Genomic DNA, 124,399 nt, shown 5'->3' with positions numbered 1-124,399 from the left:
GTGGTATGTAACCACGAAAGCAATTTTTAAATGTTCAGGTTTCACAAAATCTTTTCTGCTGCAACTACACTGTATATTGGAGGTGAATGGAACTGGATTTGTGGAGCTCATAGTATTTAAATTACATAAATGATTTAACAGTAACGTCTTTTTGGACACGGTGCCATGATTTCCATGAGTAACACACAGCTCTCAGGGTCAATAGTTTTTATTCCTTCCTGAGAAAAGCAATAGTCCCTGTAACTGAAGTCTTCACCAGACACTTAAAGTATTCCAATGACTCGGCCCCATCTAGTGGGGAAAGTCTTTAATCACAGTATATGGAAAACACTAATGTTTAAAATCTGTGTTTCAGTGATGTCCTGTATTTTTGCTCTGTAACTGTTTTGCAGCTACAGTTTGTGTTTGTTCCTTTCCTGTTAACGGGACACATGTATAAAGCCAGGTCCATGATTTTCCAGTTTGATGTGGAAGAACCTGGCCTGCACAGAGTCCTGGTCTAAACCTCATTCATCACATTTGGGATGAAGTGAAACACCAGTTTTCTAAGTCAAGACCTTATCAACCAACATCAGGGCTGGACTTCACTAACTCTCCTGGCTCAATGGGAAAAACAGTTCATTAAAACTGTAAGCCTTTCTCCAGTAACCAGAGCTCTATGTGCAAGACCAACAATAGAAAAACACCACTAGCAATTATACTAGCTATTAGCCTTCCATGTGCTGCAAACATTGTACAGAAAAACACTGAAGTCTCACTGATGTCTCACATGGGCTGAACACTGGAAAGTGAAGCAGCTAACAATAGCTGCTGAGACAGAGACCAGCTTAGGTGCTGGAACAGGTTTGTCATTCTGCCACTTTGAGTTTAAATTGAGTTTGTCCAGCACAGGTGGTCTGTTCTACTTCAGACTTTGAAAACCTAAACCTTTTCCATATGTTACACCCACACCCTTGGGCAGCTCTACAGGGGGGTTGCAACACTCCACCACTGGCACCTTTAAACAATCAAAGCCATTGAATTTATTAGCACACAAAATAACCAGGACACTAAATCAAGACTACAAAAGTCAGAACACAAATAAGCCAACAAGACCAGCAGCCCTCATAGGAGCAGCCTCTCCCCTCTGATGCTGGCCCGAGAGTTCTTAAAGCAGCTCATCTCCAGGCCAGGTGCATCTCATCATGACTGATCAGGCAGCACCTGGCCAGAGCTACAGAGAAGACAGGAGAGGAAAAGGGACAAACAGAGCATCAGTGACATACAGCTGCAACACATATCACTGAAGTAACATGACTACCTTTCTACCATCTTATTTAGTCGTCTGCAGCTGCTGCAGTTATTATTCGTGTGTGTGTGAGACTATGTTTGACAGAGTCACTGTTTATGTTTCTGTTGTGACAGAGAATTGTTTCTGACTGTCAGTACTGGTGTTATTTGGAGGCACACACCTCAGTTTTGAGATTTTGGAATTCATCATATCAGACAAGAACAAAAACATTCTAATGAACTGAATTAATAAGATATACAGTATTTCCCAACCCCATGTTCAACTATCACATATGGATGAATGAATTCTACAAAAAAAAAATGTTTGCTTCACAGTAATAAGTAAATTACACTCTCTGATCAGGAAACATGGACAGACCTTCAGTGACGTTCAGTCAGTGACAGCTGCTCAGTTTCAGTAACCAGATGACTTCAAATTAGAGACTCTTTACTCCTGAGGGCAGTGCCACACAAGAGAAAGCGGTAGGTCCATTAAAATCCTAAATGTTGTTTTTCTTTTTTCTTTCCCAGACAATTTGGACTATGAACACACTGTTCCACTGAAAATAAAAATGACTTGATTTATTGATCGGTTTTTCATGTGTCAGATCCCACTGCAGAATTACACAGCTCTCGCTATGACTCACGGGTAAATATAGTACTCACAATTAGCCTATTATCCTGTTGTTATTATTATTATCTTAGTCTTCTACATGAAAGTTGAAGCTCAGATGTATTTACAGTGCTGGATAGGCTGCTGTCAGCGGCCCTCCCTGAAGGAGTGGGCTAAAGTCTTTGAGGGGCTCTTTGAGGAGAACTGTAGTATAGAAGATCTAAGAGGATGGTCTCAGTCCAACAGTGACAAAGGTTTTCACCTTCTCCCACCATCTCACCTGCTTTGTATGTTACCAAACTAACCACCAGCCATGTAAATGAAAGCATTTCAACCTTTAATAGTGTTATAAAGTTTAGCTTAGTTTAAGCAATGCAGGCAAGTGGTGATCAAATTAAGTTTTTCCCTCGGGGCTTTCCGTAGCTGTATGTGCTCACCGCTGAGACCGTTCAGGACCACAAACCACAGTGTCTGCCAAATCAAGCCATGCTCTGTCTGTGCAAGACTGAACATAAATCACATACATTACTGTGATGTTGTTTTTCACAGCAGAATTAGTGTGATAACCAAAGCAAATTTTCAAATAATGTCATTCTCTTTATCACTGTTCATGGCACACATCCTTCTTGTTCGCACAGTCCTGCATGTGCTGAAGCCAAAATGTGTTGTGAAGTGAAACACAATCAGAGGCATTGTTTCGGGAAATTGTCTTGTCAGTTCGTTAACGTATACTGAGATGAGACACATTTTTATCTGTCTCGTTTTTCCACCCAAGGGGCTTCAGCGCTGCAGTTTGGAGGCACTCACGATATGAACCCTTTAATTAGTCTGAACTCCCTCTGTGGAAGGGGGGTGGGGTGTGTGTCTGTCTGTGTGTGTGTGTGTTGGGGGGGTGATAAGTCTAGGCAAAAAAAAAGTAATTCAATATGAGATTTCTGTAGAGATCTGTCTCATACTATACTGAACATATTCCTGTTTCCCTCACAGAATCAGTAAAGAATTACTTTCAATACCAAAGTGTATACACTGATTGGAACCTGTACTGATAATCATGTCCCGATCCTAACCTACCTATACTCACACTGGGGTTAATAACATAAAGCAACAGCAGATCACAACTGTGTACAATATATAGATATGAAGCCTTGTAAGCAGCGGTCCAACTGGGCAACTTCTGGATCACTTTCACATTAGATACAGGATCAACAAACAACAAATGCTGCACATGCACACTGTGTAGGAATGATTCACCTTTTTTTGGAAACCTGTGTACTTGCTTTCTTGTCGATAGTGAGATATGAGGCTTGATATCAGTCTCTTGTGTGTATGTGTATGACTCTCTTTCTTGGGATAACTACAGCAATCAGCCACAACATTAAAACCAGTTACAGGTTTTAATGTTGTGTCCGGCTGATGTGTGTGTACATTTTGGGGTACAACAGCTGGGAGTCTTGTCAGGCAACCAGTGGAGACGCTGCACAGGAGGACTGGCAGAATGGTAATTGAGTTGTTTTTCCTTAAACCACAAACTGTTGATTTTTACATATCTGTTTGTGTAGAGGTTCGACAAATGGAATCAAACGTGTTTTAGAGGTGTTGGTAGACATCATTTTGAACTTTGGTCAGAGCCCACATGTCCAGTCTTTAAGCTAAGCTCAGCTAATCATCTCTTGGCATGAAGTCTATATGCATCACATAGACATGAGAAGCACTGATTTTCTCATCTCATTTTTGAAAAACACAAGTGTATTTCCGTTCAGTTCTTTTTTAGCAGTTCTGTGTAACACTGGCTTTATGACTCTCATGCTTTGCTTATTCAGCTGTTTCTGTCTCTGTCTTCTCAGCGTGTCATCTCGCTGGACTTCCTGTCTTCACATCTAAAAGAACTGGACACAACCACTATCTCTTTTTATGAAAAAGAACTTTATTAATATTTTAGAAATGGTACAATATGATACATTACAGTAAACAACATGAGTCAAACAACATGTAGTGTAGGTAGGAACTGTGCAAATGATCTGGACTGTGTTGTATGTTTGTGTGTACTGCATCTATACCTGATTGAACCCTTTACCGGATGGTGTTTCTCTTTGTTTACATCCTATTATCTACACCAGCACATTTGATACTAGCAAGCAACAAAGCTAAGCCACACAGGTGGCACGTGTATGACTTTTACACGTGCCACCGAATTTATCATGCTTGAAGTGATTACAAATACTTAAATAAACTGTGTGCTTCCTCTCTTACTTCATAAGCAAAACAAAAAAAATGTAGGTTTGCATATTGCAGTTATTAATTCATGATTAAATGCAGTGTTGTGCTGGTGTAGATATCAGGACTCAACTTTGTTTCTTTGTTCTTTTCCAGTTTTGACCTTTAACCCTGCAGTAACAGAGGGTAGCGTGGATAGGACAAAGGTCGTGAGGTCGGTCAACCTCCTGTTGCAGGTAGCAGTTGTCGGTTTCAACATCCTTTAAAGTTACATCAACCACTTTCGCCCTGCGGGGTCAAACATGGGGTTTATTACCAAGACGACTAGACCACAGGATGGAAAGAGTTACTGGTTTATTTAAATATAACTGATGAGAAAAAGCATTTCTGCTTCACAAAGGATGCACAAATAATCACAGAAATAGTGGCTGAACTCATTAAAATCAATAGGAATTAGGCCTTGGCTGACCCTGTTTGGCCCTGCAGTGGAAAGTGGTAGGGGGCTTTATGCACCTGGATGCAGCATGCGCTCTTTATGTGAATGTGACACCACCATCCACTCCATTTCCTGGACGGGTGGGGCTTATTTGGCAGTAATGACCACTGGCATGTCAGTGGTGGTGTCAGGTCCAGGGCCCTGCTCATCTGAATCACTCTCAGTGCTGTCACTCTCATCTGAGTCACTGTCGGCGGCTCCAGGCGTGGCCGTGGCCTCCTCGCTGCTCTGACTCTCCTCGTCCTCAGACTCCTGGCTGGTGCTGGCGCTGTCGCTTGTGGTGCTGTTGCTCTCGTCTTCCTCCTCCTCCTCTTCCTGTGTGGCACTGGAGCTTTCGCTCTCACTGGTCGTGGCGTCGCTGGCGCTAGCGCTCTCCTCCTCCTCTGGGAGGGCGGCCTGGCGGGGGCTGGGTTCTTGGTCCTGAGAGGTGCCGGAGGAGGCATCCAGGCCCTGGCTCTCCACCTCGGGGGTGCTGGTGTCCTCCTCCAGGAGGTCAGAGTGGACCTGAAGAGCCTGGATGTGAGGCAGAAGAGGAATGAGAAAATTTGTTTTTTTACTGTCATCTGTACAGTAACACTCAATACAAAACTACTACTGCTGATGGCCTGTCCCTCTTGAACAGCTCAAACTAACCTGTACCTTGTACACTTTCGGTGACTTCTCCACCTCATTGCCATCGGTCATGTCGTAGGCCATCTTCTTTCCTGTGCCGACAAACTCATAGGACTTGTAGGGAGCAGGAACCTTGTGGTACGATTTGTCCTCCACGTAGACGATGGATTTGTATTCGCTGGGGTAGCCTCCCAAGTTGTCGCCACGGGCTGTTTCTGTATCAGTGACGATGGTGGGCACGATGGGATCTACGGTGGTTTCAATCACGGGCTCATCTGTGACGACCACAGGGCTGATGGTTATGGGAGCCAGGGTGGAGGACTCGCCAGACTCTGAGCTGTCGCTGGATTCATCCTCCTCCTCCTCAGTTTCCTGGAGATGCAGAGGTGATAGGTGAGCTGTCAGAGGACTGGTGAGTAAAAATGTGATTTGGTCTATGGAGCGTCCACACATGCAGCAGCATTGGAAATTAAGTTAAGTTAGTATGATTAAGGTGAAATTTATTTTATCCATGTGTCACCATGTGTGCAGCTAATGGCTCATTGCTTGCTACTGTTAGCAAGCAATGCTACGTGCTACACGTGTACATGTAGCCAGACTTATTACTGGTAAGTTTTTACTCACAGTCTCCTCTGTTTCATCATCATCATCATCATCGCTGTCTTCACTGTCCTTGCTGTTGACACTGGCTGTATCTGAGGCTGTGTCTGAGCTGTCAGATTTGACCTCTGGAGCTGGAGCTTCTGCTGCCACCTGCTGGCAAAATCATTAATACACAGAGTCGTAAACTTCACCAGAAGTGTAATGAAGTGTAATGAAGTGTAATGAAGATCAACAGAAAATTAGGACTCATTTGACTTCATCTGTCAAATAGACATCACTCACCTCGTCTGAACTCTCTTTGCTCTCGTCCGAGCCGGCCGCAGCGGCTGCTACAACGTTCTGCAACATCAGAGACATTATTCTGATTAATCCTTCTTTTACCTTTCTCTTTCTTTCTGTGCACTGAGTCAGTGTGCCGAGGAAAACAGGAATCCTGCTCAACCTGCTCTTTGATTCCAAGGCTTTCAAAAAGTGGGTGAGGAGCATCAAAGATGTGACGGTAGCTCCAAAAAACTAATAGTAAGATCTTGGGCCCTGGGGCAGTTGCCTGCTTTGCCTAACTTGTAATCCAGCTTTGAATGAATGGACTGTCAAAGAAAGTGAGCAGTGGGGAGAAAAAGGAGAATAAATGGAAACAGAATATGATAAGATAAGAGAAGAGTAGATAGAACTAAAGAAAATGAAGTGAAAAAGAAGAAATATTTTACCTGCACAGGTGCAGCACGGGTCTGAGGAACCACTGCCGCCTGTTTCTTGATGGCTGGAGGTGCTGGTCGTCTCACCTGTGGACAACATCAGTCAGTATGGATGTCTCTCCCGCTCCCTCTCTCTCTCCTTAACCTCACCACCACCACTTTTTCCAGATACTCACCACTTCTTCAGAGCTTTCTGAACTGCTGTCGGAAACTTTTCTCACCTAAAAATCAAACGCATATAAGACATGAATCAGAAACTGGGTAAACCAAGTAAACAAACTGAAACGAACATGGATAAAGTCACTTCAAATCAGTAAAAGAAAAGAGATGATCTAAAAACAAAGATGCTGTTCTCAGTTCAGCCAAAGTTAGCTCTAAGTTTTGACTTGTCAGAGAAAGCGACTCACCGGCCGGCAGAGAACTGTGGCGAAGAGCAGAACGAAAACCACAGCCACTTTCATTGTGTCACAGTTTGGTGTCTGGACGGGAAGAAAAACAGAAACACGCAGGTTGAAAGTTAAACAATGAAACATCATAGTTTAAAACAACAGAACAATAAAGCATAATCACGATACACTGAGCTCGTCCAGCACCAAAATACTCGTCCATAGGCCATAACTTCACAGGAAACACAATGACTTGTCAAATTGAAAATGAGCTGCAAGTCTCGTCGGTAAATCCTCTCGCCCAGATTCCTTCCTAAAAATGGAGGCCGTGTGGTCACATGACTGTTAACTAGCAATGGGCCTTGGTATGTCACAGGAAGTCATTAAATCCTTAATTAGAGAGTTAAAGGAGCAGTAATGTGTCCTTGACAACTTTGTTTCAATACACTGAAATATTTTCTCTGTCATCAGTGCAAGAAAATCACATTATTGTGGAGCGTGGTTTGTTAAACTATGAGACAGGATGTTTCTGGCTGATCCTGGTCCAAAAGATGTGAGAAAATAACAGGTATGATTCAGAAAGATGAAATTAGTCTGTGGGTGTTTGGCTTTGAAGACTGAAGGGAGAAAAAGCAGCATCATTGAGAGTTACTACTGTGTGAGTCTAGTTTACATTTCCATCAGTGATTCTGCAAAGCAGCAGTCAGTACGGTAAACTGCTAAACTAGCATCAAGAAAATGGAACATACTAAATCTTGTCTTATTCTATCATTTTCTATTTGACAGAAAATGTCTGTGTGAAAATGTCTGTATCTGTCAGTACTTTCTTTCGCACTCAGCCCACAGGTGGCAACTGAAGCTGTAAATCTTTAAAAACACCTCGTCAATATACAATTTCATCTTTTAAAAGGCTCAGTAATTTTATTTATTAAACATTAGTCAGAAAGGTGTAAAGTGTACAGTCAGTCAGTTTTACCAGCAGCAGGATGGAGTATGTGGCATTGGGTGAAAATAAACTACAGTGTGTGTGTGTGTGTGTTCATGGTGATGAAGGAACATGTCATCCAGCAAAACAGTGTGTTTTTAATAGACTGGAGTGCTATAGCACAGAGAAATAAGTTGTATCGGGCTTTGGCTACATGTTTAATAATATGTTTAACTTCTTGCCTGTATTGGTCTTGTCTTGGGATTTACTGACAAACAGCAACAGTAAATTACACATACTTTTATTTTAGACTACTTTTTACCTTTACTTACTTGTTTCACAGCAGGTATTAAACTATGTTAACTGCAGCTTTAAAAACATCATTTTTTCTCTTTCCCCTTCCCTTACTGTAGCTCTACTTTCTGTGTATGCTGTGGGAGGAGCAGTCTGAGTGTCTGCTTCTATCTTTAATGATGGACTCTTCCTATACTATGTAATTCACAGGGTTATAACTGGAAAGCCACAGTGCAGCAGAAACATGACAGACGCCCATATGACTGAATGAGTGTGTGTATTTCTGTATGTCTGTCTTTGTGAGGACCGGTTTAAGCATCAGACACTGAGTGTGAGGAGGTTTTTGGAAAGCGAAGACATTTTATCCAGTCTTCACTACGCCTGGTTGAAGATTTGGTTTTAGAGTTGAGATTAAAATGAGGTTTAACATAAGTCTGGAGTCAGGGACTAGGGAATGTTTTATGTCAATGAAGGGTCCTCAGAAGCAGGACAGTAGTAAGGATGTGGGATTATAGGATTTTGTTTCTCTAGTCGTCTAAGGTAAAGTCTGAACCACTCTCATAAACCTGAGAAGAGAAGATCACCTGTTTGTTGAACTGCTCACACCTCATATGCATACACAACCCATAACAAGACCAAAGGGTTGTAAGTAGACATAGCTTTGGTTTAAGTCAAAACAGTCACTGAAAACATGTTGAATATGTCTGTAGTAATTTTGAATTTTAAAATAATGTAGACAACAACTAATTCTAGGAGTCTCCATCTGTGTGGGGCTGAAAAACACCACTGTCTCAGCTTTTGTTTTTTTCAAAGATTATTGATTTAATTTCCCCAGCCAGAGCTGAACTGCGGCAATACAGTGTGGCACCTTAACAATCAGGACTCCTCCAGCTGTACCAGCTCTTATTTTGAAAGTGGACTGAGGAGTTTAAGAGGATGACACCTCGCTCAAACACTTTAGTCTCTGCTCTAAGTTTGAGTTTGTGCTCAGGAGATACTCAGACACTCGAAACATGTGTTCCACTGTTCTTAGCAGCACTGAACAGCACTCAGATATTTTTAATGCTCGCTGAGTTCTCTCAGGTTTTGTTTCAGAACTTAATTTAACTCTGATGGAGTTTGTTCTTCAGTTAAAAACCACTGCTGACTGCGCTGGTAGTTAATCAGTGTGTGTATGTGTGTGTTGTCAGTGTGTTTATTTGGTGTGGTTAGTCAGGGCTGGCCCTGGTCACGTGACACATAATCCAGAGGTTAGTTTCCTGCTGCCCACAGCTTCCCTTTCCTGCCCTGGTGTCACTGTGACACTAATCAGCCAATCAAACACAACCGCCCCAGCTTCAGCTCCTACCAATCACAGGCGAACTTCCAAAAACCGTAAAACCTTAAAAAAGAACTCATAATTAACTGCAATAAACTGCTGCATGTTTATAGCGGATAACCAAACCCTTCTGTGGGTTTAATGTGAGTTTGCTTGACACTGACTTTTAATTTTTTATAATATTATATAATTTGTGTTTTAAGTACGCTGCAAAATGTTCATTGTTGCCAATTGTTTAAAGTATTTTCTAGAAACCACACTGTCTAAAGCAGATTACAGTGCTAGAATTAAAACAAATGACATTTTCTTTTTTTTTTCAAGCATTTTTTTTTTTTTTTTTTTTTTACTTGTTTTAAGATGGAATATGGAAAATGGAATATTTTTGTTAAAAGTTATTTTTGCAGTGTAGCTCTGGGTTCTACATTAGTAAAACAAGAGCATACATTATGTGGTCAAAAGCATATAGACACCTGGCATGTCCACCAGATAATATATTTGTACAGGGCCACGGCCTCTGCTGTCCTGGGAAGACTTCCCACCAGATGTTGAACCTGGTTGAAGGCAGTTGGACGACTGTGTGCTATAGTAAGTAAGTAGTAAGATTTGCCTTCAGTGGAACTAACCATGGAAAACAGCCATGCACAACAGTATGTAGACAGGGTAGTTCCCATACTTGTTGGCTGTATCATGTGTTTCCCATTTATGAAAGAACTCGCACTTCAGTGCCTTCACACTGCAAATTTCCAGTAACTTGTACAAATATTAACCTGAGCTCCCGCCTCTCATCACACCACCAGTGCTGCAGAAAAAAATGTAACGTTCAGTTTTTCATTCATTCTGACCTTGTTTGCAGTCGGAGGAAGCTTCAGGAGTTCAGCGGCTGCAGGAACGTCAAGCAGGAGCAGGCAGACGAGGTTTCTCTTTAGTTTATCTCCTGGTTTTCCCTGGATGTTGCTTGCTGCCCAGTGATGGTGCTGCTGAAACCAAGGCAAGGTTTATAAACCCTCCAGCCTCCGGCAGCAGCCAATCAGCACGGAGCTTGTGATGTCATGAGGTTAACCGCTCCGTGGTCCACCTCTCCTCTCTCTCCCACTCTTCCTGTGGTTGGTGTTGTGGTGGTGTGGGGGCAAATACACACTCACACACACACACAAAATGCAAAGACAAATACATGGATGAAGACATGCAGACACTTACAGCCCAGACAGAAGCATGTGAATGTACTTTTTCTATTTCACACACATGCACAGACTCACACACACACTCATTCTTGCTGTGTATCAAGTTAATTTAAGGACATGTAGTGACAGGCTCTGGGAAAAAACTGCAGCATATAGTGGCGGGTGGTATGACAGTGATTCAGCTTCCTCACAGACAGAGGAAAATCATCTGACTGAGGTCTCTCTGGATAATTGAGAATTTGTCTGCGACACCAGACTGATTTGTCTTAAACTGTTGAACAAGGGGAGGGGAAGGTTTTTTTTTTCTGTGTGTATTAATAACTTTTTATGTTAGAAGCAGACCAGATAAAGAAAAGGATAGAGCAGAACTAAGGAAATAAAAGAAAATGAATTGAAAAAAATAGAATCTAAAACTATTGTGCAATTAATACATTAAATAATAAACCAAAGAAAAAAAAAGATCATTTTGCTATCTCTATCAGCATCAGTGTTTTACGTCATAATAACAGTAACAATATGACATTAAACAAACACTGGGTCAAAAAAGCAGCACCAGCTGTCTGTGAACACCGAGATAAAACTGATCACAGCATCCACAGATAAACAGTCAAAGGTCACTGACCAGGAGTCAGTGGACGGCTGGGAGAAGGTCTTGTGTCCAACACCAGAGACCATCTTTGAACAGACAGCTGATACCACTTTCCTCTCATAGTAATCATAGATGATTACTGTTATCACATGTCTGAAGATCCATGCTTAGGTCTTGTGGTGAAACCTGAGCCATCTCCACAACGAGAGAGCAAATCACATCCATTGATAATGACCATGAGATGCAGTTGAAAGCTCTACAAAAAGCTAGTAAGGGGATCTCAGTAAGTGGGGGGATGGGTGAACATTTTCATGCATCTTTCAGACGTCAGACAAACTTCAATCAAATGCTGTCTGTGCTCCACACTTGCATTTAGTGGCCATGTGTCCTGCATTTAATGCTGGTTGACATTTCCAACATTGGGTCATAGAGCAGTACTGAACCTGGACAAATTTGATCTGATGATGGCACTAGGTGAAAAGTCAGGGGATTCATTTCATGGAAATCCAGCCAAAAGTTGTTCAGGGAACAGTTTCAGTCAACTCATCCATCAGTCAGTCATGAGTGAGTCAGTCAGACTCACTGCCAGGTACTTTAAGAGGTGGTAATTACTTTAATAGATAACACTGTTCTTTACCTTACTTTGTTCTTTCTTGTCACAAACGGTGATATCAGCAAGATTAAGGCCTGATTGAAGTGTATCACATTTATATTTATATCACAAATAAAAAGGTGAAAATGAATTTTCTATCGATGTTAATTGACTTCATTTTTGACTCGTTATGTCTTAATGGATGAATGAAGAAAAACGAGTAAACAATTTGTGATTTCTGCTCATTAAGTCATGAGTTGCATGTTTTTATTTTAGCGCTCTGATGTGCAGACATGTGTTGGAGCAATATGCAGTTATTAAGATACACAGTTTTTTTTTTGTTTTTATATAAGCTGTACTTTCAGTTCATGTTCATTTCTGTTTCAAACCATGATTCGATTGCTGTTCACCTTTTATGCCTTTTAAGAAAGTGATATTTAGTTTTTTTTTCTCCTGCTAACTTTAATTCAAAAATGAAAAACAAAGTTGGCTGAACTATTTTTTTTTTTTTTTTAAATTGATTAAAAAGAACAGTTAGTGTCAGGTGGGATCCAGACAGACATGCATTCTCTGGATTCTCAAGTAATTTGTATTTTACCCTCACAGCGACAGAATCATTAAACCTGATTGGGTCGTGTGGTGAAGTTTCTCCTCAGTTCAACCTGCAATTACAGTAAAACGTCTGAGTCTGTCTGTGTTGATGTCTGACACACTGACATACTGGCGGGGTACTTACACACTGTATACATCAACATATAGCCTACTCTCATGCAGATGCAATGTTTTTTTTTACATTTAAAGGCACTGGCACAAAACCAGACACCTGCATGCACGTACCACCATATTTTCATGTGTTTGATCCTGGTAAAATCTATGGTGTTATCTTCAGCTAACTAACTTCAGCTAACTAACTACATCATACATGGCAGTAGCCATGTATGATGTAGTATGCTTGTACATTGATGCTTGCATGTAAAGTTATTTACATTATTATCTGTATTAACGTTCTCACAAAAATAATATGTTAAATGTGTCAAGTGATGGCAGTTGATCAAATGTTTGGACAGTATGACTAATATGCTGAAAATGATAATGGTAACATGATAATATGTCAGTAGTTGGGTTTCCATGTAACTGCAGAGCAAATATTAAGTAAAAGTGGAAGAACAACAAACAAAACCAGTCACCATGGCCATCAATGAGAGGCAACAGGGGAGAGGGCTTTTTTTTTTTCCAATGGAGCAAGAAAATGCCAGAAACTACTTCTTCTTCTTCTATAGAAGCAGAATCAGCTGATCAGTCATGTGCATTAAATATTTGCTATGTCAGAACTTATTTGGAAAAAGTGTTTCCATCTCCCATTATGCATCTTAACTCTTCTTAAAAAAGGCAAAAACTACCTCAAGTGAGTCTAAAAACATTTTTTGTGCCATAGAGGATGTTTTCATTAACATTTTCCGGTGTGATTCTCTCATTTTGATGGAAATATGGCTAATGTTGTATTTCCAGCTGGTTCTTCAGCCACCAAGTGGCCAAAAATGAATTAATGTAGCTTCACTGTAGTTCATCGGTGTAATCTAACTAAATTAAAGACCATAGAAGTCTCTACTGAGCATCTGTGTTTTGGATGAGGAAATCTAATAGCGCTGATCTAATGACTGATTGATGGGGTGATGCTTTATGCTGTGTTAGAAAATTGGACAATTGCTCAACAAAATGCAGGTGCAAGGTGGCCACAGGCAGCAAAAGTCACCCAACACAATGAGACGTGTTCCCACAGAGACCAAATATCCCAGCAAAATCACCTCCCTTTGATGGGAAATACCAGGTGGATATGAACATTACATTACTTACTGTTTTGGCAACATTTCTAATTGACCTAAATCAGTAATTGAGAATAGCTACCAATGAAGATGATTCACCGGACACATGCAGAGTTTAGAATATATAAACCCATCAACGCACAGGCACAGATACTGCAATTTAAGTTGAACATAAATGGTCATTGAATGCATTCAACGCACTGATATAGAAAAGACACACTTGTTTCGGTTTATCTGTCAACACCATTAGTCACTGGGTTAACACACACACTCACACACTGTGTGTGTGTCATCACCCTCATGGTACAGACATGTTGAACTCTGACAGCTTGATGAGTTCGGAGGCCTCAAGAGTCACAAACGTACAATTACACAACCGCTCAGATCAAAGCTTTCGTCCTCTACCGACACACTGAGGTATGTCGCACACATACACACACACACACACAGACGGAGCGTCCTGCTCGGTCTTGTATGACCCCGGAGAACTGTCGCTGTTTCATAATTGATGGTTATAGATCTTCTATGTATTTGTTTTTAAAGGTGTTGATGTTGAAGAGTTGGTGTGTATTTGTCCTCCTCGTTAACCTTCAGTACCTCCTATGACCTTGTGTCAGGGTGAGCGACCACCTTCTTATTCTGTCCTTTTTTCTGTTTTTCAAATCACACTTTTGTATATTTTTTTGTCTCAGAACATAACCAACTTAATGTGATTCTTTATATGTGAGGAACACAGATAATTTGTACTTAGTTGTGCAAACCTTGAGCCTGAACTTGAATAACCACAGATGTGGCTCTGAATTACAAAAGGATGCTGTGTGTTTGAGTCAGTGTGTGTGTGTGTGTGTGTGTGTGTGTGTTTGCACCTGAGTGGTTTGGAGTTTGCTGGAAAAGGATTAAAAGAGGAATAAAGCAGCATGAGACAGCAGGCAGACATGTCTGGGTTGAATATGTCAGGACATGCTGGATGAAGCTTCAACCTCTGTTTTCATCAGAGAAATGTTTGTGTGTGTGTCTGAGATTAATCTCGTTTCTTTGTTGTTTTTGTTTTCCTGTCACTGTTGTAGCTAAATAGTCTTCAATAAAACAAACTCGCTGAATGACTAAAAAAAAAAAAGTTAAAATAAATAATGATAATATAAATAACTGATGTTTCTGTAACTCTTCAGTTTGAGGTGGGAGAAGTTACACCTTTATCGTTATTGCTGGTTGGTGAAGTTTGATAATCTCATGTAGGATGGTTCTACCCAACTTCAATCTGAGCAGAGGTCTAATCCTTCAGATTAAGTGGACATGTGTGTGTGTGGTAGGCCTTTAAGATACAAGCCCTGCCACAATGTCTAGCCTGCAGTGAGCAATTTCTCTTGGACTCAGAAGTGGTGTTCAATTAGGACACAGATACTAAAAGTCAATAATAAAGACGGTAAAAGTACACACTTAAGGAATGAAAAGTTCACTGTGTGCATCATAGTTATGTAATTGTGTGCAAATGCAAGTCCGTGTGTGTGTGTGTGTGTGTGCAGAATTAATTAAAAAGAAACAAGTGTCACCAAACAGCCTGCAGAAGAAGAAAACGCCAACTAAGACAAACCACTGCAGCAACACAGGGAAAAAAAGAAACAAAATCTTAACAGTAAAAACATCAAACGTGATGAGTGGAGGATGGACTGGTCTGGGACACTGAGTCTCCTGTAAGGCCTCCTACAGTTTCCAGCAAAAACAAGCATGAGTGGTGTGAACTGCTGGTGAGAAACGTTTATTTGGAAAAACACAAAAGTGTTGTTCCAAAGTTCAATAAAATTGTCCTAAAAAGGACAAAAGTCAACCAAAGTGTGACTAAAAACAGATCAAGTGGGTTAATATTTACACTGTAAAGTTTTTTTTTAATCCGTGTGTGTGTGTGTGTGTGTGTGTGTGTGTGTGTGTGTTTGTATCTCTTGCTCTTTGCGTGTGTGACCATGTGTTTAGTAGATACCTAGTGTGCCAAGCTCATTGCCTACATTTGTGTCTTTTTCTGTCTATTTTTTTTTCTTTTTGTCTATGGATGCTCATATTATTGCATTCCTCAGATGTGTGTGTGTGTGTGTGTGTGTGTGTGTGTGTACACGCGTATTTAAATAAATTATTTATGTTGACAAACTGCCACGCTCCACCAATAAACAGTAATTCACCTTCCAGCCCACAACACAACCACAAAATAACACACTAATCTCACAGTCTGATCACTGTCATAACATTCACTGTCTCTGCGTCGACTCAGTTCAGTCAAGAAACATAAATCACAACAACAGAATAGATCAGGACATTCAAGGGGAGCAAAATGAAAACGGAGACTTAACGAGGACCTCACTCTGACGGTGCAGTGACAGTCCTCTGTAATAATGCTCAGCGGCAGCGCCCCTCTGACTTGCAATGACTGATGGATGTCAGTCAGTCTGTGTGGTCAAAGACGGTATTGCATCTTACAGTCCATACTGCCAAAGGGAGACATGGTTAGGTCCACATGTTTTGATCTAAAAAGAATAGTGTCAAATGTCAAATCCGAGTACAGAAAGTTAGCAACAGAATTTAAATGAACCAAACAGTAGAATGACCTTGTTTAGACTTGTTAACCAGCAGCTATGGAGGAAGAAGTTCTGTCAACAAACAAACAAAACAAAACAAAATGGATATCGCTTGACATGATTATACTTGATTTCCATGAAGGAAACAAGAATAGGCTGCAAAGTAACGTAACAAATCACATGTCAAAGCTACGTCCTCTTTTTGTTCCCTGGTTTCTATGCTATTGGTTCATGTGCTGCTGGGGCAGTGTGTATTTAAGTATTTAACCTGTTTAAATACACAGAGCCTTGTTTGTACACTGAAGCTGTGTTAATGCTGAACTAAAACCGTCTTAATGCAGTCTACACAGACAGGGACAGGGACCACTCTGCGATGCAGTACTGTTCAACAGCACCACAAACTACATCCTCATCAGTGACCATACAGTTGAATCAACACCTCTGAAACAAGTTCAATTAAAACTGGACACTATAACCGACATGACATGCGCATGGTGACCTTTGCATCCTTTAATTGACTCTGTGTCCCAATTCTGTGTTTTGAGTACAAGGGTACCAGGGCTACATATTATCTTGGCCTTGTTAGAGGCCTTAAACCCACATTATCATGCTCTTTAATCCACCTGATTTCGTATAATACTGTTCTCATCTGGATAAAATCAGCTGAATTGGAGGTATGAGCACAGACACACGCACACACACACGCACATATTGTGAAGCTGATGTCACTGGTCACTTTCTAGTTGTTGGTTCTTGTAAAACGCATGTAAGGGACCCCGAACTCTGTGGTCGCCTCAGTGTGGAAATATTCCTTTTAATAGAAACCTCAGGATATTTGTGTGTTCATACAAATTGCTGCATTAATCTTTAATAGAACATTAGTCCATCAGCTTGTGTTATTATAAAAAATATATATGAGGGTGTTAATGGATGTTGGGAAGGATCAGATGTGGTCTGGCTACTGGTGGAGACGGAACAACTCGCTGTGGAGTTTCACACATACACTTAAAGACATGTACACATGCACCACATCCAAACACATACACAGGCACAATCTCCAGGCTATAAATGTGGTGGAACACTGGCTGTCAGACAGTGGAACAAGACGTAAATGAGGAAAGTGAGAAACCAGCTATGATAAGGACTTTCCCAGACTATGTGTGTGTGTGTGTCTGTGTGTGTGTGTGGTGAAAAGTGTACGTTTGTGTTTTTGCATTTCTATGAGGACCAAACCTCAGGAGAGTAGACAGAAGAGGAAAATACTTCCTACTTCCTACATACTTACTGAGGTGAACATGTCAAACAGACATCAAACGCCACCTTTTTCTGCTGTTTCCAATCACACATCAAAACACACACACACACAAGCCCTTACACAGCAAATGAAAAACAAGGAGCAACCATACATAGCAACATTGCTTTTTAAGCAATAGTGCTACCAGTCTTCTCCACCGGCTACCTCCTTACAGTATAAGTAGTCCAACATTAGCGTAGCTGACACTGGCTGTCTCCATCTGTCATGTGACCCTCACTTTGCACGTCGCAGTGGAAACTGAAATAAAGAGAGAAACTAAAAGAGAAAGAAAACAACTAGAGGAACAGTCACACAATAAACAAACCTGTCCCCACTCCTTCAGTGTTCACAAAAAAAAAACTCCCAGATTTTCAGTCACAACAACGAGTGCTTTAAACTTAATTTGTTGATGTTTACCTGACTGAGCTAAAATGATGGTGAAAGCAGCCACAGTTTGGATCTTTTCTGCCTGAATTTTGTATCTTCCATAAACAAAGTCTGGATAAGCCGCGGGTGTTGAGGCAGGAAATAAATACATTGTGAAACAGACAGGGCCCTGGCTTTATGTGGTCGGGGTTGCCTATTCACCCTGTATTACAGCCAACTGTCGGACCTCTGCAACCCAAACACAGAGTCAGTAAGAATAATACCGTTAATCTGGTGGAAAGCTCTTAAATAAAAACAGTCGCCTCTTGGAGACAGGCTCCAACAGACGAGGACCAAACCTGGCAGCCCAAGAAACAATTCATCTCGAATGTTGGTGCTGATTTTAAAGGAGACATGGTTTTCATGTTCCAAATGAAATATAAAGTAGCCAATAAGGAAAATAAGAGGAGGAAAAGAACAAACAACTTGATATAAAACATGTTTTTGAAAAACAGAAAAATAAAAATTGTTCTTTAGGAGTTTTTTATCACTTCCTGATTTCGTGGAGACCACAGGTTCACAAATCATGCACACACACACACGCCAAAACACATTACAAACACACACACACACACACACACACACTGTAGGTCTGCAATATTCTTAGTTTCCACCCCCAGTTTTCAGGGTGACTGGGTGACCGTACACTTCCTGTATCTGGTTTGGCCACAAATCTGGTGTCTCACTTCCTGGAACAAACAGCACGTTTCATTGGAGCGACATGGCTTCCATTCAGAAAACACATTTTTAGGATCATGTTTGTCAAGTCTTGTCGACAAAGGATGTCATGGCATCACTTGAAAACCGTAAATCTGAAAATTTTCCTAATCATTTTCAGTTTTAGGTCATTGGGCCTCATGCCAGAACATATTTCATATTGTTATCTTAAAGCTGTCTCAATCCATTTCTGTGTGAAAGACAGAAACTCTGTTAAATCACTTGTCCATGCCACTTAATACAAAATCTGTTCATATGAGAGGCTCTTGCATGAGGTCCATTGTCTCACAAAGTCTGAGATTCAGCCTGTCAGACTTATTTTTCTTACATTTTCTTAAATAAGATGACATGTTGCCACTGAGGTGAATTGTTAAAAGTAGCAGACCATGTTAAAAGAACAATCGCTGTGGAAAAGTCCTTCCAGGAACATGCTGAGGACTTTTTTTATGTAATTCACAATGATGTCCCTCGTGCTGAACAGCTGATTTGAACTCTGGTTTGAGTTCTTTGTCTTAGAATGATTATATTTGCATTCTGACTCTTAGATGGCTAAAAATGTGTCTCTGTCCAAGAGAACACTGCTGCTGTTGAGAACATGTTGTTGAGAACAAACTGCAAAAGAACAACCTCTAATACCAAGGCTAAGGCAAAATTATGGGTTGGCTAGCTTTGTTGTGACTCTGCTGTTGCCAAAATCTCAAACTTGGCACATTCACAGGTCACCGAACTCGGCCCAATAAAGAATCTGCTTTCAGATCATGTGACCTCTGTTTACAAGCTCTGATTTGATTGTAGATGGGCACTGTGAGCCTAAACAGACTAAATATGACAACAGCAATAAAACCAACTTTGGTTCAGACCACAGAAAATAAACTTCAGTGGAAGCACGCTTTGCTTGAAAGGCACCGGCTGTGCAGATGCTGGTTTGGTGAGGGATTCTGGATTGTCCTTCAGTTTGTCATGCAGTGGTGCAAGCTGATATTCATGCAGGGAAACATGAGTGGTGTGTTACTGGTTTTTTAATCAGTGGGGAATTAGATGAAGGAAACATGTTTCCATGGATAAAGGTTTTAATCACAGTTGCAAAGAGCAGTGAAGTATCAAAGCTTTAAGCAGAGTACAGAGATTTTGTGTCTGTAAATGCTAATGATCACATTCTTGTTTAAAAATATTAAAGTAAAGGAAAACCACTACTTGTGGCAAACTGTTTTCTTGAGTTGCCGTCATATCTTTTGCTTGTTGTTAATCACAAATCAGAACATTCACAAACAAGGCTAAGAGTCTATCGCCATGCTCGCGTCTTTGTGAGGCTGTGCTAAGAGCACATATGACAATATGACAATTCATGCCATCGCCAGAGTTTTTGCAATTCACCCTGAGGGCAGCATGAATGTCTGAGCCAAATTTCTTGGCAGTACATCAGAAGTTGTTTAGATATTTTACACCAAAATGGGTGGACCAACCAACAGGCATTCCCATCTCCATCCCACATTGTAAGCATGGTTAATAACATGGACCAATTAAAGTTAAAGACTCTTATTTATCAGACATTTACAGTACATATATTTTGTAATCTAAAGGGGCCATACTGACTTTGTAAAACAACTTAGGAAAAAAAAAAAAAAAAACAGGAGTAGCTTTTCAAGACATGAAGTGAGTAAAAACAAAACTGAAATGATTTGGTGGAGCAACCTAATGCTAAAGATTTACATGACATCACATACTTACCACTATTTGACAGCATTACTGCGCAATTCTTCCTGAGAAGTTCAGCCTCAGTTTTCTCAGTCCACTTTTGAGAAGCACATTTGAAGTTTATTTCCAGCCTGTTGTTTGTGCCTCTGTTGAGCAACATTTATTTTTCATGCTGATTTAGCCATAGTTTCACTTCATAGTTTCAGCTACTGTAACTGCTGTATAATCACCTCAACATTTTACTATTCCAGTGTGCAGTTTTCCCTCTCTTTTAGTTTCACTCTGACATTACAGCAGGTTGTCTGTCACTAATTACAGATACTCTTTTTTTCTGCAGTAGTCTTGCACTGACACCAGGCCACTGAGTTTCCTGCCAACTGCTCAGTCTGTATATAGACAGTACATCTGTGTCTACTCTGCATCAAGCACTTTCCACTGGTTTCCAATGGTGCTTGATGAGATTTGTACAATAAAACTCCTGGAATTTTTCATAGGGTTATCTAAAGTCCCACACGAAACTGAGTAAAATCGAGTAAAGTGCCAAATAAAACTACAGGAGCATCAGGCCTGTTGGCAGCTGTTACTGCGCAATACCACTGAATATCTGCTAATGAGGTTATTCATATTCATGGGTCATCCCCAGTTTTACCATATTTACACCTGGCACTGAAATGTGATTTGCATCCAAGTATCATATCTGGATAACGAAAAACACATATTAATACAAGGTGTAAATGCCCAAAGAATGTGGCAGGATTAGCCAAAGCATGTTTTCATGTACATTTACATTTATAAATTAAAAAAAAAAAAGTCCAAGAGAAAATGCTGAAAACTTAAAAAAAAAAAAAAAAGTCAAAATATTACATAAGTTTTTGGCTGAGGTTGAAACGTTGGCGTATCCATAAAAGCAAATTGCAGAAACAGACTCAGCAAATAAGTCACACAGAGGTTATTTACATAACAGTAGTGGATGGAAATGTGCATTAACTCACATTTTCTTCGGATGATTTTCTGCAAAATCTATTCATATTTGTGCTAGATTAAAAAAAATAAAATAAAAAAAATACCTCTTCCTGCAAGTAGCAGTAGCTAGCAAGTCTTTCATCACTCAAAGTGATTTAGAAATGAAAGGCACGTGTCCATGATATTACCTCCCTCGACCTGGGACACGTCTTGTTTGTTGATACGTCTGTCCTACTACAAATGTCCTGTACGATGCTGCACCATGGTTTTAATATCAAGATCTTGTAGTTACAGTGCATTCACGATTCTAGCACAGTTATTTGCATATTTTCTCCTTGTGTGATGGAAGGTATTTTAGGGCGGCTTTCACCTGCCTTGCGTCTCTAAACTGAGGTACTGCGTTTAACTTTTTCTGGCATGTGAATACGACGATGGGCCAAGAAATGTGTCTTTTGTTTAGACACATTTTTTTAGACACAATTATTTGCATTTTTTGCTGGCATGCATGTGTGTTGGTCACTTTATTTATAGTCAGAAAAACAAAAAAGTTACCACCCTCTTCCCTCAAAACATGACACATCGTCAGCTCATATCCTGTTTCAAAGCTCATCACAAATCTGCTCTTCACTTGTTCACATTTCATCTTACGTTTTATACAAGTTCACATACGTGAATCTTTCTTAGGAGAGTACTGCTCTGACATCTGAAGTCCTTACAGTACTGCACTTTATGGTCACTTGTAATGACGGACCTCTAAATGTAAAAACCAACTCTGCCTTTTATTTTTAGCCAACTACAGAGAGCAGATTTCACCAGCTCTGACGAATCTTAGTTTTAAAGAAAGTGAACCCCAGCAGAGGGTGCAAATTTGAGGTATATGTTTTCTGTGTTTTTATACTGGGACCTGCGTCAGTTTCATGCACAGAGACACAGAGCAGAGCAGCATCCGAATTATGGGTCTGGAATATAAGTCAAGCTTCCTGTCTGTGTGAGCAGCTCAGGGTGGTTCCTTAACAACCTTTCTTAGACATTCCTCTTCTAATTAGAGAAAGTGTGTGTGTGTGTGTGTGTTGTGTTGGAGAGGTGGAAGGGGATGGGGGATTGTAAAACACAATAAAGTCTGCCCACACGTAAAACTCTATATTCTCCTTGATGACTGACGCGTTGCGCTTTCATGTCTACAATCATTTCCATCAGCGCAGAAAATCTGTGCTCAGACCTCTGTTTGCTTTGGCCTGTGTCTCAGACAAGATATTATGTCTTTTGTTGATTTTGAAGTCTGAGGATGTAAATCATTCTGTTCTGGATCGAGTTAGGGTGGAGCTGGATTTAGGTTAACTTCAGCTCTTTGCAGATACAGATATAGACATTGTGCAACACCACTAATGCAACACACATCGAGCTAAATGAGGTGTTGCTTCTGTAGAAGCATGATGAATGACTTTATGGCTGCAATTAACTATTACTATGGTGTAAAACATCTAACAGACTAGAACCGGTGGATGTTTTGTAAGTTTTGCTTAAGTAATCATTTAAAGATTAACAAATTAATCTATTATCCAAATTGTTTTTGATTAATTTGCTGTCAGTGAACTGAATCAGTTAATTGACTGATCATTCTGGCTCCAGTTTTAAAAATATAACATTTTTAACAGCTGCAAAAATGCAGTGACGGCCCGCTTTAACTTGGTGTGAAATACTTGGCCACAGAGCATATTAAAGAACCTAGGGGAGGTGACATCTTTTACGGAGGAGAAAGGTTTCTTATACTCTTGACACATTTTTCCCAAAAGGTCTCCATTTAGAATCTGATTTAAAACCTTTTTTGTGAAATTAACTTTAATTTTTTGTTTCCTTATGTCACTTTTTTAGTGTCATTGTTATTATATCTTTAATGATTTTTTATTAGTTTTATTACTATTAATGGCACAGTCATTTTGTTCACTGTAAACATCTTTAACATTATATTTGCACACGCTTTTAAAGGTATCATTTCTCCCAGCACACACACACACACACATAGCAGCTTTGATCACAAACACTAACATTTCTTCTTTCAGTTTTTTAAATCTACTCTCAGTCATTAGCAAGGATCAAGAGCATGTGTGGTTTCTTGGGCTGCTGAATTATAGACTTATGTCACCCATTAGAAAGCTGTATAACCATTATTTTTAAAGCATATTAGTCATTTTTAGAGATTGTTCCTCACTCATTAGCAAGCACTACAGCTATTATTTTTTAGACGTTTAAGTCATTCCTGCTTCCTGACAGTTTGTGGTTTAATTTGCTGCAGGCTTGCAGGATTAGATCAAACTGGGTCGAGACCCAGCGAATCCTGCTCTTGTAGATGGATATTAAATCAGAGTTATCGTTAAAACAAACGTGTTTAACCGGCTTAAACTGGGAGGCAGGGTAAGAGCACTGATATCACATCAGACTCTCTGTGTTTGTGCGTCTCATTAAAAATGTTATGAGGGTCTGTGTTTGTGTGAATTTCATCTAACTGTGCTAAAGATGTTTATGTCACAGCTTTCTCAAAAAAAAAAACAAAAAGGTAAACCTGTACAGTGTGATAATACATTTCAACAGCCCCTTAAAGCAAGATTTCGTTAAAGCTGCGTCAGACTGGTCTGTTTCTCCACAGCCAAGGCCAACGAGCTCCCACTGAGTCCACCTCAGAGCAAGTACATCCATGAAAAATAGAATTTTGTAAGTAAATACTGTATGTTTACAGTCCCAACAGTTCGTTGCGCAATGTGACCTCTGCCAATTCCTAGAGTTCTGATGTTTATCCAAGTCCTGGTTGACCAAAGAATTCAGATGTGGTGAGCATCTAGAAAAGAACAGTTATGGACAAGTTCGTTAGTAGCTTTACTCTGTAATGCTGAGAGGACGGTGAGCCAATGTTCGTCCGTCCCACGTTGGCGGTTTGTAGAGTCAACAAATCACCAAGTCACACTGGGAGTAATAAAGGAGCTTCAAAAGAAGAAGTAAAGAACCACACCACCAGCAAGGAGGAATTGATCCCACGCTGCTGGGTGGGCCAGTGTTTCATGTTTTACGCCACTTGGACACTTTACACCAGTGTATGACTTAGAGTTGGGAGAATATCCAGCACCCACTTTTTAGTTGAATGTATATTTTTTTTCTAAAAAAGAGGTCACTGTGAGGAACCTTTGATTTGTTGAGGACAGAAGTACTAATGGTGCCTTCAAACAGCAATATTTTTGTTCTAAAATTTGACTAGGTGGAAACTAACTTTTCATCATTTAAGAGTTACTGTTACAGCCAGTGGTAATTTTGGCAGAACCCAAACACAAGTTATGAATAAGTTTTAAGAGATCAAGAGATTTATTAATGAATTCAAAGGAGGTGATGAAGAGGAGTAGAGATGAAGACCAGTGAGGACAGAGGGGACTATAGGCTGGCTGGGATGAGGACTGACTGGTGTGTAGTTGGGTTGAAGAGGCAGAGAAATGAGAGAGCAGATGGCAGTAAAAAGACAAAAAAAACCCACAAGGAATATGAGAAAGTTAGTTGAATCAATACGGAGGACTCACACAGACTCACACAGAGAGACAAAAGAGAAACACCTTGAGAAATTCGACCTTGAGAGTTGCGTACAGTGGGCAAAAAAGTATTTAGTCAGCCACCGATTGTGCACCGATTCTCCCGCTTAAAATGATGACAGAGGTCTGTAATTTTCATCATAGGTACACTTCAACTGTGAGAGACAGAATGTGGAAGAAAAATCCAGGAAATCACATTGTAGGATTTTTAAAGAATTTATTTATAAATTCCTGTGTAAAGTCTGAAGTGTGACTGTTTGAGGCTGTGGTCAGGTGTCTTTTATACAGATAACGAGTTCAAACAGGTGCCATTAATACAGGTAACGAGTGGAGGACAGAAGAGCTTCTTAAAGAAGAAGTTACAGGTTTGTGAGAGCCAGAAATCTTGCTTGTTTGTAGGTGACCAAATACTTGTTTTATACAGTAATTTATAAATAAATTCTTTAAAAATCCTACAATGTGATTTCCTGGATTTTTTTTTTCCACATTCTGTCTCTCACAGTTGAAGTGTACCTATGATGAAAATTACAGACCTCTGTCATCATTTTAAGTGGGAGAACCTGCACAATCGGTGGCTGACTAAATACTTTTTTGCCCCACTGTATATACATAATATAAAATACATCTGTAATATTTAGTGTTAAAGCTTTAAAAGAAACTATTTGGTTTCTGTCAGACAAGTTTGACAGAACAGATACAGACATGCAGCTGAAACACACAACTGACAGTTGTCATTAGAGACCTGAATTTTACCAATAAATCCTGCTCATGCCCCTCACCACCTCCTCATTCTCGTCAGCCTGAGGCTTACAACAGGGTTTGAATGCAGATTTGGCAGGTCGGTGGGTGTTTGTCACCACTATGTGTGTGTGTGTGTGTGTGTGACAGCATGCTCGGGGCTTTGGTGGGTGTAAAGACTCCTAGCGCTCAGCGGAGATTGCCTGTGGTGGGCAGCACTGGTGCCTGAAAACACACGGACTGGTTTTAGAGCCAGGGAAACTTCTTTCTGAATGACATTCAGCTCATGCACCAATAAGCATCAGGCCAGTGTTTTCTGGTCATGTTGGCTGCTGGCTTACAGGGTGTTAGTCTGTGTTTTGGGGTATTCTGCTGACCAATAATATTTAACAAGCGACATGGTAAAACCAGCAATAAAGTTAAGCTCTGACATTGTTGTGTTGCACCAGAACAGGGAAAAAAAACACTGTGGTGTCATTAAAACAAAGAAATATGTTGGTTAATATGTTATGGCGCTCCTGTTATATAACTGTGCTTTTTAAGATTGTTTGCATATCTTGGTTCTAATTCTTTCTTTATAAGTACTTGTTTTCAGGGAAAGAAGGCACCAGGTCAAGTTACCTGTTTTGTCACTAGATCTCTGAGAAGATTTTTTTTTTGTTCTATATGGTAGCTCCATATGTTTTGGGCTAAAAGCAGCCTAGTTCCCACAAGCGCCTGGGTAGTCTGTACTATATTTGTACAAGGGTGTGGCTGCAGAAGGGCTGCATGGGGTATTTTCGTCTGTGAAGATGGACGGCTGTGGTCATGTTGCGGTCAGACTCTCCGGTCGGACCAGACAGATCCTCACTGCTGAGGAGAAGGAAACAGAGGAAAAAAATGGAAAAAGGTAGAGGACAGGAGAGGAAGAGAGAAAGGAGGAAAACAGTTTAATTTCTTTATGATGGCCTGCAGACCTCCTCTGGTGAACGTGTCAGATGTGACAGCGACCTGGTAAAAATCAGTCTGCACTTTGTTTTGGACTGTAAACGATACAGTTTAGTCCTTTATAACAACAAACCAGGCTCATGTCGTACACAGCCTCACTGTGGTATGTGATACAGTATCATTGTGGCACTCGGGACGTTAGCCACAGGTTCCTATCTATTGTTCTCCAAACCTACAACATAAACTGTGGTGGTAGCTTCTGTTGGAAAACCCCTTCTTTGTGGTTTCACCAGCTCGGTGTGTTACGGAAAATCAGAGGCAGAAAGACAATAGACCTGCAGTGAGCTGACTGTACAATAGCATCTGTATATATTGAGGTTACAGTAGAATTACTGTCAGACGGATGAAGATTTAAAGGTGCTGCATTTACAGTTTTTGTCTGCTGCATCTCTCTGCCAGCAACTTTTGCCAAACAGTGTATATATTCAGCATCTTACATTTTATTTAGATTTTACTCTCTAATTCACTTTCTTCAGGAATAACAGGAAACAGCGCTATTGGTCAAGACACTGCTTTTCAACATACAATACACTTGTCCTGGATATTTTACATCATAAATAAAGAATTCTAACTTGGCCACACTACCATCGTGGCCCTATGTGTGGCAGTGTTGGTTAGTTGGTCCACTGCTTTGGTTCAGACAGACATATCTGAGCAGGTGTTGGATGGACTGCTAGGAAATTTTGGACAAACATTTATTGTCTCCAGAGGATGAAGCCTACTGATTTTGCTGATCCGACTCGACCCTTAGCTTGGTAGCACCTCCAGCGCATCAACGCGTTTTACTTATCATGTGAAATATTTCAACATTCCTAGATGGACTGGCAAAGACATTCACGGTCCCCAGATGATGAATCCCTTTGTTGATGAATGGATGGATGGCTAATAACTTTGAGATTGAGGATTGAATGAATTGTAATAGCTTTGGTGATCCTCTGACTTTTCATCTAGCACCTCCATCAGGTTGGCAACATGTCAATCATTATTCCACTGGAAAAAAAAAAGAATTCCAGTAATGTACTCAGTGGACACACAGCCATGACTTGACTAAACCAGAAAAGAAAACACTTCTCAGTTCCAAAACTTATGTGCTTTTCCTAAATTAAAAGCCGTATATAGAGTCTTGTCTCATGGACTCACTCCCCATAAACATTTGGTTTCACTTTCCATTCCAAAGTGACCCCAAACGTCTTTAATATTTACAGGAGAATTTCCTACCAAGCCCCTGACCCCGCTAATTCATTAATTTCTAATAAACGGGGTTTATGTGTAATATCTGCAGTAAAGCTGACCACTGTGAGGCCGTAAATGTGCATTTTCACTGCGGCAAATGTGATGCCGAACGTCATAATGGCACAAGCATCGCTAGCTGATACAGTGAGATCAGTGTCCCAAAATCACCACTGTGGCGTTCTGTGGGATCAGCAGTTTTCCTTCAGTGTTTTCGCGGTCAACGACTGAAATCCAAGCTGTTGTTCCTCCAGGTTGGTGGCGGGAGGTCACCAGTGAGCCTGAGCCACTGTCAGCTGGAGAAACGGTTGAAATTTATTAAAAAAGAAAAACAAGGTTTTGCTTTTTAAGAAATCTGAAGATACGTGATGCACTACATATCTGATATTTAACAACAAATTTCATCACTCCATGTTTTGAGATTATACAATAGAAGGTATGAGTTGTTAAAAACTTTAAACCTTTGAAACATCCAGTTTCTTTTTTGTTTTTGTTTTTAACAGTTTCACTCAGTTCTCAACAGGGTCCTCGGTTCAACACTCCGCAGCAGCAATTTCCCCGGTAAATCACAGGTTATTATTAAACCTGTCACAGCAGTTAGCATGTGGCCACGGCACCATGCAGACAGAAAAGTGGAGAATCTAGAACAAAAGCACAACAGCAGCTGTGACCCAGCCCTCGCAAACCAAAAGTGAGTGGGCTAAGCTTCCCGTGTGTTTACGTCTTTCAGTTAGTTCCTAGAAGAAGAAGATGGACAAAAAAAAGAGCAGGGCCAGCTTTTATATCATTACCAAGTAATTTGTTTGGAGATGTTTGTGAGACACTAACTCACTTTTGACAATGGTGTTTTTCAGAAGCAGTTCTCTCTCTCTCCGACTTGTCTGCTGTCACTAAAAGTATTCAAAAAATACTACAAAGATTCTTGCAGGTACAGATACTATAAACCCGATAGGCGTCAAAGGCACCGTCTTGTCGTAAAATGTTTTGATATTCATCTCAAATTTTACACAGATTTTTAGAATTTCAATCTTCCCTACATGCACCCTCTGAGATTTTCTTTCCAAAACAAATCTGTCAGCTAACAACTGCTCTGTCTCCGTTACTTCTGACAGTCACAGCTCAGGTTGTCCAACATGCAAAGATGTTTCCAACCACCTCTGCTCCAAAAATAGTCAGATTATTGTTCTTTTCAAAATATCTACTTTTGAAACTGAGAATAGGAAACATTACGGTTTCCAGTGTAGTAAAGCTGTGATGTGCAGAAATATAAAGGGATCAGAAACCAGAAACTCTGCACTATGAGTCTTTTTAGTTAATAACTTACCGTTATCCATTAACACAGATAAGAGGATTCACACATTCGCACAGGTAATAACAATACAAGCAGTACAACGTGTCTTCTGTCTGTGCTGCTGTTACTGTTTGTCACTTGTGGCCACATTAACCACCATTCATCAAAATGTACATAGTTTTGCTTTAGGTTATGATCACGAAAAATAATGTTATTCTCATACTCTGTGGTGATACCTTGTGTGAAAGAAAGTGCCATGGGAGAAACTCAGCTCTTATTTTGTGTGTTAGGAGGATTCAGGCAGCTCATGATGCTCCTCTTGTGAACAGATGGTCAGTGTCACTGTGGAATAACGCTTAACTTTTTAAAGCCGAGCTTTCTCCTCAGATTTAGCTCAGTATATTGAAAGTCAGAAAAAGCTTATATATATATATATATATATATATATATATATATATATATATATATATATATATATATATATATATATCTTTGCATTAGCTTGTTCCAGATGTTTAGTGAATCTGTATGATGTTTCCAAGACTCTCTTTTTCTCATGAGTCTAATAAACACTCTTTGCAACCTGCATGAATGTGTGTGACTTGATGTGTTTGCCTGTGCGTGTGTGTGAAGATATTTTAAACAGCATCACTGTTTTTGTGGTTCAAAGTTCAGCACTTGTGGTAATAATACAAAAGGATTTCAAGCGGTGTGTGTGTGTGTGTGTGTGTGTGTGTGTGTGTGTGTGTGTGTGTGTGTGTGGGCAGTAGTGTGGTCAGTGACACATGACAGCAGACTCATCCTCTTTCATGAGTCTGTCCCCAAAACTGTAAATGTCAAATGTATTTTTGTGAACCTTAGAGATGTTTGTCTTTGTTATGTGTGCAAGCTTGCACACGTAACATTTTTAAGTGTGTGTGTGTGTCAGTGCGTGTAGGTATGTGTGTTCTAGGTATAACATTTGTGTATGTCGTCACTTGTGTCTTTATGCTTTGCCACATGACAGGACACAGTCTGCATGACTATCATTTTATGAGGTTTTGTCTCATATTTGCAGCTGAAAATCATTTTTTAAGATCAAGTTGAAAAATTGGACTCTATTTAAAATGACCGTGATGTCACGCGGTTTGCAGAAACGTGTCTGTGTTTGTTACAGCAGTTGCAGACCCCGTTTACCCATAACCCCCAGCTCTGTGACGGTTTGCAGTCACAGGCCACATTAATGACATAATCCTTATTTCTGTCAAACTAAAATACAAACCATTGTGGGGGGTTTTTTTCATATAAAGACTCATTGCCCGTTGATTTGCCTGCTCTGACTGTCTTCTTGTTGCTGACCATCACAGCCTTTCTACATTTGATGCTTTTCAGTCATATCAGTCATATTTTCAATCCAATTTTACACACAGAACCTGAAGCACTGTATTAAGCGTGAGGCCTGTTGTCTCACTCTATTCCTTTTCCACTAAAGCCGATGCCTAATCTCAAACCAGTTTGTTGTGTTTCGACAGCCAGCCAACTCGCAAAGCACTAGAAGACGACATGGTCTGCTGAAGTTGTTGTTGTTGTTGTTGTGCTTGGAGCTGGCATTGCTGAGAACGTGGATGTAGATCTGTGGTGGCTCTCTGACCCACGGAAAAGTAAACCAGTTCTTAGAAAGTTTGGAACCAGCACTTTCACCAGCCGAGAAGCAGCACCTGGTTCATGCTGGTGTAAAGGACCTGCCCCTGAGAACAACCTGTTACGCTGCTTTTTTATAAAACCTGTATTCTACAGATATTATGTAACCCCTCAGAAGTCGAATCGCAGTGATTTCACGTTGGTGAACAGTTACATAACATCTTCACCTGTCTTTGTTCTCACAGCAGCTCGAGCTGACACAGCTACGTTACACTCAGAACCATAAATCATGGTTTCGATATAAGAATAAAAATACGTTCTGCGGTCACAATGAGATTCCATACAGTAGCTTGGTTAGGCGTAGGGATGACATTTTTGCACTATCCACTGAAAGGCAGAGGAAACACAGCAGACATAATCATGGCATCTCATGCAGACGCAAAAGGACCCTGTACGTCCTGCTCAGCTCAATGTGGCCTCAGGAATTTGCGTGGTGACCGCAGAGGGCCTCCGTACTCTCGTATGTGTATGCATCACCCTAAAATAATGCAGGAAGTCGAGGACCTGCAAGTGACCTTACAGAAACCTCACCATCCTGTGCTGCCAATCAGCTTTCAGGTTGATGAAAATATGTACGGCTGTACGGTATGTACGACACACTGATGCGAACAGTGGAAATACAGGAAATCAGACGACAGGATGTTACTGAAGAAAACTCAGAGTGGGACCAAACCAGATTTGGTCTTTGAAGAAAATGAAGCACAAAAAAGTACACAGGGAGACACAAGGGCAGAAAGATTAGTAAGGAAATTTACACAGAGGAAGTAATGAAATATCAGACATAGTGGTGCAAACCACAGGGTCCTAGGTAAGCCCCCTCTCACAACACCTTCCTGATGCTGGATTAATGGAATCTGTGTCCAACCATTTCTGTGACTTTCTGAAACCGGTGACCCGACGTTCACACCCACTTGATGCAGTGATTGGCCAGCTGTGCAGAGGTGAGGTCTACCTGGACAGACTGTCTGGACTGCGCTTGTTTTTAAACAAGATCTCGTCTCCACCCTCTCTGTGACGGCCGGCTTTTCACTCCACTCACCGGTGTGGCCGTTTGGAATGACTACAAACGTCTTTTATTTCTGATGGGTTCAGACGGCACCAGTTCTGAGAGACCTTCGAGCAGAACAGGCAGCCTTATAACTGACGTCAGTTACAGTGATGAACCAACCTGCAGCTGTGAACAGGTGGCATTCACAAGCTTCAAACAAGGGATTTTTTTTTTTTTTTTGTACAAATTTCTGCTGTTAAGACAGTTTAGGGGGCTTTCCACTTGGACCACACATTGAGCAAACCTCACACAAAAAGGTAAGAAAGATTTAGGAAAATGTTTCTATATCAGGCCCATTGTCTCCCTCCAACATACACAGACATAAGTTTCACTTAAATTTATTTTTATTTGTTGCTTTTTTTTTTTTTTTTTACACTTTAAAAATAAGCTAAAATGTTATTTTATAAATTATCTCATATACTTCTTGGTACTTACCAGCCAATTCACATGCCTGTACAGATGTCTGTCAATGAGCCAAAAAAAGAGAAAAAAAAGAAAAGGCAGTTAATTGTTTTCAGTGACAGTCTTGTTTCTCACTTGTTTCCTGTGGGTTTCAGACTAAGTGAAACTGTCCCTCAGACTTACAGTATTGACCTCACCCCTGTCAGCTGGCGAGACATCTGTTCTAGGAAATGACTGTAAAAACCACCGATACAGTTGGTATCTGACTCAGCTGTAACCCCGTTCACCCCTCACTGGTCTGTGTACTGTCCCATGGTTTGGGAGGCTACACATTTTCAGGCATGTTTTAAATCCATCAGTGAGGTTCAGAGAAGTAGGAATACACAGACATGCTTCGTCACTGACCACTCACCACTACAGCAGTGCTGAACTGTGCCTCCGATGAGCAGTCATCACATTTCTACCAGTACGACAGAAAGAGTGGTGCTGTGATATTTTTACATTCTATATCTGTTCGGTAAGACTGTAAGAGAGACTTTATGAGCCATTTCTTGTTCTTCAATAATGATCCACTGAAGGAACTGGCCATGCAGAGAAAGCCACGCATGTCTATGTCATATTCATGTCTCATGGCATTATTGAATAAGTTCTGTAGAAAACACAGTCACCTAAATTTTTTTTAATCAACATCATGGAAACATATATAACTATGTTCATAATGTATCTGTAAGCCGACACAGCGCCTGGTAAACAAAGGACTTGAAGTAAAAGACTTTTTTTTTAAAATATATTTACCTGAAATCACCATCTTCCCCAAACCTTAAAGACAAACTTCACCACAATCAGTTGTATCATAAACATAAGCCATCTGTAGTATGTAGTAAAAAGGTTAGAATATTTTTTGCTGTGATATTCCCTATCAATCAGTCAATCAATCAATAAACAAATAAATAAATAAATCCAGGAACGGGGGGGCTTTTCCTTACTGATTTTATTGGTGTTTACAAAGTACTTATGTCTATGACTCAGCTACCACCAAAGCCTGTAGACACTGCTCTATCTTTGTAATTTTAGGATCTGCATACATCAACTCCATCAGCAGGATCCAGCACAGCGGTTCCTGCTGCTTCGACCTCTGCAGCCATAACATTAGATGTGAGTGTAGTGATCATGAGGGATCAGGTCAAAGCCTGGCTTGTGTTAGAAAATGAACACACTTTCAGTTGCCCTTTTCAGTTTTATTACAAGTGTGCTTTTGTTTTTACACTTCAGCATCCTCAGCACTCTCTTCACAGAAGATGACTCTTCCCAAGAAGTCTAAGATACACACAATGGACCCCTCTACTTTGACATTTATGAAAATCCTTCAGTCTGATAAAGGACCGTCCACAATAGCATGCCGACTATGTAACAGCAATAGCAGAGACGTTAGCATATAAAACATGCCACTCATAAAGAAAATACAATAAAAATGTTTTCACACAGCACTGCCCCCTAAAAGGGGATGAGTCAAATTCAGAACAATGCAGGAGCAACAGCACAGCAGGCTGTAAACTTTATAAACAAGTCTTGCCTCACAACGACCAAAAACTACAAAACCGTGATGGAAGCAGAGGACGGTGTCTGTTAGCCGCTCCATCAGCTCCAACACTGACTGTCAGTGAAGTCTCCAAACATCCACTGAATCAGATGCAGGTACAACCTCCTCTGCCACCATTGACTCAGTTTTAAACAAAGCAATGAAACCAATGAAATATTTATGTTTAGCTGAACATGTGTGACCATGAAAAAAACTACATTTTTCTTCACAGGTTCCCAGAAGAACATGATGACTAAAGGGGAAAAGAGTGGGTCTGGTTTTATGGTCGAGGTGGGTGTTGGTGTTTATTGAGGTGGGCACAAAGAGCACAGTTTTTGTAGCCGTGTGCATCGTAACATCTAAATCAGAATATCGTGGGTCGCCAGTCTTCACAAAATACGTGAGTTTTCAGGGGGTGGGCAGGGACATCTGTCCTTTAATTTTGTCTTGTGCTTGGGGTTCCTGCTTTTTCTAATCTTCCAAACTTTTCTAATCTCTCAAACTTCTAACCAAACCCACAAGGTCAGTTGTGGGTTTGTACAAGTCACACACCAGTGCCATCGCTTGCCCTGCCCCGGCCTGCATTTCCAGGCAACACTGCGTCACTGTCAAGAACCTTCTAAGGAAGAGGCGGCTGTCCAGTTTTCAGTTTCTTCAGCAGAAAGTGATGTGGGTAGACTGTGAGGTTGGCCTGTGCAATGTTTATCTTTTATCTTGTTTTGGTTTTACTGTTTTTTTTTCTTATGAGATTATGAATGAAAATCTACTGGAAGAAATGTATGACTGTCTAGGTTTATCTAGATGCAGCACGTACCATCTTTCTATGCAAGCAAACAGTTTACTACACGAAAACTGAATGTGTGAAAAGCTCTATCTAAAGCTAATATCTTTATATTATGTAATCACCTGAGAACATGACATAAAAGAACAAACTATAATCAATGGATTCGTCATTCATATATGTTTAAAAACAGCAAACTCAGGCTTCTGAAGTAACGTCAGTCTTGACCACGCATACTTTGATTTTGTGAACTGAATAACAGTCTGATGTCTCGCCTACTCTGGAAAAATACAGTCTTCTCTTGAGTCATTTCAAGTCACCGTGTTTCTTCGAATTACTTGCACTGTCCATCAGGTGATGGAAACTTTGCTCTAACTTCCTGCACAACACATGCTGACAGGCAAAACAAGACCATTGTCTGTCCCGTGTTACTTATAGAACCCATTTTCAGGTGATATGTTTTCAGATGAGATCGCCAGCAAATAGTGACGAAAATAATATTAGCATTTGATTAACTAAAGGTATCAGGACAGAGCTAATATCACAGGAAGTCTCTGTTGAAGAGACATGTAATAACACAGGATGCAAACACATTTGATAAGTAAAATAATTCTAATCATAACAATAATATGCCAAATGTCATCTTATTTTTAAATAATTGCACTTTTCTGGGACAAAATAATAAACAAAATGGGACTAATAACATAGAATTGTATGATACTGTTCATAGTCATTTACAGAGGCGTAGACCACAGCATGGTGGCCGACTGGCAGGAGCTGGGGGAAGCCAACCTTCAAAACCTGTAGCTATCAGGCCAATCAGCTCCCTGGAGTTGATAGAAATCAGTTATACATGCAGGGATGCAGGACCTGAATCAGTGGCTTTGGACTCCGAATATCGACTTGCAAGTCAACTTTAAAGTCACACACACACACACACAGACACACACACAAACACACACACGTACGTGGGCATGGTCAAGTGTAAGCATATATTTTGTTTAAACATGGCCTCCTTGTACATGTGTGAACATGTGATTACATGTTTGCACACGTGTGTTTCAGCTCTAATTTGAAAGTGTTTGGAGGAAGTTCCTCTAACATCTGAACTAACACTAACGTGGCTCTCTGAGAGTCCAGCCCTCATTGGACCAACCTACAGTAATTACAGACTACCAGGCAGAGGAGGCTGGCGCTCCCAGTCGGGGAGCCCAGCCAAGAGGCCCTGTTTCTGGGGGTGGAAGTGACCTTACATGGGCACTCCTCCGGACCTGTGGCCTGAAGTCTGACTGTGTGGTTCACTGGAGCTGCCAACCTACACTAACCTTAATCTGTGACTCTGTGAACACAGAGTGTGTGAACACAGAGTGTGTGAACACACACACAGATATGGACTCTAAGTATACTACATGTAGAACAGAGAAAGAAGGTACAGTTAGTAATGGAGGTGAGGAGAGGGTGGGAACTGTGCTGTTAACTACCCTGCCCCAAAAAAAAATCACTGTAAACTGAAGAATAACATCATAGCATGATTTGCAAATGGGTCTATAGATGGTCGGGCATCAGGACTTGACATTTGGTGCAAACATTCGTGGACCCTACGACATGAATCCTAATGACTTTGGCACTCCCTGATTTTTCAGTGTTCATGCATTTGTCAGAAAAGAAACTTCAGTTTTCTAAACCACTTGTTTGTTCGAGGCTGAAGGGAATCCTTCCCAGCTAACACTGGGTGAGAGGCGGGGTCTACCCTGAACAAGTGGCCACACAAACACAGACCACCAGACATCCTAAGAATATTTCTGAGCTGAAGCAGAAAGGTCCAGGAAAATAGCCCAGAATTCCTCCTGAATGTTGTGCTGGTCTGATCCACAGCTACTGGAAGAGCTTGTTTGAGGTTATTGCTGCCAAAGGAGATTTGACCAGTTATTAATTACAAGGCTGCTCTTACTTTTTTCCACCGACACTAAGAATGTTTTAGCAGGTGTGTTCAGTCAGGACATGACAGATTTTAATTGTTATGTTCTCCAGCACATTGTGTTTGTCTGTACTTGTGACCATGTCACTCCACAGAATATGAATTAAAATGCTCCATGTTAACATGCTAACTGTATATAAGTGAGATGAAGTGAAATGTTAGCATACTAACAAGCCAAACAGTGTCCTGATCAGCCCCTGCAGCGACTCTTTTTTTTGGACTCTTGTTTGGTATTTCCTGTTTTATTTTGAAGGCACATACCTTGTGTATCAGTTAGGTGTTTCTTCCTCCCTTTGTGATTGTTTGCCCCGCCCTGATGTGTTTCACCTGTTCTCCATTACCTCTGCCTCATTTGGGTATTGAAGTCTCTGCGTTCCACTTCTCTGCTTGCCAGCTGGTCTGTATTTGTTCCTCCTGGTTTCTGTGCATTCGTCTCCTTCGTTTGTTTTGTTCATGAAAGAGTTTCTTAGTTTCCATCGAGCTTATGTTACCCCAGTACCTGGCTTCCCCTTCTGCCATCTTGTCCCCCCAGCTTGACTGTAGGTTCATTAAAGAGCTGCTACATTTACCTAGACTGCCTCTGCATGTGTTTGCATTTAGGTCCAGCAAACACTGAACTACTACCCTTTGTTTTTGTTTTGTTTTTTGTTTGTTTTTGTTTTGTTTTGTTTGTTTTTTTTGCCCACATAAGGATCTAAAATGTTGTCGTACATGTGACAGATTTGATTAAATCTTAGTCTCATGGAACCCCTATTGTGGTAGTACACATCTCTGGTAATAACAACATACATAGAGTTATATCACACTGCACGCATCCCCAAAACATTTAACATATTAGCTAACTTCTAAATGGCTTAAACACCAGATGGGAAGACACACAGTCAGTCATATTACTTCCAAAGTCTCTGACCTGGAAGAAGGACAGGTTACCAAACATGGAGAGACAGAACAGACTGGACAGTCTATTTTGAGCACATTTTCCATGTTTTGTCATGTTGCTGCATCGATGATGAAATGTTTTAAATCCTCACCTTTGTTTATGCGAGTGGGCGATGTGGGTCCTCTGTGACGTCAGCAGAGGTTTGGGTGAGACTCGGGGGAAGAGTTTCCTGCCAAAAATAACCCCAATAAATAAACGTTTTCTTAAATGTTTCCATCGCTTGCTGTTTAGCTTGTTATTTTTCTGAAATCGCAGGTAATTACATTATTTAGAAAGTCATCGTGATGTCAGTAAATGCGCTGAAGTCTGCAGCTGAAATGAAATTCCCAGGCAGGTCTATTTATACTCCTGAGGTCATTTTGTGGATGTAAAGTGTGAATCTTTCCAGGCAGCAGGGAAGAGAGAGGCGAGTGCTGTAATAAGGCTGTGAACATTTATAGATCAGTCACTTTCTCTCACAAATAAATGCAGCCTTTAATAAAATGTATGTACATTTTTCCATCTCTGTTGCTCATGAAGACATTACAGCAGCTGTATAAGGAGTACCTGTCCAACACTTATAAGGCCAGTTTATACTTTGTGTGTTTTTTTGTGTGTGTCTCTTTTAAAAGGTTACATTTGGAAAATTGGAAAACTGCACCTATAGAAAGAATTAAATGCATTATGAATTCATGTTTATCCTGTTGGAGAATAAAGGAAAAGAATAAATCTTTTCATTTCTTCATACACTTTACATGTATTCAGTTATATTTTTTAGTCTAATCTTTTTCCACATTTTGTCAGTTTCAGGGCTCTGTCAGTTATGTTTGATGGTGTTGATTTACCACATTCATTGTGTTCCCACTGTGGCTGCAGTGTGTGTTGCACTTGAGTGCTTCATCTATTTTCCATTTACACTCTGATCAAGTCTTTTAGGCAGTGATACTGGTGTGTTAGAGACCAGTATGAAACCTCCCTGTTGCCTGGAGGGGTTGAAATAAGAGAGTTAATCAGAGACAGAGGGAGCGAGGGAGGCTGAACACTCTTTGATGTCAGGTCTGAGTCTGGACCTGTGAACAGCCAGAGGAGAGTTTAGGTGGATGCCATGTACATCTGCCAGCTGCAACTGTCTGCTGTGTGTGTGTGTGTGTGTGTGTGTTGTATCTTGGCTTAAGATGAGACTTCGTGCAGGTTGAGGTGAGGTTCAATTAACATCATATTTTGATCTGGTTTGAAACGTTAAACCAACTCATCAGCTAAGCGGCAGATATAGAAACTTATCTGAAAATAAAAGCTTGTGCAAATGGCTTCCTCAGATCAACAGTTATTAATCTTTCTTTCTGTTCTTTCCATCACATTCATCTGTTAATTGACAGTTATTCCATTTATCTTATCAACTGCTTTATGCAGTGCAGAGTGAGAGCTTTTCAGGGATTAGTCCTGAAATACAAGACACAGATGTATTTCTTGGTCACGTTGTAATAGTGTTTACAGAATAAACTCAGCATGTAAAAGTTTTATTAAAGGAAACACTGTCTTTTCTTGGTAGTTTTTATTGGGTTTTTCCATTTTATTTGTTGCTATACTGGCTCCACGAAGCTACTATTTTAATCACTGATGGCTTTCTAGTTGGGCTTTGTTCCATTTCCTGAAAAGTTCTTGCAGAGCTTGTAAAAAGTCTATTTCAAAGAGCTCGAGATGATCCAAGGAAAGAGAGGGAGAGAGGAGAGACAGTGAGGGTGACAAAAGGAGACATGAAAAAGGAGAGGAGAGAAGGATGGAGTATTCAAAACATATTGGAGGTGCTGAGGGGCTACAGGATGTTTACATGCATTCCAAAAAATGCACAGATCAGTGTAATCTACCTTAGTTTTATAGTCTAATAGCAAATTAAAGTTTTTAGTGACATAAAGTTTAACAGCGAGTTACTTCGATGTACTGTTACCACCTTTACAGACAAAGCTTCTAAATTACAAATTAAAGGTCCTGCATACTGAAATAGGTTTTTGGGTGATGTGACTGATTTGGCCCACACCAGAATCACCACCACTACCAATTAGCACTAACCACAAAAGCTGAGGATGATGGGAATGTTATTAGCTGGACAAATTTTGATAAATGAAACTATGAAATTAACCAAAGTGATTCCAGTTCATCCCAAAGAGAACATGAATATCTGTGTCAGATATCTTGAAAGTCCATCCAACAGTTGTTTGAGATACTTGACACCATAAATGTGAACCTTGTGGTTCTGCTGGAGGAAACAACAGGATATCATCACAGTCATTTCGGCTAAAACTTATCCTGAAAAGAGACCATTTGCTGGTGCAAAAATCATTTCACAGAATATCTTTAAAGTGATCTTTCATTATTTTACTCATTAACTTAAGGAAGATGTAGTATTTTGTTTATATCTCTGTTGTTGTTAACTTCGACAGAGAGATCTGCCAGATAACTACTAGATGGTGCCAGTATTGATTTCTGGATTTTGATTTTCAGTGGCCGTTCACAACCCCTGACTGGAAATATTCATTGTTTTGGCTATGCAGTCTATTCGCCACCAGAGGGCAGCATCCTCCTCTCCAGCTGAGCTCCCGTGCTCTCTCAGTAACCTGATCAGCATGGTACATTTAGGTTTAACAAATGCTATAGTCAAACATAATTGTTTCTGCCTAAAGACAATAAATTTGCTTTGGTTTGTTTTTGTCATGTTACTGGTACAAACATGTTTCAGACTCAAATAACAGAATTTCTCAACAGTGTGAACAAGTATGAGGGGACTTTTTCTGGGATTTTTTTTATTTTCTTAGGTGAATTTTCCTCCATCCATCTGATCTTCTTCCTCTCTTTGTTTGATTGTATGATCAGTGCTGCAAACAGAAGTGGAGAAAAACCTTGAAGAACAAGCGAAACGTGGGATCAAATCCCAGCTGGGACAGAGGAAATCTAACAAACTTACAGCTGGTACAGTGGGTTTAACTTCACACAACAACAACATACCGCAGTTTTATTCTGTAAATCAGTGGAAAACATCACTATGCAGATGTTTTGTTTGTGCTTTGACACTGACTGATTTTAGTGTTGTACAGGAATATGTGTCAATGACAATAAGATGTCAAACCTTCCTTTTTCTCAGTGGTGCTACACTTTATTTAACCAGTGCAAACAAGAGAGACAACCTAAGGTGCTAAAACCATTGATCAGATCAGACCATTGATCAACACTGAGTTAGAGAGAGTTTATGGTGAAGTGCATGTCTATATGTGAAGGTTGTGGCCTCCTGTGTGAAAGAAATGTGTGGCTTTATGGTCTAGTGTTTATAGGTTTGAATTTAAGATGTTAAATCTTGTGAAATACCTGCAGACATCAATCCCACCACATACATAACTCTTTCAGTTGTGTAACATTTCATGAAGCCAGCCAATACAATGTCAGATTAAAATGTCATCAGTGTGTTTTATCACTGTTAAAGAGAGCAGTCTGCAGAGCTATCCAGCTGACTGGATATATGATTAATATATTATAAAATATAGCAGATAAGCTATGTGACCTACTGGTGACTCCTGTACTATACCATGCTGTTTATCTTATGCAAATACAGATTGTGGGAAATGTTGTTGCTGCCGGCATTATGTTTACTGGCAACAATTTTTCCACTCCACGAAGCGAAGACGTTTTACTAGAAAATTCTGCATCTCTCAGATTTACACTTGAATTACGTTTGGGGAAAGACAGTGGTTTCGGAAAAAAATATGAAGAAGTAAACACCCCCCGTCCTCTTCTTCAAATCATCACTGATTTTATTGAAGTTTAAAGCTTGCATTTGAAATAAGTTGCTAAAAAGGTTTGAGAAGCACTGATGCAAAAAAAAATTGATCAAGCTTTGGTGGCCAGAAGTGAATATTGTTGAATAAAATATGTTGAAATTTCTGCATAAAAGTTCAACATAAACATTTATTATGTCGACAGAACATCATTCATTTTCCTACTAAGTGTATGTAGGAATGTAAGAATATAGGAATGTGTGATGCAGGTCAGTTGTAAATGTGAAATAAAAGTTTCACAATGAACTTATCTCCATTTCATTCAGGGGAAAGCGGAGGTCTCAGAGGTGGATATCTTTAGTATATCTGCACGGCCAGAGGTGATTGAGAAAATCAGGGGAATTCGGGCAAGTGGATCATTTCTTGTCATGTAGAGTAAAAAAAAAAATTACAAGGCAGAGAACAATGCACTGGGCAAAATACCGCGAGATGGAAAAAAAGAAAAAAACTGTCAGAAAACTGAAAGTTACTGAAGCAGAAAGACAGAGAGAGAGAGAGCTGAAAGAAATGCGCATCCACCAAACAGCAGAAAGGAAGAGATGAGTCAGAGACAAAAGACTGAGTGAGAGTTGGTTCAGTTCGCTGGTGTGGTTCAACATGTTTCCTGTCAGTGATAATAATAGCGCTGTGTGTTCCTCTCTGCGAGAAGCGTGGGAGGAGGAGCTGTGATGTGACGTGTGGGACGGCCGCTTGTTACTGTCACTACAGGGGAAACAGCAACATCCCTTTTAACACACACACACACGCGCTAGCGAACATATATTTACACACAGACACACTCGCTCTCTGCTGTGACGCACATTTATTTTTGTGTAGCTTCTTTGGAATACCAGGATGTTCTGTTTTGTTCAAAATACAAGAGAAGTCATTTAAGGGACCAATAAGCAATGTTATAAAATGTAAAGTAAGCAAAATGAGCATAAAGTGTGTTTTGACTGTGTTTAGACCATCTGTTACTGGGGTCACAGTCTCTTCAGCACTGCAACTATGGCTGAAGATGTAACCGGTGGTTACTCTTGTAACATGTTTGCAGCCACAGCTGGCTCCCAGGTCAAACATAGAAGATCATGGTTATACCACATGACACAGGAGTCTCAAGAAAAACAGTTCAACCTGCAAAGAGTAAAAGAAACGTTCCTGTTTTCAGGAAGATGAGCAAAACGAACAAATGAAAAACATTTTCGTCAAAGCAGTAGCAAACCAGACAAATAATTTCATGAATATTTTGGCTAATAGGTGTAATTACAGACAAAGAACAGCATTGTATCAGTTATATCAGAAGATAAGGAAAGTCCGGTGTGAAAGAAATTCAGAGTCTCAATTGCTATTTTAATAGCTGACGACTGTCTGGAGTTTTATGCTGTTATTAGTTCACCATATTTTAAATCTTCATTTTTAACAACAGTATTACTTTGTCACTCGGTTTCAAGTGTTTATATAGATGGTTTAGTTCAACGCCCACACCAACACACGGATGAATCTATGTATCCCTCTAAAAATAACAATGTGCAGATGGGCAGATCAGACCTCAGTGATCTGGGACATAGTCAATATTTAGACAGGAAGTCATCATTTCTGTGGTTAGTCTGGTGTTGCGTCTCCTCTTGTGCGTATGGAAAAACACACACATTTATATAAAGACATATATTGACTGTACTTACACCCCCCCCCCCCCCCCCCCCCCCCCCCCCCCCCCCACCCCCACACACACACACACAGACACACAGACACACACCCCCCCACCCACTCGACTGCCCTCATTAGGACTAAGTCAGCACTAAATATACCTTCAAACTTTTACAACCCCATCTGAGTCAGACATCATCGCTTACAGTCGTGAGAAAGTGTTTTTTAAACAGGTCATTGAGGATGCTGTCACTGTTGGTTCCATCCGAAGCCAAAAGGTCAACAAGGGCAAAGAGAAGACGTTTGCCTCAGTCACACAGGGCTGTCGTGATTGGATCACTGACGAGCAGCTCAGTCCTCGGCAATATGAGTTTAATTAATAGAACAAAAAAAAAAACTTGACTCCTTTGCAGGCAGTGGAGAGAGTAAAGACAGGAGGAAGAGAGTCACTCACATGAGCTAATGTTTCAGCTCTGTTACAGGCTCAGTAATCAATGCACTGTAGGCTTTTTTATTATTATTATTATTTGCAGCACTTTGATTTGTGAACCTGGCACATAGGAAGAACTGTAAAAGTGTTTGGATAAAGAAAATGAAAGAAAATCTGATCTGCCTGCAGCACAGGAAGGCTGTCATAATGATACAGAAATACCACGACTAAATAAGTGTCTCCTACATGGTTTACTAGTGAACTGTACCATGTATGAATAAACAAATTTTGGCATAAATCATGTACATATGCAGGCAGTCCCTAAACCTAAAAATGGGATGTGTGAAATGTCAGTGTTCTCACTTGTTTGCTGCACAGTGAGAAACCTGCGGAGTTTCTATAGCCATCTATCCTCCTACCTACATTCCCTCCACACACTGCCCACCTCCCCACATACCTGCCACATGTTTGCACATACGCCTACACCTTTCATCTGTTTGTGTCCCCGAGTCCCTTTTTCAGAAGAAAAGCTGCAACATGCAAATCACTCATTGCATGGTAACTCCCACACAGGAATTTAAAAGAAAAAAAAAAATTAAAGCAATAACATATTTGCTTAATGTTTTGTCACATCTTAGAAACCTTCATCGCAGCTGCAGCAGTGCCCCCGTAACTCCCCAAACAGGAAGTGGTGCACGCTGACTTTATTCCCATGGCAGTTGATTTGAAGACTCACAGCAGGAAAGTAAACTGATGAATGTCGAGCAATAGCTACTGACTGTCTCATGCCAAATTTCAACATGTTTGGGACATCATACCTTATGACGGACTCCTATAGTAAACCTTAGACCTCAGTGAAGACTGTGTGGGCATGTGCAGACAAGCTGCCAACTGTTTAAACATGGAGAAAGTGAATTATTTGATCGGTTCAAGTTCTAAATTCATGTTTAATGACAGCAGGTAGTGTCTTGGACTCCAGTGGGATGTGCTTGTAAACTGCAGTTGGCCTTTCACACAGCACACATTTGGAGCTGTCATACCAGGAAAGCACAGGTGTTACTGATAACATCAACAATGGTTATGTGACAGTGAACCAGCACGAACAATACCAGGACCCTGAAACTGAATTCAGCCATTATTGATGGAGCCATGGTTACGGTGCCATGACACTAAACAATGTGAGAAGTGACATGAGGGAAGCGTGTTTATTCAGCATCACAGACTGAAAAATTGGTAAAGGGATGTTTGTGGTACTAAACTCTAAACTTTAGTCTGACACAAAATTCTGAACAGCAGCAATATTTCAACAGCCACTCCCTGTCACCCTGAAAGACCATTTATCTCAAACTATCTTGAGGTTGTGTACTTTAGGGGAGTCATGAATACAAAATGCCATAAATGCTACCACAGCGTTGGTTGTTTGTTTACCTCTACATTCTTGCCTGGATCATTTCTATAGAAGATCTGAAATCTTTATGTCATGTCAGGTGAGTAAAAGGAGATTTCTTTTATTCTTAAATATCATCCCATTCTGTTGTACTGGAGTGCATTACATTTAAATGTGCTTCTAATATCATGATGCTTGTAAATGAGGACAAAACATTAGAAACACCTCACATTATTATACAGTTCACTTCAGCACCACTGCAAACTGCAACCTCAGTAATAAACATATAGGTAAATGAATGACCTTTATACCTAATAACTGTTAGTGTCGACAGAAAAGGAGCATTCTCATCTTAGTAAAGGGAGGGCTTCTGGTAGCAACTGAGGTTGTATATTATTTCAAGGTTAAACATACATTTTAATGTCAGCTAATGGCAGCAAAACTCCACTGTTGAACCAAAAGCCACACAGAGCATGGCTAACATTAGCATTTTTTTTTAACACCTATCTATTTTTACACGTTGTGTCTTATGTAAAGTGATGTAAGGAACATCACCTTACACCTTATGTAAGGTGTTACAGCTCTTAAGAGAGGCCACACAACACAGAAGAGTTGGAAATGGTTTGAACTTTTCTAAATAAACAGCAGAGGGACATCCATTGTAACATTTGCAGGCGACCTGTACCAAAAATACAATAGAATATACTTCATTGTCCAGTCTGAGGCAGGAAAACTGTCTTTGGTCTCACCCCAAAAAACAATAAACACACACATATCCACATCATATTAGCAACAGAGACCTCACACATCCAAAACCATTTGTTATGTCTCGAGCTAAGTTCATAGCTTGGGTCTTTGTATGTTTGCAGTACAGATTTAGGACTCGTATGTGGAAATATTAGCTAAAAAATGATTGACAACTCAGCAAAAAAGTTGGAACTTCCCTGAAAGAGGATGAAAATTGGCATAGAGTGCATTCTTTCTTACTTCCCATCCGTCAGCAGTGAGCACTTTGCTCCCAAGACAGGGGAAACTAAATAAAACTAAGGGCAAGCTTACAGGTTGCCACTTTAATTATGAGGCAGTGAGATTCATTCAGTTGAAAACACAGGCAAGATATTACTGTGCAGCTGTAGGAAATATAATGACCGGTCGTAAATCTATGTTAACTCTGGTTGGAATGGCTAGTTCTGTTGTGTAGCTGGGATGCTATTTGTAAAACAGATCTGAAACCGCAGCATTTTACAGGGATCACCAGTGGTGCTGAATCATCAGTTTTCCCCCACAAAACCTGATAAGCTCAAACAGGTGAACTGCCTCAATAAGACAGCAATGAATGAATGAAATTTTGAGGTTCACGTTGCTCTCAATTTTGACCTTTCTGTCCTCTTTTTGGAAACAGTTGTGGTGACTGTGCTGCATGGGCGTGTACATAGTTTTCTGTAAAAGATTCTGGCTTTCTGTTAAATAGCAGCTGCAGAAGGGTAGAGGTTTAGACCCAGCAAATGCCTGACAGTACATGTACCGCCTCATGTTAGCACATCCAAGTTAAGTTATTTAAAGCTCTCATTTTAGTTTCGGAACAGTCAGCAATTCTAAGTTTGTCTTTGTAATGGAAAGAAAGTGTGTGAGAGAGCTCTAGAGTTAAATATGAGATTAAGTCAGTGTTAAAAGGTTTCAGTCTGTGCCTACATTACACCAGCTCTACTTCAAAGGAGGATATTCTTGTTGAAATCTCAGCACAAAGACGGGGTGTGTCAAACCCTTGGTTTTAGCTGAGGGATTGTTTAATCTTGTGGCAAAGAGTTCCAAGTTCTCCAAACCAGCACAAAGCCCAGACTACACAGACGCCGCAGGCAGATGAGCTGCGGCAGGGGAGAGAATTCACTGTAGCTCCCTACAGAGACAGTGTGATTACTGCCTGTGTACTGGCAAAGGAAAGCCACAGTAAATTCACTCTTCCTGTCAAATGACTGTGGTTCAGATTGTAGAGTGACAAAGACTATACCTATAAATGCTACAAGATGTGCCGTCTGCCTTTTACACAAACAAAATGGTTGACAAGACAGGAGATGAAACTGGCGAGATGATTTTACAATGCTGAAAGCGGCCCCTGGTGAACAGGGGCCCCTCCATAACACCTGCAGCTTAGGTTCTGATTGCGTTAATACCTGCACTATGAAACCAAAAAATATCTATGTCATTTTTTTTTTTTTTCGCACTGATGCTTTTTCAAGTCGCCACACTCAGGGCTATCCATCTTATATAGCAGCAGGCTTCCAGTTAACTAGTGTGTAGGTGCATTTGCTGAAGAATAATCCCTCCACACTGTAAAGTGGAAGTTATTCATGCAGTTCTAACTGCAGTCATACAGCCAGTGAAACATGATAAGTGTATGTGTACATAGTGTTGTAATTTCTGCTATGGATTCAAGGAACTCAAACTACCAATATCTCGCAAATTAGGGTTAATATAACGCTATAAAGTAGTTACTACTGCTGAGGAGTGCTTTTATGCCAGTAAGTGAAACCATGTGTGTTGGTTTTATGCTGGCTTACTGGTTTGTGTGTCTGCCTGTCTGTGTGTGAGCGCTGCAGCCAGTTTCTCTTGTGGTTGAAGGGAGGGTGTCATGACACTTTATACAGTAGCTCTGAATCGCCAAGCCAGGAAGTGAACTTGGGCTGAAGTGGAGCTCAGCAGGGCTCAGACTCCCGATGACACAGACGGAGGAGCTACAAGCTGACACAGCGCTCCATGGGTAAGTTTAATTCAAATTTAACAACAGGTTTTTTTTTTGGTCAAAATGTGTACTTTATGGGCCGTTTGGCTTTTTCACAGGATATGTTGAAAGACGGCTGCAAGGAAGTTAGGTTTTCTTAGTCACAAAGACACAGAGCTGCAACACAGCAAGTGCAGCTCTCTACAGATACACAAGTCATTTTCTATCTCAGTTTGTATCTTGTTGCAGTTCATGCAGTATGTTGCTTTCTGTTGGTTTTAATTCAAGTGAATTTTATGTATTTTTATTTACCAGATCATGACAGAAGTGAACTCAGGGCATTTTGCACACACAGCAGGACCAGACTGCATGCCTCATAATGTTATTTACAGAAACCCAACGTTTCCCAGGAGGAAGCACTTGGTGACGGTGGTGAGGAAAAACTTCCTTTTAACAGGAAGAAACCTCGAGCCGCCTGCCTCGGTCGGTTGGGTTGAGAAAAAAAAAAAAGAGCAATCAAAAGAAAAGAGAACATACATGCAAGTTCCACATTGAGATAATAATAATGTAATAATAATAGTGGTACTGATAATGATTGTAGCAGTGGGTGTAGAGCAGGATCGGAGCAGTAGGTATTTTGCAATCACAGATCCAGACTCTGCAGCTCTGGAGGCAAAAATACCTGCAGAAAGCAACAGGAAGAGAGATGAGACAGCACAAAACTGCGGGACAGTTTGAAGAAGTTACGAACAAGACTTGATGTTACGTACACAGATGGAGATGGAAAGGAGGAGAGAGGTGCTCGCTGCATCATAGGAAGTCCCCCAGCAGTCTAGGCCTATAGCTGTATACCTAGGGGATGACTTAGACACGCCTGAGCCAGCCCCAACTATAAGCTTAATGAAAAAGACAAGTTTTAAGCCTACTCTTAAACGTGGAGAGGGTGTGTGTCCTCCCGGGACCCAAACTGATAGATGGTTCCACAGGAGAGGAGCCTGATAACTGAAGGATCTGCTTCCCATTCTGTTTTGGAGCCCAGGAAACACAAGTAAGCCTGCGCTCTAGGAGCACAGTGTTCTAGTGGGGTAGTAGGGTACTATGACTACTTTAATAGATGATGGCGTTGGACCATTAAAGGCTTTGTAGGTGAGGAGCAGAATCTTAAATTCTATTCTAGATAAAATGCAGAGAAGCTAACACAGGACAGACATGTTTTCTTATGTTTCTGTTGTGTTGTGTGTGGAGGATTCCTTTTAAACTGAAATCGATCTGATGACTAGGACTTGAACCAGCTAAGTGCAGTTCAGCATTTCAGTTCATGCCAATTAAATGCTCCAGTCTGTGTAATAGGATGTAATGATCAATGGAGTCAAATGCAGCACTAAGATCTAATAAGAGAAGTACAGAGACGAGTCCTTTGTCCGATGCAATCAGAGGATCATTTGTAACTTTCAGCAGTGCTGTCTCAGACTGTTGTTATGTAGAAACTGATCATATCTATAAAGATGTGCTAACTAAAGGTAAAACTTCCTCAAGCAGCCTAGTTACTTTATCTGTACTTTATAAACTTTATAAAAACTCAGAATTTAGATTAAAAAAAAATCTGAGATGCACAATAACAAATAGAACTGGCTGGTTGTGTTAGTGTTGTACTTGCACTGGAAGCTGTGGGCTGGGTAACTACAGCTGGGTTTCTGGAGACTGGGTTTCCATGGTGCAGAGTCACACTTCCAATTCGCTGAACCTCGCATCCATCACGGCAAATAAACTACATTTATTACATGTGCCATCATCAATAAAGAAGGCAGAGGAACAACATAAGACACACCGAGAGAGGGCAGGAAAGAGAGAGAGAAGCCGGCACTTGCTGATAGTTATCTGTCAGATTTTAACAGCACGTAAACAGCTGTGGGATTAGCAAGAAATGTGCTAAGGGAAGGTGAGAACTATGAGTGTTTGAGCAGAGCTAGAGTAAGTTTAAATGTACAGAGTTTTAATGGACGCATTCATGTAAACAACTAGAGAAAAGCTACACTCCTAAAGCTCCTGTGTGTTGGAGGGTAATGCTTTAATTTTTACCAACTTTCTGCAGCTTCATATTGTGACTGTATGATTTTAAAATCCTTCTACAAATTTCAGCACTGAGATTTGGTACGATTTGGTACATTTTGATGCTTTTTATGGATTTCAAAAAATATTCTCTTTTGACCATGATTTCACCCACATCACCCAGACCTCTGAGGTGTCAGTGCTGCATCTGTCACTCTAGTGTGGAAGTTAAAAGCATGCAGGTTTATATTTAGGAATGTATGGATTCACTTTCCACATATCTGCTCTGAGACATGCTAAACTATGCTGGTGGTAACTTTGGGGTTACAGTAGCGTGGGGATATTTTTTCAGCCCTTTCATGGCTTTTTTTTTATTGACTTTGTTGATGAGAACTAACACTAACACTTTAACATCCTGTTTTAAACAGACAAAAAAATATATAGTGTGTGATCGTAATACAAGACATACAAGTAAGGAAAGAGAGGAGTAAAGAGAAAGTGGGAAACATAGCAAAAAGGAAAAAAAAAAGAGAGTAGGATCAAAAGAGGCAAAGACAAAGAGAAGCTGCTTCCTGTCAGTCAATGAAGCTACCCTCAGCTGTCACTCTGAGCTTCAGTGTTGGCTGTACAACAATGCAGGTGTTGACAATGAGTTCATTTTTTCCGTTTCTGTTGTAGGACAAATCCAAAATCACAATAACCTCTGAATGACTCACGAAGGCTAATGAGTTCTGAGTGCACTGTTGTCAGTGGTTTGAGATGCTCGACGAGCATTTACTGCACCACCACTGACCTCACAGCCGCTTGTTACTGATTTCAGATCTTCCCTACGTTGGTGATAGAAAGCATTAGTCACTGATTAGAAAATGAGTTTGCATCAACCTGATGTTTGGAAACTGAGCTGAGTCTGCTATGGTTGGGTCAAAAACAGAACCAGAAAGCGTTTTGCTTTGACTCATTCTGGTTGTGTTGCCTCATGACAAACTAAGGGTTGGTGGTTTTTGACTGGGTGGATGATTCAGTGAACAAGGAACCAATAACCTTCAGTAAAAGGAATATCACATTAGTTTGGTCAGAAGTGATGCAGAGCTTCCATGGTGTTTTTTGTGGTTAATCAGCAGACTTGCCAGTCTTTGCAGTAACACATCATCGATTAAGGTCTTTGTGACTTTCATGTTATTCGCTTAATCCAATTGTTTATACCTGTGTAATTAACAAGGATGTAAGGTTTGAAGGGGCAGTGTCCATGTCATAAATTGTCAGGTGGGGTTCCGTCATTTCCTCCTTTTGATTTGGATGATTACCACTCCACACTTGACACACATCAAAAGGATGTAATCTTCAGTTGTGGGCCAACGCTTCTTTTACAGAGGTGGAATAATTTAACCAATAAGTTCAAAGTCCAATTCTTGGAAGAATAACTGACTGATTGATTGACTCACTCCAGCCGCAGGGTCACCCTTATAATCATACAGTTGACATCACTGACTCACACTACAGACAATAACAATAGATACAGGTTGTAAAACCCTCTGGGACTACATTTTCTGTTTTCAGACCGATGATCATACAACTGCTTTTTCTTTGCTTCCTCCACACTGGACTTCTGTAGTAGCGTGGTGACTGCCTACACCCATGGTAATCTCTGTTAAGTGTTAAGCTTAAACAGAGGACCGGAACTGATACAGTCTCTGTTCACCTTTAATCTAAAATGGAATTATAATTTAACTTTAGTGTTCCTGCCTTTAACACGTTGCTGTTTTAGATGCTGGGGACAGTGGTTAGAGGTCTCGCAACCAGAATTAGACTAGTGAGCTACTGTGTTGTTTATGGTAATTTGTAACACAGGTCAGCTCACACTATACAATGCAGAAGTGATGATGATTTGATTAAAAAAAAAATGCATCATTTATAGTAAGTAAAATGTCAAATTTATGAATGGAAACCAAATTTGTTTTTGTCTTCACATGGACAGTCTGTTAGGGGTTAGGTGTGAAACCGTTGTTCTACCCACCCTTTGACGTGGTGTGTAAAAAGTTGCGTTGTGGACTGGGCGGCAGTCGCCCCTGCGACCTGCGCCTGGACCCAGATAAGCAGCAGATGATGACATGACATGACATTACTATCCTGAGATCTGGCATTTCCCTGTGCATATTATTGGATTATTGGGATTTTTCTTAATCATCACACAAATGATTGTGTATTTTGTCTTTCAAAATAATGGATCAATTCTGACAAACAAATCTCGAGATTATTCAAAGAAATATTTTAAGAAATAATTAGTTAATAATTAGTATACAAAAAATACAAGAATAAATTGCTCGCTCAAATGAATGATTAATCTGTGTGTAAGAAAGTTTTTATCATACAGCGTGACAATGGATCGTTTGACGTGACAAGAAAACCACAGAACAAAACCTGTCACACAAAATGATGTAGTGTCGCACCATATGGTTTCATGCACTTAGCTCTTGTGGCTTCATGTTAGCATCCCCACAGCATACCCACTGCAACATGGTAACGTCAATTTAAATGTCATTTATCTTCGGCTTTTTTTTTTTTTTTTTTTGGTAAGCTGCATCACACTGAAAGACGCTGAGAAAGGGAACTGAAATGTTAAAGCCAAAAAAAAAAAACCATTTGATTTATTAAGGGTCCCCAAATAAATATTCAAATATCACAATATAGCGTCACACCATATGATATCCATCTCTGAGGACAAAACCTTTTCAATCAGAGCTGATGCAAAATGCATCCACGTCCGGGGACCTCCTGTGTTTCTGTGTTGATGATGCCCATGATTTACGTCCAATGCCAACGTTCAGTTCAGAGAGTAAGGGTGTATGTAGCTCAGGGTGGTGGATGGATGTGTAGTGAATCTGACTTTCATTCAGGAAATCAGAGTTTACATCCAGTTATTTGCCATAACGACAGTCTTTTCTTAACCAAACCGTAGTGACCATCCACAGGTGGTGACCAGAAATACATTTTTATAAATAAAGTTGTTATTGAAGGTAATCCAGGCTGAGGCAATCATTAAAATAATAAAATCGTTCAAGCAGGGATTTACAGTTGGGTGAAAAATACTTCACATATCAATTATTCCTTCCGCTTCACACCTCTACAGAAGGTATTTAATCTGTATAGGAAGATGTTTATTTGGTCTACAAGATAAATACAAGATATTTAAGGAGTAGACAACAGGTCACAGGGAAGGTAGGTTGGTAGACAGTTGATGTCACTTGCAGCACAATTTCACACTTTAGAAAGTAACACAAGGGCTCACCTGCAGTCTCACACAGGAACAGCTCTGTTTCAGATCGTATTCATAAACATAAGCGTGTAATATATATGTGAGTGTGTGTGCGCTTGTGTGTATTTGGGCACTCTTGACCTCTGTATTGTTCCAGCCTTGAGGGATGGAAAGTCCCCCAACCTCTTTTTCAGGTCCTGTCTGTCCAAGTGTGTGAGAGATGTGTGTGTGTAATGGTGTGGGTTGCATCCGGCAGCCAATCACACACTAGCTCTGAGGAAGCAGGAAGGAACATACTGCAGCCAGTCAACCAATGAGAGGGTGGGGCTGGAGACGGAGGCCCCCTTCAGGAAATAACTTGCGGAGTATCAGAGGCACAGACCACCAACAGACTTTCTAATCAACAAGACTGATTGTTCGATCGGCTTCTTTAAATTACATTCCTGTTCTCCACTAATCTCCTTCATTCTTTTCTTTCATTCATCTGTATTCTCATTCTGTTCTTCCACATCTCACCACTTCTCTAGTTTCAAATCTGTGATTTGATCCATTCCACCCTCGGTCCATCCGACCGTACATCCGTCCTCCGTCGTTCCACGCGGTTAAAAAGTATGCTGGTATATTGTGCTGTGCTGGTGTCATGTCCACCGACATGTCCGCTCCATCCATGAGGAAGAAGTCATTAGTGCAGAACTCCAAGCTCAGCGTCAGGATGTGCTTTCGGGAACAGAGGGATGTCATGTAAGTTTGAACTCATGTTTTCATTCTGTTGAGCCCAGCATGCCTTTTGTTGTTCACTTCATTTGCTGGCTTTTGTCTTATTTCTTTAGGTCCACTTTTTTTTATTACTTATTAAATGAATGTATTCCCAAATACCTTCTTTGGTTAGGAAAGCAGTTCTAAGACTTATGGGAGTAAAGGAATGTTGCTTAGGTTGGTTTCTGTCTTTATCTGGTTTCGGATAACTGGCGGTTTAGAGGTTGTTTTTCTTGGGTGTAAGGTGTCCTTTGCAAAACCACTTTGAAGGAGGTTTACATCATCTGTATCGGTTATTGTTTGATTTGGTAAAGTTTCCTCCCCATTACAAGAGCTGAGTGAAGCAACTGAGGGATTCACGTAACTTTATCTTTGTCTGTTAACTGGATAGCGAAAGTTGTTTGTTGTTGCTGATGCTGTTACCCCAAATTGTTCATTTGGTGGCCTCCATGTGTATTGTAGCACATCTCAGTATGTTGTATTGAGAACAAGTTAAACTTCTTGGGAAGTCAGGAAGTCAGAAGCAAACACGTACGCATTTGCTCTCGGTACATTTGACAGCTTTCGCCAGATGTGGAACTTGTCTATTTCAAGCAGGCCGAAGAGCCACACACACGCTGCAGGAGCAGTGACATGTACTGTACTTTCAACGCTCACTCCATCTCTATGCAGTCAAAAGCTGTTCAGAAGCTGCAGAGAAAAACCAACAACATAAAGTAAAGTCAGCTTAATGTGAATCAACCTTTGTCCCTAACAAAAAATGTAATTAGGAGAACAGTTCGGTGTTATGAGTTCCAAAAGTACAGGGTTAAATAAACACCTTTGATACTGTAGCACAGGAAAAAGCAGAATGGAGCAAAGCAACACAAACACAAAAAAAACGGGAAGTCATAATAAAAGCTGTGTGCTATGCACTGAATGGGGCCTGATCACAGAGGCTGAATATGATGTAACACTGCGAAAATCATTCTAACACACACACACGCACACACACAAACAAGTAGGTTGCGCAGTGCATCATGTCCTATGTCCAGTTTTATGACACTTAAACTCTTCATGATGTGAGCACATGTCTGAGATACGAGCAGCAGGGCAGTGGTGGACATTCTCAGATGGTTTACTTAAGTTAAAATTAAACATAAAACCATAACAATGTAAAAATACTCTATGACATACACAAGTTCTGCATTCAAACTCAAACTGAAGTAGATTGCACAAGGACGAGCAGCTGAACATGCTTAAAGTATCAAAGTAAAGGCGCTTGTTGCTCAGTAAAATGTCTCATTTGACTGGCATATTGTTACAGTATTAGATAGTTTATACCAACGCAACAGTGTGTAAGTTGCATTTTACTGTTGTAGCTTGTCAAGGTGGAGCTTGTTTTACTGCAGTTTAATCCAGTGGTTCCCAACCTGGGGAATGGGTCCCTTCTAAAGGGTCACAAGGTAAATCTGAGAGAAAGTGTAAATTTTTCACTCATTTTTGAATTTTTTTTTTGTGACATATATTCAAACTAAAGATCAAAACTGTTAATCAGATAAAGTCAGTGTAGTAGTAAACGAGTCCTCCAACTTAAACCACCACATAGATCTTTGTCAGCGTGATTACAATGATAAACGCGTGATTAAGACTGTGAACCGGTCATGGTCATTTGTGGAAGTCGTGTATGTAGTGTTGAGAATGCTATGGGACCGAGTCATAGAGTCATGTACAAATGGGGGTTGGTTTGGTCAGGTTTTGGTTATTTTCCACTCCGCCCTGAAGAAAGCCTGGTGCAGACATCAGAAACAAATCACATCTGTTTGGTGGTTTCTCTCTTCAGACACAAATGCAGTTTATTTTCCAGTGGAGATAAGATAAGTGCTAACCCTAACCCAATCACATCGGGTGTCAGCTGTTGCTACGGTAATTCCTCCGCAGGGTTTGTTTGTGTCAGGCGCAGAGAAGAGAAAAGGCTGTATTTACAGGAAACGTGTTCTCATTTTCAGCCGTGTGTCAAGGAGAGGGAGGAGGAGGAGGAGGAGGGTGGGCATGTAGCCAGAACAGAATCTCTCCTCTGGCTGCCTCCTTATCTCTCTCTGTAACTCACTGTGTTTTCTCTTATCGTTGTGGGGTTTTTTTCTCTTCAGAGAGGAAACACATCCACACAATGATTTTTAATCTCTGAAAAGTCACAGTGTAAGATTGGCAAAGTGTACGTGCATTATTTGGAGGACTCCTGCCTGCGGCCGCTATAGAAGTCTGACAGCGGTACACTTCCTGTGAAGTGGCACTGCCATATTTGGACGCAGGAACTTAGTGATGATGCATAGGAGAAGCCACAGGTAGAAAAAGAGGACCTGGTTTTACTATTTCAACTTTCTATGAGAGCCATGCTGCAGGTGTGTGTGTTTAAATGTGTCAACTAAAATCTGACCGTTTGTTTCTGTTCTGTTTTGTGTATTGAGAAGGAAGGAAAGTCCCACACAGTGATGGCTACTTGTACTGACTTTATTAGTGGTTCTTGGCCCTTCTTCAGGGAGAATTCATTTAGTCAAATAGCACCAGCACCATAGCGTACGTGTATACATCTCACACAGGAAGGTTCCACCAATCAGAGGAAACCTCCAGCCCCAGACACCCATACAAACTGAGGGTATTCCCACACCAAATCCAAATTTATGGCAACACAGAAAATCATTTCTAGCACATCAAAGATGTAATTTCATGTTGATCCTTCCACAATATTGCTGTGACAAATGAGCCTTTGACAACCTGACTAGTCCATATCCTATGAGTAATCTAAGTCATCACCACAGGCTGAGGTCATCTGTAACAGCATCAGCTGTCACCTCAAGTGCTGTGCTGGAATGTGGGTACCGGAGGTTGACTCTGGACGTAGTGTGTCCAAAATGCTTCTGATCTTTGCAGTCCATATCCCCTCCCCCCAGGTGCAAGGGTCATTTCAGTAACATGAAAATTTAAACTCCTTGTTAATCATTCATCTGGACAAATGAATCACACTGGAAGAGGAAACACAGCAGCACGCGTTCAGGCCCCCAGTTTTGATTCATGTGTTCACACCAGCATTTCAAAGTTGTAATAATAATGCGAAGCTGAACCAGTAGAGGAACTGTTGTGGTTGGTCACTGGTGGTGGTGGTGGGGGGGCATGGGGGTGGGGGGACAGGAAGCGTGCTGTAAAAATGCAGTTCTATATGAAAGTATCTGTTTCCTGGGACCGTCGGACATGTCTCTGCATCTGCTGCAGCTGGGACAGCGGTTTACCTTTAACCTATGCATCTGCTCGGGGTGATGCGTATTTCCTGGGGAGGCAGTGGGGGGGCTTGATGATCACATACGAACCTAAAACACACATTTTGCTCGCTGCATGTCAAAGGCTCTGGTTAGCCACACAAACACAAACTTATGTAGCTGACACCTGGCAGCTGTTGAAATCTGTGGCACATCATCACAGGTGCTTGCTCTGTGACATGCACACAATTAAATCTGAAATGAGGCTGTGGATTAGGAAAACAGTTACCCCCCGAGAAAACAATGCAGAACAAAACAATACAACAAATGTGTGGAACAACCTTAGACAGCTGGGATTTCCCATGATATCCACTTAAAAGCTTTTTAAGAGCTTTCAGCCATATCCCACGTAACGTCTTCATCCGCTGATGAAGACGTTACATGGTATTTGATGGGAAAAAAATAAGACTAAAAAAATCCCATGACCTCATGGTTTCTAAAGAGGCCATCTGTGTAATAAAGTCATCTCTACAAACCACATGACAGACTTGGGTCTGTGTTCTTCAGTATTCACATTGTATTGTCCATGGTGATGTTACAGTCTTTCTCTGAGTTTAGGTCCACTAGATGCATCTAGGTCATTCAGTGGCTTCCGTGCACTTGCAGCAATAAGCTCTGTGAGCAGCAGGAAGTCTTAGGTAGATTTTATTTTTTAATTTTTTTTTTGCCCAGGGTTTTGCCTTTCAGGCTTACACACAGGCTACCATAACCCTCTGACATATGGAGCTTGTTAAAGAAAGTCTGCAGAGTCTTTTAGTGGCTCCCTTCACTGCACCGTTTTGTGTGTAAACCCAAACGAAACATTACAATTGTGTATCACGATATATCTATATGCAACCACTGTCTTTAAAAATTACATTCCAACCAAAGATAGACGTCTGCATACACACACACCGTGAAATAATCAGTATGAGGAAGTGCAGTTCTTCAGCTTGAATTTGAGGGTTTTCACATTCATGTTGGTCAAACAGTGCAGACGGTGCAGGACTCTTTTCAGCCTCATCCGCTTGCAGCTATGTGCACTGTCAGCAGCAGCAAGTGTTTTGTAGACTTTCTTTGCCCTGAGAGTCACTGCAGTCCAGGCCTGGCAGATCAACAGCAGGGAGGATTCTGCTGTGTCACTGGATCTCACACCAACATTGAGTGTAATAGATTTATTCCAGTTTAAAGTTAATGTGAATCTCTACAGTTACATTCTGTTCTATAATACTGGGCTGTGAGTAACAAGGCGTCAGTGTTCACCTAATATGGATGTAAACACAGTCAAATTCAAGCCGAAGGTCAGAACTTTAACCTCGCTGTGATTTTTTTTATTAGGACACATCAACAAAATACGTGTCCTGATTCTTACAGTAAGACTGAATGCTTGTAAAGCAAATGTCTAGGATTCCCCTGCCTCCGTCATGTTGCAATGAAGAAGTCATGTTGCAATGAAGAAGTGTGAACAGGAATACTGTGATGTGATTGATCAGGGGTTTTCCATCGCACTGTTGCACTAGTTTCAGTTTCAGTTTCCTTTAAACCCACACAGATAATACATTTACAAACTTTTCCTCAGAGGATCTACATTCTCAGAACAAATACAGGCTTTTTTAGATGCTCATCTTGCAGGTTCTGTAACATGTTGTCAGCAACTAAGGTTGGGTTTTTTGGAGTTTACCAGCTTTCTAGGTGTCTTCTCAAAATCTATCCATCCATTTTTTTTTTTTTTTGACCACTTATCGAGCCAATCCCAGCCCACTTTGTGCGAGAGGCGGGGTACACCCTGGACAGGTTGCCACTCTATCACGCTCACATTCACACCCATGGACAATTTAGAGACGCCAGTTAACCTAATATGCATGCTTTTGGACTGTGGGAGGCAGCAGGACAGTGTTAACCACTGAACCACCATGCCATGTCAGAACATATTTAAAAATCCCCCCTAAAGAAAATGTTCTCATGTCGGTCTATTTTGAGGTTACAGTAATCTGCATTCATAAATCTTCCATTTACAGTTTAGGCGCAGACAGCGAACACCCACAGTGTTTTTTGAACATGCCTGAGGCAGATTGCAGCTTTGAGGTTTTTCTGATCTTGTTTCATTTTACCAGTAGTTGATTTGACAGCCTGCTCTACAACCATAAAGCTCACTTTTCATTAAAATGGACTCAACAGTAACCTGTAAAGCCCTGAAAACATGGAGTCACAATCTCAAAAATGAACAACAGTTCAAATCACATTGTTTTATATTGGTGTGTGCGTGTGTATGTATGTGTGTATGTATGTATGTGTGTTTGTGTGTCCAGGGAGGAAATATGTTTGAACGAGTCTGGTATGTAAGCAGCTCCTGTGCTTCCCTTCCTGTCAAACAGCTGCTCTCCGATTAGCATCTCTGGCTTTCAACCGTGGGCAGGGTTCAGGATGGAGAACTCTGAGACCAGTTTTAGGGTGAGAGGGTTCATAGCTGCAATGCATTTTATACATAAACTTCAACAAGCCAGACTGTACTTCGTGGAATAAGGAGAGTATGCGACGTAAGAGTGAATTCACAAAAGTTTGAGTCATTTCTTAGATTAGTTCGGAAAATTTTTTGTCAAGCAGTCATGTTTTTTATTCATGACGTTTTTCACGGGATCTTTTCACGGGAAAATGCATGTTGTGAGAACCACGTGTTAGTATGATGTTTTACTTGGTGCTTTCTTATGTCAGTGGCTGCATGTTGCTGCGAGAGGAAACTCATCTTGATATTCGGAAATGTTGTAACCCTGCTGACAGAGGTCGTTTGTATTTCACAGTTTCATTCAACATTTTCACTCTGACGGATCTGACGGCAGAATTTATTTGAGCAAACTGGGTAGACCTACAGACTCGCATTCATTCCACTGTTGTTATTTAGGTTTCTATGAATATGTATATTTTATCATCATAATTGTGTATATTTTTCATGGAAAAAGACATTTTGCACATGATAGAAAATGTCTTGGGGGGGAATTAAGATTTCAAGAACAGAACATATTACAGAAAAATTATACTATTTTTGTAAAATACTTTTTCATCATAATGTTACAGCTTTGATTACAACAACAATCAACGGGAGATGCAGTTTTTTGAGATGCGGTTTGAAGCGTCTTTTGGAGTTTAAAACAAAAGCAGTTGAAAGCAATAGAAGTGAAATCACTGAAAACATTTAGAATTTGAATTTCAAACTTAAGCCCTGTAGGCTTAAGTGTCAGTTGCTATGTTGCCAGTTGTGTGTCTACACTGATGTAGCTAAACTAGGACTTCAGGAAATCCTCCAATGGATGATAAGCAGCTGGTGAACTTTGACCTCACAAAGACTGAGATGAGGTTTAGCTAACTGCTGACTGGTCGCAGTTTATCAGTGTGTCGGCTGGTTATCAGTAAACATTACACTGAACAGTCAGGAAAACAAATCACATGATAGGTCAGTTACGATGATATCACACACACACGGGGAAGGGGGGGAGGAGGGGGGGGCTCCACCCTGGTGATATATTGTGTTTCTGACAGGGTTTTCCCCTGCACATTTTATCAGCAATCCATTTTCCTCCTTCCCTCTTTTTTTTTTTTTTTTTAATTCTTGATCCCTGACCTGATAATGTGCATTCTGGCCAAAAGGCTGTTAACATTTTAACTGAAGGTGAAAGTCAGAAGTGCTCAGAGGGTGCTCTGGTTTAAAATTGTTGAGCAGCATGTGAGGATGGTGATGCAAATTATATGGACGCCTGCTGGACCACAGAAATCCCACACCATCAATTTCTTGTACTGATTCTTAGCTTTTGAGTCCTCAGAACTTCAATAAGTAAAAATTCAAATTCAATCATGAATTTAACTCTGGATTGAGCTCTAAAAACACCTACGCTTCCCATAATGCAACTTGAGCTTGTCTTTTCGTTTAAACCCCCCCCTGCCTGAAAAAAATGCCCTTGTCTGTCAAACTCCACCCTCCCTGTCTGTAATGTAAGCCTTCTGTGATGAGTTAGTACTCTCCAGGCCCCCTGAGATTACTCAGAGTCCCTCGACTGATCTTCTCAGACTTGATAAAGTCCATTATACAACTGTCCTCACAGCGTGAGAAGTACATCCTTCAAACAAAGAGCTTGTCTGATCTTCTAGCGGCATCTGAAAACCGCTTTTCCGGCAGTGGAATCGAGGGGGGCTGCATATGACAGCTTTTCATTTGTTGTACTTTCCGAAACAAACCATTGAGAGCAGGTGAGGGTTAAACTTCTTTGTCAACCACTTGCTTTTCCATTCCCAATACCTGTGAGGAAACACTGCCCCGGAGCGTGGGATCTCTTTGACCGCAAGATTTTCACCCCACCTTCATTTGGAACAGGTGTAAACATTTTGCCTCTGGTTTGTACAGTTTGCTTGAGACATACTGAGGCCATGAGACTTTGCAATAAATTGACTTTTACATGAAAAAGAGTGTTAATGCCAGCTTCAAGTAACTGCATTTAAAGGGCACTCTGGACATATTTACCTCAGGTGTGGAGGATACGGTTTTGTTCAATGAGTAGACAAACTACCATTTCTGCAGTTTTTTTTATCTCAGTTAAAGGCAAACGCATCTCATACTGAACACGGACTCCTTCATTCCTGGGCTTCACACACACACACACAGACACACACCCACGCACACTCCCTCTCTCTCCCTTTGAGGTCAGTAGATGCTCTTGATAAACTGGAAGTAACACATAAACAGATTAAGGGATGAAGAACTTCTCTTGGGATGTTTATTTTGACCACTGCTCTCTCTCTCACATACTACAGGAACCCCAGCAAAATGACTCAGGACATTTTGTGTTTCCTGTCTGGACTGGATGTGCATGTGTTCACGTAGAAAATATGTGTATGCGTTTTCAGTAGTGCACTATCTCAGTTTGAGTGTATTTATGTGTGAGAGAGAGGAAGGGAGATTGAAATCCACAAAGCCAGCCAGGCAGGGCGAAAGAGGGAAAGAGAGAGGGGGACGTTTGAGACGGTTTGAGTCCGGTCGGCTGAGTTTCCAGTCTGGCTCCTCCGTAATGGACCTCCTGCCAGTGTTAGCCTCCACAGTCAGCCTGCTGAGGGAGAGCGCTGCTTTTCAGAGCATCAACAGGACTCTCAAGAGGAGGTAGGCAACACCTGAGCAGGAAACACCTGGGTGTCAAACACACGGTGTTAGAGGATGGTTTACTGAAGAAAAAAATTTGTACTCTTTTCCTCCTCCAGCCTCTTCTCAAAATATACAGACTTCACCAGAATCAGATGTGAGAGAGAGACACAGATCATGTGGATATGACTGTTTTCTCTGTGGATCACAGCAGAAGGCAGAATTTTGATGTAGACTGAGTTTGGTCTTGGCTGTTGGCAGATGTGTCTCGTGGAGGATTTTGGACTGACAGTCAAAGGTCACGGTTCGCTTCCATGTGGGACAGCCTGATATGGTGCAGTGTACAGGAGGCTTTAAAGAGAGATTTAAGTTATGGAGATGAGCCTGTAGACATGTCTGCACTCTTACACACACAGAACATCATATTGAAAACTTTTTTTTTTTTTTGATAACTAGAAAGACTAGTAATACTAGTTGAACCAGATACATAGTTAGGGCCATGGCACAACTGGATCTTCACTGTTAGACTGTCTGTCACATGTCATCTCCTCTCCTCTACTCTACTGTAGAACCATGTCATCTCCAGAGGTGTGCTGGCCAGTACCGATGCGAGCCATCGGGGCTCAGAACCTCCTCACCATGCCAGGAGGAGTCTCCATTTCAGGATACCTCCACAAGAAGGGAGGCAGCCAGTTCAGCCTCATGAAATGTGAGTTCCTAATAAAAAGATTTAACAGGACAAGACGAACATCTGATCATACTGAATATTTTTATCCCTATCAAAATTGTCTTTATCGACCCAGCAACTTTTCCACCTCAGTTAAGTGTACTTTTAAGCCGGATGTATGGAAACATTCTTAATATCCATCACCTGTCTTTCAGGGCCACTGAGGTATATCATCATCCACAAAGGCTGTGTGTACTACTTTAAGAGCAGTACCTCTCCTGCACCACAGGGGGCATTCTCTCTGAACGGCTACAACAGGTCAGTGGCAATTCTTCAGCTGCTGGGAGTCCTCAATCAGCAGTAAAGTTTGTGAGCACACTTTACAGTCATAGTTTAGTTAGAACCTGTGAATGACAGCAGTTATTACTGTAAGCCTGTATAAGAATGTCCACTATATAAACAGATGTATGAAGAAACACTGAACTGACTTTCAAGCACTTGTCTCGAAAGCCTGAAGCTTTGTGGGTGTGTTAGCATTTAAATGGGCTGCATTCACAGTAGGCACCAGGCTACCATGCAAGGTGCCGGCCTGACCATCAGGGGGCAACCCCCAAATTACACTTTGTCATGTGGACAGGTGGAACCGGCAATTATAGGATGATTGCTCTGCAGCTGTGTCACAGCAGCTCGAGCACGTAATTTTCTCACACTGCCTAGAGAGATTTGTTTACATGCAACATTTTATTTTTTCAAGCTGAAGCAGCTTGTTAAAGTTACAGTATATGGTAGTGAACTGGGAAACGATGACCATGATAAGTGCTGAAGTTCTTTTATATTTAAAAGAGGGATGTAGAGGTGGGCATGGGCAAAATGATTTTCAAGATTCAGTTCACAGTGAATGTGTGAATGGGGCTTACCTGTCTCTCATTTATCCACCTCTGCAGAGTGATGAGAGCAGCAGAGGAGACAACGTCCAGTAATGTTTTCCCTTTCAAGATCGTCCACTTCAGTAAGAAACACAGGACGTGGTTTTTTTCTGCAGCCAGCGAGGACGAGAGAAGGGTGAGAACAACCGCACTATCAGTTTTAGTATAAACAAAATGAATTTTAGTATTAATATGAAATATGCATGTTTTTCAATGCAATGTCATGTGTAGAATTTGTTCATCTCATATTGTTAATTACAGTAGCCCAGGTCTGCTCCAATATGGCAAACACCTTGTTAAATGTATGCATCATTTCTGGATCGGAGTATCATTTGGTTCTGTTAAATAGCTATTCACAGTAGGGAACTAAAAAGATTCTGGACTCTACTGTGAAAGTCTCAAAGTCCACAAACACTTAAATTTCACATGCTACATACCGTTTCTGTGGTCTTACAGAAATGGATGCGATACCTGCGGAGGGAGATAGATCACTATAACGACCGGAAAGAGGCCCACATCCCCAGGTAACTTCCCAGCACAGATCACATCATATTTCACAGCACAATGTAGACTCCAAGGATCATATTATGTGTACAGAATATCTTTCAGATATAAACTAGTTGTGTCAGAACTATATTCAAAACCCTGAGCACCATTTAACTGGAAACAATGCAATGAACAAACTCTGTTTAACTACGTCCAAAAGCTTGTGTCATTCTTTACCATTACACACACACACTTCTCCTTTCTCAAAGCCAGATGCCTGTACCAGTGTGACCTCATTCACCTTTAATGTTAGAATGAGAACTATCTATCTATCTACCTACCTACCTACATCGAGCAGAACTTACAGTCATTAAAACTGATTGATGCTGACTGCATGTTGTCCCTTCACTGATAATATTTTCTTTGTTGCCATAGTGACTCAGATTCAGATGCAGACAGTTTCTATGGCACAATTGAGAAGCCTTTGGATATCAAACACACCAGTGAAAACACAGAGGACGGTAAGGCCACCTTAATAAAGGCATACACAAAACATATGTGTGATAATTTTGTGTTATTAAACTGTTTTAACTCTGCCGTCTGTGTACAGATTATGTTGAAGAGGATGATGATGACGATGAGGAAGACTATCTGAAGCCAGACTCTGACTGTTCGCCAACATCTACAGGTGATACCAAGGACCACACACATCACAATTTAGATGTGCTGTGTATGTAGGAGGTTACCATTCAGCAGCAGAATGAACTTTACTTCAAATCTCCTAACAATGAGGTCAAAGGTCACATCACCCTAAAGGATCACTGTCCCTTTGTAATCATACAGTCAGAAGTGCCTTGAAATTAAATAGAAACTGATGAGAAATACATCACAGAATACAGCATCTAAATGTAGCAGCAGATAAAAATATTTGATATTTATTTGTTTGTTGATATGTGGTCCTCACCACCAGAGTGCCTCATTCTCTGTAAAGCTGTTACACAGACAACACTTTTGGTTGTGTGTGGGCATAAAACTGATCTACTTTTAAACATTCTCTGAACATTTTTTAGTGAAAGATTAAAAAAAAACTGGAACCTTATTTATATAATCACATAAAATCATTCATATCCTTTAAATCTGCTGTGTGTATACAGTATTTAAAATCTGAGAGGGAAATGTGTGAAGAAACAAAAAATAAGCTTTACTTACATGAAGAAACCGGTCTGATTTCTCTTTTTCTTCCCTCTTCAGGTCGACCCTTGGGGCCACCCCCCACATACCCTCCTCCCCCAGTGCCGGCAGCGTTACAGCTCCGTCAAGACTCCAGTTCAAGTTTCCACAAAGGACCGCCTCCTCCTATCCCATCGCAACACAGAATCCCAGCCTCCCCGCTGCCCAAAAAACCCCTGCCCTCTGCCCACCCTCCCTCCATCCTGAAGGACCCCAACAAAGGCCCGCCTCCTCCTCTCCCCTTCGCTCCCCACCTGCAAAAGTCGTTGTCTCCCTCCCCTCCACCTCCTCCTCCTCCCAACCCAAAGAAAACTTTTCAGAACAGGGCAACATCCTTTGGGGGGCCCGGGAGCGACAAGAGAGACTGGAGGCCTCCGCAGTCCATTTCAGTCCAATTACCCGCCACTCTGCCCATCTGTGACCAGTTAGATAAAAGGATGGTCCTAAATGGTCCCACACACTGCGCCCCTAAAGCTGGAGGGAGCCAGTTGCAGGGCAACAACCACCATGGGGTGATAAGCAACCTGCGCAAATTAACTGTACCGATTCCTCAATCTGCAAATATTGGAGGGTCCACCGTCCACCCTCCGCTCTCTCCTCAACTCAGACCTGTACCACACAATAAGCCAGGAGTAGTCAAACCTCCTCCACTTGCTCTCAAACCCCCACTGCCTGCAGCCAAGCCTGGAACAGCACTTCAGTAAGCTGGACTCAAACACACACACACACAAAAAGAATCAACAGAAAATACTTTCAAAAAGCAGTTCAGCTTTTTAAGAATCCTACTGTTTGAAGTTAGATAAAATCTGATTTATCTCTATACATTCAGTACTTTTTAGTTAAAGAAAAAAAACTCCCTGAAATTCGTTTTCAAGGGCCAGAAACATGTTGTCTGGAAAAAAGAAAAAAGTGAATCTCACTAAGACATGTTTTCCCACCAGAAGAGCATCTCCAGAAGGCCAAAGCTTCCGCTCATTAGGAGACGAGACGCTGTCAGACTTCAGGAGGAAACGAGACTCAGCCATACACGGAGGAGGACACGAATCTGATGATGACTATGAGAATGTAAGAGAGACTGAAGTGATCTGTGGGCCTTCACAACAGTCTGCTGAATTGCTCTGTAAAGATGGTTAGATAATTTACGATAACACAGACCAGTTTTGCTGCTCAGTTAAACTGTACTTTCACCCTTTTCCTGTGTGTTCTAACCACTGATGCTCTGTTTGATTTTTGTCTTCTTGACTGAGCAAACTGCTCACTCCTTCATGCTTATCAGCGTTGTCTTTCAGGCTTTATTCCTGGTTCTGTATTGTTGTTGTGATGAACAGCTCTAAACCTTGAATCCCTTTCTGATTTGACTCAACTGTAGAAATACAAAAATTAGGTATTTCATTTCAAAATAAGGTAGTGAAACTGGAAAAACTAACACACACTTTAGGTCATTAGATGATACCTGCAACTCAAAAATGCGAGTTCATGTGTTCAGTGTTAGTTCAGTGTCACACACACAGCGTGGGAAATTTGATAGCTGAGTTCCACATATATTTTTGCTTTGAAACCGTGGTCAGATGTTCACAAAAGAAATTATTTTTTCTCTGTGGCTTTGTGTGACACCACCGTGGTTATTATATTATTTATACATTCATCTTTTTTTCTGCAGCTCTTAATATTTTCACTCTATTAACAAACTTGGATTTCTCATGCAGATATTTGCTGTTATAGCAAATATAGTTGTTGACATTTTGGTTAACCAGTTGCTTCTATCCACAGATGCAGCTGCCAGACTCTGTGTTCATCGACACGACTGAAACCAGCTTTGTTGAAAAGTATGACACACTTTTTTTTTATTTAGTTTTTTTTGTTTTAGTATAGAGCTGTAAGCTGAAATATCCCCTCAGCATGCCACAGCTGTGCAGCTGTTGCTGACCTCTAGTGGCAAAAAAGAAAATAGCTTTCTCATTCAGCTCTATTTCACTGAATTATTTTATTGACATTGTCTTTATTATTTCCCTTATTTATGATGTAGTTTCTTCTTGAAATATGTTGATAGAGGAGATATAAATACATTTTATCAGCTGTATCTGACACAATATTCAGCTTGTATATGATAGCATTTGTTTGTACATCTCTAACCATTGATAACCTGCAATCTGTGATGATGCTTGTACCTGCAGATTATTCAGAGAGGGTCCCGTCCCTCCACAGGACGGACTGTATGGCATCAGAAACTCTGGGACCAAAACCTCCAAGGTAAAAAAAAAAAGAAAAAAAGAAAAAGCCACAGTGGTCAGTGAATTAAAAACAACAATTAAGACATTCACTTCAACTGTGATGCATCCTTGCAGAAAGACAACATAATGTTTATATCAATACTAAGCAAACTAACATCACAAACAGTATCTCATCTCATGCTTTAATCTCTGCTGATCAAGTGTTATCTTTACCTGCTATCTGATATTTACATCAAGGTCTAAATATTGTTAATTTCTTTGAAAACTGACTTCATAATTTTTACACTGAAGCTGCCAATAGCTGATATCTAATAACTAAAATAAAATGAATGATGTGTGTTATCCAGGTGCTGGTGGTGTGGGATGTCAGTATAGGCAAAGCCAGAAACTACCGACTGTTTGAAGAGGTAGGAAACCTACTGGTATCTATTATCTATCTATTCTAACTATCTCTGTGTAAAGATTTGGCATAATGTGTTCACTGTGCTTGTTTTGACAGGACCAATTAATTTTTGTGGACAGTGAAGTGACTTTCCCCACTCTGCCAGCTCTGATTGAACACTACCACAGTCATCCTCTTCCTCACCATGGCTCGCTGTGCCTGCAGAAGCCCTTCACAAAGACACTGAACTGAAACTGCACAGTGAAAAAAAAAAAAAACAATACAACAAAAACCAAAGCGGAGGAATGGGGAGTCAGGGCATTTCTGCAGCTGAAATCGATCCTTGTCAACAACACATGGAGATAAACTCACAGTATTAAAAAAAACAAAACAAAACTGATCATACCTCTTACTGTTCAGGCGACAAACAAATCATATTTGACCTGAAGTTAAAGAAAGGACAGGAACTTTTCTAAAATTCTCACTGCAAATGGAACATTATTTAGCTGAACTTTAAGACTAAACTACACTTCAGTCTTTACACAGTAAGCGATCTAATTCTCTTCTGCATACTGAACACATCAGTTACTGTAAATACACGTCACTTATTAATGGCAGATTTTATTTATGACAAAGATGAACCTTTCTAAAAAATAAAAATAATAATATTCTATAATGGACCAGAAATTAATTAATTAATCAGACCTGTGCTCTGTTTTTGAAACATTCCTGCTGCTTTATGCAAACTGTGAAAAGTCGGTGTGAACAGGACGATGTGAAATGATAAAAAATAATGAAGCAGCCAGGTGGATGTGAACTGTTTTCCCCACAGAGGGGCGCTGTGACACAAAATGACACAGATGATTCTGGGCATCTGTAAGTCTCATGCATTTACCTGTTGTTGTTCCTAAGTCAAGTCAAGTCCCTACTTGGATCTCATTTAAGCTGGATCAATCATACAGCATTACAGTTACAATCAGATGACAGTGAACAACTAACATGCATTCCCAAAGTTATCCAGAAACACAGCAGCCCACTGTATGTTAAACACCTAACATTCTATACTTGTGGATGGTTTATCTCTGATCAAACTTTTAGGTCAGGGCAGCAGCATATTTATATATTTCACAAATCTTCAGCCTCCTGTAGAGACTTTGTACCTCCATGACATAAAACCACATCATTACTGGTGCAACATGTTAGACTGAACATGACAAAATCAGAAATTTACATAAGGAAACTATTTTGTTCTGAATTGCAAATATGTTGACATTCTGTTTGTACAGCACTGACTTTAATGTTATATATATATATTTATATGTAAATGCTGTATGTACTGTAAAACCACATGTCTGTAAATGTATGTATATGTAAATAGATTGTTTTCTACAGAAATATAAGTTGAATACAAATATATAAAAGATCACTTAGAGCCTCTGGCTGTTTTGTCCTTATTTTAAATTTCCTTATCTGATCTTCACAGTTGCAGCTTCATGTGTGGTGTCCTGTAAAGACAAAGTCACAAGTTTGAGCATCAAACACACACGCACGCACACACACACACTATGTTTGTTTGTTTCTTTGTTTTTGTATATTATGTCCAAAACCAGTAAACAATAATAGACAGTATGTAGGACATACTGTATAAAGTTAGTATGTACTGTAGTTTGGAACTGGGACACAAACATATATATACATCGGTGATATTTTAGGTGAAGACACACTGGCAGCTCATCTTTGAATCCTTTTCTCATGTGAAGCCAAAACACGATGTTAGAAAACAGTGACAGTAAAGCATTAATCTCATCTTTGTGCAGCTTGCCCAACTAAGTTTGAGTGTAGCATCTTCTTCGCCTCATTCTGATGCGCACAGACATAATGGGTTCATTACTGTCCCCTGTGGCCAGACAGCAGAAAGCAACCACTGGAACAAGCTTTCAGATTTCATGCCAAACTACTGTTCATGTTCATCTAGACTAAGGCTTAGAGAGAACAGACTTTTAAACATATACACGTGTAACAAAGGCCATGCTACAGTTCACGATACATCCGGTAATTGTGTATTATTAAAGGTATTTAAATACAGATACTCTGAGTTGAAATATATGAATTAGGTGAAAATAAAGGGGCTTCCCTACAGTGGGAGCAGGGAGAGGTGTCAGGAAACAGCAGCTATTAAATACCAGGTGAGGAATCTGACTGCTCAGTGGCATTAATTCTGTATGGGTGTGACGACTGCTCTGTCACGGACCAAAAAGCACAGCAGAAGGTGGCAAAAACTGCCCAGTGCATCATCCGTCCTCTACTCCACACCATGAAGGCTTTCCAGTGGTGTGTGTGGAGGGTACACAGCATCATCTCACCCTGGTCACAGACTGTTTCCCTTCCTCCCCTCTGGGAGATACTACAGGAACTCTTGTTTTCAGGACCAGCAGGCTCAGGAACAGCTTTTTTTCCTTTCAGCTGTCACCTTGCTGAACTCTGCACCACAGCGATGACCCCATCACGTAAACGATTTCATTTCCTTAGAGGCTTTTCCCACTGTTCAGGGGAGGTTTATGTTCACTAATGGCAAATGTTTCTTAAGGACGTAGGATGTCACAGCAGAAATAACCAGTCAAAGTAAATCCTATGGGTTCTTATGTACTGTGTGTGTCAGTAACAACCTGAGAAGCTGATGTTTCCAGATGAGTGTGACCAGCTCTGAGCGTCGCTGTCTGTGGTGCTGAACAGCTCTTCAGGTCCAGTGAGAGCACAGACAGGTCACAGCACATTTCCGAGCTGATCACTGAACAGTGTGATACAATTAAACGGCGATGTACTCACCCGTGATTTCTGACATTTGCATCATTTCCTTTGATCACTGATAGATGTCAGTTCTTTTTAAGGTAAATGGGAAAATTTCACAGCATGGAAGGTCAAACCATCCACATCTTCTGTCTGGTTTTAGTCAGTAAGTAAGTAATCTGGTGTGCGTTAAATCATAACAGAACCTCCTCCCCTCTCTCTGAGGGTTAAGTAGAGAAAATTATAATCCTAAGGAGAGTGGACCGGCTGTCCTTCACAGAGAGATATAGAAGCCCAGATCTTGGAGTGATTATAGATCTGTTTTCAGTCCAGTGGTGAGAGTCCCCACAGTTTCCTGGTGAGATGAGGATGAAGCTGTTTGGAAGTGTGGATATATGCAGGCTGTGTGCAGTCTTCTGTCTGATAAGTGTCACTTCTCTGCTGGATTTTCACATACAGAGCAGTATTTTTCCACGATGGGATGAAAATGAAAAAAATATTTAAAAAATAAAGCTCTGCTGGGGTCTGTTTTTATAACGCATCTGTAGCTGAAATACTTTGTTTTTCCGCCTTCTGTTCTGGATGAATCTCAGTCGTTCAGTTGTTTTTTTTTCTTCTCCATTACAACCAACTGTTAGGCTGCTGTTTCGCTGCACTGCTGGACATTTCCTTAACATTTCTCTCTGCCGCCCTGGTGTGAGCCGCTCTGCATTACGTAATCAAATGCCTTCAAGAAATTGTGTGTGGTTCTTCCTTGTCGTGGCAGATTTCTGGAAATCTAACATGTCAGACTCGCTTACATGTAAAACCAACTTCCTCTTCTTCTGTTCCCAAATAACACTGGAAAATTGCCAGAACATTTACAGGTCAACATGCATGTCATGCATGTCTATCTGCCATGTTTGATTAGAGTTTCGGGGTAACCAATAAGCTTGCTGTCAATGTAGACTAATTAGTCATATAGCCACAGTGGCATGAGGCAGCTTTTTCACTTGTAACCACTTTTAACCAGAGTATCTCAACATGATGTTTCCACAGACCATTTTAGCCCTGAAGCCACAGACCAAGTGCCTCTCTTGTCAGCCCAAGAGTCCTTATGGGTAGCTTAAGCCACTCTGTTGTTGAGCTTTGGTGCAAAAACCTAAATCTGTGTGTAATAGTGCTGTCCCTTCAGAGCTTACTTGTGTGGGAACAGAGGGGTTTGAAAGCTTGGACTCTCAGCACCTGCAAACATGGAGGCACTGATTCAGAAGAACGAAAAAAGACAGCGAAGTGCTACGATCGGGCAAGAGTGAAGAGCCGTGTTAACGTCTGTGAGGCTTTCCAACAGTGGAGACACCACAGAGAGTTGAAAGGCAGGAAGACAGATGCAAAGGTTTCTCTGTCTCTGCCTGACAGGTGTGGAAAACATTAGTTTTGTTTTATTTCACAGAGCCAAGAGGCCAGAATGGTTTTATCCTCATTTGATATTGTTTGTGACAGCTAATCCCAACTGTTAGTTAGCAAGCAGGTAGCTGCGTCACATTCGTATGTCCGACAATAAATCACTTTATTAAATTACTTACCCACAGACATTCAGCATGCTTTCTAGTTTGCCAGGGCGGTGTTGGTGTGATGTGAGCTATAGAAGTATGGGAGTTGTGAGTATCACTGTCTGGAGCTTAACATTGTAGGCTTGGTGTAGTGAGTCTCCCAGAGACTTGTTGTCACCATGTTGCCAACCAGGAAGTCACAGGACTGGATTTCATTGTCTCACAGTTAGCAGTAGCAACATGTCCTGACCAGTGCAGCGGTGGCTTTGTTCTAAACATTTGATTGATGATAAAAGATTAGTTGATTTCAATAAATTCCGGTAGAATGTTTTACTGTGTTGTACTGATCAATAACTGTGTGGATCACTGCAAACACAATCTGACCATTTCCTGCCATGGGTGAATAAAAACAACTCTAATTTTTGTTCTTTCAAAGCTTTTATAATTTCCAGCAGTTATAGAACTGGTGGTCAAGTGAAATAATAAGAGCTGATAGATTTAGATTTTAGGTGTCATCTTCACTATTCAGCATCCTGCTGTTAAGCTTGTAAATAATGATTTTCTACAGTTGTATTTCATAAGAGGCCGGCTTTCCCGCCTTTAGATCTGGAATTGGCGTGTGTGTTAGTGTGTTTGGAAGTGACTGCAAGAAAACGATACTGACAGCCAGAGAGGCTTCCTCATACAGAATTGTACAGTGGTTTGTGTGTGTATGTTTTTTTTTTTTTTTTTTCAGGGAATGTAAAAATCTGGGACAGAATGAGCCTTGGGGTGTATCAGCAGCCATCAGCCCTCACTGAAGATGAGGTTCAATCCTCTGATAAGAACTCTGGGAGCCTATGAAACCTGGCAGCACGCAGCCCACTGGAAAATCCAAAGGCCTGGTGATCAAAATGGAGAGAAATAGCATCAGACAGACAGAGGGAAGAAAACGTTAGAGCTGAGGCGGGTTCCAAGATTTGGTATTCACTCTTTGCAAAATGAGACATCTGCTCTTACTAAATGATTGCCAATAAAACCAAAACTAAACATCTGGTGCTTTTGAAGTGGTAGGTCCTTTAAGTGTTTATAGTTGTCAAAATGATAAGACATTTAATCTTCTATTATTTTGACATATTAAATACTGAGCTTCAGGTATGTGTGGCATCATTTCATTTTTAAATTTAAATTATATTTGTGGTGGAGATTGAAAATGGTCCCGAGTAACTGATAAGTTAACAGAAAGTTGATCTATATAATTTTTAAGAGACTTGTATACATAGATCCCATAAATTCCACTTACACTTTGTTTAATTGTAAATAACAAGATGTACAGAAAGAATTTCTTGACAGCTGCCATTATACATTATTGTTGCCATTTCTTTGTATGTTTTCCCGTGAGTATGTAAATAAAATACCATAATATTATTTATTTATTGTTTCATGCGGATAGTGAAGGGTTAACAATGTGCCAAAGACGTACTGAAGGAGGAAAAAAAATCCTCCTCAGCTGTGACGGGCTCTGTGCAGCACCACTAACAAACCGGTCACTGAAGCCGCTCGTTACAGTCAATTTTAGGAAATGGATTTCAGCTCGAGAGGAGCGAACGGGAGCCCGAACGGCCCGCACGGCGCGTGGTTATAGAGCGAGATCAAAAAGCGCGTGGTCTGCGCGGCGGCCGCCTACGTTTTATTCTCACTGCACCTCTGTGGACACAGTCCTCCGTAGCGCGTGTTGCTTATCGGTCGGTGGCGGCGGCAGGAGCGGCCGTTCTCTGTCTGTTGTGACTGTGTGTGCGTGCGTGTGTGTGTATGTGCGTGTGTGTGAATGTATGTATGTGTGTGTGCGTGGTTTGCTCCTGAACCGGCAGAGTCAAAGACCAAGCGAGCCAGCAAGAAAGGCAGGCAGGGCAAAGAGGGGCAACCCGCGAGCGCTCAGCTAGCAACCGTACGTTTCACGGCGAGAGATGGTCACGTCCACACCGGGGATCCTTCTGCTGCCGATGCTAATATGTCTCCAGCACTGCATTAACGTCCACGGTAAGTCTCGACTCCACTGTGTGTGTATGTGTGTGTGCGTTTGCCCGCTTATGTGTTCTTAAATGTGTTGAAACGCGTACGGTGAGGTTAGCTTACGTTACCGAGCTGTACACCTGTCTTGGCTGCACCTTGAAGCAATGCCCGTGCTTGGCTGCACCTTGGGCTAGTCAACCTTGCGCTTCTTCTCTGCAAGGAAAACCCTGGAATATCGTCTTTGTGGGGCTAAAACGGGCCATTGGCTGCTTGGTGTATGTTTTAAATTTATTTATAAGGAGTGTGTTAAATTAGTCACTGGTTTAGCTGGGGTGTTTTCTGAAATGAAAAGGGGGGGACGGAGAGGCCCGTTTGGTTTGTGCTGCTTTCTGTACAGCAAGTGCTTGTCGCCGCTCATTCATGGCCAATTAGCCCAGTGGTCAATTAATTTCACCCTGAAAACACGCAGCTCCTACGAATAAAGCACTGCCTCTGGAGCTGTGCTGGCGCATATGCATGTCCTGATTTCTCATTCACTTCCACTGTGGGATTCTCCTCTGCTATCACCACCCCCAGCGAGGTTGGTAATTTATTTATTTATTCTTGAAGTGGAAGCCGACAGAGGGAGAGGGATGGCAGGGAGAAAAAAAAGGGGGGATTACAGTGGATTGACAGGGAGCGATAAAATTGACAACAGCGGTAGCAAGCAGCACCGGAGTCCCGGTAGGGTCGCAGCGGCTGAGGGCATGAAGAGAGAGGAGTGACCGCGGCCAATTACCGACCGCAGGTGATCCCACTGAAGGCCTAATTATCAGCAGAGTGGTTAAGGTTGTTATTATCAACAATCTATTTTTATTTTATTTTTTTTTTTTTTTTTAAATACATTATGATACAGAACAGGGAAATGCAGTGAAAAGTTCTGAAGTTAATAATCTGCAAACTGATTAGTCCAATGACCAGCAACTTTGATAACAGTCTTTCTAAATAAATACTTTTAATAGCTTGTCAGAGGTAAAGATTTGCTGCTTTTCTCTATTTTATTTCATGGTTTTGGTTTGTTGGTTAGGATCTGAAGAGCTGACTTAATATATATTTTTCTCTACTTTCTATAATTCTATAATGTATTTCGTTTGTTACTACCATAGTTAATCTCTTAGGCTGTTAAGCAACTGGACTGTTGGATGTCTTAGAGAACCGTGATATGTAATATGACAGTCTTAGGTCAGGGCTAACCTGACATTGTGAAGATCCCTTTTTGGCCTCAGGTACATAAAATATGTACATAACTTTGGATTTTTTTTTTTTTTTAATGAATATAGTTAGTAATCATTTCAGCAGTAGTTTGCATGCCAATTAAATAATAAAACAGTTCAGAAAGACAGAGAGAGCTGTGTTTGGCTGTTGTTGTCTTGCACAGATTTCAGTCTCTTGAATTCCCACCTACTGTGGAAAATGGCCTTTGGGGGAATTGGTGAATCAAAACCATTGGTTGTTATGTGCTCACATACCCGCTAGCATAAAGCCCACTGCCATCACCTTCCTATTCTCAGCTTCAAACCAAACCCGAACACACATGTATGCATTCACAGATACAATGAGATTGTATGAGCCTATTTGAACAAGACGTCACGCAAATTAAATAGAGGCGCGAGCAAAAGCATCAGCGCTGGCCTGATTAAAATGGATGTATTTTTCCTCCATGGTTACTGTGATACCATGCTAGACCCAGATCCTCAGCTATATGAGGGGGGTTGTGTGCGTGTGTGTGTGTGAGGGGTGCGCTTGGTTCTTGAAGTGGGCGGGGTGGTGGACAGGAGGAGGAGGAGGAGTACACTGCAACCATTTCTGTTACTGGGGAAAATTGCATTACCATGACCTCCAGTGTGACAGCATTTATATAGCACACAATGATCTACTATTTTGGGCGGGAACAGTTCATTGTAGCTTCACGCCTGTTGAATCTATGGTTTCAAACCCAGGGGTACTATGAGTATGTGAATGATTATCATGTGAAATAACGTTTAATTTCAAGCTCATGCCATCAGTTAATAACTGTATCAAGATAATTGGCCGTTTAAGTTAATGAAGACTTTGATCAACACATTTGCATGCATAACAGGAAATGAAATTGGAGACTGCAATACTCTGGGTTATGAGGTAAATGGAGCCAAAACGGATCCAGACATAAAGTATACAAAACTCTACTAGGGTGGTTATTCTCCTTTTCTACATGGTACTGGATTCCCAACAATTTTTAGTTGACATTTTTGAGGTTTGTACTTCCCAACTGGTACTCTGCAGCCAGAGGAGAAATGTTAGTGCCTCTAGCTCTCCAAAATTCTTAGTTATATGTTCTTATTTAGTTATCATGAAGTATTCTTGTTGTAATTTATGCTAAACAACAAACAAAAAAGCCACACAAAGGATTTTGAAGGGGTAAGAATAGTGGCATTTGTCTTAACCTTGCCAATACAAAGTGGTGAAAGCTTCCTCAGTACTCTGTGGCAGCAGTGAACACTATGGCGAGTAGAGACTGTAAATGTCAGCTAAAAATTGAGTCTGACACTGCAGGGAGAAGGAGAGTACTGTTGTACAGGGTTGTATACTTTAGGTTTCTTCAGAAGTCTGTTATTGTGCTGATTGGATCAAAGTGCAAGGTGCGCAGTTTTCCAGACAGAAAGTCAATGGGTTTCTGTGGAGACACCGGAATAGAAACCCATGGGAATACACCCTTAAAGAAACAAAACACTGGAATCAAAAGTTCCCTCCAACTTGGGTTCTTGCTTAAAGTGGTTTTGCATGTTACACTTCATTAACTGGAGCTCTGGTTAACTGTTTTAGATTTCGACATTTATTTCTCCTATTGTTCTAGGTACAGGGTTTCCTTCTGGAATTTGCAGTCAAAGTGCCAGTTACACAGATTTTGAAATCTTCACCAGTTTTTTAATTGGCTAAAATCTAAAATTTAAATCAAAATCTAAAATATTTTACCAATTTTAGTTTGTGTTTTACCAAGGCGGTGTTCTTGTATAGCTGCTTGTGTTTAGACAAACCTTGGCTTCTTTAGTTACATGAAAAAAGGCTTGCAAAATATATTTCTTAAAAGTTATCAAAGTATAGCTTTGGTATTGGTCCCCAAACCCACATATTGTATCAGCATAGCCTGAGGCTCTGTTTATATTCTCTCTCTCTCTCTCTCTCTCTCTCTCTCTCTCTCTCTTTCTCTCTCTCTCTCTATCTCTATCTCTCTTTCTCTTCCCCCTCCCTCCGTCCCTCCCTGCCCATTAAATGTTCGTCAGCAGTGAGCAGTAGGTCAAGCTGATGTGATGATTCAGGGCTTTTACTGTTGATGTGAACCGTTTCCCTCACGTAACAACTCATGATGACGACTGGTGTGTGCACTTCTGACTCATACTGGTTTATTATGGAATGGTCATGTTTTATGCAGGTTGTTGTTTTACTGTGGATGTAATAGTGTTGGGATTAAACATGTAAGGCATTGGAAATCTTTCCACTGCGTGTAAGTAAGAGTTGGGGCCAAAAAAGAAATTCAACTTTGCATGCTTGTTTTCAAGATGTTTGTTTTTCTTCACTTGTTTTTTGGTGTTTCCAAACAAAGTTGGTGGGTTGATATGAGCAGCACAATACCAAACTGAACAGGACCTTTCTCTGATGGCACATACACAGCTCAGTCACATACATTCATTCATTCTGCTTTATTAAGTAGACAAAAACTTTAATTAGGTGGTTTTTGATGCTTCTGTCACTATTGAGACTGTAGCATCAGACTCTGGATTAGATTTGTTTTTCCAGTACATCCCTCAGACGCTTGATTGGATAGAGATCTGGGGATTTTGAAGACCAAGTCAAGGCAATGAAGGGGTGTACTTGGTCTGCGACAGTGCTGAGGTAGATGGTACATGTTAAAGTTGCATCCACGTGAGTTCCAGGACCCAAGGTTTCCCAGCAGAACATTGCCCAGAGCATCTCACTGCCTCTGCCGGCTTGCCTTTTTTCCCCCCACCGTGCATCCTGATGCCATCTGTTCCCCAAGTAAATGATGCACACGCACCCGGCCATCCATATGATGTAAAATAAAATGTGATCTGTCAGACCAGGCCACCTTCTTCCACTGCTTCAAGGTCCAGTACAGATCTAATGTGTAGAATTTAACAACATTACAGCTGAAACAGTACATTAATGGATTAGTCAAGTGGCAAAATATTAATTTGCAATGATTCTGGTGATTTTGTTTGGTGTGTTTTGTATTTTTTTTATTGTAATTTGAACATCACAGTTTTTAAACTGTCCTAAGATTTTTTTTTTTTTCCCCCACTGTAATGACATTTAATAACCTGGCTACAGTAATTAGAGGGAAATTCCATTTGTCTCTTGGCAGCTGGTTGGTTTGAACAAATTTACATCACCAGTCCTGATTTTACCAGAAACTTCATGTTTAAAAAAAAAAATGTTGCACTTCCTCATTACTCATCTTACATGTGCTTAATCCTCCTTAAGGTTTCTTACTGTAAATGTTTAGGTGATGACAGAAAAAGTGGTTGTAGTACCATCTTGAAAACTTTCCTCCACTATTGTTTTTGTTTTTATTTTTCACTTTCAGTTTGTTCCTGGCCAAGAAAGGGTTAAGACAGGTATATCTGAGTCTTTAACAATCATCCACTTTTACGATTTGATCAGCATTTGTGTTTAAAAAGGACTCCAGATAAAGGTTGGCCGTCTGCCCTCATGGCTGCCACAGTAGACACACCTGAAAGCAACTTTGCCAGGAAGCCAAACTTTGTCAGGATTGGACTGATAATCTGTCTCTTTTCACACCTATGAACAAAGCAAATGAACTGATTGTCTTCTATTAACAGTCTGACAACTGTGATTTCTCTGCTCAATGGAACTTTGTGCTTGACAGTGTTGCTTTGGATGATGTCGATAGGATTGTGATAGAAGCTAGATCTGTCGACAGTCTTTACACAGATCATTATCAACAAGGCCACAGGCGCAGATGGTGTCTCTGCTTCCCCACTAAGAACATGTGAAGATAAACTGACACCTGGTGTCCCATATTTCAGAGGTCCTTGGATCTCCACACTGTGCGAACACTGTGGAAAAAGGCAATCATCACACCTGTTGCTTAGAGACCATCACAGGAGAACAGTAATTTCAGACTCATCTCTTTAACTTCGGTTTTAATGAAGCGCATTGAAAAATTCATAGAGCTGGCTGAAAGGGTATGTAGGTCATTTCAGACCCCACCCGTGTCCTCCCCCATCCATCAATGCTTTAAGCGACAAGCTAACCAATGATTGTTATTCATTACTTATTTATCTTACTGTTGTTAAGAGTTCCTGTCCTTTTGTCCATGAATGTCTTACACAACAAGCAGCTATGAGAGCTATGAAAGCTGTTTTCTTTTTCATTACTTATTTAGTTATTGAACTGCACACTTTAATTATTCTGGATGAGGATACACTGTATGAAGGGAATGTTTAATGCTTTGTTAGCATCAATCCAAGTGTGTGGATTTGTTGTGTGTATGAATGACAGTTGTGCATGCACTGTGTTATTTGTTTTTTCAGCATCAGTTGCAGTATATGTCCAGGACAAATTTCTATAAGCACAATAAAGTTTTATCAGATTTGTTTGTCTTAAGGTATTTTAAGTTTTTGTAGGATTTTTTAGGATAGGGCATATAATTGAAATAGAGACTGACTGACTGAGTGACTGACTTTTTTGTTCCTCAAAATTACAAGATACACCTAATTTTTAAATTGGCCCATTGTGTCAGAAAAGTCTAGATTGGCATACAGTCATAAAAAGTTACTGGACAAGGCCCAACTTACATCAACACTGGGATACTTGGATCAAAAGCTTGCAAAACTGTACTTCAATTAATGTTACCTTTTTGTTTTGGCAGTGATTTTAAACATTTCAGTGAATTCCCAGAGCTCTCCTGAGCTCAACCCATTGCATGCATGGCAGCAAATCTCTCAAAGCACTTTATTTAATGAGGCTTATCTTTTTTGTTTCGATGAAAACATTTTCTTGTATTGGGTTTTGGATAAATGGAAATTTTATGTCATCCCATTTAAGTGTTCCCCCTTTTCCCAGGAAATTGTCTTTTTTTTTTCTCAACTCCTCTTAAACCAGTTTACAAAACATTGCATTATACTTAGAGAAAATGAGGAAGAAATGAGACGTTCCCTCTTTGACTGTATATTTAAACTTGTGTGAGTTGATTTGAATTCCCCTGGTATTCTGAGTTTTGTGGAAACAAGGCTCTCACACTGTTATAATTATTTCCATACCCTCTGTGTGTTTATTGCAGTAGCCCCCACATAAATGTGTTACCCATTTGAAATATTTATTTTGCAGAGATATACAGTTTATTTTCATATGCAGAGGTTGTGCCTGATCAGGTAATGGTGCATTTATTTTACTTTGGTTTACATTCATCAGCGATGACTTGTGTTTCTATTAAGTTCCAGTGTCCTTATTGGCTTGGCAGATTGATTGCCAAATTGAACTGTGTACAGTTACTAAGAAGTTTGAGCAACAAACCATCTATATGTTTTGTATCAGTTGACAGCTGTGTTGAAAGCATTGGGGTATTCATGATCAGCAGGAAATTGAAATTGAAATTCTGTATTACCCAGGGTTAGCAGCTTTTTTTGGCACCCTGGGCTGCAGGAAGTTATGGGCAACTGTGTTTCACTTTAACATGTTATTCTAATCGAGAGGTGTCGGCTGTTGATTGAATCAAAAATTTAGATTAGATTTAGGATTTAAGATTCCATTAAAAACATATTTCTTTGTAAATTCAGAGTACACTGAGACATTACACTCTCAATTTCAGTAACAGCTGGAAAAATTGAGTTGCTCTAAAACCGATTGTGTGGACGTGTTGGCCCTGTGATGTGTCAATAGTGGACCCAGCCTCTGGCCCGTTGTTAGCCGTGAGCAGCTCCAGCCCCCTGTGGCCCTCTAAAGGCTAAGAGAGTATAGCTGATGTGTAGATGGGTAATTGTAGCCATGCTTGACAAGGTGGTTAGCCATCAATAGCTCTGCACCGTTAGCCATTGAGGCCTGTTTTCTGTGTCCCTCTCCCCGTTTTCAGTCTGTTGTATGCCAGTGGTTATTTGGATGGGCTCCATTTGTTCTGATTAAAATGCAGGTAGCTATGGTGTTATCCATTATGCCTTGATTGTGGTGATTGATATGGTAATGTGGATGAAAGGTCAGCGTACTCTCTATTCTGTAACATGACTGTAGTGTAGGTACAGCTGGTGTAGTCTTGGTTGAATGGAAGTCTGCAGGCTGTTGGCACCGTTGGCTGTGTATTTACCTCCTCCTGTGCTGTGAAGACGTAGCAGGCATAGCCAAAAAAGAAAATACTTTCAAGGACCTTTCCTGAGTCTTTGCTTTTTCTGTCCTTCTGTTCAGGATCTCTGTTGATTGTTTGACAACTTTTGAGATGTTTGCTTCTTTTTTTTCTTTTTTTTTTAAACATCTTTGGATTTAATAGAGTAGTAAATATTTTGAACAGTTCTGCTGTGAGAATTGATTGAAATGTTTCTCTGCAAAGACGGTCACATAATAATGTGGTGTTTTGTCACAATGTGAGAGCATCTTATAATGGGAAGAAAGGCTGCCGTGGAAACACATCCAGATCCAGTAAGAGCTCTCTCTGGGCTCATCTAAAATACAGACATGATGAACAATATATAGAGAAGTGAAGTACATGTTACCTTGGCTTCGCAATTTCTTGTGTGAAACCATGTTCTTCTTTGGTTCCCACAGTGATTTGTTTTTGATCAACACAACACTAAAGCAGTCACTGGGAGCCTGAGGCTCTTTTACTCAGAAAAGCAGCAAATCCTCACATTTGAGAGGCTGGGAACTGTTGGGCTTTTAACCTGATCAACAGAAGTGAATGAAAAATTGTTAATCGACTTCCAACTACAAAACATTACAATATCAGATGTCAGACAGTCACGTTGTCGATATGATGGAGGTTCCTAGCCGTCCACAGCTGCATAGTAAGTTTGTGGGACTGAATTTCTAAAATTTGGGCACATTCATGCAGGTCTTTAGTCATGTGTTGCTGCTACAGTTAAAGGCCTGAAGCTTCCCAGGTCCTTAAAGAGCTGTTGACCCACTTAAAATAGTTTCCTTCTCAGTGATATATCAGTGAAAATTTTTAGAGGCTTTTTCCATCATGACAAGAATAAAATTTGGGTGTAAATGTGAGAATCCATTTGACCCAAAAAAAAAAAAGAAATTGATGTCTCCTATTTCAGCAGACACCTTAAAAGTTTAAAATGGAAACTTGTGGCCTTTTTATGATGAGTAGTTGACCTCTCAGTGACACAGCGATTCAGCTGGAACTGCGACCTCTCCTGAGCCTCTATCATTTCTTTTTGCTCCATTTACCCACCTGGACAGACACACAGTCCAGACTAAAGCGACCGTCAAGGTCAGACAGTGTTATTTTAAGACCTGGAGTCGTCACTATCTCTAGTACAACAGACTGCACACTTTACTGCAAGAGCTACTTTCTACCACAGAGTCTGGAAATCCAGTTTATCTGGTGTTGAAGGGAAAATAAATCAGGACAGTTGTTTTTTTTTTCCTACTGTAGTTAAACAGATCACATTTTCATTGTCATTTGTATCTTGATTCTTAATTGTAAGTTTCTACATGTTTTCTGTAAGAAAGCTATAAGGATTAAATATTAGATTGCTGTTGATTAATTAGCAATTAATAGTTTTCACATTAATAAGTCAGTTATTTGGTCTGTAAAGCATCAGAAAGGCTGAAACCAGCAAATTTAATCAGATACCAAAACTGTTTATTTTGTTGATTGACTAATGACTACTGCTGTATTTCCTCAGAAAGTGACCGGGGCCTTTATTTACCTCAGCTGCAGACAGTAACAGGCCTTTATTTGAAACAGGCTTGTATTAGAGTCAGGCCTTTATTTCTAATTCCCTCTGTTTGATAAGGATAATTGGTCATGTTTCTACAAAGCCTTGTTTTGATCTGCACTGTTCAAGTTACTGCATGATGCAAACTAAGACGTCCTGTTTCAGAACTGAACAGAAAACAATTTCTTAACAGTGCTTTTATTGTGAACCTTTTGCAGGCATACCATATGCAAAAATGCCCAGGTGGGATTAAAAAAGAACAACAAACAATATTGTGTCATTTGTCACATACATTATGACTCATGGCACCAGGAGTTAGGCCACCTTTGCTGTTTCCCTGGCTTGTATTTTATTTTATTTTATGTGTTTGTGTCAGTCACGCCCCTGGCCATTATGAAAGACCCTCCTTCTGATTGACCACACTGACAGTTTTTATTTATTTTCATTTTCCTGTCTGCTCAGTTTTTGTGCATCTGATGTCCTTCAGGTGACAGTTGAACAGATTTTACCCAGGAGACATTTGTCAGGACACTGAAGCTTAGTTCTCTACTAAAATATTGATGTCACTTCATCTTCAGTTGCGATGCAGACACGAAGATGTGAGTCCCGACATCAGCAGTGTGCATGTTTCCAAGTGTTCAGTGACACATTTAAGACAGTAACATTCGAGGACGGTTTTTCTGTCCTGTTCAATATGTTTATAGAGCTGTATAGAAAATGGGTAAGATGTTGGTCAAGAGGCAAGAAGAAACCAAACTTTCTGTATAAATCAAACAAGTGGAGCTGGTGTGTCTCTGCAGTGGCTCAGTGGTGGCTGCTCTCAGTGCCAACTAGTTCTGTTTAAAACTACTAGTTTTGAAATTACAGCTCTGCGGGGAACAATGATAGGACATAACAAAAAGCAAATTACATCTAAATAAATAGTAAATGATGACTTATGAAAGCATTTGGGGCTATAATTGCTTCATTTTTCCTCATACCCCCACTGTGTCTTTCTCCCTCTGTAGGTACTAAGACAGAATGTGAAGCCAACCAGTTTCAGTGTGGAAACGGTCGCTGCATCCCGTCCGTCTGGCAGTGCGACGGGGACGAGGACTGCACCGACGGCAGTGACGAGAACTCCTGTGGTGAGAAAATACTGATGTCACACTATCACGCACAGAGGGCTGCATCACTGATGTGCTGCCAACAACATGAACGCCAGTATGGAGGGTTATCTGTGCTCTGTACAGAAACACAGTCAGTTACTGAATAATTAGAGGCAGATTGTTCCCAAATGTAGCTCTAACTGTTACTCAGTAATTATAGTCTGAACTTTAGACTGAGTCTCTACTGTACAACTCTCAGGTCACCACCTTTCACATGCACGGAAATGACGAAATGTCTCCTTTACCCTCACCAGATGGTCACACATCACTTTTGTATTATTTAAATCCCTATATGCATAAGGCTAGTGATAATGTATCTTTCTCTTAATGTCAACAAATCTCATGAAAACATCAAAACCAACAACGAGTGTTGGTTCCCTGATATTTCTGATTCTTCTGTGCCACAGAGCTCGATTGTTGTCCAGAAACTATTAAAAATCACTGAGCCACACCATTATACATGTCACCCTGTACAGCAGTGACATGTGATGGGTGCGCCTTCATTAAATAAATTAATACTTACTCGAGCACAAAATGTGTGTTAATCCACGACTGAAAATAGAATGAAATTAGAATAGTAACATTTTAATTGAAGCATTTATTCTCAAGCTTTCCTGCCTTTTAGCTGCACCGAATACGAACCTGAGGACCTCCACTATGGCTTACAGTGTATTACAGTACATCACTTACAAGCACACGAATAACATTTAAAATTTAAAAAAAAAAAAAATTCCCCCAGAAAAGTAGATTTAATGATTCTTTATAAAGCACAAACACACACTGTGTGAAATCAAACGTTAATGTGTTGCGTGCACGTCCATTGCTTTTATCATACATACCATAAACGTGTTTATACTGCCCACAGACAGTATAAATAGATGGTTATGTTCACTTCTTCACATTCACTCACATAGATGTTACATGACAGATGTCACATGTTAGCTTGGCCCCACCATAGATCTTCCCAGTATCCCTTGGGACAGAATGACCTGGTGCCAAATATGGATACAAGATGTGTGTGTGTGTGTGTGTGTGTGTGTGTGTGTGTGTGTGTGTGTGTGTGTGTGTGTGTGTGTGTGTGTGTGTGTGTGTGTGTGTGTGTGTGTGTGTGTGTCCAATAAATTTCACATCCTCTTCCTTCATTTTCTTTTGTCGCTCATCTATCTGGGTCATATGATACCGGGTGGGAGGGAGGAAAGAACAAGTGAAAGAACTGAGTGAGTAAGAGGAAGAAAACAAGGAGGGATTTGGAGAAAAAGAGCAGATGATCACACTGTAGGCGATTATGAAAGGGACCCAGTCCTGAGAACCAGAAGAGCCTCTTCAGACATAAATATACAGGATTTCCTGCAGGAAATCACTTGGCATAGGAAATGGCAGATTAATTACTTACACTCTAATGGTTCACACAGTAAAGTCTGTTTAATGTACATTTTCACAGCAGTTGCTGCAGTGAGACTCTACACCTCATGCAGATGTTTCAAAATAAATTCACCAGAAGTGGGAGGGATTATGCCCCTTTAGCTGCTGCAGGGCTTTTAATGTGAAACATCTGAAGGAAGTGTTGTGTTTCACTGATGATTCGTTTCTTTCCACTGCCTAACATCGAAATGGAGGCACCTGAATGAAAATGTTTTTAAAGAAACTCACTGAATAATTAGTGTTGTGGAAATACATATTATCCTAAATTTATCAAGACAGCAGTTAAATATAGAGGATGCTGAGTTTGTATCAACAACCAATCAAAACAGGAGCAGATCAGTGACTTTGATGTGATTGTGGCCTTCTGCTAATAATGTTTCACTCTTTCGTCCTCTCTCACAGCCACTGACAGTTTGTTGCCTCTGAGTTTCTGGAGGTCAGAGCTGTTTTAACTTTCAGCCCCATGTGAAAGATGAGAATCTAGACTTAATTTATAAAAAAGAAGGTTGATAACGAGGTCCACTGCGACTTGCTGCTCTCGTGGCTCAAACTGGAGTTGCTTGTTTACATTCTGGTGAGAGGGAATGAGGAAAGACCTCAAGGAGATACTTGAGGCCTGAGTGGACGTGGATGTAGAGGGGTTTGTAATTTTCTTATGGATTGTTCTGAAATCTGTTAAACATCTTGAAACTCTCTATCTTCTCTTTTCTTGACAGCCCTTCTGGAATACTTTCACAAGTTTGAATTAAACTATTTCTGTTTTAACTAAGGTTTGCTTCATCGCTCTATGTCTTTCTTTTTTGAATGACTGGACTGAATGATTAAATGTTTGTATCAACATCATATTTACAAAGTATTCATTCAGATTGCAAGAGCCTAAATTGTAATTAGAACTTGCATAATTAACAGTGTCTTAATAAGCTATAGGAGGTAAAAGGTTTAGCTGGAGCTGGATCATTCATTTTGCAGCTACATACAGGCACAGGTACGTTTACTCAACTGTAGTTAATTAACGATAATTCTGGGTGTTGGAGTATTGGTCAGAAAAATGACAGTTTTTCCTTGAACTGTTCAGCCATACCTGGAAATGTCCAGTGGCTTGTAGAGGTCCTCCCCAAGCAAATATTATCTGCTTAATGTTCAAGAATGGAGTTTTCCTTCTTCACTCGTGATTTCACTTATTCTTTTAGAAGTGTTTTTCTTCTTTCTATCCTCCTTTTTTGATGAAAGATAAATGCAGCAGTCAAGTCTCCAGAGGATAGTTTTGAAAGCATTTTCGATGCAAATGTGGAGTTTGTGCTTTTGCTTAATCAGGAGGTGAGAAATTGTAAACTCGTAACCTTTTCACCTGTGAAAGAAAGAAAGCTGGGGTTGGGTGTACGGCAATTCATATTCATGAAGTGTGCGAGTATAGCTGTGGGATTATTCATGTGTTTCTCTTTCATGTGTTTTTCTTTTTCTTTTTTCTGTACATATGCATTACATACGTAACAGATCTGATCAGAGATCAGATTTCATTAAAGAACATGAAGCCTGTGTGTGTTTCTCTCTCCTCTTCTCTGTATAATGAATCTGACTCTTTTTTTTTTTCTCTCCCTCTCTAGTTAAAAAGACCTGTGCAGAGGTGGACTTTGTGTGTCACAACGGCCAGTGTGTCCCAAAGAGGTGGCACTGTGATGGGGAGCCAGACTGCGAGGACGGGTCAGATGAGAGCTTGGAAATCTGTCGTGAGTAGATTGTTTCCTCTCTGACAAACTTCACAGAGACTTTAAGTCAGATTCATTTCCAGGAATGTGTAGATGGAAGCCTCCTCACCCTGTTATTGTTTTCAAACAGTTACTTAAAATCACAAAGTTTACATTTAATCTTAGCAAGATGAACTTTTTTTTTACATTGCTTTAAAGCCATTGATTTTTGTTGTTGTTTTAAAGCATGTTCTAAATTTACATTGCATGTCTTTGTAACCCAGACTTGTAGAAGTGACACACACAGTTAGCACGCAGGTGACTGTGAGTCCCAGAACTAAAGTCTTTTTAGTGTTTAGTAAATACATGCAGCATGAGTGATTATTATTCCTGCTGTATCTGTCACCTGAGACAGCACTGCCATACACAGGTCAGCTACTCCTGCTCTCATTTATAAATTATATGGAACAAATAGGTTCATACAGAGGTTTTCAGAGTAACAAAGCACATAAATGCAGATCAACAACAAGGCAGGACATAATGAACATTAATGTATGAAACCAGGGCTTGTACACGTGTCCCCCAGGAGGTCAGACAGTGCGAACAGCCTTAATTACGACAGGCTCTGTAACTGCAGTGAAGTGCACAGGTTCAGGCTAAAGCGATAAACATCAAGGACAAACTGACCTAAAAACGTTTTATCCAACCTATTTAGACCCACAAACTCGTGTCACTGGTATGTGGTAAATACGATATTGAGTAAAATGTAGGCTAATTGTTCTGAGGGTGTAGTTGTTTTGTATTGGCAGCTGCTGCTATGGGATGATGACAGACACATTGTGGACAGTATATAAATGCATAGGCTGCCTCTTTTTAAATGCATACACCATCATGAATCTCCTGATGTTTAACTGTGCTTGTGTTGTTTGTCCAGGATCAGCCAGAGAGGCAAACAGTCTTTGGTTCAGTGTTAGCCATGCATGAGTATTTGTGTTGTACATTTCTGACTTTTAACAGTTTAATAAGGCCATAGCTTATAAAACGCAATGAGAAAAAATAAAACTTGTAGAAAGGACTTCACAATGATCAGTTGTCAGTGGCTCCTCATTCTGGAAGAGAACCTTCTGGTGCTCAGTTCAGGGTTGGTTAAAAGGGCAATAAATAAATATTTTAGTTTGAAACATTCAAAAATTAATTAAGATTATCAACAGAATATGAAGGAATAACAGTTTTTTTATACTATGTCAAAGACGTCTATGGATTGTGTTGTAGAAATATATACTGAAGTTAGCCCCCGACCCGTCCTGTCAGAGAGAGTTTTTGACAGTCCACTGTCCCACTATTGTGGCGGCCCACTGGAATTTGTCCCTATATGCACGATTCCTTTTTTCATATTATCAACTTTCTGATAATATGCTACCCCCTATTTGCTTGGACTATGAATTAGACAGTTGTCCACTTCTTACACATGGCCCATTTAAGACTGAAATATCGTTTGCAAATTCAGAAAACCTACATATATATCTATATATAAGATGTTGTATTACAGCAGAGCTGGTGGGTGCACATCATTTACAAGCATCTGGCATGGACTGCATCTTCTCTGAGCATTAAGCAGCTTATTAGCCACTGTGAGTCTCTGCATGCTGCATTTTTTTGTAACCACAGGTGGGCATTATACATGGAGGCACAGACAAAAGGTAAAAACAAATAGGACTGCATTTATTAATAGACAGCGTGTAATCTGAATGTGGAAATTCATTCTTGACCTTGAGAACAGTGGTAGAATGATCTCAACTCACAGCTCCATTTATTAGCTTTTTCTGGAGTGTTCAACTGTTCAACTAGACATCAGTAAGACTAAAACAGTAATGTACAAAATTATGTAATGATATGAAAGGGGCCATTCTGCGTAATATTTTTGCAGTAATGGTTTGATCTCAAGACTTTTACTTGTAACAGTAGTTTTTGTATAGCAGTATTTATACTTAAATGAGTTCTCTGAATACTTTCTTTGATCACTGAGATAATAAATGTTGAAAACCTTTTCTGTGAGACCCAAAACAATGTAAAACATATAGTTGATTACTTTTTGAGATGGTTTAGCAACCAGTCACTCCAAATGACATTTTTAACCATCAGAGTGCATTGCAGAGACTCGCTGTTTTTAACAGTATCTCATAGCGCTGCAGAAATTCAGTGAGGCACTTAGAAGCAGTGAGGGGGAGTCCCCTGTGAGCAGCCCTGTCTAATAAATAAGTTGTTGAACTTGAACATAAGAGAACTGCAGAGATTTAAACGGTATAAGTGTGTGTGTGTGTGTGTGTGTGTGTGTGTATGTGAGGACTCACTAAGGTGCTCGTTGGAATCAAAGAGATGAGTGATGATAGAAAGTATTTATACTGAAGTCGCTTTTTAATGAGAATCTCTCTGAGAATCTCTGCACTGCCTTCTCCGTGCTGTCGTAAAGACAAATGCACTTAGGCGTCTCCTCAGGTACAGAAATAAACATCAGAGGGAAGAAGAAGGCACTTCATCAAACACTTGGGATCCCACATCCTGGGATCATCACGCTTAAAGTGTTTTTTGCAAGTCAACTTAAGAAGGGCTGAAAGTGTATTTCATCCATGCTACTGTAATTGACTACTGAACCTCAGGTTTGTTCCTAGCATCAAGATAGCGGTGTACCATGATGTGTAGAAACATGCTTGCTGGGGAGTTAATGAGACGTTTAGCACCGCCTTTTATTCATATGTTAGCAGTAGAAAAGACAAACTCTCAGCAGCTGTTTCAGTCCTAGAAAATACTTTTTTTTCTTTGGTACTGAAGCTTCACTGTGAGACAATCCTGCAATATATAAATCCTAATCTGCTGGATGAGATAACAGCAATCTGAAATTAAAACAAAACAACAAATAATATAATGTCTTTATTTAAACTTGAGGGCTGACCCTCATTTACTGGGATTTAGAGTTTAAGATGTCTTAAAAAGAGGCAAAGGAAAAAAGGTAAACAAAAATCAATTAAAACAAGTGTATAAATACAGTTAATCAAAGAAACAGGACACAACAGGCAAATCAATTGAAACGGGTACAAAGAGAGGCTTTAAAACCTCAGTTGACTTTCCAGAAAGAAGAGAATAGGATGGAGAAGAACATGGACAAATGCAGAAATAATACAACCAAGTTCTTGAGCCAGACACTGAATATAAAGTAGAACCTGAGAGTTATCCACGCTTCATATCTCAGTGTTAGGTGTGTGTGTGACAGGGTTAGACTCAAGCTCTGAGTTTTCACAGCGCATTACTCTCCGGTTTTTGCTGCAGTGTGTCAACATCAGGTCCTGAAAACAACCTGAAAACAATACAAAAATAAATTCTTTACCTCTGGCAGAAAAGAAAACAAAACTGCATCTTACAGTCAGGGCAAATCCTTGCTGCACTCTTGGATGGGGATCTATGGTGCTCTCTGCCAAAATGAGAGCAGTGCTGTTTGGGGAGTTGTTGAAACACTAGAGTTATTCAAAGCTGTTGGCTGTGTGGTGTTGCCAGGGCCCTCCTGAGTTACTGCAATGTAAGAAAGACAAAAGAAAGTAGGTAAGGTGCAAAAAAAACAAGGCTGCTGTCGGATAAGCCTAAACAATAAGAGTGGAAAAAGCAGTTACAGAATCGTACTTCAGTGCTAATGCTACTTTAATGTCCCAGATGATGGATGGAGCTTTGGTTCATCCCAGTCTGGATCACAAAGCTTGTGGAGGAATTTCTTTGTATGTTCTTTTGTATGATCCACAATGTGTTACACAAGACTTAGCTAACGCAAACTTCTGAAGGGGTCAAAGATGGCAAAGGATGACCATTGGTTATTCTGGACCAGTTTTGTATTAAACTTTGTTGCTTTGAATACATCACTACTAGCTGAGTAATTACACAACAATATATGGCTTATAAATACTAACTGGGACTACAAAGAGCAAGGTTGAGTAGATTTAGTGGCTTCGCCACCCACAGCCTTCACTCTGACTGAGTCTGAATCACCTTGTAATGTGTCTGTTGGTGAATCCAGGTTGTAAGTGAAAATAAACTATCCATCATTACTGTAGTGGCATCTCTCTTGCAAAAACACTGATTTATGTAATGAATTTTTCTTTTTAACTGCTTTTGCCACAAAAATATATCCAGCCCATCCTGTAGAACCTTTCACATTGAAAAAAAATGTTCATTCCTCTGTTCATCATTAATTTTTTTTCTTTTTTTAAACATTTATTAATGGTTAATTTTATGCTCAATACAATTTTTAATTCATATTTTTAAAGTTCTACGTGAGTGAAGTTGCCTGCTGAGAACTTGAATGAGTGGACGTCCTGCTGTGCCATTTGATCTTTCCCTCTTTAGACTTGGCAACTTTGACACCGGGCTGTGCTCGTGCAGATTAAATAGTACAACCTGTTTCTACTTGAACTTGGAAAAGTGTGTCGGTCAATTGAAGGTCTCAGAAAGGACTCTAGTTTGTAGTCCATATGTCCATGCAGTGTTTATATGTGTGTGTGTGTGTGTGTGTGTGTGTGTTTTAAGAGGTTGTGTTAAGTTCCAGTCATAGCTGCAGTGGTGTACGTGCAGGTCAACCCAGTTATATCACTGTACTGTTTGACCAGCTGTTACACATGACTTGGCAGCAGGGAATGGAATCTAAAGTGTGTGTGTGTGTGTGTGTGTGTGTGTGTGTGTGTGTGTGTGTGTGTGTGTGTGTGTGTGTGTGTGTGTGTGTGTGTGTGTGTGTGTGTGTGTGTGTGTGTGTGTGTGTGTGTGTGTGTGTGTGTGTGTGTATCTATGGATGCACACATACTTTTCCAGACGGTTTTTGTGTGAAGGACTCGTGCTGTGGTTGTGCTTACGTCAGTTTTTTTTTTTTTTTTGTGTCAGAGTGTTGAATTAAGGAAGTGAGTTGCAGTTTCTGATCACGTAAGCGTTTATAAAAACACAACCAGGATGTCTGAGTCTCCCATTAATAGTCAAGTTTGTGTTTACACAGTTTCACAATGTCTCTGTGAAAATCTTTGTCTTCGGTGTCAACATTTGAGGGACTGTAACACACTTAGTAGCTAAATCAAATGTTTTTTAATTTAGACTGAATTTGAATATTTTTGTTGTTGTTGTGTGGTTACATTCAGAAATGCTCCTTATTCGTTTCTCTGCCATCTTTAACTTTACAACAAGCAGGAGCCTTCAGCCCTGTGAGCACAACTTGGGTCAAAGTTGAACAAATTTAGCACACACCACATACACAATAATGGAAGTGGTCCAAACAAAAACAGTTTTTTTTTTACTATTACAATGTGCCTTTAACTGAGAGGATTTAGCTGAATCCTCTCAGTTAAAGGGACCTTGTAGAGTTCTTATGTAAACACAAACTCTGAAGCACCCTTTGTATTCTTAAGAGCCAGCAAACATGTTACATGCATTTCCTATCTTGCTGAAAATATTTTCAATTCAAATTTTTTTAAACTTTTTTTGAAAGCTTGTTTATATTCATGTTTTCATCAGCGATAAATCTTGACCCTCCCTACATTTTCTCTCATATTGCTACACTTGTGTGGGATTTGCCACCACCCACTGTCAAGCAGTGGGATACTAGATACTGATCCAGAATCTGAGGACCAGCTGAAGTGTGTTTTTCAGTAGTGAGTATTAAAAATGGACAAGTATCGAAACCTTGCATTAAATTTGTTGCCTAGATGTTATAACATATGAGACCATATGAGATTTATGGAACATTATTTAATAATAGCTATATAATAAAGAAGTCTTGTTACAGACAGGATGATGCACAGAAACCAGACTGTGTTATCACAGCACTGCTGTTGAAAATGCTGTTGATTCAGAATCATGGCAGGATATTGTCACCTGGCTTATCAACTGAAGTACATCCACATCACCAATTATTCATGGATCTGTAGGAGCCACTTCTGAATTCACCTTCAACCACTGCTCCGCTGAGCGGCTCTTATCACAGCACAATCTGGTTTTATGTGCCTTACTACTTATCTCCCTCCACAGAGGAGGAATCACAGGGATAAGAGGCAAACCAGGTCCTGAACCTGACATTTTATGGAAACAAGAACTGCTGTGTGAATATGTATGCTGAGTTTAAATGTGCTTCCTAATGATACAAGAAGGTTTTGAGTCACGTTTTATGCACATGGAGTTTAACCCTCAGATGTATTATACCTTACCTGGATAGACTAGAAAACCAGTCTTAAAAAAAGAAAACAAATGGTAGCTCACTACATGAACAAAAACATATCTAATAGTTATTTATGTTATGAGAAAAAAAAGATTTCTGCTCTAAACTTAAAGGAAGCCACAACATTGTATAAATATGATTTTCCAGACCTCGGTTGTTGATGTTCCAGCAAACTGGATTACGAGACAGCTTGGAGTTTTCTGGTTGTCAGAGTGTTAACAGAAGTGAGGACCTAACCATCATACCTCTGTGAAATCTCTTTCTTGTAACGGGTAACTTGTAGCTCAACATCGCCATTACTCTGCCAAAAGCTCTTTGCCATTTCCAACACTAAAGCAGTGGGTTATCCTCTGTCCTTGCTCTGTTCTCTTGTTATTTTTGGCCATGCTGTTATGGGAGAAAGGCACTCGAAATGCAACAGTCAGATGTAGCTGTGTGATGACACCATAAATCATTACATTTGCTCATGTGTGTTACTTGTATTTTTCTGCATAAGCATCACTCATCAGCCACCATTAGTTAGGTGTGTTTTTAGGCACATGTGATTGTCTTTTGCAGGCACAAAACACAAATCTACACAGACTATACTGTCAATACTGACGGTGTGTTTTGTGTCTGTGTCTTTGCAGACATGAGGACGTGTCGTGTCAACGAGTTCAGCTGCGGAGCGGGTTCCACCCAGTGTATCCCCATCTTCTGGAAATGTGACGGAGAGAAGGACTGTGACAACGGAGAGGACGAGGTCAACTGTAGTAAGTGGACATACACACTTTTACATGGGAGGTGTCTTTGCCCACATCTGCCACAGCATTTAGAATCATTTTTACTTCATCAAAGTAGCATTAACTTTTTTAAAATCACTTTGATTTCTTCCTAGATTTAAAATTAAACATGGTTTAGTCGTGTAGCACAGGAAGTGAGCAGGAAATATTAAATGTCTTTCAGCAGAAGTTGTTAAGTTGAACCCCATGCAGCATGTCCATCCCATCCCGGTATCATCTGATTTATTTGGTTGCTATCAAGATCCACCAGCGGCGTTTGTCTGGCTCTCATTACTTACATCCTGCTGTGGCTTTTTCCCGTTGTCCAGATCATGTCACGATTTATCAGTGATTGGTGAGCACTTGAAGGCAAACAGCTGTGATGGTGACGATGTGATGTGATCACAGGTTATTTTCTGGCCTTGAGTTGACAAGAGTTGCATAAACACATGATCTGCCTGTTAGCATTGTGATTTATGGGATAATGACAGTTGCAAAAATTCAGTTCTGGCTGCCTGTTTTTTGGAAATATGCAGAAGACTTTGAAGTGGGACTTTTTTATGGCCTCTTCTTTGAATGTGGCCTTTTAATTTGAAAGTGGAATCAATTGTTGCATCAGCGTAACTTAGCTGTTTCAGATTCACTGAATGAATTTCAGATGAAATCATTCTGGACTCTCACTGCAGCCTCCTTTAGAGCTGCAGCTGTGCTCTATGCCCTTTTGCCTGATTCAAATTGTGCCAGGACAGACAACTTTGTGCACAAACACACTACATCGGCTTTTAGAGACACAGTCGTACTTTTTTTTTTTTTTTTTAGAAGGACTGTTAAGTGTAACAGCTGATGTCCTGTACGTATTCAAGCACTGAAATAGTTTCATGGATGTATCAATTACTTCTCAACCCCCAGCTGTTTATCCTAAACACTGCACAACATTAACACATGAACAGCCTTTTCTGCAGAGCATGAAGCTCTGCCCGGACAAACTAACATAATCGGATCTGACAGAAGACAGTGAAGCGGCCTGTAGCAGGCTGGTAAATTTTAATGAGGGAAATTCTAATAGACACTCACACATTTTTAACCACCACAAAAATGACAGAACAGCAGGTTATGATTGGCATGATTAATGATTGGCATTGGATTCCCACACTCTACATTGGCAGAGCTGTTAATCAATTAAAACATGCCGATGCTGAGTATAATGAGCTGCATAGGTTGTATTTGTTTATCACTGTACAATATATTCACAAAGTATTCAGAGCCCTTCACTGTTTTCACGTTTTGTTATGCAGCAGCCAGATGCTAAAATCATTAAAATTAATTTTTTACCTCATGGTGACAAAGTGAAGCAAAGAAAAACTGAAATATTACACAGAGTGTGTATTGAGGAAGTATTCAGTCACTAGTGTTGTGTTGAAAACCATGAGCATTTATCTGCTTCTGTAACAAACTCAGGCAATCCACAATATTTTCATACACTCTTGTGTGACATTTAACACAAGAGCGTTAGTTAGGTTTAGCATTGATGTTGGCTCGTGAAGCCTGGCTCAGTCCCCATTTCAGTTTATCTCAAAGGTGTTGGATGGGTTTGAGATCAAAACAGAAGCTCTTCCACATCAGTATGGGAAAACCATTTCATTATGGACCTGGTTGTGTGCATGGGGGCATTATCATGTTGAAACAGGAAAAAGCCTTATCCTAAGTGTTGCTGAAAAGTTGAAAAAGTGCTTTTCTGAACTATAATTGTGTATGGAGCCGTAAGATTTTGAAAGGCTGAGCCCAAACCAGGAAAATAGATCCGAGTTTTGCGTGCAGGCAGGTAGCTTTCTAACATCTGCCAAACCCAGAACGTTTGTCAAAGGAGAGTTAATATCTGTATACTTGATTTTGTGAACCTGTTAGCAAAGGGTGGGGTTGAAGCAGCTGAAGCTGCAAATTAGTCCATATACATTTGACCACATAGCTATATCAGCTTATGTCCCCCTAAGTTGCAAGGATGTCAGCTGCATGTCAGTTTAAAGTGGTACTGTGTGTGGGTTGTATTTGATGATGCACAGGGACATTATCTGAAAAGTCACATGAGCATGGGCAATTGAGGGCATATACTGCAAATATACCACAGGTGTGTATTATATCTTCAGTATGAACAGTTCTGTTTCAAGGTGACCTGTCTGCCATTTAGGGAGTAACTATTGTAATATCATAGCTTAATAAATAAATAATTAGATTCTGATGATTTTGCAAAATGGATGTGACCTTGTGCTTAATGTAAATAGATTTTTTTTTTTTTTTCGCGACTCAGCTGTTAACCCTCTCATCTCTCTCCCGCGTTCTCTTCCTTGCTTCCTAATCACTCCCAGGTAACATCACCTGTGCCCCAAATGAGTTCACATGTGCCAGCGGCCGCTGCATCTCGCGGAACTTTGTGTGTAACGGCGAGGACGACTGTGGTGACGGCTCAGATGAGGTGGAGTGTGCTCCGTCCTCCTGTGGTCCCAGTGAATTCCAGTGTGGAAACTCATCGTGCATCCCGGCCAGCTGGGTGTGTGACGACGACGTTGACTGCCAGGTAAGAAACACATTTAATGAAGTGACACACGTAACGCAAACATGCTGACTCTTGCACTGATTAATGGCACCAGAAGTCTGAGAAACCTGATTGGGGTGGTTGACAATAATTACTAATAACCCCAGAGTGAAATGGCAAGGTTATCTCCCTCTGGGTAGAAACGTTGTTGTAAGTAGAGTTTGTCAGAGTTGAAGCTAAATTCCTTTAAGCGTGTGCTCTTTCCTGACTTCAACATCTGTACTTTCTACCACACTGGTTCAGCATGCTGCTTGTCTGTTTCTTGTACTCAGTTTAAGTTTTGGGAAAAACAACAATGGAAAGCAATGTGCAGAAAGACGGAAATTCCCATCACACAGAAGTAATCTTATACGTTACTTCTGTTTGATACAGTGCTTCACAGTGTCACAGGTATAGGTTATGGCATGAAACACAAACTTATAAAACTGAGGTCAGACTCCTTTTAAAATGTTCTGTGGGACGTTAAGGAATATGTTAAGTTTCACACTTTTTTATATCACACAGTACTTTTTCTAGAACATCTAAGTCAGTACAGCCACACCATAATGAACTGCCCAGTGTATTATCCCTGGGCACACACACACACACACACACCCTGGTTCTGGTTATTGACCTCTCTCATATACACACACACACACACACACACACACACACACACACACACACAGACTTTGACAGTCTTAACACGCTTTCACACATGGCAGAACAAGTTCCACTGAGTCTGCATTTTGCTCTGTACCTTTTAATTGGCTGTGTGGTTATCACTGTGACAGCCTCAGAAAAAAATAAAAAAATAAAACAAACTGATGCAAACACTCACGCCCACAAATATTTGGAAATGCTGTTTTCAGTGAGAAAGGTCATTGTTATTCCCTCCCTCGCTCTCTCACACCCAGCCAGTCCTGCATCATTGTTAACAGTAATGGAGCTGCAGACACACACACACACACATTCTCACACTCCATTAATCTGCTCCCACATGAGTCAGTGAATTTCTGAGATGATGAAAGTGTGAGAAACTTTCTGCGGCTTCTCTTGATCCCATTCTGTCTGATTGCCCAGTGTTAATTCTAAATAAAGCAGTAATCATCTGTGAGACGTGTCCCAAGTGCTGTCTGCCCTGCGTGTCCCCCAGATAACCTGTCAAATGGTGTGGACTGACCATGATGTGTCTTTGTTTGGTCTCCCTATTAGTGATGTTTGCTCTTTCCTTCAGTGGTTGATGGCTGTGGAAACCCTGAAAAACTCTAGAAATGCCTCTTATTGTGTTATGAATCAACTTAAAAGAAATTTTAATATTTTTCTATATGGATGCTCTTATACTTTAGTCCATTATAACTTTTGGTTATAACATTTGATTTTCCATCTCCCTTAAAGATGTTTGACTCTGTTAAGAGCGACTGTGATTAGGACAGAGAGGATGAGCTTCCTACAGCTTTCTACAAAACAAACCATCTCAAACACCTGGATTCAACCAAATGTCATGTAGTTTAATACAACAGCTACAACAGGAGTTTCCAGCAGTATTGTTGCTTGAGCTGTGTTTCCCAAACATCCACATTATTGCAAAGACTGAGAAAACTGCCATGTTGAAGAATATCCCTTAAAGGAGTTAAGTGGGAAAATTTACACCTCTCATGTCTATACAATTAATATGACACCACAGTCATCAGCCTGTTAGCTTAGCTTGGCATAAAGACTGGAAACAGGGGGAAGCAGTTAGCTAGTTTTTACTTCTTGGCCAGGCACAGGGACTCCCTGGAGTCCTGGCCTTTTGCCTAGCAACCTCGCAGTGACAAGAAGACTCCAGGAAGTCTTTGTGCTTGGCCAAGACATAAAAACACAAATGCAGAGGATGTTTGTGCTGGGAATTATATGTGTGATATTTGATTTCCTTTGTATTTTTGTATATTTAAAATGCAAAAAATATAGATTTTCTTTAAAAAAAAAAATAAAAACATGAAAGTCTTTCAAAGCTCAAGTGTGTACATACGGACAGGTGACACATTTAAAAAAACGGAATAAAGGAGTGGAGAAACCTAACAAATGCAGATGCTTCCACTCAAGTTCACTGCATGGTACAGTTAAACATCTAACATCCAGTCATGCTCTGTGGTGTGTGTGAAAATGCTGAGCAGGCTCAGTTGGTTCTGATTTTGAATCAAGATGGCAAGAGGAACCAGATCAGTCACAGAGACTGGTCAGCTGACATAGGAAATAGTGTTGGACTTTGTGGTTGACAGCTCACATCTTATGACTGCGATGCTTGTTCATTGGTGTGATATGTAAGGAAAACCAGAAGAGAAGCTCTGCCTCCGTTGACAGAGAATGTCAACACAGGACATGATCAGACTGTGTCAGCAAAAACAGTCCTTTGACAATTACATAGAGAGGGAAGTTATAGTAGGGCTGCAGAGCGTAAACCCCTCGTTACAGAGATGAAACCACATTTGAGAGCTCAGGGCTGCAAAAAAACAAAAAACATACAGTGGTCTACAGAGATGTGGAAAAAAGAGTTATGGTCAGAATGACTCAGAGTGTATGTGGGGCGTACACCAGGAGAACAGTACAGGCCTGAATGCTTGAGCCCTACAGTGAGGTGATCTGGTGGCTCTGAAATACTGGGGGGGGGGGGGGGGGCATTATGCTGCTGTAGTTTGGGTCCTCTTGTCCTCAGAGGGAAGGGTCACTGCAAATCAATACAGAGTTGTTCTGAGTGATCACCTTTATCCTATGATGAAACAGGAGTTGTCTCTTCCAGGATGACAGTGCCCCCGTCCATAGGGCACGAGGGGTCACTGAATGGTCCGATGGCTGTGAAAATGATGGGAATCATATACTGTGACCTTCACAGTCACCAGATCTCAGCGAGATTTATGACCAACAGTGCTCCCCACCGTCAGAGCCAAACATTACGAATTTTCTGAGTTTGAAATTAGTCTTATTTTCCAATCTAACTAGTAAATTTCCAGGAAATGGCTTGAAAACAGAAAGTGTTGATGACAGTGAGGGAGTAGAAATTATTATATTATGACACTTAAAATAACATAAATACATATGTTTGCTCATCAAAGCCATGAATGCCTGAGCAGTAACTTGACATGAGACATGATCACATTCTCTTCCTCTCCTGCAGGACCAATCAGACGAGTCTCCGTCTCGTTGTGGCCGTCACCCGACGCCGCCGGCCAAGTGTTCGTCTAGTGAGATGCAGTGCCGCTCAGGAGAATGCATTCATAAGAAGTGGAGGTGCGATGGAGACCCCGACTGCAAGGATGGCAGCGACGAGGCCAACTGTCGTATGTACCCACATTAAAGATGGAGCATGTTAACGTCATGTTTATTTTCGGACCGATCATACTGAGAATACTGCTGTTTATGATGTGGGAGCGGGCTAAAGTTTTCCAGCTGACACAGGATGGTTTTTTTTGATGATGTGGTCTGCGATGGATGGATATGTGTTTGTCTGAGATGGGATTGATTTAATTTTCTGTTGTGTGTGCACGTGCGCGTCTTTGGCAGCTGTTCGCACCTGTGGACCAGACCAGTTCAAATGTGATGATGGAAGCTGCATCCTGGGCAGCCGACAGTGTAACGGCATCAGAGACTGCACCGATGGATCAGATGAACTCAGCTGCAAAAACAGTATGTGCTGTGTGTGTGTGTGTGTGTGTGTGTGTGTGTGTGTGTGTGTGTGTGTGTGTGCGTGTGCGTGTGCGTGTGCGTGTGTGTGTGCGTGTGTGTGTGTGTGTGTGTGTACAGCTCTGCAGATGACTGTTTTTGAGCATCCTGAGGGCACTGTCCAGTGAAGAAGCCTTCTTTTTCTTCTTTTTGTCTTTGGATGTATGTTTCTGTTTTTCCATTCGACCTCAGGCTTCCTGAGGTTCACAAGTTTACTGTGTGTGTTGTCAGTGTTGATGTTGTGAGCATATAAATGGTCTTTGCATATTTGCTAGATGTATTTTTACCTAAATAAATAACTAAAAATTGCAGTCCACTTCAGGCTGTGCTCAGGTGTAAAAGCAGGATGTAAGTTCACTCTATGTGATGTGTTTAGGAGCCTAAAACCATCGCATGCATCTATTGCTTTTACAATCCACTTCAGGGTGTTTTGATGTGTTGTTTTATTTTGTGTTCATCTAGAAGATAAATATACCAAACAAAACCCTTCTGGTTATTTTGTTTTCTTTCTTTGTTTTTGCTCCAGTAGAACAAAATGTGGCTTTGAAGACAGATTGACAAGTCTGTGTCAGATTCTCACTCAGCTGTTGGTTTGAAAATTTAGCTGTTTTTTTTTGTTTTTAACACAAACTGAAGGATTAGACTCAGAAGAGCTTGAGCTTTTGGGTTTATAAAACCTTTTAAAAATTGAATACACTTTGGGCGAGGCTCAGAATCCAATTATGGTTTTCATGGTTTCAGTATCTTGTTTTTCACACACAGGCCTATAGATAGTTTGCTGTCTCACTTGCTGAGGTTCATATTGAGTTTAAAAGCTGTAAAACTTTAATGAATCTGTCATAGAAGAGTTTGACATTTCTCAAAATGTGGTTGTTTGCTCTCTTAGCAAGAGTGAGAGGAAAAGATCAGTGCCACTGTGTTAAAAACAAGGATAGAGCCAGAATTAAACCAGCTTATCATAAAGACTGGAAATAGCTCGCCTGACGCACTGGCAGCATCATGTTCAGGCTTTCAAAGGGAGGTATTATATGTAAATATTAATGAATGCTAATTCCATGTATCTGTCCACAGTGACTCAGTGTAACGGGCCAGAGAAGTTCAAGTGTCGCAGTGGGGAGTGTATCGAGATGAGCAAAGTGTGCAACAAAGTCCGAGACTGTCCCGACTGGAGCGATGAACCCATCAAGGAATGCAGTGAGTAATTCAAAAAAAATCTGCCCCTTAAAAAAAAATAATCAATGCTTATCCTTGTGCCTTGTGACTTATTTTCAAGCCAGTTTTTGTGGGGAAAATGAGCTCGTTGTTCATCTGTCCTGACTTTTCACCAACATCTCTGAGCTGCAGCCTCAGAATCACTGCAACAGTCGCAACTCGTGTGCAGAGTAAACTTAAAACCAAAGAAGTGGCCTTTTTCTGAGCACACTAGCATATTTTTATTGATTTTAATACAAGCCCTGCATTTTCCTGTTGTACAGGCTGGAACCGTGTTTTTTGGAGTCTTGTAATCACAGTGAAGTTGTTGTTGTAATAACATTGTGCCTGTGTAAATATGAATTGTCATGCCGAATGACATGTGATCAAGCCACAGTGTGTCTGTCTGCTGTAACTGGCAAATGTCATTTGCTGTGAAGGTTTGTAGCTCTTCCCCAGCCAGCAGCTCTAAATGTCAGAACTGTTTGAACTAGAAATATTTGAACTTGAGTCACCAGATTTCTGAGTCCTTGTGCTGATGCTTTACACCAAAGCAAAGACAAGAAGGAAAATTTCTCTGGACAGGTTACAGTCACTGCTCAAGAGGCAATTTGCTGTTCAGTTCGGACGTGTTGATCTGTGTCCATAGCTCAGAGAAGAGAGTTTAATGTGGGCAAACAGGGTGAAACGACATGACATTTCTCTGTGTTGCACATTCATTTATGCTGATAATATGTGGATTTTTACATAAATCCCTCCTCATGCAGCTTTAATGTGTCCTGCAGTTCAGTTCTAAATAATTCTCTTTCATGGATCAAAGAACTCGGCCAAAAGTGATTATGCTTTCTACAATCAGAATACTAAACATCTGAGTCTGAACTGTACTACGGTTCAGTCACAGAAGAAAAGATTGGCATATCATATAAATAATCAATTTAATGGATCAAAGAAGTCAAAACTATTATTCTTTTTATTTTCAAGCATATTGTTGGCATTTTCAGTGAATACTAAAACTGAAAAAAAAAAAAAGAAATCCAACAATACATGCTATTAAATCTTTGCTGTGTAGCTTTATAAAGATTTAATCTTCCTTCATGTGCTTCAGATCTAAACGAGTGTCTCCTGAATAACGGCGGCTGCTCTCACATCTGTAAAGACATGGTGATTGGCTTTGAGTGTGACTGCACGCCTGGACTGCAGCTCATCGACCACAAGACCTGCGGAGGTAGGTGACCTTTAATTTAGAGCCATATTAGATCAATGGAGGAGGCTGTAAATATTTGCACTCAAAATTAGATTCTCAAAACACAGCATCGGTCAAGCATTGTTGGCCAGCAATGATCTGTTTGGTGACAATAAATATGTTTATAGGTTTTTGGGAGCCCCCCCCCCAAACAAAACCAAAAATAAGTTGTATAAAGTCTTTTGTGCTTTCAGAAGGAGCTGTGATCAGTGTCAGTTGGTGCTGAAGACGACGCGTTTGAAAATGAAAGAGATCTGGGGGTGATTTAGAAAGAAGTTTTTTCATTTTAAGACATTTCAGGACAAATTTTGGGCCTGATTTGAAATTAAGCCAAGGAAAACCTCACTGAACCCAACTGGAATAAATTAATTTTAATAAATAGGAAAAAAAAAAAAAAGTGCCCACCCTGATGATATTCAGCCCAGACCCACACAGACCTGAGAATAATCAGACCAGATCCAAAAGGCTGCAGACAGACAGAACAGAGAGCACTAACACAGCAGAAAGGCCTTTTTCTTTTCCTTCCTTTGTGAGGAAGGAAATCAGGGGGCACTTGGTAATCTAACTTGTTAACAGATAATAAAAAATGCCCTTACATCAGTCATGCTTTCCTGTTGGCTCCGGTTCATAGGAAATCATTGTGACTTTGATTACTGGTAATTGATATAATAATCGTCGTGCTGATGTACAGTCAGATTCTTCAGTTCAGCCGTGTCTTCACCAGTTGATTTGTGTTGTTTCCTACAGTTTAACAGTTTCTTTGATTATTGGCGTTAGTGAACCCAGTTTAGTCAGTTTACTGTAAACTGAACGCTGACAGTATGTCTGACTTTACCCCACATTTAAGACTCTGACTCCATTTATTTTCCAGGAAAAAACAACAAAACAATAGCTCATTGTTGTTCAGTGACATGCTTTTGTTTCTCAGCTACATTAAACCTCAGTTGTTAGAAAAGGAGATCAGTGAGAACTGTCAGCTTTAGACTTCACTGCTCTGAAAATCAGAACGTCCAGGTTACTTTCCTGGATGGTTTGAAAATAAAATATTAAGACTGGTGACTGTTGATTCTGATTGTTTCATATATACAGTAGTCTGGTTGTGCGAGTTAAAATTGGAATATGTTCTTATTGTGCACGTCTGGCCTCTGAAGGGTTCAGTGTGTAATGTGATGTAACGGCTGTGTTGTAATCTCTTTTTTTTTTTTTTTTCTAACAGCTGAAATTCTCTTTATGTTCAGGAGGCACTGATCTGGCCTCTTTGTTCCTGAGCCAATCGTGGCCTCAAACGCTGCCTTGGATATTGGGAAATGTGTATAATCCCATTTAGAATGAACCCCACTGGTTGCACAATAGCACTTAATCTACTCCCAGACGTAAAATCACCAGTGCCTCCTGAAAACATTTGAATATTTACATGTTGTTCAGAGCAAAACAAGAGCAATTAAAGCTAGGTTTTATTTTCATATTCCAAGAATCATGGGAGAGTTTCAGAGAAGTAATTGTTCTGAAAAAACACAATGTATAATTTTATTTAAAACAAAAAACAAATTGTTTTTTTTTTTTTTGTCCAGACAGGTTTTCAACCTGTGTTAGTAGGCGAGCTGAGTGCAAACATCTGATTACCCAAATTGAAGCATTCAGCAGACCTGATTAATTAAACATGTCAGATACCAGCTGTCCGCCTCTGTTTCTCTTCCCTCACCCCTCCCTCTTCTCCATCTCCTCTGTGTTCAGACATCAACGAGTGCCTGAACCCTGGCATCTGCAGTCAGATCTGCATCAACCTGAAGGGAGGATACAAGTGTGAATGCCACAACGGCTACCAGATGGATCCGACCACCGGAGTCTGCAAGGCTGTTGGTGAGTCAACAGCCCGGAATACAGTATAACGCTGTGAAATATAACATCACCCTTCCACCTTTAAGATGCCCTGTGGTGGAATATTACTTTTATTTTCTTTCTTATTTTTCTCAGGTTTATTTTCTTGGTCTCTGCTCAAGAAAACTCAAAAATAGAGCAGAATTATATCACACAAACACAGAAGCACTGCAGTGACTCGAACTGGCTTTAGAGAAGGTGTTGATTCAACTATATGGTCATTTTGTTGGCTGTAGTCTGAGGTGCTGTCGAACTGTACTGAGTCATATTGATCTCTAATATTTTGTCCACCCCAAATTACCAGTGGTAACAGGAACTGAACATAATGACTTTCAGAAAAGTAACATTTATTGCCAGGCTGTTATATTAGACTGTGGAAGTTTTAGATAGGGTAAGTTACTGCACCAGCAATGAGCGAATAATACAGCTTTTCCAGTCATGAACAAGAAAAATGTCAAAATTAACCAAAAGGTCTTGGAAAATGATGGGTTGTCATCGAACAGTTGTCGGTGTGCAACAAATTACTACCTGACAACGCACTGTATTTTTTCTTCATGATCCCGCAACAGCAGGAAATTGAAATGTGGTTCTCAATCTGGATTCTGATTTTGGCAGAAAATATCTTGAGCCCCTTTTCCTGGGCTACTCCGCAGATTTCATTGTTCATGTAAACTGACATAATGTGGTGCTCTGTTTAAAAAAAACACATCAGAAAAGATATGAAAGATATGTGTTTCTAGGTTGTTGAAAATGTTGAAAAGAGACAGTTCCTGAAGTTGTGTTCAACATTTCATTTTCGTTAAGATAATGGAGAGGAATGTCAAAAAGGGACCTTTTTCAAATCAGACAACTTGACTTTTCATAGCAGGAGAAATATACTTGTAATTAATAACACTGAAAACCACTGCAGCCCAGTTAGATGAACTATCTAACCGAGCAATGAAATTTGTTTCAATGCCACACTTCAAAAAAGTCTGTCATGAAAAAGATTCTGACCATAAACTCAACGGTCCAGTACGAGTTAGGGTTAGGGCATTTCTCTCCACCTTGTTTCCTGTAGTCTCTGTTTCTACTTCTGCTTCCTAATAAAGGCTTAACATACCCAAATAATAAGAGTGATAAAAGAGATATCATCAGAAAGGCTCTGGAGTTGTCTTTCAGCTGGAGATGTCGTCCTCTGGTCAGGTGGTCACATGCTATTCGAGGGTTTGTGCAACAAAAAGACTTTGTGCTGCCCGTTGACAATGACCATCACTGTATCCTAAAGCCTGTTTTTGTTTTTTGTTTTTTTTCCTCAAATAATTTGTCAACTGATCCTTTAACCCTTCATTAAATTATAATTCCTCTTCTGTTATACCATAATAATCCTCATAATCTTCAAAATTGTCACCAACCAACAAGCTGGTCACTGGTTTGCTCTGTGTCAGACACATTCTGTTTTAAACATTTAATAAGACCAGTTCAATCAGTGATTACAATCTCCAGCATCTGCGAGTGGAACAGAGAACCCCCGAGCTACATTTTGAAGAGATGAGCTGTAAGATTATTCTTCAGTTTCCGTTTCTGATCTAACGGAGTCTTTCCTGTCCTCAGGTAAGGAGCCCTGCCTCATCTTTACTAACCGTCGTGACATCCGCCGTCTGGGTCTGGAGAGGAAGGAGTACACTCAGATCGTGGAGCAGCAGAGGAACACAGTGGCTCTGGATGCAGACTTTGACCAGCAGATGATCTTCTGGGCTGACCTGGGCCAGAAGGCCATATATAGGTACATTATAACCCAACAGCACACAGCCACACAGAAGCATGCAGCGGAGCACAGCAAAACAATTGTTTGCAATAGATGGAAAATTAACATTTATATATTGGACAGTTAAACTTGCACATGAGTCACATTGTCTCTTTTCTTTTTGTCCTCACAGCACTGTGCTGGACAAACGCGCGGACGTTGGCACCCACAAAAAAGTGATAGACAACGTCCAGACTCCAGTGGGAATCGCAGTGGACTGGATCTATAAGAACCTGTACTGGTCTGATCTCGGCACCAAAACCATTTCTGTATCCAACTTCAACGGGACCAAACAGAAAGTTCTGTTCAACAGAGGCCTTAAAGAACCGGCTTCCATCGCTGTGGATCCACTGTCTGGGTGGGTGGAAAGACATCAGATGACAATCTTGTGCCTCCAGTTGACAGTGAATATTTACAAATGTGTGTGTATATACTTGTGTGTGTTTGTCCTGTAGGTTCCTGTACTGGTCTGACTGGGGTGAACCTGCCAAGATTGAGAAATCTGGTATGAACGGAGTTGACAGACAAGTTCTGGTGGCAACAGACATCCAGTGGCCTAATGGAATCACTCTGGGTAGGAACACACACACACACACACACACACACACACAGAGGAAACCAATGAGTCATCTTTGTTCATTCTTAACTGCAGATCAATTACATGAAAAGGAAACTCCACCCTAAAACAATAAACAGAGTTAAACAGCTGCTGGTGAAGTCCTTTGCCTTTCTGTGTTGTTTTTAGTCTTTGATGTATGTTAATTCCTCTCAGATGTGGGAAACCACTTCAGCTGTCAACATAAAATGTCAGCATTTGGTGACAATCCCTCTGAATTTAGTAGGGAATTAACAACATTTTACAGATTTTTTTTTCTTCCTTCTAATGTTCACTAATCTCTTATCCTTGACCAGATCATATAGTCAGATGTTCTTCTTTGTTTGGTCTCTTTCTCTTCCTGTGCTTTCATCCCTTACACTGTGGAAAAGCCATTGATTTGTCCCTGTTAATAAAATGTGGTATTGATTCTCTCTCCTATTCTCTTTGACTCCGTGGTCACATTTCCCCCTGACCAATACACTTTTATTCAATGTTCGTCTGGTCTTCTTCCTTGTATTATTCCTTTCTTTCTTCCCTTGTGTTATTATTCTTTTATCCCTGTTTTTTTCCTGCCCTCTTTTTTCTTTTCACATCTTTTTTTTTTCTTATTTTTACTATATTACCTTCCTCTTTCATTTCTCACCTCTTCCCACCGTCCCCTCTCCTGTTTTCTTCATACACCTCATCTTCCTCCCAGATCTGATCAAAGGCAGGTTGTACTGGGTCGACTCGAAGCTGCACATGCTCTGTAGCGTCGACCTGAATGGAGACAACAGGAAGAAAGTACTGCAGTCGTCAGACTACCTGGCTCATCCATTCGCTCTCACTGTTTTTGAGGTACTGCAGTGGTTATATTCTCTCTTTGACACACACACTGTTTTGATGTCTCTGAAAATAAGGGTCGTACACACACTATGATGATTGAGCTGATTATAATATAGTTGAATTGGTCGTCCTGACTGGTCTCAGTTGGTGCTGACAGGAGATAAACTCATTGTGTGTGGTGTTCTCATCTAAATGTGTGTTTACTTGTAAATAGTTGTAATACATGTGCTCCTTTCCAACTGTCATGACCAAAGAAATCTATGTAGTACATTACAGTAATCTTGTTTCATCTGTTTTGAGGTGACATGTTAACATGGTGTAGCCTTTCCTAGTTGAATTTTCTGTTTTTAGACGAAGGGAAATACATTTAAGGATGTAAGAAAAAATCACACAATATCCTGAACAACATTCAGAATAGCATGTTTAGCTAAAATCAGCACTGTTCTGGTGAGGGGATTCAGAACACAGGGGATCACATATTCTATATGAAAACTATGGTGTGTCCTCACAGTCTTAATATTAAGTACTAACAATGATATCTGTTATCTAAAACCTGCACTCTCTATATGTCCAAGCTGTGGCTTTCACATATAGACTGGCTGCATCATAGAACCATAGACATGTGGCTCTCTCTTGCTGTCTCCCTCACCTACACCCACTCAGACAACTGCTACCTCGCTCTGTCTCAGATGACACATTTATTAACATGGAGGCAGTGTGCTTTAGGTACAGCTTATGTCTGAGCAATTTCAGCGTTAAGTCATTTCTACTAAGCAGCATAGTGTAATATTCCCGTCTATGGAAAGCTGTTTCTGTCTGGTGTTCTCATCACTTGCAGTCGTGTAGCTACTGTGGGGGGGTGAATCCTCTTCTACATAAGAAGTTCTGTTTTTTGGGGGGGATAAACATGTGGAGACCGAGGTTACACACAACAGCATGAGCAGTGAAAGCCAGGCTGAACAGACAGCCCAGCCTAAAACAGCAGAAAATCCAGGGAGAGAAATTAATTTGATTGACAGGTGGTCTCTGCAAAGCGCAGTGCAGGAACACAGATGGTTGCATTAGTGATGTAGAATCTCTCTCTTGCGCAGTGTTTATATGCTACAGTTTCCTAACAGGCATTTAGAAAACCATCTGAAGATCTCAGTTAAAAGCACTAGGTGTGTGTAGAAATCACTTTCTTTAATTAAGAGGAAAAAAAAACAGAATGGTATTTTTAGTATTAATTGTATGAGGGAAGAAAAAAGATTTGTGCTGTATAACTGTATTTGTATGACATCAGTATTGATACCTTGGTCACAGAGGTAGGTGTCTATTAAAACTGAATGTCAGGGTGCTTCAGTCTGCTGCAGGTAACCATGACAACAGTACTTATGATTTATGGTTGAAGTAACTTTGGATGGTTAAATCAAAGCTGCTCATTTACAGCCAAAAGAAGTTTAATAATGGATGATGGTTTTCTGTTCTTCTTTCTTTGTTAAGTGGTCTTTGTTAAAGGATGATAATGCACTCTGATAGAGAAAATATAAAAATATAGAAAATAATGGGCAGATTGTGGCAGCAGTTTGTGGTCTCTTCATTTTTCTTACATCAAGTAAGGTTTGGCATTTTATTTCTAAAAGCTTTTTTTTTTAATCACAGTAACAGAGAAATGAGCTATATTTTTTTCTGTCCTTCCTCCAGGATCGGGTCTTCTGGACAGATGGTGAAAATGAGGCTATCTATGGCGCAAACAAGTTCACCGGCTCTGACGTGGTGACGCTGGCCAGCAACCTGAACGACCCCCAGGACATCATAGTCTATCACGAGCTGATCCAGCTATCGGGTGAGAACCTGAGGGGAGAAGATGGGAAGTGGGGGAATGAACAGTGAGAGGCAGGTGGAATAGACGGACATTAAGAATCGCTGAGCTGGAAAATCGTCTTATTCATCAGAGTCCTGCAGGATCGGTGACATCACAGCAACCTTAGGGCTGAAGTTTTTTTTTTTTTTTTTTACAGTAGCAGCTGCTGTGAGTTAATGAAGGTTAATGAAGAAAAAGTTAATCAGACATTATTGTAATTACACATGATTCAGGTACAGGGTGTTCTAATGATAATTATCACTGCAGCTGTAATCATGCAGCCATAATTGATGCAGGTCTACTAGCTTTTGACATAATTTACTTTAGATTAATGGAAGGAAGGAGCCAATAAGCTGTACCCATATACCAGCTTTTGATCACACAGTCATTGACGGATGGAGTTTGCTCAGCTGATCTTCAAAGTTCGTCTTTTAAGCTGACGTGTGAGAAACATTGGAAAACAGAAAAACATCTACAGTTCCGTAACAACTGAACAAACTTTACCGGTTGATAATAACTTTGTGATTCGGTAGAAAGCTTCTTGAGTAAATTAGTAAGTGGGCCTTGAGTTGTGATTGTTTTTTCACACATCTGTTCTCAACATCAATTTTCTCAACATTTTTTTTTGTCAAGCCACACACTCTGTACATGTGTATATATATTTGTGAAACACAGCCTATTTCAGCACTTTCCATCACTAACTTATGAGCTGTGAAGCACTAGCAACAGTTCCACTTTACAAGGATTCATTTTTGAGTTAATAATAGAAATATTGCTTCATGTAGCTTCAACGTGCAGCTTTTCTATATGTCTGGCAAACTAACCAGGGCTGTTGACTCTGACAGGTACTAACTGGTGCACAGAAAAAGGTGAAAATGGAGGCTGTAGCTACATGTGTCTGCCTGCACCGCAAATCAACAAACACTCCCCCAAATACACCTGTGTGTGTCCAGAGGGACAGGAGCTGGCTGCTGACGGCTTGCGCTGTAGACCTGGTGAGTCACAACAATATGTTTTAGTTGACTGATTTTATTTATTTATTTATTTTAACATTACCTTCATTCATGTTTACACCCAAACCTGGAGCACAAGTTGCAACATGAAATCATTTCTTTGCATTCATTTTTGACACATTTCTATAATCAAAATAAATGCCACGACCCCTGTAGGACTCGCAAATTTATCTGCAATTTGCAATTAGCAACAATCATTTGTGAAACATGACATTGCTACTTGTGATCTACGTACAAGCATAGCTTGCAGGGCTTGTGAGGGTATCACACAAAGTGAAATTCTGCATGGAAACTGTAGAGTTGCACAATGAGTCAGTCTAAAATATAAACACTGATTCATGCTTCTGTACAGCCTCGTGACGATTCTCTCGCATAAGTAGGGAGATCTGCTGCAACGGTCTAGGTCCTAATTTCTTTGCATCACGAAATGACTGCAGAGACTGCAGTATAACATGAAATGTGCAAAGACAGTGGAGGCAGCATGTAAAACTAATCTAACATATAAGAGAGATGTCACATGGTAAGAAAAAGCTTCAGAAGATTTTCAGGGAAACCCTGGCAGTGGTAGTGAGGAAGAGGAAATTCATTTATCCAATTCTACAGCTGACAAAACGTGTGATTACGAACACATCGATATTACCAATGATCCAGCTGACTGATTTAAATTTGCCTCTGGATGCCTTCAGGTTTGTGTGGATGGCATCGTGGGAGAATATTTGTAATTGTAGAGTTGAAACCACCAAAACAGACGGTAAACCTGTAGCTGCTCGTTGTGCTAATGTGCACCTCAGTGACCGTTCACACAAATGCATCTTTGCAGCTGATCCTGTGCATTCCTCTCTGCTTCATCATTCCTTTACTGCGCCTCTTCTTAAAGAACTGATTAAAAAGAAAAGGATAAAGGGAGCTTGGCTTTCACAGGGGTTCCCCCAAAACACAGAATCAATTGTAAGAAACAGAATTAATTCAGTCCAGTTCTTTGGGTTAAACTGGCTTTGATGCAAAGAGAGGAGTTTCATCACTCCCTCCCTTTTTCCTCTGCTTCTCAGCCACTGAAGCATGTTTCCCTGGTGTGTATGTGTGTGTGTGTGTTCCCTCTGCAAGCCTTGTCTTCTAACTGTATCCATGGCAGCCACAAGCCCAGCTGTCTGTTTGTGTTAGTAGTCTGACAGCTGAACAGTAGCTGAGTCAGTTGGTGTTGTGATCCAGTTTTCAGGGAGTCTTTGGCAAGTCTCAACACCGTCCTCCTTCACATCTCAGCTGCAGCTCTGTCTCCTCCTCCCGTGTTTGAAAGTGTCTTTGTTGTCTCATCCTGACAGCTGAATTCCCGAGGTTGATTCCTCTTCCAGTCGTTCTTGCCCTCTTGTCCTGTTGAGCCCTGCCCTCTGGTTTGGTTAGTTTCAGGTCTGAGCTGTGTTCAGTTCTCTGGAGTGTGATACAGCTGTGTCAGTGCGACAACAGCTGAATGTTTGGGGATGTGATTGTGGAACATATTCTAACACCATGGGTGTTAATCCGCAGCTATAACACCCTGCCCCCTTCACGGAAGGCTTTCCATGAGATTTTGGGCCATGGCAGGGGAGATTTTCTCCCTGTAGCTGGCCTGGTTCACAGTCAGTGTTTCACTCCATCCCAAAGGTGTTTGGGGTCAGGGCTCTGTGAAGGCCTGTCAAATTCTTCCACACCAAACTGGAAAGACTTTCTTTATGGACCTAGCTTTGTGTACAGTGGCACTGTCATGTTGAAAGAGGAGAGGGTCTGTTACCACAAGCTTAGAAGTATATACGTACATATGTTGTAGTATTAATATTTCCCTTTCCCTTCAGCCAAGCCCAAACCATGAAAACCAGCCCCAGAACAAAATCACACAAAAAGAACGTGGTCATGGTGAGCATAGTTACAGTTTTTAATTTTCCATAATCTGAGCTATTGGGAGCATGTAGATGTTAAAAAGAAGAGACCTGAAAATGGACTCCTGAGGAACTCCACGTGCCTCACTTTACCAGGAATTCCAGTTCAGGTGTATCCCTCGTGTTTCTCTTTTCTCTATATTATTCGCAAAATTGAGTCAGCTTCAGGATAAGTGGAAATTATTTCTCAAGTTTAAACATTTTTCGATTTTGAATATGTCTTCAACTTAATTTGCACCGTCTAGAGTGAATTTGTCTGTTTGCATTGACTCACAACTTTCCACTGATTTTACATGAAGATTGTTTCAGGTAAGGTTCACTAGTTCCTGGAAAAATGTTTTGTTTTTTAAAACTTAATTCTGAATATTTTGCCTACTCTGTGCAGTTTATGCCAAGGATAGAACTTGAGCACTCTGGTCAAAAGTATATATTAAAAGTAGATATTGCCTCCACTTTTAGACGTGAGCTTTAATATGACTGAATTAATGCTTTTAGACCTGCTGTCCTGCCCTCCATAACTCTTTTTCTTTGCTTTTAAAACGTCGCTGGGAAACGCTGTTCTCTCTCTCTCTCTCTCTCTCTCTGATCTGCTCTTCTCCAGTTGTTTTGTCTTGAGTCGTCCAGCTCCTTCTCTGCGCTCTCACAAATTAGCCTTTTCATACTGAAGCAGCGTCAGATAGGAACCTGACAGCTGAATTCAGTGCACATACCCTCCTAATTGGACTCAAACTGTAGACCGAGACACTGGTGTACACGAAGTGCTGGAACATCTCCCTGACAACTCTCTGCACTGCCGTCCTCCTGCTCCTCTGAATGAAAGTCTGCCTAGTTAACCTGTTGAGTTTTCTTTATCGTCTTCTTTATTCTCATCTATTTCCAAGTGAGAGCTGAGAGTCTGGTTCCAGCATTTCTTGACAGTTTTTGCTGCCTGTCTTCCTTTTTGAGATCTTTTATCTGCAGTATTACTCCATTTATATGGACTCCACATTCGTTTCATGTTGTGTATCTGTGAAATTGGCTGCATTTTTTAATATAACTTTCACAAATTGATTCTGACCAGTCAGAATTAAGTAGTCAGAAATCCTTACTCAAAGGATGGATTTCTTTTTCTCACACCCAGATGTCTTGATGTTTTCATTATGTTATAATTGTGGTTCCTTACATCTTGGGTTGTGGCAGGCCACTGCTTTGGTTTGCTATTTTTGCTCCAAATTTAATGGTGAAGTCACTGTTTTAAAAGATCATTCCAATTATTTACAACCTTGGACTTATTTTTCTGTTTTTTTAACATAACTGGAATTTCTTACATTCAGAGTCTCATCACTGATTTCACTGTCAAGAATTGCTTTTGCATTTTGTACTCTGGTTGTACACTGAAACACTCCCGACTCTCCAAAAGCTGAATCCAGAAACTGATTTTGAAAACACAGCTTGTAACCTGTAGTAGCCAAGGTCTTCAGCCATGCTAATGACATGGCTCTTTGGATGGTAATGTTGGTCAGTCCACTGCTTTGGTCCAGACTGAAATATCTCAACAACTATTTTATGAATATCCATGAAATTTGGTACAGATGTTCATGGTTTTCAGAGTTTAATCCATACCGACTTTTCTTCTGCTGCCTCCTGCATGTCAGAGTTTTATGTCATGAATTACATTCATGGTTTCAAGGGGATGAGTCCCAATGACTTTGGTGATTCCCTAACTTTTCCTCTGACCTTTACTTCTTTCCTTGTACAATTTGTCCTAATCAATGTGATGCAAGGCTGAAGACACAAGTGTTAGAGCTGTTCTGATAGGACACATACAAAGTGCACACGTTCAGATGATGTTAAACTTGGTAGTGCCCACAAAAAAGGGACAGAAGTAACAGTGTGAAAAGTGGGGGAAAAAATGCTTAAAAGTTTGAACTTGAAACCCCTTATTTGTTTTCACCTTTGCATAACTAGCTGGTCCCTTTGTGAAGCTGGCATGCTAGTTTCTCAGTTTTGGAAAGATTTTAGATGAAAGATATTTTAAGGAATGAAATGTCAGCACCTTTGGACAGTAACTGTGCTGATTTCACCACTAGAAGACCGACATGAATCATCTAAGATCGTACGAAAGGACGATATGAACTTTCTGCACCCACTCTGCCAGCTCTGCAGCAGGTTTTACTGCCTGTTCCACAGAAGTGTAATGGTTTTCCTATAATAAACGTCCCTGCAGCCTGACTCACCTCCTTACAGGCTGTTTGGGAATCTGGAGCTGCCTCAAGGCTCTTTACAATTGCTGTGATGACTGAATGTACCACCCAGACTGCCAAGATGTGTGTGTGTGTGGTGTTTTTTTTTTTTCTTCTTTGCAAACTTCTATGCAGCTTGACTGCTTTTCTTGCTGCAAAGTAAAACCTGACCGATACTGGATTTTTGCAGATACAGATTTTGGGGGGTAAAGAAAATCTCAATATTGATCATTTTCATTATCATTATCATTTCTACATTACTCAAAGTATCTTTTTGCATTACATTGTATATTGTGTTTTCTGCATTGTAAAAAAAAATCATATAGGACAACATTTACACTAAAAATGATGCGTGTGTGATTGGCCAATAGCTTATAAAATTGGCCAACTGATATATTGGTCGGGCTCTAATGGAAAGTGTGTGCATGCAGTTCGAGGGTGTGTTTCTGAGCGTGTGAATACATGCAAACTTATCCCAGTGCTGTGCTGAGATTGTGTGTCCTCCTGCGAGTTTTCATGCATGCTCGAGTTGTCTTGTGAGTGTCTTTATGTGCCTGTGTCTTTTTCTACAACTGTGTTTACACGCCTGTCTGTGTTTCTGGTACTATTTAAAAGTGAGAATAGCGTGGGAGGGGTTAAAGAGGGATGCCTGTCACTCGCTGAATGCTCCTCCACCTTCCTCCCAGTTGGGCTGCAGCCAGAGGCCTTGTTGCTCTTTACTAAACCTCCAGCTAACATATTTATCCCATTTTACAGCCGCTGCTGTTGCAGCTGGGCTGAACAGGAACTGTAGAGCATTGTGTGGTTGCAGCTTTGGTCGCCCCTAATCTTGTTAGTGAGAGAAGTAATAAGCGATGCTCTTCACTTCAGGGTTGAACCTGAAACTACCACAGAGGGATTCATATAATGGTCTTTAGAGGCGACTAGGGTGTGTTTTCCTTCAGGCAGAACAATCTCAGGCTGAAATAGAGGATGTTTCGGAGGGTTTACGGACTCTGTTGGGACTCCACTTAGTTCCACAGTTTGTTTCCTAAGATATCTATCATCATCAGTCCAATTTGTAAACAGTCAGTTTTAGTATAAGGGGCTTACAGTTTGAGCTGTGGTTTGTCAACATCTTATCCAAGCTCAAGTCTGAATTAAATATGGTAATCAAGCCCAAATCCTTTCCAATCTCTCACAGTATTTATTTAGATTTACCCTTCAGCAGTCTTGAAGGGTACTCTGTGAAGTTTTTATAGTAAATGGCTTCGTTTTGGTGTCTCTCACCAAAAAATTTTTTGCCACATTCAAAGGCAGGGCAGAAAGCCTGACACCCTTTGAATGTCTTTGTAAGCTCAGTGTGATAAATTGTACAAATTCTGATAACAGCACTCACTTTGACAGTCTCTCCTCGAAGGCACTCGTGGTGTTTCGCTGTTATATACACAAACATTGACAGAAGTAGGTTGTGTGAAGAATGAAAACAGAGAACATGAGAGAGAAAGTTCAGACGCTGCCTACTCTCCTGCCACCGCACACCTGTGGTGATTGTCGGATTGTCTGTTTCAGTTTCTGTTTCTGTTGTAGAGGTGTTGTGTGAAGCATACTGAGGCCTTAATGTGCAACTTTCAACCTCAGGACACAATAGAATAAATACAGAATTTCAATTTGCCATTTTTTAGACTGGTTTTGTCAACAGATATTTTTGTTTTTCTCCATTAGTTCCTAATTATCAAAATATATAAAAATATTGAAATCTTAATCTCTCAAAGCCTAAGATCACCTCCTCAGATGTTTTCTCCAACAGAGGTATCAGTTCAGTGATATAAAAAATGGAAAAGCAGCACGCAGTGACTCAAGTGATGTCACTTGAGGCAGATGAAATGAAAGAAAGAAGTGATGTTATCAGACACCTCTGTAGTCTGCTGCTCATCTCTGTTTGACGCCAGAGGCTTGAGGCTACATTAGCAGCTGCTAGCATAACACACAGTGATCTCCATCTGATCCTTCAGCAGTCGTGTTGCATTGTGGTTAACGTAGGCAGCTGGTTTTGACGAGCACAAAGAATGCATAGAATAAAAAAAAAAAAAAAAAAAATCATCTCTGGTTCTGATGCACTTTTTAAAATCCTTTTTCAAAAAAAAATATCGATTGTGAGTCCAGAAATGTGAAAACAGCTCAGTGCTAGATAAGTGGAGTATTCTTTCAGTGCTTTCCATAATTATCTGTTGATCAGCTAACGACTTAATCGGTTGTTCAGCACTTGTATAGTGTGCAGTACATAGAGGCTTTGGAAACTGCTTTAGTCTGCCTTTGTTTGCCCGTGCTTAATGTTGTGTTGTTTTGTGTGGCAGTAAGCATGATATGCACTCATTTCCAACTCCTACGCGTCAGACCTAACAGCCCTGTGATTTTTACAGCAAACACAGCAACACTCTGCTGCCTCTGCTAATCAAGGCTGCATTGATCTACCTGTAAGGCTTTTATTGTCGCTGCAGATGTCCGTCCTGGTTGTGCAGATGCTGATAGGGATGTGCTGATCAATACAGTTTACCGTGCATTGTGACTTTAATCCTGTACATTGCTTCTGAATGTCGTCCCTTCACTGTACCAGCCTTTGTGTGCATCTACCTTCTGTGTTAACTGTCGTATAAAAGCAGGAAAACCATGAAAGTTGCCGTCGTATGAAGACGCAATGCTGCTGCTGTACATTGTGGATGGTTGTCATGACTGTCTTGTGTTTTATCTTGGTGATGGCTTGGCTTCTTTCTCGCTGAACAAAAGTGGATCCTGCTTTCATCTAACGAGCATATATTTACGTCTCCTGAGATCTGGTCTATTTTCAAAGAAGGCCTGTTTACATATGTGTAGTTTGAAAATAGGACGACTTCTGTACCTTCATATTTTGTTTTCAAGTTTGTGCTGTCAAAAGCTTGACTCTTGGCTCTCTCTGTGACAGACCCTTCTACCAAAGGTCCCTCAAAGGATGATGGGAAAGCTCTAATACAGCCGCCCTCAGGTAAAACCACCAGTCGCCGTCTGCTCTGCTGCCTGTTTCTGGGATGGTGACTTGTTTGAAGCATGTTGGGCTTTGTTCAAAAATTAAAAAACAAAAGACTGTTCTCCTCCCTTACCATGGATTCAGGAGGGGTTTTTTATTTCTTACAGTTTAATTGTTAAACATCTGTCTCTTAAGTGTTTTTGGCTGCAGACACAGTTGCAGTTTGTATTGGCTTTTTCTTTCCATCTACCCTTGAATCTTTTTTCATTAATCTCCTGCCAACATAAAATGATAAACTCGCTTGTGTCTACAGGGCTGTATGGACCTTTTTAACATCCTTGACTGAATGCCTTTCCTGTCTCGCTCTATCAGTAACGATGGCTTCTGGCTGTGCTTTGGTGTTTGTTCTTGGGTTATGACATGCATTCAGATGTGTTTCAGGCCTCAGTGCAGTTCAGATAACTCATTTAAGGCACTTTATTCTTAATTTGTGACACATGGTCTGGAGGTATTTTAAGGGCTAATTCCCCACCATCCAGTTCTGTCTAGTTTTCTTTTTCTGTTATTTAGGACTGAAAATTCTACTGGTTGTATTTGAGAATCATAACAAAATACTTATGTAGTTGGTTTTCAAATATTTGTGAAAAAAAAAAAAAAGAATAACTTAAGTAATGTTGCCTGTGAAGTTAAGTTGCTAGTGTAATGAGCCCTTTCAACCCAATTGATGCAGCTTGCTTTAAAAATTCCACCTGTACCTCTCACACATATAAACACTTTTCTGCTCATCCATGATTCTAGTGCAAACAGAAACTGACTCTTCACAGTGCAGATTCACCAAAATGAAAAGTTAGCATAGGCAAAATAGAAACTGGGATTAAAGCGTAGCTCACGCCACTCTTTCAAAAAGTCAGAAATCACTCTGTCGTTCACTCATTCACGGCCAGTGAGCAGTAAACTGTGATTTCAGACACCAGTAAATCATCATTTTGCACCATTGTTGACAAGTTCATGACAGCTTTTACAGTGACTGTTAATTTTCACATCTATAAAAGACAACACAAAGTATAGCATACGTTAACCCATCGTGTGAATTATTGAAGGCACTATGTAGTGAATAACTTTCACACAGAATTCAGACTCTCAGATAAAATATCAATGGGAAAATGTGGTGTAATATTAAACAAACAGGGAGCGGTTTCAGATACAGCTGCTGGCTCCACGGCAACATGATGCTTTCTGAATGTGTCAGTCGAAGAGCGATGGGAACTGTAGTCCCAGAATCCAGAACATGTTCATCTACCAAACTGAAATAAGAAACACAACAAACAAAAATCCATCCAGGTAAATACCGACAGGCTTAGAGTCCTGGAACATGTTTAGCAGTGATCTCTTATTGATGACTTAACTAAACTTAACATGAAAGTAACAGAGAGAAGTGGTTTAGAGGGTCAAATGAATCTCTCTGGCTGCTTTTTTCTTTTTGTTGTGGTTTTTAAGATTGTTGTTATGTTTCTCACCTTTTTTGTGTGACTGTCATGAGTCAGGCTTCTGACCTGTCTTCACCTGGATGTGGATTTGGTCACAGTGTTCAGCCCTGTACACATTTCAGGCTCACAGGGTGTAAAATGTGATTGGTAAACAAAAGCTGGAATGAAGTGTTGGCTCAGTAACTTTGTCCTAATCCTCTGAAAAATGCTGCTGTTGAATGAGTTGAGTGGAAGGACCATGAATGGCAGCACACAGGGCACAGATGAAATTGACTGATGAGTTCCTGTTTGTTTCTAATTACAGAACTTGTTCTTGTGACTTTAAGTTGGTTTGATTGATTTTGTTTTTTGTGCGAGCCATAGTGTTGTTGTAAAGCTGTTCTCAGTTCTCCCTGCTGAACATGTGATGCAGCTGGATTTTGTGCAGTTTTACATGTTCTGCTCCTGTGATAGTGTTGAATTAGCCAGTGAGTATCTGGATGTTAAACCACAGTTCAGCACTGAGCTCTCTGCTGGCAGATGTTTGTCTTCAAGCATAGCTCCGCAGCGGCACCTAGTGGTAGAAACAAGGAAGTGGCCTCAAACACCTCAGAATCTGCAAGTGCCACTTCTGGTTATAGATATTAAAGTGTGCCTGCTGTATTGTAGGAAACAGAGTTGTTTTCTTTTGAGTCATATTTCCTAATTCAGTGATCTCAGCTTTCTGAGGAGCGCAAAGAATTTATGCCACCCCTGGCTGTCAGAAAGGCTGTGCAGACTTGATCGGTAGGTTTTGTCTTTAATTAATATGTCTGGGTTGGTTTTTTTTTTTCCTCCTTCCATGGAAGCTCAAAATACAGCCCTGGAGTTGTAAAGCGTCTGCGAAGTATTATATGAAAAGTTCGAAAAATGTGAAAAATCGAAGGATGGGGAGCGGAGGTGTGGTGATACCCTATATTTTTCTTCTTGTCAACAAATTGTAAGACAAAAACAGATAATGATCTGTTGCTACTGATGAGAATCGTCTGTATAGCCTCATAGATTTGATTCTTCTGTGCCAAAGATCATAAACACACACTGTAGTTAATCTCGACACTGGATAATTGCTCATTATTTCACCAAATGTGTATTAATACTCTGCGAGGCTGTTCTTAAGACTCGTGGTGGACAGACTGACAGAACAACATTGCCATCCCTACAGCCATGTTGCTATAATTTCAGGTGCACTTTCAGTTTTAAATTTTTATTGTTGGTATTGTTGGAGTTTAGCTGCTGAACCACTCTGTCTCCCATTTATTTTGTCGCTGGGAGCATTTGAGGAGGCATGTGGAGGACATCGCCAAGCCATTTGGCAGCAGACTGACTGGCAGGAAGAACAGGACTCAACTAAACCCTGTCTTTCTTTTTTTTCTTTTTTTTCTTTTTTTTTTTTTTTTTTTTGTCTCTTTGTCCTGAAGTCTCCGTCGCTGCTTTCAGCCGAGCTGTTTGCCAGTCATGTCACTCACTCGCTGCTGACACCAAAACACTCGGGCTTGCTCCATGAACACCCCGACTCTGGATACTGTTTATCTTGGAAACAAAATAAAAACTGTTCTTTATACACAGCTGACAAAAAACATCTGTTTCACACTTTCAGTTTTTTTTTTTTTTTTTACACATTTATTTGACATTGATAGAGTTCAAATAGCTCAGGAGACATTGTTATGGATAGAAGTCAGTACGGCAGATTTTATCAATGGCATGCTTCATTTTTCTTTCTTTTGTTAAACATAAATGTGTTTGTCAAACAGATTGTGGTTGTTTTCAGGGACCCTTTAACACAAAAACATTAGGAATGTGGAAGGTCATTGTCCATGTGGAGTTGGCAGGTTGCAGTGTCATGCAACAAGTGGTGAAGCAGGGCATGATCAACATCTGTTTCCTATTGTGCCCACATACAGTGTGATCATCTGAGCTGTTTTCAGTTCACATAGACATTTGTAGATTAGTTTTTTTTTTTTAATCTGGTGATTCTGTCTTTTAGTTTAGTCTGTTCTGAATCCAGAAAGGAGGAATTTAAACAGCAGCTGGTCTCGTGTTGGCTTCCGATCATGCAGCTGAGTCCATTAAAAGGCCTGTGGCAGTAGAATATGTCTAACCTCTGACTAAACCTTTCTTTTTCTGCTTGTTGAAATAAGCATTTTCTCAAACTTAGCAAGTTGAGAGGACTTGAAAATGTCATCAGTTCATTGTTGCTGTTGGTGTTTGGTTGAAAATGTTCTTTTTTGTTTTGTTTTTTTTTTTGGTTTTGTTTTGTTTTGTTTTCCCAGAAGCCAACGTGAGCACGTCGATCCAGGTGAACTCCACAGCCAGAGGGTCTGCTGCTGCCTGGGCCATACTGCCTGTCTGTGAGTAGAAATCACACACGCTTGCATTCATACATGTAAGAAGTGTGACGGTTGTGTATGTCATGGTTGGATTACATCACACTTAAAATACTAATTTGTAAGTGTGATTTACAATAAATTACCCATAGTTCTATGTTTACAATCAAACTTTAGGTTTTCTGAGGTAATACTTTAATAATACTAAGTAATACTTTAAAAATCACAAGACAGCTAAGGTGGACATTTATATTTAGGAATTGATGACAAAAGCTTGTGTTTGACAGCCAAATGCTGAAAGTCATCTGACTATGTTTGTGTCCATTTGTCCCTCGTCTCAGTGCTGCTGGCGATGGCAGCAGCAGGCGGTTACCTGATGTGGAGAAACTGGCAGCTGAAGAACCAGAAGAGCATGAACTTTGACAACCCTGTCTACCTGAAGACCACAGAAGAAGACCTCAACATCGATATCACCCGACATGGCGCCAACGTGGGACACACCTACCCTGCGGTGAGTAAACCACCATACAAGCCCCAGAGCAAAGGGCATCATGGGTAAGCATCAGTCATCAAACAACCTCAAAGCGTGGATGTAGAGTTTCTGAGAAGCCGTGCATCTTAAATAATTTCACCCTGACGCAGAGGATGCAGCCCCGCATGTTAATGACCTCTGTTCTCTCCCTGACCTTGTAGCCTGCGGTAATCCTTAGTGCATTGTTGGTCATCCACAGAGCGCATCTCTCTGTACACAGATTAAACAGATTAACCTAAACCAGGCCAGACCCACAAGATGGACACTAACCTCTGCTGTCACTGTCACAGCTGCAGCAAACACCTCTCTGTACGTTCAGGAGGGGAGAAGCTAAAAAGAACGAAGCTGCTTTATTCAAAAGAAGTGAAAAGAAATGTTGTTTTTCCACATTTATGTTTGTATGAATTCAGTAAATAAGATGATGCATGTTAACTAATAAACTTTAGTGTTTAGACTTTGGACAGAGCCAGGCTAGCTGTTTCAGTCTTAATGCTAAGCTAGGCTAACCACGTCTGAACTCTGGGACAAAATAAATAAAGGAAACATTTAATTAAGCCAGATCTTTCCCTCTCCTCCCCCTCCTTCCCTCTCTCTGTTTCCAGATTTCTATAGTGAGCACAGATGATGATTTGTCCTGATCGTCTTGGTTGTTTTTTGTTTTTTTTTTGTTTTTGTTTTTACGGCAGCCCGTAGCGTTGCATGGCGCCTCCTTGTTCCCATGCCGCTGGTTGTCCGTAGCAGCAGCAGCCCTTACAGTACGACCACATGCCTTCTGAAGTGCATTATGTCATTATCTGTGGTGAGGATGACCGGAGGAAATGTTATTTATTATGTGAATACTACAATGAATTATGTGTCATAACTGTTTTCACTCAGTCCGTCCAAAGTATTATGGATTTTTTTTTTCTTTTGGTCTTTATTTTCGAAGCCTCAGATAACTTCCGGTTTTGCCCCGCAGTCTGAAAGGTGTCCGACGCCATCTTTTCACAACTCTTTGATTGCCTCTCGCAGGGCTTTCTGTGTTCAGGCTGAACTGGAAAACCGACAAGAGGACGCAGTATTTCTCTCGTCAAACAGATTAGCTCTGCTGGACAGGATCTGAAACTAGATCTGAGCTCTCAGAATCCGACAAAAAGATGGCGGGAGACTTAAGGGTCAAGGGACATTTAGAAATGAAATATTCCTGGGGATAACATCATCCAAACTTTATTTCTTGCCTCCCGATACAGCAGGCTCAGATATGTGAATATTTATATACAACCATGTTTTGGGCAGTAATATCTAAGAAATGTACGTTTTCCTTTATTTGTTAATTTTTATGTGGTTATTTTTACGTTTCCTTTCCTATGGTACCTCCAGGAGCTCGTTCTTACAAGCAGTTTTCTCAGTCAGCGATCAGCATTATTATTATTATTATCATCATTATTATCATTACTATTATTATTATTATTATTATTATTATCATAGAAGCTGTGTAAGGATCACCATGGTTACTGCATTTGTAAACACTGTACATATTTACCCATCATCCCTCAGAGACATGACCGTCAATCAGGACTCTCTTCAATGCACTTTGATCAAATGTTCCTTGTGTAAATAAGATTGTATACATTTGACTTGAAATCAATTTTTTGCTATGGTTGGGCATCGCACCAGGGTTAGAAGAAAGAAAAAGCTGAAAAAAAAACCAACACAACTGAATTTGGTAAAACTATTTTGTATGTTTGTGTGCTGTTGCTGTGAACTTTTTCTAGCCTTGTACAGTGAAGGGGAACACTATTAAAACTTAAGAGCTCTGTATCTGTGAAGAAACTGATTTGCAAATCACTTCAGAATTAAACCTAATCCACAACGTTGTTCAAAACATGACGTCTGATGTTTTCTGTCGTGCACGTGAGTGTCTGAAACCAGAAGAGTGGAGTCTCGTATACCAGCAGATC

The 124,399-nt window shown here is 40.5% G+C and overlaps 3 protein-coding genes across 12 annotated transcripts; 2 read left to right on the top strand and 1 right to left on the bottom strand.

Moving 5' to 3' along the window:
* Positions 1 to 3,788: 3,788 nt before the first annotated feature.
* Positions 3,789 to 10,385, bottom strand: spp1 (secreted phosphoprotein 1). 4 transcript variants are annotated; one of them, XM_041059611.1, is made up of 8 exons: positions 10,268 to 10,385; positions 6,910 to 6,981; positions 6,679 to 6,723; positions 6,515 to 6,589; positions 6,089 to 6,146; positions 5,829 to 5,965; positions 5,226 to 5,576; positions 3,789 to 5,105 (listed from the first exon to the last, which is right to left on the bottom strand). In XM_041059611.1, exons 2-8 carry the CDS (start codon positions 6,961 to 6,963, stop codon positions 4,680 to 4,682), a joined length of 1,146 nt encoding a protein of 381 aa, XP_040915545.1. In that variant the 5' UTR covers positions 6,964 to 6,981; positions 10,268 to 10,385; the 3' UTR covers positions 3,789 to 4,679. The 4 variants fall into 4 exon arrangements, with proteins under 4 accessions (XP_040915545.1, XP_040915546.1, XP_040915548.1 ...); XM_041059612.1 differs by having other exon boundaries at positions 5,232 to 5,576; XM_041059614.1 differs by having other exon boundaries at positions 5,829 to 5,960; positions 6,090 to 6,146.
* Positions 10,386 to 47,400: 37,015 nt separating this feature from the next.
* Positions 47,401 to 69,263, top strand: sh3bp2 (SH3-domain binding protein 2). 5 transcript variants are annotated; one of them, XM_041058522.1, is made up of 13 exons: positions 47,401 to 47,496; positions 62,479 to 62,618; positions 62,792 to 62,894; positions 63,521 to 63,638; positions 63,959 to 64,026; positions 64,424 to 64,509; positions 64,599 to 64,676; positions 65,240 to 65,918; positions 66,160 to 66,283; positions 66,989 to 67,044; positions 67,393 to 67,468; positions 67,797 to 67,856; positions 67,949 to 69,263. In XM_041058522.1, exons 1-13 carry the CDS (start codon positions 47,453 to 47,455, stop codon positions 68,081 to 68,083), a joined length of 1,767 nt encoding a protein of 588 aa, XP_040914456.1. In that variant the 5' UTR covers positions 47,401 to 47,452; the 3' UTR covers positions 68,084 to 69,263. The 5 variants fall into 5 exon arrangements, with proteins under 5 accessions (XP_040914456.1, XP_040914455.1, XP_040914454.1 ...); XM_041058521.1 differs by lacking the exon at positions 47,401 to 47,496 and adding an exon at positions 48,398 to 48,505; XM_041058520.1 differs by lacking the exon at positions 47,401 to 47,496 and adding an exon at positions 53,096 to 53,500.
* Positions 69,264 to 73,663: 4,400 nt separating this feature from the next.
* On the top strand, positions 73,664 to 124,117 carry vldlr (very low density lipoprotein receptor). 3 transcript variants are annotated; one of them, XM_041058515.1, is made up of 20 exons: positions 73,664 to 74,169; positions 84,089 to 84,208; positions 87,256 to 87,378; positions 94,204 to 94,326; positions 96,699 to 96,907; positions 100,062 to 100,224; positions 100,448 to 100,570; positions 101,678 to 101,800; positions 102,903 to 103,022; positions 104,775 to 104,900; positions 106,512 to 106,683; positions 106,838 to 107,062; positions 107,160 to 107,278; positions 108,000 to 108,139; positions 109,811 to 109,952; positions 110,816 to 110,965; positions 118,057 to 118,116; positions 121,874 to 121,951; positions 122,269 to 122,438; positions 123,062 to 124,117. In XM_041058515.1, the coding sequence occupies exons 1-20, from the start codon at positions 74,097 to 74,099 to the stop codon at positions 123,095 to 123,097; spliced, it is 2,595 nt and encodes an 864-aa protein (XP_040914449.1). In that variant the 5' UTR covers positions 73,664 to 74,096; the 3' UTR covers positions 123,098 to 124,117. The 3 variants fall into 3 exon arrangements, with proteins under 3 accessions (XP_040914449.1, XP_040914451.1, XP_040914448.1); XM_041058517.1 differs by lacking the exon at positions 110,816 to 110,965; XM_041058514.1 differs by lacking the exon at positions 118,057 to 118,116.
* Positions 124,118 to 124,399: the final 282 nt, after the last annotated feature.

Source organism: Toxotes jaculatrix, chromosome 16 (assembly GCF_017976425.1).
Source record: "Toxotes jaculatrix isolate fToxJac2 chromosome 16, fToxJac2.pri, whole genome shotgun sequence".
Lineage (NCBI taxonomy): Eukaryota > Metazoa > Chordata > Actinopteri > Toxotidae > Toxotes > Toxotes jaculatrix.
The sequence above is the reverse complement of the archived record's forward strand: the minus strand, read 5'-3'. Positions and strand labels throughout refer to the sequence as shown.

Coding starts and splice junctions, on each gene's coding strand:
- spp1 (XM_041059611.1), bottom strand. CDS start 6,963: ATGAAAGTGGCTGTGGTTTTCGTTCTGCTCTTCGCCACAGTTCTCTGC. Junction 6,724..6,909: donor CCACAGTTCTCTGCCGGCCG/GTGAGTCGCTTT, acceptor TTTGATTTTTAG/GTGAGAAAAGTTTCCGACAG. Junction 6,590..6,678: donor CAGAAAGCTCTGAAGAAGTG/GTGAGTATCTGG, acceptor TGTTGTCCACAG/GTGAGACGACCAGCACCTCC.
- sh3bp2 (XM_041058520.1), top strand. CDS start 53,400: ATGTCCACCGACATGTCCGCTCCATCCATGAGGAAGAAGTCATTAGTG. Junction 53,501..62,478: donor CGGGAACAGAGGGATGTCAT/GTAAGTTTGAAC, acceptor ACTCTACTGTAG/AACCATGTCATCTCCAGAGG. Junction 62,895..63,520: donor TCTCTGAACGGCTACAACAG/GTCAGTGGCAAT, acceptor CCACCTCTGCAG/AGTGATGAGAGCAGCAGAGG.
- vldlr (XM_041058515.1), top strand. CDS start 74,097: ATGGTCACGTCCACACCGGGGATCCTTCTGCTGCCGATGCTAATATGT. Junction 87,379..94,203: donor TGAGAGCTTGGAAATCTGTC/GTGAGTAGATTG, acceptor GTGTCTTTGCAG/ACATGAGGACGTGTCGTGTC. Junction 103,023..104,774: donor CGACCACAAGACCTGCGGAG/GTAGGTGACCTT, acceptor CTCTGTGTTCAG/ACATCAACGAGTGCCTGAAC.